Genomic DNA, 133465 nt, shown 5'->3' with positions numbered 1-133465 from the left:
ACCGTGGGGGATGATGGGAAAGAAGGCACAGAAAGAATTTTGACTTTATCCTATAGGGAAGAGCAGGATGGATGAAAAAAAAAGAAGGGGGAAAGGAGGCTGGGTAAGACTGAAGACCATCAATAGATGTGTCTTTGTAGAGTATAAACTTTTTGAGGGTAAGGGTGATTTCCTTGTTTGTATTAGTGTTCTCAGTACTTCATTTATGGGTGCTGTGGGGCTGCTTGATCAATAAATGATCAGTTAATTGAATTAACTTATTGTAATGGAAAAGTCTCTCCAGGAAGCCGACCGTATGAATTTGAGTAAGTGGGCAGAAGGAAAGAAAGAACCACCAAACAATTTGCTCACTGACCCCAGCTTTGGAAATGAAAACCTCAAGCAAAAACCAGCAACCACCGTTGGCACTACCTTTTCTGTTGTAAAAAGTAAATAAATCATCTAAGTGGAAAGTGACTGGGACATTACCAATCTCATATTTTTTGGCTTCGCTGTTAGGAGGGAATTATAGCCTTCCTAGGTGGTGAGTTGGCGTGATTAGGTGCTGGGTCAGGACGGAATTTATCAGTTACAAAGCGAATAGGGGAGGGAGGGGACCAGCTTTACTCCTTGGACCACTTCATTTTATGTTGCTAGGAAAGTCCCCTGAAGGTAGAATTTTGACTTTTTCAGTTTCATCCTTTTAAAGAGAACTCAAGGATTTGTCTATTTAAGTGAGTCAGTCTATGAAAGTCTCTTGTTATGGGAATAAGGAGATCTCTGTTTCTAACCTCTTGTAAATCCTAGTCCTTGGGGATCTAGGGAGGAACCTTCAAAGAGAAGCAGCTTTATTACTTCAAAGAATGCTCTCTAACTCAGCCTAATCATTCACAGATGTTTCCAGAAGAGGCACATCTATAATTAGCGTCCATTTGCAAAGAAATAGTTACCTAAGGGGGTCTAGTTCTTCAAAGCAGCTGGTTCTCCTTGGTACCGCCTCCCAACACACTTGTGCACTTACTCGAATCCCTGTAGCCTTGCTCATTAAATTAATTTGATTCACAACCAATCAATAAGCATTTATCGAGGGCTTGATCTATGCTAAACCCTGTGCCAGCAGATAGACAAAAAATGAGACCAGGCCTGCCTTCAAGGAGTTTACATTTGACTAGGAAACCTATAAACCTTTTCTTCACAGACCTGAGACAAGGTAGTATCACTGAAGGCCCGCTGAAAAGGACCCCAGGAGCTCGGGCCCAGCTAGGACAAAATCTGGATGAGTCCAGTTTGTCTTTTTTTTGGCGGGGTGGGATTTGTTCGGTGGTTTTCCAACTCTTCATGACCCCATTTGGGGTTTTCTTCACAGAGACACTGGAATGGTTTGCCATTTCCTTCTCCACTCATTTTACATATGAAGAAACTAAGGCAAGCAGCGTTAAGTGACTTCCCCAGGGTCACAGCTAATAAGAGGGCTTTTACTGACTCACACGGACATGGCTGAATTCATCTGAGTTTTATCAGCTCATGACTATATGAAAGGCCACACCTGGGACTTTTCTCAGGGCCAGGGTCACCTCAGACACAGCCCAGTAACCAGAAAGGGTTACTGCCCAAAGGGTGGACTGGTTCGAGGTGAGGAGTCACACTGGGGGATGATGGGAAGGAAGGCACAGAAAGAAAGGCAAGATTTGAACTCAGGTCTTCCTGACTCCAGACCCAGCAATCTATAGGTTATGGTGCCGCCTAGCTGCCCTAATGAGGTTTTATTCATACTAATAAAGCAAATGATATTATTAATGAAATGAGATATTATTTGTAAAGTACATTTAGAAACCTTAAAGTAGTATATCATTTATGCTTGTGTATACATGTGTATACATATATATATATATATATATATGTGGCATATAACTTATATATATATAGCTATTATTAAAGCCTATTCCCACCACATTTCTGCTTAGTACACAGAGTGAGACCCAGACCCAGGAGCAGTGTGGGTTCTTGTCCTGGGTCCGGCACTAGCTGGCTAGCTGAAGCAGGACAGGTCATTTAAGCTCTCTAGGGTTCCTTATCTATAAGATGGAGGACAACCAGTCTAGTATAGTGTCAATAGCTTTGGAGTCAAAGGATCTGGGTTCAAATCCTGCTTCTGATGAGCACTACCAGAATGACCTGGGCAAGTTAACTAACCTTCTCTTGGTCTCAGTTTCTCCACCTATAAAATGAGAGGGTTGGACTAGAAGGCCCCAATTTTCATCTCACTCGTGCTTGCGCTCGCGTTCTCTCTTCCCCTCCCTCTCTCCCTCTCTCCCCCTCCCTCTCTCCCTTCCTCCCTCTCTCTCTCTCCCCCTCCCTCTCTTCTTCCCTCCCTTCTCTCCCTTCCCCCCCTTTCTCCCCCTCCCTCTCTCTCTCTTTCTACTTTGCTAACTGGTACAACTCAGGGACAACTGGCACTCTGGGACTCAGTCCCCCCATCTGTAAAATGTAGGAGGGAGGAACTATGTGACCTATAAGGTCCTTTCAGTTCTGAATCCTCTGAGCTCCTTTCTGACTCCTGTGTAAGTCTCCCTACAACAACACTGTGGACAAGTGATCATCCAGCCTTGCTTAGAAAGTGCCAGTGAGGGGTAACCCACCATCTCCCTCGCAGGCCTCCCTGCTTTGGGGGAACTCTCATTTCCAATTGTTGGGAGTTTTCCCCTACATGCCCATGCTCAGCTCATCTAAGGGGGCCAACCACAATAGTCTAATCCCTCCAGTGATCCCTTCAGACACTTGAAGATAGCAGTCTCCTCCCCCACCTTTGATCCCTTTCTTTTATCCCCAAATGAAGTCCACAGCTTTTCACAGAGGAGGAAGTGAGATGCTGGTGACAATTATAATTATTGTGTATAAAGCCCTGGATGAGGCTTTTCAGAAATTATTATTCTCTCTAAGGAATTTGGGGCATCTACACCTTTGTGGGATGCAGCGTCTTACCAAATCTACTAGTTCCTTCGATGGCAGGTTAATATCCAAGAAGACCTTGATGGTATCTTGAGAGGCAGTGTGGTACAGTGGTTAGATAGCTGGCCTTGGAGCCAGAAAGCCCTGGGGTCAAGTCCTGCCTCAGCCATATACTGGCTTTAATGTCTTAATGCTCTTCCCCAACTCCCTAGGATTATAAATTGCAAAGAAGGTGTTGATTTTCATTGGTAGTGGAAAATCCTCATCTGGGAGTTCCCTATATCAATTAAATTATAGGTTCAACCCTATTTCTGTCCCTAAATGCTGTCTTCTATTTGGGCACACCCCCCAAAAAAAAATCCTTCATGAGTACAAGACTGGGAAGGCAGGGTTAGACAGCAGTTCTGAAAAAAATATCTAGAGGTCTTAGTGGACCACAAGTTCAATATAAGTAAAGAGGGTGGCATAGCAGACAAAAAAAACTAATGTGATCTTGGACTTCATTAAGAGAACAGGAATAAGAAAGTGATAACACTTCTGTCCTCTGCACTGGTCAGACTTCATTGGGAGTGTTGTGTCCTGTTCCAGGATGCAAAAGGAAAGAGAGACATTGATGAGCTGGAGAGAGTCCAGAAGAGCTTTGAGTTCATGCCTCTGAAGATTGGTTAAAGGAAATGGGGAGGCTCAGCCCAGAGACAATAATAATAGCGAGCATTTGGTACCTACTATGTGCCACATAACCAGCTGCCCAAAAAGAAAGATAAATAAATGTGTATGCATGCTACCTGTTTAAGGTTCATCTACATTATTAGCATTTTCTCCATCACTTTCTCAAGTCTAGACAATCAACAGAACCATTAATCCAAGCCCCAGTCTGTAGTGGTTTGCCGATTTTTTCTTTTTTTTTTTTTTAGGCAATTGGGGTTAAGTGACTTGCCCAAGGTCACACAGCTAGTAAGTATCAAGTATCTGAGATCAGATTTGAATTCAGATCCTCCTGAATCCAGGGCCAGTGCTCTATTCACTGCGCCACCTAGCTGCCCCTGGTTTGCCAATTTTTGAGGTATAGTCAGCCTCCCTAAGTCAGTTCAAGATGGCGCCACACACCACTGCCAATGTCTCTTCCTGAAATCTGTTTCTCCCCAACCCCCACCCATGGCTTCCGGTTCTGCCCCAGTGAGGCCAAATAGAGTCAGTCCAATTTCTCTTCCGGATGAAGACCCTTCAGATAGTTGCAGCCGCCATACTTCCCTATCCTGGTCTCCCCCTCACTGGGTTCAACAGTCCCTGTTCCTCCTTGTAAGGTTCTTTCCATGTGTGTCATAGGAGCCTGAAGCTGGAAGGGGCCCAAGAGCCATCTCATCAAACCCCTTCATTTACAGATGGGGAAACTGAGGCCCAGGAAGATTAGATTTCTTGCCCAATGGGGAATAACTTCATAAATTATGGTATATTAATGTAATGGAAAATTAGAGTAATTTCATTTTTTCCTGACATGTCTGATTGCTTACATATTCCCCTCAATTCCTAATTTTGAAAGAAAAGGAGAGGAAGAAAGAGGGGAATAAAGAAGAGGAGGATAAAGTGAAAGAAGATATAACTCAAAGGAATGCCTCTAGATAATGCACCGAGCCTGAAGGTAAGATCTACGTTCAAATCTAGCCTAGGTTTATAACCCTGAGCAAGTCACTTAACCATGCTTGCCTCAGTTTCCTCATCTGTAAAATGAGCTGGAGAAGGAAACGGCAAACCACTCCAGTGCCTCTGCCAAGAATAGGGTCATGAAGAGTTGGATACAACTGAAATGGCTAAACAACCACCACCACAGCAGTGCCTCTCTGATAATGGCATGTCAGACCAGAAGGAAGACATATGAGAGTCAGGGTGGGAGGGGGATGGATGGGGTCTTCTTGGGTCCCCTCAGATCACATCATGTGGGTGACCACTTCTCCCCCTATGCATCTTCATACTGCTGCTCTTGGGCAGAGCAGAGAGAGCATGGGTCTCAGCATCAGAACACCTGGCTCCACTTGTGACTCTTACCCTGACTGGCTATTTGACTGTGGTCAAGTCATTCTACTTTGATGAGCCTCAGTTCCCTCTTGTGTAGAGATAATAACATTTACAAGAGTGCAGATTTTGAGCTGGAAAGTACCTTGGTTACCCTGCCCCACCCTTTTTTCTCTCTATTAATTAGGGGAGGAAGAAGATGGGGGCTACATGGGTAGAGGAGTAGGGGAAATAGGGGGATTGGGGGAGAGGAAAAGTAACAGGATCTCAATAACATTTTTGAAATGCACAGAAAATAAGCCCCCCACCCTCCTCAAACAAACAAAAATATCAAAATGTAAGTTCCTGGAGGGCAATTTCATTCTTGTCTTGAATATCTAAATAATTTACTAAATAACATTTCAGAATGGTATTCTCTAAGGGTTATGCACATACGCGTCCTTAGCCACATATGTCCCTAACCTGGGACATATGCACTCATCCTTTGTGTTTATTTGTATAAAAATTTTTGTACTTGGAGGACTGTATGTCTAGGGAGCAGTTCTATTGCGAATTTTCTTATGCTAGTTCATTAAATGTCTTTGGATACAGTAAGAAATAAAGAGAGTGAGAGAGAGAGAGAGGAAGGAAGGAAGGAAGGAAGGAAGGAAGGAAGGAAGGAAGGAAGGAAGGAAGGAAGGAAGGAAGGAAGGAAGGAAGGAAGGAAGGAAGGAAGGAAGGAAGGAAGGAAGGAAGGAAGGAAGAAAGGAAGAAAGGAAGAAAGGAAGGAAGGAAGAAAGGAAGGAAGGAAGGAAGGAAGAAAGGAAGAAAGGAAGAAAGGAAGAAAGGAAGAAAGAAAGAAAGAAAGAAAGAAAGAAAGAAAGAAAGAAAGAAAGAAAGAAAGAAAGAAAGAAAGAAAGAAAGAAAGAAAGAAAGAAAGAAAGAAAGAAAGAAAGAAAGAAAGAAAGAAAGAAAGAAAGAACCTTAGGGATCATCTGAATCATCTGGTCCAAATCCTTCATTTCACAGGTGAGGAACCACAGATGAGGCCTAAACTTGTGAAGATCATGGGGGGAGTCATTGGTGGAGCTGGGATCTAAACCCAGGTCTTCTGTCTCCGGGCTTACCACTCCATCTCTATGCCTTTCATTGATACCATCACCCTTTGTTGTTCCCATAGACAGCTGTTTACAAAAGTTGGAGGCTTTTTTTTTTTTTTTTTAGTGAGGCAATTGGGGTTAAGTGACTTGCCCAGGGTCACACAGCTAGTAAGTGTTAAGTGTCTGAGGCTGGATTTGAACTCAGGTACTCCTGAATCCAGGGCCAGTGCTCTATCCACTGCGCCATCTAGCTGCCCCTGGAGGCTTTTTTTGATTGAAGGCGAAAAAAAAAATGCCCTGTTGAATTCTGTAGGAAAGGGAGTGGGTTCTCATTTCCTCCTCTGGCCTCCACCCTTGGAATGTAGGTATGGTTCAGCTAGTCTTCTTCCACCAGACCTTATTCTCTAGTCATCTCCCTTACTTCCATCGATACAGAGATTTCTCAGCACTTGTATAAAGCAGAGAACCAGCCCCTCACCAGAGAGCAAAATGACAATCGGCTCACTTTTTACTTAAGGGGGAGAAAACATGGATGCAGCTTTTGCCCTGCTTTGGGACATTCATACAAAATATTTTTCAAATCAATATCAATTAGATTCTCTCTCATGTAGCTCAGTAGCCCCCTGCCCGGGACAGAATACTGGCATTTTGGACTGAAGATTCGAGCCTTTCCCTCAATCTCCAAAGACTTTGCTAATCTTTGTGCTTTCCCCTTTTTACAGCTCCCTGTTCACCAATAATGAAGCACTCAAACCAGAGCAGTTAGAATTGATCAAATCTTTATCTAAATCATTAGAGCATAATATAGAAACAAATTTTAAGAACATGAAAACTTTGGAGGAAATGTCCATTCACTTGGGTGGGGATAAGGGAGGAGGAAGGAGAGAGAGAGTTTGGGTCACTAACCTTTATCAAATCTTCCAGAAAGAAAAGTTTCACCGGCATTATTAGCACACTTTAGCCACACCCCTCCTGAGGTTGGGGACAAGTGGAGGTAATCATGCCAGCTAGCTTCCTCTACCCTATTTCCTGTTTCTGTTCTCTCCTCTTTCTCTCTAACCTCATAGACTCTTTTTGTTTTTTTAATTTGCGGGGCAATGGGGGTTAAGTGACTTGCCCAGGGTCACACAGCTGGTAAGTGTCAAGTGTCTGAGGCTGGATTTGAACTCAGGTCCTCCTGAATCCAGGGCAGGTGCTTTATCCACTTCGCCACCTAGCTGCCCCCAACCTCATAGACTCTTGATTCTCATCCCCCAACCCAAAGCAAAACTAAAAATGAAACTACCTGCACTACCCTACTGGTGCTTAATCTTGAAATGCCCAGTACAGAGGGAGATTTGCCTAATCCCTACAGGCCTGCATTACCTCTCTCTCACTCCTCAGAGCCTGGCAAGCCAGAACCTGGGTTCCCTTCGAGCCCACAGAATTTCATTTCCCAACATGCAGTTTCTCCATGTTGAAAGGATGGCAAGATTTACACCAGGAAAGTGTCTTGTGAAGTTGGAGGTGGTAGAGACCTGTGAGATGGTTTTTGTTTCTCACATCGTCACCGTCGTAGTTGTCATCATCACCAGCATTTATTTGACACTTTAGTGTTTGCAAAGTACATTGCTAGTCTTCTCACAGCTGAACCTCACAAAAAGCCTATGAGATAGGTGCTGTTATTATCACAGATGAGGAAACTGAGGCTGACCAAGGTTAAGTGACTTGCTCAGCATCACACAGCTAGTAAGTGTCTCAGGGAAGATGTGAATTCGGGTCGTGCCAACTTTAAGCGTATCACTATTCACACCTGGGGAAGATTCTGAGCAGAGGGAAGCCAGCCGCGAACCCAGAAAGTCTGCCTACGGTCTTTTTTTTTTTTTGCGGGGCAATGGGGGTTAAGTGACTTGCCCAGGGTCACACATCTAGTAAGTGTTAAGTGTCTGAGGCTAGATTTGAACTCAGGTCTTCCTGACTCCAGGGCCAGCTCTAGCCACTGCAGTGCCCCCTAGCTGCCCCCTTGTCTATGGCCTTTTGAGAGAGATGACCTGGGCACACAACATTCCCACAGTGGACACCTTAGCTCTCAGTCTTTAGACCTCTTCAATTATTAGTGCCTAGAGTAAAACAGGTGTGGAAGAACGATTCAGGGGTGTTGCTGACACTCAGAGAAACAAAGGTAGGGCTTAGCTTACTCTTTACTTGTCTTTTTAAAAGGTCCTGTTCCAAGATTGAAGGGCTTGCCTTTCCCAGGGCCTCTGTGTCCTCAGGAAATGTACCAAGAACCTGGAATTGGAATCTTTTTTCCTCCTTTGTTCTCCCTGGATGATATTATGGAGTCAACTCCCTTCTTATCTGACCTAGTCCTCATGAAATCCAAGGTAGGGATTGTCCCAGAGGGCAGGTGTCCTGGCCTTTCCTTGATGTATCTTCTTGATTATGCTGGACTGAACCAAATGGGAGACAATCTGGGGCCGATCAACTGCCACTTTCTCCAGGAAGCCTGTCCTGATAACCCCAAACTAGTAATGTTGAGGTTATATAAAGAGCCCTGAACTTAGAATCCAAAGAACTAGGTTCAAATCCTAGCTTTGTTTTTTGGGGGCTTTTTTGTTTGTTTGTTTTTGCGGGGCAATGGGGGTTAAGTGACTTGCCTAGGGTCACACAGCTAGTAAGTGTCAAGTGTCTGAGGCCGGATTTGAACTCAGGTCCTCCTGAATCCAGGGCCAGTGCTTTATCCACTGTGCCACCTAGCCACCCCCTAGCTTTGTTTTTTACTAGCTGTGTGACTTTGGGCAAGTTATACTCCCTTTCTAGGCTTCAGTCTCCTTATCTGTGTAAACAAGCTTTTTTTTTTTTTGGCGGGGCAATGGGGGTTAAGTAACTTGCCCAGGGTCACACAGCTAGTAATTGTCAAGTGTCTGAGGCCGGGTTTGAACTCAGGTACTCCTGAATCCAGGGCCGGTGCTTATCCACTGTGCCACCTAGCTGCCCCCAAATGAGTAAACAAGCTTTTTTTTTTTTTCCTTATCTGTGAAATGAAGAGATCAAAGATACAAAAAGCAGAAAGAAACAGTGGGTGTTTAGTCATTTCTGGGTGGTCGAATAAAAAGTCCTGGGTCTTAGTGCTGGCTCTGACTCTTACTAACCATGTATGTGATTTGGGGCAAGTGGCGTCTTCTCTGGGCCTCAGTTTCCCCATCTGTAAAATTAATGGGTTTGGGGGCAGCTAGGTGGCACAGTGGATAGAGCACCGGCCCTGGATTCAGGACGACCTGAGTTCAAATCCAGCCTCAGACACTTAAAAATACTTACTAGCTGTGTGACCCTGGGCAAGTCACTTAACCCCAACTGCCTCACCCCCCAAAAAATAAATAAATAATGGGTTTGACTCTGAATCTTGTGACCTAGTAGGGAAAAAAAGTTGTATTTTTGCTTCCTGCTTGAAGGGCCTGAGGAAAAGGAGAGCTGAGGGTTTTGAGAGAGATAGGGGCATTTGGGGAGGGGTTTGGGGCAGAGGAAAAGGGGTGCTGGAATATGTGTCCAAAAATTGCCTCCGGGTCCATGACTTTTGTAATTGACTACTGGCAACCTCCGGTATCCCAGGAAGATATTGACGAGGTTTCCCCCTAGTGTCCCCTTCTGCACATAGCACTCCCGGAAAGGCTCCCAGACTTTTATCAACCTAGGCATCTAACAGTTAATGAAGGCAAAGCCACTCTGGGCCACTAAGGAAGAAATAAAGAAAAAATGAAGCCCAGTCCCTGCTCTCAATCATTAAATCACGGTGTTGGAGTTGTTTGTCCTATGACTCCAATGTCTTCGTTTGACAGATGAGGAAAGGAGATCACACAGAAACAGGATATGAACCCAAGTCCTGAGACTCCAAACCAGTGCTTTTCTACCATGTCAGGTTCGAGGAGGGGAGAACCCACAATGGAGAAATCACAGGCCCTTGAAGAAGGTATTATCACTATTTTGCAAATGAGGAAACTGAAGCAGACAGAGATTAAGTGACTTTTCCAGGTTCATGTATCTAGTGAGGCTACGAAGCCAGATTTGAACTCAGGTCTTCCTGACTCCAGGTCCAGCACTTTCATTATACCTATTTGCCTCCATAAACATCTCAGGTATTGGGGGAATGATTTATTTTCAAGTTCAATTCCTTTCATGGTCTCTCTCTCTCTCTCTCTCTCTCTCTCTGTTTTGGTGAGGCAATTGGGGTTAAGTGACTTGCCCAGGGTCACACAGCTAGTAGGTGTCAAGTGTCTGAGGTCAAATTTGAACTCAGGTCTTCCTGACTCCAGGGCCAGTGCTTTATCCACTGCAACACCCAGCTGCCCCCGTGGTCACTATCTCTTCAAGCAGAAAGGCTAATTCCAAGCTTGCACCTTCAGACTTAATTCCTTCCCACCAAATGCTAGTTGCACAAAAGACCATCACAAATAGCAAAGAGTGAGTAATCCCACTTATCCAAAAGAGAAGACTTAACCAAGGAAGATGCCCTGATTTCACCCAAGGAGAAATTTCCCCAAGTTTATAAGGAGGCAAATTGGAAAGCAAGGACATTTGGAGGTGCCAGCTTCTCCACATGTCTCTCTCTTCCCAAAGTCTTCTTTCTCTCTCTCCTTCTATCTCTGCCCCTCTTTTCCTTCTGTCTCTCCTCTCTCTGTCTTTCCTCTGTCTCCTCTCTCCTCTTACTCTTCTCCGTCTCTCTCTGTCTCTCTCCCTTCCAGTAGGTCTCTCTCTAAAAAAATCATGGAACCACCTGTATTTCAAAGGAGGGATGAATCCATTGTTGGTGGAGTTGTGAAGGAATCCAACCATTCTGGAGAGCAATTTGGAACTATGCCCAAAGGGCTAGAGAACTGTGCATACCCTTTGATCCAGCAATACCACTGCTAGATTTATATCCCAAAGACATCCCCCAAAAGAGAAAGACCTATTTGTACAAAAATATTTATAGCAGCTCTTTTTGTGGTGGCTAGGAATTGGAAATCAAAGGAATGTCCATCCATTGGGGAATGGCTAAACAAGCTGTGGTATATGATGGTGATGGAATATTTTTGTGCTATAAGAAATGACAAGCAGGATGACTTCAGAAAGGCCTGGAAAGACTCACATGAACTGATGTATAGTGAAGTGAGCAGAGCCAGGAGAACATTGTGCACAGAGACAGCAATACCGTTTGATGAAGAACTGTGAATGACTTAATTATTCTCAGCAATACAATGATCAAAGACAGTCCCAAAGGACTAATGATGAATCATGCTATCCAGTTCCAAAGAAAGAACTGATATTGATTGAACACAGACTGAAGCATGCCATTTTTCACTCTTTTGTTTGTTTCTTTTATTTGTTTTCTTGTACAAAATGACTGATATGGTAATGTTTTACATCACTGCACATGTATAATCCATATTTGATTGCTTACCATCTCAGGGAGGGGGGAGGGAAGGAAGGATAGAATTTGGAACTCAAAATTTTAAGTAAAAAAATTTATTATCAAAAAAAGCAAAACAAGGGGGCAGCTAGGTGGTGCAGTGGATAAAGCACTGGCCCTGGATTCAGGAGGACCTGAGTTCAAATCTGGTCTCAGACACTTGACACTTACTAGCTGTGTGACCCTGGGCAAGTCACTGTCTCCACTGCAAAGCTCTGCACCAAGTCCACTCCCCAAATAGACATTCTCTCCACCAAAGAGAAGAGTGTCATGGAAACCGTTTTATACTTAAATGCCATGTTACATCTCATCCTTCCTTCTGCATCTCTTGATGTCTGTCTCTTCCTTCAAGGCCCAAGTCACATGTCACCTCTTCTGTGAAGCCTCCCCTGAGCGCTCCTCACTGAAATGGGAACTCCTCAAGCATTTCCCAGTTCTTTGCCTGGCTCTCTCCTTTGCCCATTTCACAATCATCTTCTCCTTATCACCTGCCTTTCCCCTATCAGACTATAAATTCTTTGAGATATAAGTTTTATGTCTGGTTACCTTCTGTGTCCCAAACCTCAAGAGAAGGTCTTGTACATAGTAGGTACTTAAGAGAAATATGTTAAATTGAATTACGAATAGTAATATCTCAAGTAATACTTTCAAAACCTGTGAAATGGGCATATTAGGAGTGAGGACATACCCAGGTATTGAACCAAGTCATTGACATTAAAAGGGTTCTCATTGGCAGCTTGTTTTCCTTCAGCAAGTAAAAAAAACCCCAAAACCAAAAAAAACTGAGCTTAGCACCTAGGGAGCCAAAATAGTTTGTTAAAACAAGAAGCTACGAGATGGTAATGACACTTTCTGAGACCTTTCCCCCCATTACTAGATGAGACAGGAAAGCGCTTTTCGAACGATGTTATAAGTATGCATTGGGGCATGGGATGGGGGAACACAATCCTCTTTCTGGCCCAGAGACATTGAGCCGCGTTCCCTCCCCTCAGATTGTACGAGATCTGTATACTCAGAAAATAAACAGAATTTGCCTGGAGAGACTACCCAGGGGGCTGTGAGTCTGCCAGTTTGGAGGCTGGTTTATACAACTTCTGGGTCTCTCCTCCAACTTCATAAATCTTGCACCCTCACCCAAGACATTGCCACCAACACACTAAGGGTGTTTAGACAAAGTGGCAGCAGCTCAGTGTTTATTTGGTACAAGGGGTGGTAGTGGGAGTTAAGGAGAAGGCTGTGTGCCTTCCTGAGCCAAATACTGAAAGACCCAACCATTGGTGCTCAGTGGAGAAAGGCTACTTTGCTACTTGCCACAGGTGAGACCTTTGCCAAGTCAATTTACCACTCTGCCCTCAATTTCTTCATCTGTAAAATTGGAGAGAGTACTCTAGATGAGCTCTCTACTGTTATGGTTAGATCTAGGGTTTAACAGAAAGAAGGTATCCCCCCCAAAAATGCACCCCTCCTCCAAAGGCCATGGCAGCCCCAAATTCCACTGTACTTTCAAGATCAGGCTTTGTTGTAGAATGTGGAGCCCATTCAACCTGTTGCCAGCCCTTGTTGTTCTTCCACTACACTTGTTTTGGTCAGGGCACCCCAAACCTCTCCAGGCCTCAGTTTTAACAGCAGAGCATACTTTCCCACAAATACCCCCCCCATCAGTTGGCAGAATAGACTTGTGTAGGAGTCATGTGACAAAGGAGCATACAAGGAGGGGTACACACATCAAGAACACATGAACAGGGCACACACATGGAGGGACAGCTCACACTTCCAGTGATGTAGGGCTGCTAATGTCTTCTGGTTATAATGATGTTGATAATGCTAGTGAGCGTTTATATTGCAGTTTTAAGTTTTGCAAAGCACTGTACACGTATCATTGCATTTGATCCTCACAACAACTCTGTAAGGTAGGTGCTATTATCATGTCCATTTTAGAGGTGGGAGAATAAGCAGTCGGAATTTGCCCAGGGCCATCTCGTTTTGGGGCATCTGAGGTCGGAACTCATGTCGTCATCATCATCATCATCATCATCATCATCATCATCATCATCTTCTTCTTCTTCTTTTTTTAGTGAGGCAATTGGGGTCAAGTGACTTGCCTAGGGTCACACAGCCAGTAAGTGCCAAGTGTCTGAGGCCGGATTTGAACCCAGGCACTCCTGACTCCAGGTCCGGTGCTCTACCCACTGTGCCATGTAGCTGCCCCGGAACTCATGTCTTCTTGACTCCAAGTCTAGCCCTCTATCCTCTAGGCTATGCTGGGCCTGCTGCTCTCTGTCTCTGTCACTCTCTGGAGCTCCTCTGCTTTCTGACCCACTGTTAATATCATGGTTGTTCCCCTGTGTTGCTCCTTACCACCACCAGCTTTATCTCTTCAGGGCCACCTGCTGACAATGTCAGCTTCAGTTTCCTTGGGTATTGAACTAGAAAGTACATCTCTGTTTAGAGCAGGCTGACAGCTGTTTAGTCATATTATGAGTCATACTATCCAGCTGACAAAAGCCAGGCACAGCGCCCCCAAGCTAAGATCGGGTCTTTTCTTTTTAACACCTGTGCTGGAATTTGACATCAAAGTCCCTTCTCCCAGACAACTCTCTGATTTAGGATTAGAAATTGTCAAGATTCTCTCTGGAAATATACACGTCTCGACATTGATCAAAGTTCTAATATCTTTCAGTATTAGTCAGGATCCTCTTCCTGAGGTACTAGCAGTCCCAGTTAGGCCAGAAGAGAGAGAAAGTGACCTGTAACCTTGAGTATATCCCTTCCCATTTCTGGTCTTCAGTTTCTTCCTCTTTAAAATGAGGAGTCTAGAATAGATAACAAGATTTAATGCTTGAAAGACCCTGAGAGGCCATCTAATCCAACCCTCATTTTACAGATGATTTACAGATGATTACAAGTGATTTACTCGCCCAAGGTCACACAGCTAATTAGTATCAGGATTCCTATTCCTGCTACCATTTAATTCCCAGGTGGCAACTTCCCCAACCCCTTTCTGAACAGAGAATGAGAATAAAGAAGCCCTGCCTAAGATAATGTTCCTCTCCCATTCTTCTTCAAAAGGTCCTTATTTCTCCTTGTGACTACTGTTGCTCTGAATTAGTTTGTTTTCCTATGCTGAACCATGTTAGCTTCAAGGTTGCCCACAGTGGCAAAAGCAGGTGAGCAATCCCAGCAGGGGAAATAAGGGAACTGGAGTCCGACTTGGGAGAAAACCCACCCCCTCCTTCCTTCAAAGGCACTTATTCTGAAGGAATGTTGAGCCGCTCAGCAGTGGGCTGAGCCCCAGCAGTTTAAAAGGAAGCAGAGAGAGCTGATGTTGCTACCCCTACCCACACATGAGGGGAAGAGCCAGCTGGCCCTTCAAGCCGACCTGGAGATCAGAGAGGGATTCACTTCAGGCTTCCAGCCGATAACTTCTGGCAAAGTTCCCAGCCCGAGCAGAGGAAAATCTTCCCCCGTTGGCCTTAAACAGCCACTGTCAGGAGTGGAAGGAACGAGCAAGAATCAAAGAAAGAATTCCTTGGTAAGTCCCTTACCTTCTATGGGCCTCAGTTTCTTCATCTGTAAAATAAGAGGAGTGGTCCAGCCGGCCTATGAGGCCCCTCTAGCTCTAGCTTTAGGGCCCTATAATGTGGGTTCAGTCCTGATTGTGGTAATTACTATCTGAGTGACCTTGGATAAGTCAGTCTCTGGGTTTTCTCTGGAAAAATAAGGGTTTTCATTCTATAGCAAATCCATCAAACAGACTCTGGGGGAAACCAAGAAATTCCAAATCCTTTCATCTTTCAGCCCCATCCCCTGGGAAGTCATGGTCGAATGCATCCTCTCCAGTGATGAGAACACTTCCTCTGCCTCTGAGAGCAACACCACCGGCACCACCGCATTTTCCCTGCCCGGCTGGCAGCTAGCACTCTGGGCCATGGCTTACCTCTTCCTGATACTGGTGGCCGTCACAGGCAATATCACTGTCATCTGGATAATCCTGGGGCACAAGAGGATGCGGACGGTGACCAACTATTTCATCGTTAACCTGGCACTGGCTGACACCTGCATGGCCACCTTCAACGTCGCCTTCAACTTTGTCTACGCCAGTCACAATGTCTGGTACTTTGGCCAAGCCTTCTGCCACTCCCAGAATTTCTTCCCCATCATGGCGATGTTCGTGAGCATTTACTCCATGATGGCTATTGCTGTGGACAGGCAAGTGATGGGGAAATGATGTTGGGGGCAGATAAAGCATATGAGGGACGAGACACCCCCATCAGTGGATTGCATCAACCCAGCATAATGACTAATAGAGCCATAACTAGGGCCAGGTGAGAGGGGCTTTGTCCCAGGGTGAGAAATTTAGAAGGTGCTTCTTCCTCTGCCCATCTTGCCCCCCAGGCAATAACCTCGTCGTATGGAGACTATCTCTCCCTTCAGCAACATAAGAATTTCATAATTTCCTAGGTTGTTCTTCTACCTCCCCCCGTTCTCCATCAGTGGACTCATCCTAGGGGAATATTCTCCTTCTTCTACCCCTCTACTGCTGCCACTAGTTAAGGTTCTGATAACAAGTAGACAATTAAGTGGTACAGTGGATAGAGTGCTTGAGGGGCATGTAATCTAATGGGGGAGACAACAAACAGCTATATACAAATGGGATCTATGCTCTCTATAAGTTGTTGTTGTTGTTTGTCCTTCATTCTAGTAGAGGTCCATGACATCAGGGAGATGTCATGACTTGCAGTGAATTGGATATAGGTGAGGGAGGGCTGTGCAAGGTCACCAATCTCACACTCTCCTCCAGAGCCATCTGGGTCCAGTGGCAAGATATACATCAGGATAACTGGAGATGGCCCTGTGTTTGAGGCAGTTGGGGTTAAGTGACTTGCCTAGGGTCACACTGCTGGTAAGTGTCTGAGGTCACATTTGAACTCAGGTCCTCCCAACTTCAGAGCCAGTGCTCTATCCACTGTGCCACCTAGCTGCCCCAACTCTATACAAGTAAATTAGAGAGAATCTCAGAGGGAAAGAAGGAAGATTTGGGAGAACCAGGAAAGGCTTCTTGTAGAAGGTGAGACTTAGTGGAGACCTGAAGAAAGTCAAGGAAGCTAGAAAGGGATAAGGAGGGAGGGAGCCAAGGAAGCCTTCCTTCCCTCCGTCCTTTCCTCCTTTCCTTCCTTCCCTCCCTCCTCCCCTCCCTCCTCCCCTCCCTCCTCCCCTCCCTCCTTCCCTCTTTCTTTCCCTCTTTCCTTCCCTCCTTCCTTTCCTCCTTCCTTCCTCTCTCCCTCTCCTCCTCCTTCTTCCCTCCCTTCCTTCCTTCCTTCCACACACAGCAGGGATCAGAAGAACCAGACCTGAGAAAGATTGATAAGGAGTGGTAAGATCCGAAGGGGTGAGCAAAGGACTTGGAGTCAGGAAACCTGGGTTCAAATCCATGTAAGCCCCTACTATGTGCCAGGCACTTTACAAATTTTATCTCATTTGAAGCTCACCACAGCCCTAGTGCATTCAATATTCTCATTTTACAGTTGAGGACACAGACGTTAAGTGCTTTCCTGTGGGTCACACAGAGAATAAATTTGAACTCAGATCTTCCTATCTCTAAGCCTGGGGTTCTAGCCACTGACTACATGAAAAGCCAGAAAGAGACCTTAGAGGCTCCCTTACTTTATAGATGAGAACACTGTGATGAGATTAAGTGACTTGCCCAGGGTCACACAACTACTAAGTGTCTAAGGCTTCATTTGAACTCGGGTCTTCCTGACTCCAGGTCCAGTACTCTGCCCACTGCGTCACCTGTCTGGGTCACCTCCCACTGGGTTAGTAGACAGCTAACTGAGACCAAGGGTCCATTTGGCATGGGACATAGGAAATAGCCTGGAGAAGACCCAAGATCGGGAAAGGGGTGTACACCTCTCTTTATCAGATGAACCAGGTGACCTCTAAGCTCCCATCCCAGCTCCTTAAGTCTGTCCTCCGGCAGGCAGGGCTCTGTGGAGGGGGATGTTGTGGTCAAAGGTGGTGGTGGGGGGAAGTTCTCATAAAAACCGGGGCTATAAGGCAAACGCTCGCAGCTCACCAGAGGTTTTCCACGGTACCGTCTCCTCCTTCCATAGGTACATGGCCATCATCCACCCCTTCCAAGCCCGGATGTCAACTCTCAGCACCAAGGTCATCATCGGGGCCATCTGGTTGGTGGCCTCCGGACTGGCCTTCCCTCAGTTTTTCTACTCCACAGTCACCGAGGACGAGGGGGCCACCAAGTGCATTGTGGACTGGCCCAAGGACAGCAAGATCAAGCTCCTTGTGTAAGGATGGGGGGGGGGGGAGAACCTGAAGACTTGGCTCGAGAAGTCCCATCCCAGCACGGAGCCCCCCCCCCCCCCCCCCCCCCCCCCGCCCTCTGGTTCCAGCTTACCTTTCCATCCTCATCCATCACTCCCGGCACACACCTAAAGAGAACCAAATGGGCCCTCCTGGCGCTCAGCTTACGGGCCACCTTCTTTACGAAGCCTGTCTGAGTCCCCCCAACAGCCAGGCCCTCTATCACCCCCCCCCATTATAACATATAAATACCTTGTGTTTATTTTGCATATGTAGTAACTAATAGAAAGTAGGCTCCCTGAGGCAGACTTGTTCATGTTCTCTGTCCCAGGTACCAACTAATTCATTAATCAATCGATGGACTTTTTGATTGTGTGACCTGCAGTCCGTAACCCCTCCTGGCTCACCAGCGTGCCTGGCCCTGGACAATCAGTTTATCCAAGGCACGCACCCATTTGTCCAAATAGTGCCCACTGTGAGCCAGGACCTGTGTTAGGCCCTAAGGAGTATGGTTGCAGGGCAGCCGGAGTCTTTGCCCTCACACGGCTTATAATCAAATAGGGAAGAGAACACGAAGAAGAATTTTAAATGCAGTTAGAGGGGATGGGGGCTGCTCGATACAGGCTGGGAGTTGCCCATCTCAGGGAAGTGTGAGGTGGACGGTGGGTGTCCATGGGGGAATTTTTGCCTCTAAGAAGGACTGGGAATATTTGCCCCAGGGAACAGAGGATTTGGGAGTGGAGGGGAGGACATGAGAGCTGCCTTCAGGTATCTGAAGGACCGTCATGGGGAACAGGGGTTAGGGCTAGGCAGGACAGAACCAAGAGCAATGATGGACGTCACAGAGGAGAAGGGTCAGGCTTCCTGCAAAGAATTTGCTAAAAATGAGGGCTGAGAAAAAAGTCAGACAGGCAACTTCAAGAGGCAGCACGTTCCCCTTCCCGTGAGCATTCAGGAGGAGAATGTGCAGTTATTTAGGATCCTAGACCTAGGGCTGGGGGGAGGTCGCAGGCCATCTCGTCCAACTGCCTCATTTTACAGATGGGGAAACTGAGGCGTGGGTGGTGATGACTTGCCCGAGGTCACACAAGTAGTAAGCATGGGAGGGGGGATTGGCACCAGATCCTCTGCCCTTTCCCCTTTTCCACATTACCTTCCTCCTGTTTCTGCTCGGGTCTGAGCGGGATTGTGAAGTCCATTCATGTGCCCCTCAAGTCTCACTTAGCAACCTCTGGCCACTAGGGGGCAGACTTTCTTTACTGACTGGCTGCCTCCCCTCCCCAGCCATTCCACCATCACCCAGCAGAGCTGGAAGAGACGGGGATGCAGGGGCAGGTCACACCTCTCCGGGGACAATGAGGAGCCCCACCATGGCTTAGAGGCGACCTCATGTTACAAAAAGGGTGCTTTCCCCCCAGCATCTATGTAACAAGAGGGACTCCTGCTCTAGGCGCGAGTTTGGCAAGACCTTGTCCTGTCCCCCATATCTGGGGGCACAAGGTCTGGGTTTGAATCTTGCCTCTATGATCCTAAGCCTGACTCGGCTACTCACTGTGTGACCGTGAGCCAAGTCCCTTGCCCTCTCTGGGCCCTCAGCTCCCTCTTATGTAATAGGATGGAGTGGTTAAGGAGGATGATGTATAAATCCCTTCAAGCTTGACAAACTGCAAGGTCTCTGTCTCTTTCTGAGCCTCAGTTTCCCGCTTTGTAAAATGGGGTGGGGGTGGAGCAGATGGCCTCTAGAGCCAGGTCCCTTTTCTGGCAGCCTAGTAGTAACCCCAGGAAGGCTAAAGCCAGGTAAGCCCCACAGGTAGCCATTACAGGTGTGGTACCGTAAGTGAAAACAGCAAAGACAAATCTGCCTCTTGTTGCATTTCCCAAGTTCTTGGTAACAGTGTTCTCAGAAGCAGCCCCTTAGAGTGAGGCTGGGGGGCCTGGCCGTGCTCCCCACCAGGTCAGCCCCACAAGCCCCAGGAGCAGAGGCCTTCATCTTTCTGGGGCAAGTCAAGTTAACAAGCATTTATTCAGCTTGGGGTGTTAAGCAGTGGGGATGCAAAGAAAGAGAAAAGCAGTTCCAGGAATCTAAGCCAGACCTGAAGAAAGCCAGGGAAGCCGGGAAGGGAGGTGAAAACATGCATTCCAGGCCCAGGGGACTCAGCTGGTGCAAAGGCACAGAGGCTGGAAATGAGAGTAAGGCTGGATCATTGTAAGAAGCCTGGAAAGGGCAGATGAGTGGGAGGGGAGGTCGCAGGTAGGGGGATTCTCAGTGAGCGCCAGGCCCCCCCCCCCCCCAGCTCACTCTCCTGTTTCTTCCCCAGGTACCATCTCACCGTGATTGTCCTGACTTATTTCTTGCCACTGGTGGTGATGTTTGTTACCTACAGTATCATTGGCGTCACCCTTTGGAGACAGGTCGTCCCTGGAAAGCAGCTGCTCAGGGTCCAGCAGGGGCCGAGACACATTGCAGCGAAAAAGAGGGTGAGGCCAGGCTTCATGCAGGGCTGAGAGCCCTGGGCCGAGCACAGGCCATTCCGAGCCGGCCCTGGCCGGCCAGCATCTATAGGCCAGGCAGCGGCGATACAGACCCCCTTCCATGCACGCACTCTCTATGGTTGACCCTCCTCTGAGGTCAGAGGAGTGTAGATAGGACAGATGGGACTTCAGAGTCTGACCCCCTCGCTGTACAAAGGAGGAAACTGAGGCCCGGTGATGTTAAACACTTTGCCCAAAAGCAGTTTGGGGAACTCCAGAGCTGGGGCTTTCCCCACCTGACACAAATGTCTTCTCAGTGGCCTCGAGGTCACCCTGGGTTCTCACGGCTAGGCCAGCAGAATACAAACCCTCCTTAGCTCTCAGGCCAAGCTGGAATATCTGTAACAGCTTGTGTGCCTCCTCTGGGGACCAGCTGGACGAGTTCTGAGAGGCCCGTCACCAGCTTGGCTGCAAGGAGATATATTTCCTGACACGGCAACTCTTTAACCAACCAAACAGCATTTATGAAGCACCTACTGTGTACTGGTCAGGCAGCTAGGTGACTCAGTCGATGGAGCATATGGCCCGGAGTCAGGAAGTCCAGAGTTCAACTCCAACCTCAGACACTCACCAGCTGTGTGGCCCTGGGCATGTCACTTAACCCTGTTTGCCTCAGTTTCCTCATCTGTAAAATGAGCTGGAGAAGGAAATGGCAAACCACTCCAGTATCTTTGTCAAGAAAACCCCAATTGGTCTCACAAAGAGTCAGACATGACTGAACAGCAACAAATGTACCAGGCACTACACTAGCTTTGGAGAAATAAAGGGAAGGGTAGGGTAAGGCAGGGAAGGAGGAAGGAAGGAAGGAAGGAAAGAAGCACGGGAAAGGGAGGGAAAGAGGGAGGGTCCTTGTCTGCAAAAAGAGTGTACACTCTGTCAGGGGAGACACCATTTATATATATGAGGGGAACAAGCATTTATTAAATGCCTACTATGTACCAAGCACTTTGGAAATATTACCTCATTTTATCCTCTCAACAATCCTAGGAGACAGGTGCTATTATTATCCCATTTTAGTGTTTAGGAAACTGAGGCAGTCAGACTTTAAGTGACTTGCCCAGGGCCTCACAGATATGAAGTCTCCCTGACACCAGGTCAGGTGCTCTCTCTAGGGAGGGTGGGCATCAGTGATTGGGGGGATCAGGAAAGGCTGCACATAGAAGACAGAGCTTGAGCATCTCCAGCCTGGGGAGGTGCCGTGGAGGGTGCTGGCTGCAGTGCAGTGGATCCAGGGCTGGGCTTCAAGTCAGACAGACCTGGGTTTGGATGCCCCTCTTCTGACACATACTAGCCGGGTGAGCAGAAGTATATCACTCAATATCCCTCAACTCCAATTTCCTCACCTATAAAATGGGGAGAATCAAGCCAGGAATACCCCCCTCACTTGAATGAGCTCATATTTGGAAAACACTTGGCAAACCCGATATAAATGCCATCTATTATCATAACTCTCCTCTTTCTCTCTCTCTCTTTTTTGGGGGGGTGGGGCAATGAGGGTTAAGTGACTTGCCCAGGGTCACACAGCTAGTATGTGTCAAGTGTCTGAGGCCAGATTTGAACTCAGGTCCTCCTGAATCCAGGGCCAGTGTTTTATCTACTGTGCCACCTAGCTGTCCCTATAATCATCATTCTTAAGGTTTGGGCCAAGGAAAGGGAGGGAAGAAGCATGTGCAGGTGAGAGAGGACTGGACATAATGTGCTTAAGTACTAGGCAGCTATAGCTGGCCTGGCACAGGGGGGTGAGCAGGGGGCATGCCCATCACCACCCACCGTGTGAAAGGTGCTGAAACAGACTGAAGACACCAAGATGGGCAGAGGCTCAGGGCAAGGGGAGGGAGGAATGAATCCCTATCCCTAGTCTCTAGAACTGGAAGGCCCTTGGAATTCTCCTTTAGGTAGAATCGCCTGCAATTAGAATGTGAGTTCTTTGAGGGCAGGAACTTGCTTGCTTATATTTTTACCCTCAGCACTTAGCCTGACACATAGTCAGCACTTAATAATTGCTTTATTTTTCTATTAGAAACCCTAGGAGGTAGCTAGAGCAAATATTATTAACCCCATTTTATGGATGAGAAAACTGAGTCTCAGAGCAGGTAACTGACTTGCCTGAAGGCGCAGAGTCTCTTGATTCTGTGTCTAGGTGTCTAGGCCATCTCAGGGCCTCTAATGGCTTCTTCTCACCCTGGGCAGCCCCACTCTCAACCCCTGCCTCCCTGACTTAGTTCAGTGTAGACAATCCATACTGCACCATTCCACAAATGTTTGCTGAACACCTACCTATTGTATGCAGAACAGCCACAAATGCACCACGTGCTTGACACAAAATCTCAGGGTCTGGGGAGGTGGAAGGGGTCTCAGTGGCCACAGTCCATGCCATACATGAAAGGATGCCCCACTAGACACACCTTATGAGGGGTCCTCAGCCTCTGCAGAAAGACCTTCCACAGCATCCAGAGGCTGCCTGCGGCCCTTTGGCATAGCTCGGGGGCTAAGGAAGTTACAGCCTCTGGTGCCTCCTTTCACCCACCACCCCCCTTTGCCCCTGTCCTCTGGGGCCCAAAAGAACCAACCTAATCCTTGAAGACAGCCACTGTGTGCCATTGGGTGCTACGGCTCTAGTCTTCTCCAGGACATACTTGCTTCAAACGTGTCTTGGAATTGGTCTGTGGTTCTCTGTGGGTGGATACGGTGCCCTGTCCCTCCAAATAGACCAGAAGCTTTCTGAGGGCCAAGGCTCAGCCCTTTGTATTCTCCAGAATACTGAAGCAGCTCCAAATGTGGTGGCTGTACCATGACCCCAGGGTCTTCCTCTCTCCTCCCGCAGTTTGTGAAGACCATGGTGGTGGTGGTGGTGACCTTTGCCATCTGCTGGCTGCCCTATCACCTCTACTTCATCCTGGGCACCTTCCGTCAGGACATCTATTGCCACAAGTTTATCCAGCAAGTCTATCTGGCCCTCTTCTGGCTCGCCATGAGCTCCACCATGTACAACCCCATCATCTACTGCTGCCTCAACCAAAGGTGAGTGTCCCACAGGCCCGAGCCCAGGCTCTTCAGCTCAGTGTTTGACTAATGACTGACAGTTCGGCAGTGCTGTGCATCCACTAGTTCATTTCACCCTCACAACCACCCTGGGAGGGAATTACTACAGGGGCTACCAGCATCACTCATTTTACAGATGAAGGAAACTGAGGCAGAGGCAAAGTGACCCGACCATGGTCACACAGTAAGTACTGTATCTCTGACTCACTTCCTGAAGACAGAATTCGGGGCCTTTGGGTACCCGGCGCCCTTCTAATTGGGCTCTCCCAGGGGAACCTGGCAGTCATCTCTCAATCCATCAGCAGCTTCTTCTTGTCTTTCCAGGCTTCATTTATAGCATGAGTGTCAATATCCAGTTCCCATAGTAACCTTCGTTTGACAAAGATCTCCCATTTAGAGCACCAATGACAATATTTATCGATAATCTAACACTGCATGTCCCTCAGTAGGCTCTGCACACTTTCCTCCATCGAGGCACCATAACTACAAAAGCAGAAGGGGGCGCTACAGGGAAATGGGGCCATTGTGGATTTGTAGGTTTCATAGTCTCTGATGCCAAGGGGTTCATCCCCTGGTGCCTGAGATGTTGGAGTTGAGCCTCTCTAAGTTAAGCCAGTGAACAAGCATTTATTAAGTTCCTACTGAGAGCCAGGCACTATGCTAAGCTAGGTGGGCTATGAGACAGCAGGTAGAGTCTGTCACCTAGACAATACCTGAAGCCCAAGTTTGGCTCAGCTGGCCAAGCCTTCCCAAGCCCAGAGTCATCTTTGGGCACTGATGAAGCATTGATGGGAGTGGATGGCTTTGCGTTCCCACTGCTCTTCTCCGTCAGTCTCCATTAACCCGAATTCTGGATTCATTAGAACGTTCCACTCCCTAGGTTTCGCTCTGGCTTCCGACTTGCCTTTCGCTGCTGCCCCTGGGTGACCCCGACTGATGAAGACAAGCTAAAACTCTTCCAGAACCAGTCGATATTAATGACCAGCCACAAGAACCACACCAAAATGTCACTTTCTGTCAGAAAAGCATCTTTGCCAGAGACCCCCAACAATCAGGAGGGGGACCTTGGGTACCAGCTTCCTAGCAAATTCTAGTCACCAAGACCAGGCCAGAGAATATCAACTGATATTAATAGATCACTTTCATTTGGGGGGGGGCGGGGCAATAAGGGTTAAGTGATTTACCCAAGGTCACACAGCTAGTAAGGGTCAAGTGTCTGAGGCTGGATTTGAACTCAGGTCCTCCTGAATCCAGGGCGGGTGACCTAGCTGCCAGGATCACTTTCCTTTTTAACCAAGTGCTCTCCTAACATCATACACAGTAACAGCTGTGAATGACTCACCTATTCTCAGCAATACAATGATCCAAGAAAACTCTGAAGGACTTAAGATGAAAAAAGATCTCTGTCCCCAGAGAGAGAACTGATGGATTCTGAAGGCAGATCAAGTGTACTTTTTTTACTTTCTTTTTTCTTGGGTTTTTTTGGTCTGTATTTTCTTTTTTTTTTTTCTTTTCTGTAAGGCAATTGGGGTTAAGTGATTTGACCAGGGTCACACAGCTAGTAAGTGTTAAGTGTCTGAGGCCGGATTTGAACTCAGGTACTCCTGACTCCAGGGCCGGTGCTCTATCCACTGCGCCACCTAGCTGCCCCTGTGTTTTCTTTTACAACATGACTAAATGGAAATATGTTTTGCCTGACTACACATGTATAACCTGTAAAGAGGAGGGTGGGGAGGGAGGGAGAAAATCTAGAACTCAAGAATTTAAAAACAAATGCTGAAAATTGTTTTTTTTTTTCATGTAATTGGAGGAAAAGGAAATACTAAATAAATATTTTTTTAAATTAAAAATAAAAGTGTTCTCCTTACTAACACCTTGAAGGTGGGTAAGATATGTATAAAGGAGGGTCCATGAGTGAGCCGTCAGCTCGTTCAAGCTCGGAGAACAGCTTCATATCCTTCCCAGGGGTGGTTGTAGATTTGCCTTGTCCAGATCTATATCTTGCCACTGGACCCACATGGCAATGATCATGACATCTCTTCCCAATGTCACGGTCCTCTTCAAGAATGAAGGACAAATGACAATAACAAGATGGCGGCCTTGTAGCAACTTACCCTGTTAAGAGGGCCCTGAGCCACACAGGTCTCCATGTCTATGAGGCTCCAACCACTTCTGGTTAGAATACGCAAAGAGGGAGGGGCAGCTAGGTGGCACAGTGGATAAAGCACTGGCCCTGGATTCAGGAGACCCTGAGTTCAAATCTGGCCTCAGGCACTTGACATTTACTAGCTGTGTGACCCTGGGCAACTCACGTAACCCTCATTGCCCCCCTCCAAAAAAAAGAATACACAAAGAGGGGTATAATGGGGAAAAATGTGCTCATCAGAATATTTGGGTTGACAGCCCACTCTCAGTGTGACCCGGGGCAAGTTGCTTCACTTGTCTGGGACTCAGTCTTGTCCTCTCTAAAATGAAAGGGGTAGACTAGACGAGCGGTGAGGTCTTTGGCAGCTCTATCAGGGAAGCTGCACTTTTAGAACAAGGAAGGACTTGGCACCCGGCATCTCCCTCCCTCCTCCTCTCTCCCCAACTCACAGAGGAGGCCTAGAGAGGGAAGCAGCCTCATGCCTGAATCCGGGTCTTCTGGCTCTTTCCACTATGAAATGCTGGCTGGAGAAAATAAGCAAAAAAAGGAAAAACACATACACCATGAAACTGGAATCAGAGAACACAGTGTGAGCCTCATAGGTTTTTGGAGAATCAAGAACTAGCAGCCTGCTTCTCCTGTTCCGACGCCTCAGGATTCACCCACCAAAGCTAACTAAAGGAAAAACCTTTTCAACCAATATTCCCAGCTCTACATAAACCCCCTAGAGGCTGAGGCTGGTACTGGACTTGAGAAAGCCCTGGGTTCTAATCCTACCTACTTCTGACCCATTCTAGTTGTGTGTCCCCATGGGCATGTGGTCATGTAACCTCTAGAGCCTCGGTTTCCTTACCTGTAAAATGGGACAATTAATATTTGTATTATTTACCTCAGCAGGTTGTTGTGAGGCTGAAAAAAGATACACTTTGCAGACTTAAGAGCATAATACTATTCCTATCAATTGTCATTATCCCTCCTAAACCACGAAGTCAGTGATGGCTTCTCCCCTGGAAATAATAGATGACTTCCACCTCTCTAAAAGTATTTGTTACAATGGGGCAGCGAGGTGGCACAGTGGATAGAGCACTGACCCTGCAGTCAGGAAGACCAGAGTTTAAATCTCACTTAAGAGAAAATAATGGGGTTTTGGGACTCCCAGAGGCCCCTGCTCAAGGGCCTAACCCAGAGAGCCTTGCCTGACCTTTCTTAAGGCCAGCCCAGTCAGGAGAATTCCAAAGGAAACATAGTTGGACCTTGAATTGTGAGCAGAGACAATTAGAGATGAAAACCACACCTACCTGAAAGCCTTCCCCTCAGAGGACCTGCCCTCTGTACTCTGACATCAGCATGTACTGCTCCAGACCACCCTCAAGTCCAGTAAACCAATGGATTTGAAGGATGCTAGCCAATTAGTTTTGAGCAACATGAAAGGGATCACAGCCAGCACGTATCAGAGGCAGGGCTTGAACCCAGGGCTCCTTGTCTCTGAAGCCAGTTTTCTATTCACTGGGCCGTGCTCTGCTCCTTCCCATTCCTGGGATGTGGAAAAGACAATGGTGGGAGCAAACGTACTATTTCAGGAACATTTGACAAACCTGCTCCTGCTTATACTCAAGTGGATTTTTTTAAAGGACCTAAGTGAATTCTCACATGCTATTAGTCATGGGAGGTAGGAGATCGCTTAGCTCAGTGACAAGCACATAGTAGGTGCTATATACGGTAAATGCTTATCTCCTTCCCCTTCTTTTCAGGCCCTGGCTATAGATATTTGCTGGCAAGGCCCATGGCATTCTGCTTACTACCCATGTCACCTTGGCACAGTCCCTTAATCTCTGAGAGCCTCAGTTCTCTCATCTGTAAAATGGGAGGTGTGTGGCCTGGATCAGGGCTTCTTTTTTTTTTTTAGTGAAGCAATTGGGGTTACGTGACTTGCCCAGGGTCACACAGCTAGTAAGTGTTAAGTGTCTGAGGCCGGATTTGAAGTCAGGTACTCCTGACTCCAGGGCTGGTGCTCTATCTACTGCACCACCTAGCTGTCCCCCTAGATCAGGGCTTCTTAAACTTTTTCCACTTGTGATCCCTTTTTGCCTGAGAAATTTTTCCATGACCCTGGGTATATAGGTAGATAAAATAGGTATACAAAGCAATCATTTATTGCTAAATTTTCCCAACCTCCACATTCAGTTACTGTGCAGTCACAACCCACAGTTTAAGCAGCTTTGGCCTAGACTGCCCCTAAGGTTCACCTCCTGTCTCCAGACCCCAGGTTCTATCTGCAGAGAAGTCAATTCTGGATGGATTTAGAGAAAAATTAGTAAGCCATCAGGGCTGTTCACAAGTAGAACGTTTGCTCTCTAGAAGTAGAGTGCAGGCTGGATTGAGGCCACTGGTGGGGGGCTGGCTGGAGGGGACTTCCTGACTAGGCAGGGGTGGGACAGGATGGCTTCTGAGGTCCCTGACAGCTCCGAGAGTCTGGAAATGCAAGAGCTCTGGATGCAGCAGGCAGGACGCTGCAGCACGGTCCCCAGGGTACCCGGAAATGTGACACTCGCTCCCCTCCCCCCTACTGCAAAGAAGCAGTTATCTGCATCAAGTTGTCTGGTGAACTTGCAGGGGACAACCAGAATCTGGTGTTTTGGAGGGCTCAGGCTGGTCCATGAGAGGAAGCTTATGGCATGGTGAATGGAGGGCTGTTCTGAGGCAGGAAGACTTGAGTTCAAATCGAGTCTCAGATACTTCCTAATTGTGTGACCCTGGGCAAGTCATATAACTTCTCCCAGTCTCAGTTTCTTTATCTGTAAAATGGGAATAATAGGACCTACCTCCCAGGGTTATGAATGAAGCCATAGAGTAAGTAGGACTTCCTTTCCAGAAATACTGGTAGACCACTGACTGGATTGGAGGTGAAAAGGAGGGAAGCAAGAGAAGGTATGTGTGTGGTGTCAAGAGACCTGGGCAGTTAGATGGGATGTGACAGATAGTCTGCTAGGGCACTGGCTGAGTATCATTAACCACACTTAAGTTTGCCCTCACAGTCTCCAATCAAGTGACTCATGTGATAAGGGCCAAGATCCGAATTCAAATTCTGCCCTTACCGTACTTCCTATGTGACCCTCGGCAAATCACTTAACGTGAGCCTTAGTTTCCTCTCTTGTAAGATGAAGGAATCAGATCTGTAAGGTCCCTTCCAACTCTAAATCCGTACATACCTCGGGGAAGGCAGCCTGGGCAGATAAGCTGCTCAAACCACAGTTACTTCCCAAAGACATCAACGATGTCCTGCATTGACTCTGGAGACAACTGAACATCAGTTGTATTTACCCAGGAGCCTGCCCACCCATTGTACGCAGGTGAGGGCTGACTTGTGGGCTCCAGGACCTTAATCCCACACCAGTGAGACTGTAACAGCCACCCCCAGTTTCCAGGTAACACTGGGTCTTGATCAGTTCAATACAAAAACAAAAAAACTTAAACAAAAATCTACTTCTTGCAACATAGTGCCTTCATTCCCAAGATTCTCCAGAAAGAATGATTCCACACCATTGAGCCGACATCAAAAAACTTTAATGATGTTTGTCTGTTTTCTCCACAAATCTCACTGTGCCGCGGGCACGGACACTGTGACAAATGGAAGGACTTCCTCCCCTCCTAACCAAGTGGGCATGCAGTCCCCAAAGGTAGACACACCGAAAGCTGCACTAACAGCAAAGCAGACAAATGGGGCACCTCACAACATTCAGTCAATCACAGTGCATCGGGACACAGATGGACACGGGATTCATGAAGGAGGAGGGGAATGAATTCAAGATGGGGGCTAGGGACAAGGAAGCCATAGGTTGAGACTCTCTTGGGGGCAGAAAGGGGGGTTGGGGCCAGGTGAATTCCTCCCATAGGAGGGAGTAATTCATGGACAGGAAGAGCCTGCCAACTTCACCTGGCCCTGGCAGGGTGCACGCCGGGTTCAAAGGATCCTAAGTCTCTGGATGGGAACAACTGGGCAGGAGAGAATCTACTTAGCTTCATGTCTCCAGGTTGGGCCAAAGAGGAACAGAAGAGCCTTGGTTTGGACGTGGCAGGTAGAAGAGCAGGTATCCCTGTCTCCTCAGGAAATTCAAACCAGGCCCTCCCATCTCTGATTCTATATGGTCCAGTGTAAAGAATACCGGCTCTGGTGTCGTAGGATCTGGGTTCAAATCTTGCCTCTAACTCTGAGCAAGTCACTTTCACTTCCTAGGTCTCTTCTAGCCTCACATCTATCATCCTAGGATTTTAAGTGGCTTCCCCTGGGCCCCAGCTAGGGGAGGTAAGGATGGCTCTCCATCTCGACCCCTAGCAGATGGTCACCCCATATCAGGGATTGAGGGGGACACTCTGGCTGGAGACTACAGACAGAGCGAGGGGAGTTGGCAGGACGAGGGCTGAGATACAGTATAACACAGAGAGGGAGGGGCCCTCATGACGCACGACACAGAAGATCAGACAACATACAGTCACACCCAGGCAAGCCTTTCTGCGTGGGCTTAGGGACATGGCAATATATATATCTCCAGAAAACAACCAGAACCCCCAAAAGGCCACAGGAATCCACAGGGCATTTTGGTTGGGGCATACTTTGAGAAGTAGGCCCCCTCCCACACCCATGATCAGCCCCCGACTATTGGAATGGTAAAGAGTTTTATAGAGACACATGAGACACGGCCCATGAAAACAATGAGGCGGTCCAAGGATGATAGACGGGAGGTGAGAGAGATCCTTGGGGGGTGGGGGAGAAGAGCTGGGGTGAGGCCCCTATTGGGCCCTCCCCCAGACACACACACACACACACACACACACACGGGGCTAGACCATCACATGCAGCAGGTAATCACCGGACCCTCACAGCCCAGCCCAGCACAACCCTTTCCCCACAGGGACCTTCGGAAGCAAGACAGCTGGCTTTCACTACCAGGACGGAAGGAGCCCTGAGGTTTCTGGGTAACTCCGGGGCATCAGCGGGTGTCCAGACACAATCTGCCGTGATAATACATTTCGCAGAGAGGGCAGCGGAGGAGTAGAGTCTATTGGGCGGCTGGAACTTTTCATGTCAAATCAATAAATAACTTAGATGACTAGATAAATCAGGAGCTGACTTCGCTAACTCACGTGTGGAAACCGGACAACCCAATGGAAATGAAAACATGCACAACAGTGACGGGGGTGAGGGAGAAGGGGGCAGGGTGGGAAGGATGGGGCTCCCGGGGGGTAGTATCAACAGCACACACTCAATTTTGTACCCAAGTCCTTTATGCCTTGAGGTGTACAGGACTCCACACATCGGTAGGGTCTGGTGTGCATTCAGTTCAGGCAACCCAAGGAAGGAAGATGGAGGAGTGCACAGAGAGAGAGAGAGAGAGTGAGAGAGACTGAAGGGGGGAGGGTCTCCTTCAAGGGCGCAGCGGGAGCTGAGGGCGGGGCTCTTAGCTGGCCTTGGCCTTGGCATCCCGGAGCTTCACCCCCACGGCCGAGATGAGTGCCGCTCCCTTCCCACTGCCATCTTCTGAGAGGAGGAATTTCACGTTACAGTTGGGGGCCAGCTCGCTCACTGTCTGATGCATGATCCTGGAGAAGCTACGAGACAGGAAGAGAGTGGGGAAGGCTTAGAGGAATCAGCAAGGGAGGGATCTCTCCCAGCAGGCCTGCACATCTGCAGGAATCCAAGCCATGGCTAAGACTTACTGAGGATGAAGCTTGTAGAGGGTCCCGTCAACTCCCACGGTCACGTTCAGGGTCTTTAGGCCCCGGTTCTCCTTGATCTTTTCCACCACAGCCGCCATCCCGGCCCCGCAGAGCTGGGCAGCCCTCTTGGACACGATCCCACAGACCATCTTGACGAGGATGCTGTCATCGCAGGTGCTGTTCAAGCCCAGCTCCTGCAGAATTGTTCGGACCTGGAGCAGGGCCAACCTATCGCTGCAGGAAGGGAAGGGAAGGGAAGGTGGTCAGTGGTCACCCTGTGGCACTCGACCAAAGCTCCTAGTGAGAATCGCAGAGATAGCTGGGTGCAAAGAGCCCCACACTCCAACCGGGAGAGACCTGGGTTTGAAGTTAGCCTCTGTGTAATGATAAGTCTTTGCTCTATTGATCACAGACTTTGAAAAAGCTGGTCCAATGCCCTCATTTTATAGTTAAGGAAACTGAGGCCCAGGGAAGTTCTTCCATGATGGAGCTAGAGCCAGAAGGAACCTCAGAGACCACCTACTCCAATCCCCTTTTTTTTGGTTGTTTTTTGAGGTTTTTTTGCAGGCAATGGGGGTTAAGTGACTTGCCCAGGGTCACACAGCTAGTAAGTGTCAAGTGTCTGAGGCCAGATTTGAATTCAGGTCCTCCTGAATTCAGGGCCGGTGCTTTAACCACTGCACCATCTAGCTGCCCCTAATCCCCTTCTTTTTACAGAAAAAAGAAACTGAAGCCCAGGGAAGCAAAGTGACTTGATTAACATCACAAAGGCATGATTTGAACCCAGGGCCTCTGATTCCAGGACCAGAGTTCTTGATACTATTAATACTACACTGATTTCTATTTTCATGTTTTCAAAGTACTCGTACATATCTTATACCCTTGTAAAGTTGGGGATTCGATTCAATAAAATTAGCTACCATGTGTTAGGCTACAGAATTAAACTGGAATTTCCCCTTCCTCAAGGACATGCAGTTTTCATTCAAATGAGAAAAATGATAAGCATAAAGATACAAGAAAAGAGTCGGGGCAAAGCCCAAATAACTCCCTCCTTTACAGATTGGGGTATTGAGGCACGGCAGTGACTTTCCTGTGATTTAATGTGGTCCCTAAGGGACATGGGTAAGAGCCCAGACTCCCCCTCATATTCACTTACCTTTCAATCTGTGATAGGAACTTGGTCTTAAAGATTCCCCGGGTTTTCAAGGTCTCAGAGATCTGACCTCGGAACAGGAAACCCTTTCGAGTGAAATCGATTAAAAGGTTGCGGACGATTTCTCCCAGGTACATGCCACTAATCATCTTCTCAAACCTGAAACAGGGAGGGAGGAAGCGTCACATTGAGAAGAAGAAATGTGGGCAGCTAGGTGGCGCAGTGGATAAGGTACGGGCCCTGGATTCAGGCAGACCTGAGTTCAAATTCAGCCTCAGACACTTGACACTTACTAGCTGTGTGACCCTGGGCAAGTCACTTAACCCTCATTGTCTTGGAGAGAGAGAGAGAGAGAGAGAGAGAGAGAGAGAAAGAGAGAGAGAGAGAGAGAGAGAGAGAAGAAACAAAGGTCTCACAGCCTCTGTGGGATTCTGCACGGCAGGCTTCCCTGTAGCATCTCCATTGATCCTCCTCCCTGACTAAGAGGCACAGGAGAATTCCCAGAAAAGCCAGGGCTCTCTCCTACAAGCCTGACCACTGTCAGAGGAGGAAAGGAGATCAGAGAAGACTTCAGAAGTCACTGAGTCTTGTTTTACAGATGAGTTAACAGAGGCAAATAAGGGAAGTGACATGCACAGGGTCACCCAGCTGGTCATTGTCTGAGGTAGGATTTAACCCTGCACCTTTCAGTTTCAAGTCTAAGCCCTGTGCACTCGCCCATGTTTGCAGGGTTTTCATGATGGCTGAGGGTAAGGATGAGTAATTCCAGGCAATGCTCCCACTTAGCTAGATGGGGAGCATATAATAGTAGCATCCCTCCCCTGTGGCTCAGGACATAGCCTGTCGCTTGATCAGCTGCCCAGGCCATACCCTTGTGCATTAGATCAAGTATGACAGACTGACAGACAGGTACAGGACTCATCAACTATCAGAGCTGGAAGGAATCTCAAAGACTGGACAAACCTCTGCATTTTACAGGAAGCTAAGGACCACGGGGAGGGAGTGACCAACCCCCAGCTAGTAAATGACAAAGCCAACAGAGTATTGGCTGTTAGCCCTTGCTATCACCTCCAATTCAATGGATGGGTTCAGGCTGGATTTGAATTTGGAGGCACTGAGTCCCTAGCTCTGACATCTCCGACCTTGGGTGACTCACTTTTCTGGGCCTCAGTTTCCTCATCTGTAAAAATGAGGGAGGTTGGGGCAGCTAGGTGGCGCAGTGGATAGAGCACCAGCTCTGGAGTCAGGAGGACCTGAGTTCAAATCCAGCCTCAGACACTTAACGCTTACTAGCTGTGTGACCCTGGGCAAGTCACTTAACCCCAATTGCCTCACTAAAAAAATTAATTAATTAATTAATTAAAAATGAGGGAAGTTCACTGGACAACCCACTAAAGTCTGTTCTCGAGCTAGAATCTTATGATAGATGACTTGTAAGGTTCCTTCTGTCTCTGAGTGCATGGTCCATGATCGTCTCTCCCCTTCTCAATGTCTGGAGGTCGCCCTACATCATTATGGAAGAGTTTCCGAGTAGGATCATTCCCTGGTGCAGACCTGAAGAAGATGCCTTGCTAGCCAATGACACCACACAACAAACAGCCTTGACCATCACGGTCCCAGGACCAGGTCCCTTTATAGCTGTCTAACACCACTAGGTGGCGCCAAATACCTCCAACATGGTTCCACAAGCATCTGGTTGCTTGGACACCACCAGTCAAGGGAAGGGCAATGATGTCAGGAAGGAAGCTCCTCCTACTCCAGGAGCGTTATAAAAGACCTGGTTACTGTTCTGGCAGGGTGATGTGGGGGGTAGCCAGGAGACTTGTGAGGGATTTTGTAGAGGGGATTCTCATTCTGCTTGGGTCCCTCCTCCACAGCTCAAAGGCACCTCAGGGGAAACTGAGGCCCAGAGAAAGGAAAGGATTTGCACGGGGTCACACAGCTACTAAGTGACAGAGCTGGGATCTGACGCCAGGATCCCTCTGTAGCTCCAAATGCAGTCATTTTTTCCCCCAACCACACCCAACTCCCTTCAAACCCATTCTTAGATCTTTTCATGTTTCCTGCTAAACTTTCTTGCCTTTCCAGTAAAAATAAGGAACTTAAAACTCATCCGAGATACATCCTCTAGCATCTGTGCTTTCACTTCAATGGCAGTGGGTGGGGAATTTGAGCCCTGAGTTAGTTAAAATGTCTTTTCCAACACCAATTAGCCATGTGTCCTTGGTTAAGTCATTTTTGAGCATCCATTGCTTCATCTGTAAAATGCTCACATATCTTAGATGAGATGGGAGTCACCAACTCTATTCCTTCCACCAGTAGGGCAGAGGACCACCAGGCCTTCCATCTGCCTTTCCAAGGGCCTCCTCCAGCCCCCTAGGCTTTCTCTGAAGACCACCCACACAGTCACACACACTCCACCGATGTCACAACCCCAGAACCCTCGGACTTTGCCACCTTCCCTAGGGCTGAACCCTTATGAACTTTCTGATGTGCTGTTTCCTCCCTCCTTTCTTTCTTCTTTCCTCCCTTCCCTCTTCCTTTCCTTCCTCCCTCCCTTTATCCACTTCTCTCAATCCACCCCATTCTGCATCTCCCTGAACCCCAGGCACGTGATACCTTTGTTTGTTTGCATTGAGAGAATAATCGTCCACAATTCTGTCATACTCCGTCCTAATGTCTTCTAGGCATCCGTTGTCCCCAAAAGCACCCCACTCCATGTTGATGCACATGCGTCCCTCATCCCCCTCCACCATCTCAATATTCTTCATCTCTTCCATGTAGCAGGCATTGCTCCCGGTCCCTGAATTGGACAAAGAAACGGAACGAATGGTCAGAACTGATGGTCTCAGATGAGACTGGACGTGCCTTTCTAAAATATCTAGTTCACCCCATCCCCATTTTACAGAAGAGAAAAAGTGATTTGCCCAAGGTCACACAGGGAGTAAGGAGAAAAATCAGGATTTGAACCCAGGTTCTCTGATACCAAATCTAACCATCTTTCCATTCTAGTTTCTCTGTGCTAAGGATTCTTTGGATACTTGGTTTCTATGGTGCTCATGGTTTTGTGACTTTACAGCCTGGTATCACAGAAAGAATAGAGTTTGAAGTCAAAGGACTTGGGTTCAAATCCAGCCCATGCCACTTATCTGTGTGACCCTGGGCATGACTTTCCTCAGCTCCCCTCATGCTAAAACTCTCTTCCTCACTGTCACCATAAAATTTTTTATCCCCTCAGGAAGAGGATCTTAAGGAACTATCAGGAGGACAGAACTTGATGCAACTAATTCATACTAAGATGGCAATGACTGATGGTTTTGTGGGAGAACCTTGGGAAAACTTTTATACTTCAAAGGCCACAAAATGTTAAAAAGCCTAGAAGGGGGCCTGGGGCCATTTGGGGCTGGATCTTATACCCAAGACTCAGGGGAAGAAGAGGATGAGAACAGCATGAAATGAGAAGGATCAGATGGGTGTGGTCTGCATGGATGGAGGGAGCAGCCTTGTTACTGTAAGTCCTCTGAGAACAAATGCTGGAACCTCAGCCTGATGGCCCCCAGAGTACCAAGTGCAAGGCCTCGCACACAGGATACCCAAAGAACAGGCACTTGGAATGAATGTTTGCAGAAATAGCACACATATCACATTGTAAATGGAAGAATAACAAAACAGGGAGCTCAACAAGCATTATCAAGCACCTACTTCGTGCCAGGGATACAAAGACAGGCAAAAACTGTCAAGTCCCTGTTCTGCTCGGGGGAGGGAGGGAGGGAGGGAAGGGTGACTCAGGGTTTTTGGAGTCAGCTCCTGACTCACTCCCAGGGCAGCCTCTGGACCAGCTGCCCTCCCCACAGCCGGATGTATTCTTTCAGGCAGGAAGGCAAACCACACAGGCCCCAACTCTGCCTCGTCACCAGACCTCAGCGCTTTTAGACCCCGCCCCAGACAAAGGGCCCCAAAGGAAGGTTGTTTCTATGGAGGCTCGTCAGCTTTTTCTACAGGAATTGAAAAAAATAATCCTAGCAACGGCTCTTCCATATGGTGGATGAGCAGTGGGCCAGCCCCTGAAACTGTCCTGCTGAGGCCCGGACGATGGGGGCCTCCTCCAGGACCTGGGGAGGCCACACCGGCAGCACAGACGTCCCACGAGCTGTGGAGAGGGGCATGGGACCCCGACCTTCCACCTGGAGAGGAGGGCTGGTAACACACCAAGCACTTTAGAACCATGGGAAAAAAAAGTTGGTCTAACCCCCTTCCTCTCCTCTGTCCAGGGAAAAAAGCCACAAGCAGTGTGGTCTGAGGACCCCCCACACCAGGGCACGATCTTGGTCAACTGGCTCCTGAAATCTCTGCTGTGCAGGTGAAAGGGACCGAAGAGGCCAAGCAGGGTGACTGGCATCTAACAGATGAGCAAACTGAGGCCCGGAGAGGATGCGTGTTAGGGCAATCTTGCTGCCTAGCCATGGTATGTGTTATCTTCATGGGCATCTGTCTTTCTAACATGTACTCAATTCTACCCACATAGTAGCTAGCATCATCTGTACCTTCCCCCAGTATCACCGCAGTCTCCCCCAAGCTTTTACCCAGGAGGCACTTTACAAATATTCAACTATCTTCAATTAGCATTTATTAAACACTTAAATGCAAGGTCCTGTATCCATATTCCCAGCACTTGGCAAAGGACCTTGTACACAGGAGGAATTTAATACATGTTTAATTATCTTCAATAAGCATTTATTAAACACCTATTATATGCAAGGCCCAATGTCCATACTTTCAACACCAGGCAAAGAGCCCCATCCCAGAAGGCATTATTATGGACAAGGCTGTATGCTAGGTGACAGATTTACAAAGATAAAACAAAAATAGGCTGTGAGCTCAAGAAGGTTACATGCTGCTCTTCTTTAAGAAGGCTACTTAGTTAACGGTGAACTGAACTGAACTATGGTCCTCCATTCAACATCCATCCCTTCAGAGGCACCAGGCATCACAGGACACTAGAGGACACAGGTTCTAATCCTGCCTCTTGATCTTTACTGCTTGGTGTCGCCCTGGGCAGATAGCACATCCTCTCTCTGGGCCTCACTTTCCTCATCTGTCAAACAAGGGTGTTTCGCTCTGTGATGAAATAATGGGATTTAGCAGATACTCAAAGACCCACCTGGAGATTAATCTAGACTGATTGAATCAAGTGAGAGTGATTGACTGCTGATTAAGCCTATTGCAAGTTAACTGGATTGTAATCACACCTGGCTAGCCCTTAAGAAGGTATTGTTCTCAGAAGCTAGACTGTGAACTCAACTTGAGAACACCTTCAAAAATCAATGGATTTGGATGACACCAACCAATCAGCTTGAAGCAGTGTGTAAGGACCGCCTCTGTTCCAGATCTATAAAAAGCTTCCACAATCAGCTTGCTGGAGAGTTCCTGATTAAAGCAGGCTCATGGAGAAGGACTTGAGGAAGAACTCAACCAGGCTGGAACTCTAGGCTAGGTAGGACTTTTTTTTTTCCTGAACTCCTTGTGAATATCTGTATGCTTTAATAAATGTTTAATGACCAAAGATTGGTGCTGAATCTTCTAATTTAAGGCAATCACACAATATAGATTTTAAACATCACAACTGGATGACTTTTGGGGTCCCCCCAGGCTCAAGATCAGTGACCCCAATATAGATGTTCTCCAATGCACCCATGATCTTCCTGATGGGGGGATTCCCTGCAAATCACAACCCCTCCCTGCCTCCTCATCCCATCTGTGCATTCCCACACCACACTGTCCAAGGGGCCGGAGGTCTTCCTTGCATTCTCCTAGCTAACCAAGGAACAACTAACCAGTAAACATCAATAAATATCTAATAAACTTTTCATTTGAATCCAGTGCAAATACCCAAGTACACATGGCAATGGTGGCTCTAGAATTTATACCTTTAGAAAAAGTCCTCATAAAATCACCCGGAACAGAGAGGCCATTATAACAAAAGACCGGGAGGGAGGAGCAGCGTCCTCTGGCCAAAGGCCGAGTCTCCCAGCTTCCCATAATTCCCCAGGGCTGATCCCCAGGAGGTGCTGGGCACCTGGCCACTGGGAAGCCACAGCTCAGCGGAGACTCACCTACAATGAGGCCAATTTCGCAAGTTGGTTCTTCATAGGCACAGGTCATCATGGTGCCCACCGTGTCATTGACCAAAGCCACAACATCCAGGTCAAATTCCTTTGGAGAGAGCGGGATGCAGGATGAGATTAGTTCGTGGACAGACCTCAAGGGGTTTGAGATTTGTGGTTCGACAGGAACCTGTGATATGTTCATTGGCCTTTCGGTTCTACTCCATGTGGAGTTCAAAACAGGCAGCTGAAAGGCAGCATGGGCCGTGAATCCAAGGCACTGGAGGTCCTGAGTGTGAATCCTGGCTGTACACTGACCCTTGGTGCAACCTTCTCTGAGCTAAACATCCCACTCTCTTCACTGACCTCATGTGACGTGTGAGGCCAGCCCCCTAACCACACCGGTCCTTTGGACATGACCCCTGTGTACACTGTGCAGGAAAGAGCACCAACTGAAGGTCCAGAGGACATGTCTCTGATGCCTGCTACCTGTGTGAGCTTGGGCAGGTCCCCTGGGCCTCAGTTTCCTTTCCTATAAAATGATGTGTGCTCCAGCAGGAGTGTGTGGCACGGTCCCCTTGGGCAGACCATGAAGCCCACAGACCTCTTCTCAGAAATAGTGTTCTTTCAATGCTAACGTGGCCAATATGGAAATGGGCTTTGTATGACTTCACATATATAATCGGATATATGGCTAAATTTATAATTGAAATTATATTGCTTGCCTTCTCAATGGGGGAAAGGAATTTGGAAATAAACATTTTAAAAAATAAATGTTAAAAATAATTTTTAAAAAATGCTATGCCCTTACCCTTTGACCCAGCAATACCACTTTTGGGTCTTTTTCCCAAAGAAATCATGGAAGGGGGAAAGGGACCCACATGTACAAAAATATTTATAGCTGCTCTTTACGTGGTGGCAAGGAATTGGAAGTTGAGGGGGTGCCCATCAATTGGGGAATGGCTGGACAAGTTGTGGTACATGAATACAATGGAATACTATTGTGCTGTAAGAAACGATGAGCAGGAGGAGTTCAGAGAAACCTGAAGGGTCTTGCCTGGGCTGATGATGAGTGAGATGAGCAGAACCAGAAGAACATTGTACACAGTATCATCAACATTGAGTGTTGATCTACTGTGATGGACTATATTCTTCTCACCATTGCAAGGGTACAGAAGAGTTCCAGGGAACTCATGATGGAAGAGGATCTCCAAATCCAAGAAAGAAAAAAAAAAGAACTGCGGAGTATAGATGCTGAATGAACTATAGTATTTCTTTTGTTTTTGGTGCTGTTGTTTTTTTCTATTTTGAGGTTTTTCATGAGTGCTCTGATTTTTTCTCTTATAATGCAGAAATAGGATTAATGTTATTATGTGTATGTACATATATATATATATATATATATATATATATATATATAAAACCTATATCAGATTACCTGCTGTCTAGGGGAGGGGGAAGGGAGGGGAGGGAGGGAGAAAAATCTGAAATTGTAAAGCTTGTATAAACAAAAGATGAGAACTATCTTTACATGTAACAGAAAAAAAATAAAATACTTTTATTAATTAAAAAAATGCTATGCCTTTTCAATTTGGGCAGGGAGGGAATCTGAAATTCCACATTTAAAAATATAATTGTTAAAAATAAAATTTTATAAAAAGAAATATTGGGGACAGCTAGGTGGCAGAGTGGATAAAGCACTGGTCCTGGATTCAGGAGGACCTGAGTTAAAATCCAGCCTCAGACACTTGACACATACTAGCTGTGAGACCCTGGGCAAGTCACTTAACCCCCATTGCCCCGCAAAAAAACAAAAAACAAAAACAAAAATGAATGTTAAGTTTAGAGATGAGTGAAAATAAAGGGGTCATTTTTCCCCCATCCAGGTTCATGGACCCCCTAAAATAGGTCCAAGGACTCCTTTGAGAACTCTAACATTCAAAGGTTTAAGGTTCCTCCAGCTCTAGGTTCTAATTATTGGAATCTAATAATATTCTAGGTTCTCAGTTGTATTCTCAATATTTAACATTCTAAGGCTCTTGCCAGCACCAATACCCTTGGTTCCAAGGTCCTGCCCATCCCTGTTATTTTATGATTCTATGTATTTCACTACTGAAAGCCTGGTAAACAGAGAGGCTGAATGTTTGAGTGGCTTAGCCAAAAGCCAGGGCAGGCAGTGTGGCCAAGTGGTTAGAGCTAGGCTCAGCGGCAGGAGGCCATGTTTACCATATCCTGCTTGTGGGAACCTGGTCAAAATTGCTTAGTGTCTCTGGGCCCTGGAGGGGAGAGGAGGTGAATAATCATTTATTTAGTGCTAGGGTGCAGAGGAGGTACCCGTCTCTGAAAGGCCCCACAGCTCTGGTCAAGGCCGTGGAGACCCATGAGCACCCAGGCAGGCAGCGGAGAAGTAGCCAGGTGGGGTGGGGTGAAGCCCAAGGCAATGTTCTTACCTCTCTCCTTTTAATGGCTTCTCGCAACAAGGTGGGCACGTCCTGTCCTTCACAGTTGGAGGCATTAAATCCCTTCGTCCACGTGAGCAAGATGCCCTAAGGAAAGAAAAGGTTTGTGATTTTTTTTTTTAAATCTATGAGCCTCCCCAGGCCACTCACAGAAAACGCGACTGATGAAATGGACAAGGATCTTTTAAAAACCACCACCAATGATTCAAATATTTAAAAATCCCTCGGCTTCCAGGCATTTCCCCAGTCATGCTCATCAAAGACCAGCGAGGGAGATAGAGGTGTTCACGCATGACCAATGGGGCGTGGTGCTGGCCTGCCCAATGGGCCTCCAACAGAGCATCCGTGGATGGGAACCAGTCAGGCATCCCTTAAAAGGGAGGAGCCAGATTTCTATCCTTCCCTAGTTGGAAGTTAAAGCACAGACCAAAGACACAACACAACTCACCCCATCCAAACTCGTCTGTCTGCAAGGAAAGGAGAAGGTGAATCCAAGGGGCAGCCGGGCCCCCTTGATCCCCATGTAATCCAGGAAGTCAGAGATACAGGAGACGATGTGGTCAAAGAGCTGAAGGAGAAGAGAAGGAGAAAACGTGATTCTTCCAGTGGGAGCTTGCGCAGACCAACCCAGGCTACCGAGCCCAAGACCAGGAAGTCAGGAAGACCCAGATTCAAATCCTGCCTCATGCCACTTCTGAGTCTCCATCTCCTCTTCTATAAAATGAGGCGCCTGCATTCATGACCTTACGATCTTCCTCTAGGATATGGTTCTCTTGGAGTCAGGAAGACTTAGGTTCAAATCCAGCCTCAGACACTTACTAGCTGTGTGACCCTGGGCAAGTCCCTTATAATCTCTGTCTGCCTCAACTTCCTCATTTAATAGAAGAATAATAGCACCTCCTTCTCAGGATTATTGTGAGGATCAGATGAAATAGCATGTGTAAGGAGCTTTGCAAATCTTAAAGCACTATTTCAGTTCTAGTTATTATTTTATTATTATTACTATGATGGGAAAATACTCTTAAGACACTATGTAAATGCTAGCTATTGTTCTATTATTGTTGTTATTGTTATAGCAAAACATGAATACTTGGGGCAGCTAGGTGGTGCCGTGGATAAAGCACCAGCCCTGGATTTAGGAGGACCTGAGTTCAAATCCAGCCTCAGTCACTTGACACTAGCTGTGTGACCCTGGGCAAGTCACTTAACCCTCACTGCCTCATAAAAAAACCCAAAACAAAACAAACAAACAAAAAAACATGAACACCTTTGGTCCTCTAGGGTGCTAGTTAGTTTTCCAAAGAAATACATTTAATAGAATTAATAGAATACAAAGAGATTTAAGAATTGTTAAATACATTTAAATAGATATGAATTTAAGTGAAATATTAACAGATTAAAATATTGTTACTAGTTGTGTGGGTAGGTAACAACCCCCACCTGGAAGGAGGCAGCTGATGCCCCTTTGGAATAAACATTGCAGCCCGGGTAATGTGTGTGGTTTTACTACACCATCTCCCTCTCTCACCTCCTCCCCGGTGCCCTGCATCACTTCCTCCGGGATCGCGTAGATCTTGTTGTGCATTTCAACGCTCCTCTTTTTCCCACTGCGGATCTTCACCAGCAGGACCCGGAAGTTCGTGCCACCAAGGTCCAGAGCCAAGAAGTCACCGTTCTCTGTCAGGGAGTAGGAAGAGCAAGCACATCAGAAAAGAGGGATGCTACATCCCAGCAGCCAGGCTGCCACCAGCCTCAGAAACATTTCCAGGTTTCAACAAGAAAGCTCAGGATAGAGAAACGAGTGCTCCAAGGACATGGAGTGATTGTTCCTGTGCACATGTTATGCTCACACATACACACACACACACATGTGCATGCATGGACTGAGCACTCTCAGCTGTGGTCTCGACCTGTTTCAGGCAGCGACCTGAAGGAAGGAAGGGCCCAGGGACCATCCAACTGCCCTCTCTAAAGAGAACTGGGGGGGGGGGGTAGCTAGGTGGTGCAGTGGATAAAGCACCGGCCCTGGATTCAGAAGGACCTGAATTCAAATCTGGCCTCAGACACTTGACACGTACTAGCTGTGTGACCCTGGGCAAGTCACTTAACCCTCATTGCCCCACCAAAAGAAAAAAAAAAGGGAACTCCCAGGCTGAATGGAGAAGCTGCTGCTTCTAGGGGAATGCGGAAGGCTCGCTCCGGGTTCCCCAGGCAGGCAGTACTGGGGGCAGGCAGAATGGCAGCCCAGACCCGACCCGGGGAGCTCACCCGTCCCGTCGGGGGTGCCGCAGACGAAAGACGGCAGCATTTTCACTTTGGCCGACTCGTTGGTCTTCTTCTGTAACCCGAGATCCATCTCTACTCGCATCCTATTCTTCACCTGCGTGAGCTGCTCGGTGCTGAGCTTGAAGGGCGCCAACATCTCTTCAATCTGCTTGTGCTGCTCTGCCAGCCGATAGGCCACTGCAGTCACCATGGCTGCCCCCTTCCCGCTCCCGCTCTCGGAGAGGATGAAGCGCACGTCGCAGTCGGGGACCAAGCGCCGCAAGGTCTTGTGGAATCGCCGGGAATACCTAATTGTGCATGGAGGGTCAGGGGGATGGTGAAGTTGCCAGATTTTTGGAACCAGTTCTACACACTTCTATCTACCCCACCGCCACCCCACCACATGCCCCAGGAGGCAAAGAGAAACAGCAGCTATCTCAGGGATTGCGTCTTATAGATTCTGCTGCATGTCCCGAAGAAACATTCAGACCCTACTCAGGAAGAGGTGGGAAAATGTGGACGGGAAAATTTTTTTTCAAATTTGAGTTCTCTGCATTTGATGTTTATACAGGGTATCCCCAAAGTGGTTTTTTAAGTTTCAAGAAGCTTCCATGGTAGTAACGATAAAACCACACGAAGACTTTGGGGACACTCTACCATATTTATGTTCGACCTAGAAAAACTTGGAGGTGGGGCGGGGGAGAGAAGGGGACAGTACACAAAATGTTGAATCTGGAGTTGGGAGGACCCGAATCCATCTCCTGCCTCAGTGATTTAGTAACAGTGTGATTCTGAGTTGTCACTGAATTTATTACAATTTCATCTGCAAAGTGGAGAAAATTACAGTACTTACTTAGCTCACAGGGTTGTTATAGGATGACACACATCAAGTGTTTCACAAGCCTGAAGCATCCTATGCTAGTTAGTATTCTTATCACTTTTATTATTACTGCTTATTGCCTATTATTATTATTACTTATCATTCTTATTATTACTGCTGCCATAGCACTTTCCACAGACATCCTGCTTCTGCCTGTACTCAGAGCTCATCAGTCCTCTCTGGAGGTGGAGAGCATTTGTCATCATGGGGCCTTGAGGACTGTCTTGGGTCACTGTCTTGATCAAAGCAGCCAAGTATTCCACAGCTGATCACTGTACAATATTGCCGCTACTGCGTATAATGATCGTAGGAAATGATTTCTAACCCATTCTTACGTGAGGCTTCTCTTTATAGCCAATGCCAGAGTAAAAGAGATGGTCACAAAAGATGTAATGTAACAGGCTGACTGGGTGGCTGACCTTATCATGTTTTGGGGATCACCAGGATAAAAACAGCAGTTACTTAACTCAGCCTAAATGCCAGGGGTGAGCCACTTAACTCTGAAACTTCAATTTCCTTTCAATTATAAAATGAGTAAACTAAGACCTATAATAAGTGTCTGCTTCACATGGTTGTTCTGAAGATTAAATGAGATGGTGTATGGTGGCATAATGAGATGCCCAGAGTTTAAATCCAGCCTCAGATACTTAACTAGCTGTGCGACCTTGTGCAAGTCACTTAACCCAGACTACCTCCACAAAAGAGAGTTGGGTGGGTCTAGAGCTTTTCTAGTTCCTTCTAGCTCCAACAATCCCATCATCTGTGTTCTGTAATTCCAAAGCCTAATCACCACTCAATAGGATAATTCTAATCTTTTCATCAGCTTCAATATACCCAATTCTTTCAACCAATGATCAAATGGTGAAAGCTCTCTGTGAGTTAGTTTTCTAACCTGAGTCCATTCGGCTATCTCATATCTGTTGGGGCTGGTGCTGACGAAGATCTCTCTCTGCCTCCCCAATCAATCAGTCAGTCAACACTTAGTCTACAAGCAATGCTTGGTTTATCAGGCATTAGTTACAGAGATGGAAGACTCACTGCGGGTGAAACTTGTAAAGCGTCCCATCAACACCAACGGTGGTCCGTAGCCGAGTCACCCCCTTGTTTTCTTTCAGGCGGTGCAAGATGCCGGCCAACATTGCAGCCACTAGGTTGGCCGATCGATGTGAGACAATGGCACACACATGCTGGACAGAGATGCAGTCTTCGGGGGACGGCTCCAAGCCAAGGTTGGTCAGGATTTCTTGGGCTCTTTGGAGGCCTTCTTTAGTTCTATAAGGCCAGAGAGACACATTAGGGTCCATAAAGGGCAGGATCACATGAGAGATCACAAGTTACCCAGAGCAGACCCAAGTGAGTGACCACGGAATTGGGGAATTGGGTGGATAGAGTAGATAGAGCACTGGGTTTGGAATCAGGGAGACTCATCTTCCTAAGTTCAAATTCAGCCTCAGACACTAGTTGTGTGACCCTTGGCAAGTCATTTAACTCTGCTTCAATTTTTTACCTTTAAAATGGGCTGGAGGAAGAAATTACAAACCACTCTAGTATCTTTGCCAAGAAAACCCTAAATGAGATCGTGAAGAGTCAACAACAAAATCAAGAGCCTGTTAGAGACATGAGGAAGACCCACCATGTTGGATGGTAGAAAGCACTATGTTAATTGGGTCATATTATTGGAGCAAAAAGCATCATCACCAGCTAGGAGTAATGACTAAAAGATAAGGGCTTCTCCTGGGGTGCAAGGACCCCAGAGGGTTCTGTGGATAGACTTCAAAAGGTCCATGAACTTGGCGGAACAGAATTACAACTTCATTTCAGTATGATTGGTTTCCTTTGTAATCCTATATATTTTATCTTGGCATTTAAACATGTTATTTATTCTGAGAAGGTTTGTAGGCTTCAGTAGACTCCCAAAAGAATACAAAATACAAAAAAAGTGAAAATTTTTGAATTTTTAGGATTACAGATTTAGAGCAAGAAGGGACATTAGAGATCACGTCATCTAATCCCCTTCCTCCACAGAAAAGGAAACTCAAGACATGAAGAGGGACCAAGATGGATAAATGTCGATGATTTTCTTTTTTTTGGTGAAGCAATTGGGGTTAAGTGACTTGCCTAGGGTCACACACCTAGTAAGTGTTAAGTGTCTGAGGCTGGATTTGAATTCAGGTCCTCCTGACTCCAGGGCCAGTGCTCTATTATCCAAAGTGACAGTTTCACCCACCCCCAAACTCTGGTGATGTTCCAATGTCCACTTGGCATCCCCTGTACTGACAGCAGCAATGCTCGAGTTCACAGAATTCAGTTGGAATGAAGGCTGAGGCCATTGGGTCCAACCTCCGCCCTCCCTGACAAGTGGTTCTCCAGCCTCTGCTTGAAGGCCACTGATGAAGAGCTGCCCATTCCACTCTGGGAGGGCCCTCATCATTAGCAACTTGTTCCCGATGTCAACCCCAAACTTACATCTTCCCTCCCTTGTTCTAGTGCTGACCACCCTCTCTGCTGACCACCTTTCAAAGACTTGACTGACTCTGGTATGGTGGGACTCAAGGCCCCTTGCCACCCTTGGTGCTGTCCTACAGAATCAGGGGCTCTTAACTTTTGGGGGGTGTTATAGACCCCCTTTTGGGGGCAGTCTGGTGAAGCCTATGGAACCCTGCTTAGAATGTTTTTAAATGCAGTCAATAAAATACACAGGATCAGAAAGGAAACCAACTATCCTGAAACAGTTATCGACATGTTAAAAAACAACTACATCCATGCACCACTCCCCCACCCCGTGCAACCCAAATCTATCTACAAAGCCCTTGGGAGGGAGTGTGGTTAAACCCCTCAGCTCCAGCTGCCTTCTGGTTCATCAGCACCCAATTTCCAAGGCTATACGACTCTTGAATCGTTCACTTGGTTTTGCCCCCAAAGGGAGGGACACTTGGCTAACAAACACAGGGCACAAGAAGAGAGAGCTCCTGGCTTTCTTATTTAATACCCAGAAGCAGCTGTTGGAATGCCAGGCAAAATGAAGAAAGCTAGAATTATAGTCCCCTCTGTGCTGGGCTCTGAACAAGGTACTTAGGGAAATTCTGGAAGCAAATCCTCAAGAATCTAAGTCGTGGAGATTTTTAATCCTTGCTCCAAAACCCAAACCATCTGCTTTCTGGCACATCATCTGCTTGTCCGCCCATCCCTGCCCAACCCATCCTTTCAGGGGTTGGTAAAGGGAGGCTTTGTAGCTAACTGAGGTATCCCAGTGGCACTGTGATTTGGATGCGGTATCCCATCCAAGGTGCCTTCTGCGTGAACCAATGGAGAGCAGGCTAGCTAGGGAGAGGACCCATCTGCTCTATGCTGCAGAGAACTTTGACCCTCCCTTTCCCAAGGCTCACAGACTGGCCAGAGACAAGAACTGTCTCTTGGAGAAAATGTTAAAAGGCCAGGAAGCAAGAGGTAGTTACTAGGAGAAGCCTCCGGTTACTCCCACCCTCCTGTTCTCCAGCACAGTGCTGGAATGCTCGGGGACAGTAGAGTCAGATACGGAAGGAAGGAGCCACCTACTTCTCAATGGCTGACACATTCTTGGTTTCAAATTTCCCTTTGGTGAGCAGCTCGGGCGTGATCCGCCCTTCAAACAGGAGGCCCCCCTTGGCCATCTTCACGATAATCAGTCTGACGAGCTCCCCCATGTACATGCCGCTGACCATCTTCTCAAACCTGTGAGAAGGAAAACACAACACGCTCAGAGACCCCATACTAAAAAAAAAAAAAAAAAAAAGATGGTGCCAGGGAACCACATGGAGCCTACTGGACCAATATTTGCTGGGACAGCCCCTCTGCCACAGTCATGACATATAAAATGGTGGTAGTAATCTCATTTTCTAGACCTTAGGACAATAGAATTTTAGAGAAAAATTTAGAATTTTATAAGGAGGCATGGGACAGTAATAAGAGCATTGGACTTAAGACAGTTAGGTGGCTTAAAGGTTAGAGAGATGGGTTTGGAATCAGGAAGATCTGAGTTTTAATTCTATTGCAGATACTAGCTGTGTGACCCTGGACAAGTCACTTAACCTCTCTGTGCCTATTTCCTCATCTATAAAATGGAAATCATAAGAGTACCTAACTTACAAATATGCATAGTCAAGCAAAACAAATCCTCACACTGGCCAGACATAGATGTTTCATTTTATACCCACAGTCTGTCTCCTCTTGACATCAGGAGGTAGGTAGCATATTTTATCATGAGTCTCCTGGACTCATGGCTTGTCATTGGATAGATGGAAGTTCTGAAATCTTGCTAAAGGCTTAAAGTAGAAGGTGGCACTTGAGCAGAGTCTCCAAGGAAACTAGCTATTATAAGAGCCAGAGATTAAGGGTAGTGTTTCCAGTTCCAAGGCACAGGAGACGACAGAATGCTGTGTATAACGATCAATAAAGGACTGATTAACTAGTTCACAGAGTATGTGGAGGAGAATAATATATACCAAGGAAAGCCAGGGACAGGCTATGAAGGGCAGAAATGCCAAACAGGAGTTTCTATTTGCTGCTAGAGGTAACAGGGAGCCACTGGCATTTATAGAGTTAGGGAGTGATATGATCAGTCAGTCCACAAACATTTATTAAGCACCTTAATCTCTGGCTCTTGACTATGCATATTTGTCCCAAGGCTTTTTTGGCTTTTCTTTTTCCTTTTTTTTTTTCATTGTAGGGAGGAGGTAAGAAGAAAATGTTTGTTAAAAAAATAATAATTTTAAAATATAAAGAAAAAAATACATGAAGTCTTTATTCTACTCCCAGCTGCTTTCTCTCTTCCCAAAAAATTCCACTCGTATCTAATACATTTATATTTTATAGGGGGTGGCTAGGTGGCGCAGTGGATAAAGCACTGGCCCTGGATTCAGGAGTACCTGAGTTCAAATCTGGCCTCAGACACTTGACACTTACTAGCTGTGTGACCCTGGGCAAGTCACTTAACCCCCATTGCCCCGCAAAAACAAAACAAAACAAAACAAAACCACACACACACATTTATATTTTATAAATATGTTGTCACCCCAATGGAATGTAAGCTCCTTGCAGTCAGGGATTATTTTTTTTTTTAGTGAGGCAATTGGGGTTAAGTGACTTGCCCAGGGTCACACAGCTAGTACGTGTTAAGTGTCTGAGGCCAGATCTGAACTCAAGCACCTCTGACTCCAGGGCCAGTGTTCCATCCACTGCGCCACCTAGCTGCCCTAGGGGATTATTATAATATTTTTTTGTCTTTCTATCCCCAGTGCCTAGAACAGCGCCTGGCATAAAGTAGATGACTGATGATTGCTTATTGATTGACATTTCATCACTTGTCCTCTGGAACCAAGATTAGCCATTTTGAGGCAGAGATCTTGAAGCAGGGAATGAAGAGCAAACCTCAGAGGCTTTTCCAACTAGACAACTGTAGGCACCAGGCCAGTCTCTGTACTCCTCTGCATGGACATCTGAGGCTTTTTAAGTGGTATGTGGCTATACTGTTCAAGGAGGCCAATCCCCTTGGGAGCTTGAACAATGGGGGCAGCCGAGTCTCACCCTCATAGAGGATGCAGCACATGTATCTTATAGTTCTTGCTCCATAAAAATGGAACCAAAGATGGGTAAGTTTCCCAAGGTATCCCATTCCTCTTCTGGATAGTTCTAACGGTTAGGAAGTATTCCCTAATATCCAGCCTAAATCTGTTCCTCTGTAACTTCCTCCCATTGCTCCTGATTCTCCCCAGAGAGGTCAAGCAGAACAAAGTTAAACCCAAAGTGCTTTAGCAGGGATATATGTGCAGGAAAAGACAAGTAGAAGAATACATAGCTATATATCCAGACTACAATGTTTAGTTGCATGGCCACCTCACAGAGCCAGTCTGTCAGGACATCTATCTTGGACAAAAGCTCATTCGTGCAGTTCACAGGTCCAACATTGAACAGGAAGAGAAAAATGGACAAGACAATCTTTGAGAAAATGAGCGGGACTCGTAACAACCCCAAGCTCTTCCTTGAAACAAAGGCACCTTTTTTTTTTTAAACAGTATTCTTCCAAAAAACAAAACAAAACAGTATTCTTCTGGTGATGCTACATGAGTGCAGGTCATGGATCCCTTCAGTCTCCAAAGAATTCAAGGTGTGAGTCACCCAAAGAATATGGGTGTGAAGAGGCTAAACTTCATCATGGATGAAGAAATGCCCAGGAGACATGGAAAAGAAAAAAATGGGCCTGCCACAGGGCAAGAGTAAGGGGCAGTGGATGTTCCTCATAGGTATTCATCCATAAAATATCTTTTTGTTCTTTCTGCAGGGCAATGAGGGTTAAGTGACTTGCCCAGGGTCACACAGCTAGTAAGTGTCAAGTGTCTGAGGCTGGATTTGAACTCAGGTCCTCCTGACTCCAGGGCCAGTGCTTTATTCACTGCATCACCTAGCTGCCTCTCATCCATAGAATATCAACAGACATAGAGACAAGTAGACAGCACATTGGGTGCCCCACCCCACCCCACCATAAGTTTTTTTAAAAAACTACTTATTTTCATGGGCAGCTAGGTGGCGCAGTGGATAGAGCACCAGTCCTGGATTCAGGAGTACCTGAGTTCAAATCCGGCCTCGGACCCTTGACACTAGCTGTGTGACCCTGGGCAAGTCACTTAACCCCAATTGCCTCACCAAAAAAACCAAACAAACAAACACAAAAAACTACTTGTTTTCAATTAACAAAAATATTTTCTCTACCTCCCATCCACCCCTCCCCTACTAAAAAAAAAAATTAAGGAAAAAGGGGGAGAAAATCCTTGCAATAAATAAGCACAGTCAAGCAAAACAAGTTCCCATATTGGTCATGGCCAAGAACGTGTACCTCATTCTTCACTGTCAGGACATGGGAAGTCTGCTTTATCATCGATCCCATGGGTTAACTTAGGAGAGGTCATGGCCAGGCATTGTCATGCACGCTGCTCCAAGTATCAACACATCCTGGGCTGTCCGGGTCTCTGCCAACTACCCCATTAGAATCTGTGCTCACTGAGAGTAGGGATTATTTCATACTTTGTACTTGTCCCTGGCACCTAACACAGTGCCGGGTATACAGAAGATATTTAATAAATGCTTGTGGATTCATAGGGAAGTGAGAGTCCTGATGTCTTGTGACCTGGCCAGCCCACATCTAGAACATTGTGCTCTCTTCTGTGTAACTCATTTTACATCGAGAAGGACAATGAGAATGGAGAGAACATGGGGGCGGGGGGAGATCAGGATGCTAAAGCCCTCAGGTTTCTGTCATAGAAGGCTCAGTTAAAAGAAATGGGGACGGGGGCAGCTAGGTGGCGCAGTGGATAGAGCACTGGCCCTGGATTCAGGAGTACCTGAGTTCAAATCCGGCCTCAGACACTTAACACTTACTAGCTGTGTTGACCCTAGGCAAGTCACTTAACCCCAATTGCCTCACTAAAAAAAAAAAAAAAAAAGAAATGGGGGCGTTCAACTTTGAACTGACAAATTGGAGGGAGGACACATCTTCAGGCCCAGGGTCACACAGCCAAGGATGTTTCAGAGGCAGGATATGAATCCGGGTCTTCCTGACCGAGGCCAGCTCTCTATCCACACTGCCTCTCATATTACCTAGTGCTTTTAAAGCACATGCATAACAAGCATGTCTTCATTAAGGCCTTACCGTGGGATCCCCATCCAATCCCACTGGACAAGATGGGAAAACAGAGAAAAAACAACAGGTCATCAAGGTCACCCAGTGGTAGAGGGAGGATTATAACCCAGGTCCTAACTTTCTTCAATAGGCAAAGGGCAGTAAGAAGACTGGAGTGAATAGAGAAGAGGGGCCACACATCTGGGAGCAGGGAGAGAGAAGAGGCTGAAGAGGCAGAATAAGGCTCATCGAGAAAGAGCCTTGAATGTCAAAGCAGAGCTCAGACCCCCATCTAGCAGTGAGTAGGGACCAGCCCTGATTTCTGAAGAGGGGGAGTGCCAGGCAAATGAATAGTTTGGTCCAAAACGCCTGTGGGGTGCTGTGACAGATCCCAGGCACTCAGAGCATTGGGGTAGCTGCATCGTCAGGGCTGGTACCCAGTAGGAGCGGCTCAGACTGGCTTGTCAACACCTGGGGCTTCAGGAACAGGCTCTCATTGTTTCCTCCTTCCACAGGAATGGGCTTGCCTGACTGAGCCCTGCGGGTGCAGTCAGTTCTGGCCGGGACTTTGTTTCTCATGGAAATAATCACCCAAGCCAACCTGGGTGTGTCTCTGTCCTGCCCCACCCCCATCCCTACCAAGGCCCAGACTTGGCACGTTAACCTTGGACCCAGAGCCAGGAAGATCTGGGTGGACATCCCACCTCTGACACTCAGTGACTGGGTGACCACGGGTCTCTAACCTCAGTTTAATCATCTGAAAAATGGGGAGAATCATACCTACAGTACCTAGCTCACGAGATTCTTTAGTCCGGAGGGACCACCCATGAAACATTAAAAGCCCTGCAAACGAGAGGAGTTAGACTAAATGACTTCTTCTAGCTCTGGATCTAAAATGTCTTATAAACTCTAAAGCGTGAGAGAAATGTTAGTAAAATTTAAAGAATTAAAATAGGCAGGATCTTCCCTCAGCTCCCAAGGCGTGCCAACCCAAAGACTTATGTCTCCCTCTGCCTGGCAGAAGGTGCCCTGGTGAAACTGGGCACAGTCCCACCTGCCAATGGGCATGTGCAGCCATGTTCTAGAGAACTGACGGCGCCCAGCATTGAGAAGCATTAGAATCAGCACTCATGGGAGACCCCCACCCATCCACCCCCTTATTGGAGATGGAAAGGAGGCAAGTGCTTCTGCATTCTCCAGGCCCTGTTCTGTGGGGGCCTGCCTGGATGACAAAGTGGTGGGGATCCTGCTAATCAGTCTAATAATATTAGAAATATTGTGGCAATCCCCTGTTGGCAGAGGGAGCTTCATACACCAATGACAGGTCCAGTCCCTATCCCTGTTAGAAACATTTCAAATAGCTATTACTGAAATGCAATTTAACTATTACATTTTTACTTTATATAAATAGTTAATAAATGTTTACCAGGAAAGGGTGGCCGGCATTTCTTAAGACTTGCAAAGCTGTTTATGTATGCTGCCTTCTCTGGGTATCAGAACAACTGTGACCTGAGTGCTATGATTATCCCCCGCTTTTCTGAGGGGCTGCCTGAGGATGAGAGAGGTTCAGAGACTTCCCCGAGGTCACACAGCAGTCCCCAGGGAAAGAAAGGAGAGCAAAGGAAAACCCCATTCTAGCTGCTGAGGGACTGTGGAACTAGCCAAGGAGAGCAGAGCAGGAGCAGAGGGTTCATTGTGGAAGGATGGATGATAATATGGAGACCCCAAGAAGGGCTGACACTGTGCAGGACAGGAAGGAGGTGAGAAGAAATCTCACCTCTGAACATAGACTACTTGGGTTGTCTGGGGCCTCGACTTCCTCATCTGTAAAACAGGGCAAGGGAAATGTCAGTTAGGACTCTAGCACCTTGAAGTTTTACTATGCACCAGGCACTGTACTGAGCTAACACTGGAGATACAAAGGCAAGAACACGGTCCCTGCTCTCAGGGAGCTGGGAATGACAGATGAGGATTGCTTAAAGGCATTGGGCATGTTCAGCCTGAAGAAGAAAAGACTCAGGGAGGACGGAACAGTTGTCTATCTTCAAGTATCTGCAGGACACTTGCACCATGTGGAAGAGTGGGATTAGGTTTATCCCACCCGGCCCCCAAGGGCAGAGTTCTGGCCTGGAAGTTATCCAGGGAAAGATTTCAGTTCATAATAAGAATTACAGCTACCCCAAGGAAGGATGGGCAGTCTGGAAAGGTAGTGAGTTCCCCATTACTGGAGGCGTTCAAGGGGAGGCCAGATGACCAACTCTGCTATCCAGACTGGGACTGCTGAGCCGATGGCATGACCCACCTCCCGTCAGCTCTCGGCCACCAGCAGCCCATGAAGCAGGATGAGTCCAGGGCCTGCACCACTGTGCAAACAGGGAGATGTGAGTTCATCCATCAGCCGTCCTCCGATACAAGCCCCACTGTGAGGAGCTGGCGCAGACGATGAGTCATCACACACAGAGAGGTCCCAGAAGCCACCTCAAGTCACTGGGACATTTGAAGGTAAACAGAGACAGTGAATCCAAGTCTCCTGCTCCTTCCTTCTGCCCCCAGGCACTCACAAACCCCAAAACATCTTTGCTAGCAAGACATGAAAAGCGGCCTGGACTGGATCCAGAGTGTCCTCAGAGTCAGAAAGAAGGGGGTTCCAGGCCCCCCCGACACATGCCGGCTGCGTGACCTTGGGCCGGTCACTTACCAGACTCTAGGCTTTGGGTCCAGATGTGTTGCTGATGTGAGTAGAGGGAGTTTCCTCGACCAAAGAAATCACAGATCCAGATCCCAAAAGAAGCCATCGGGATTCGTCCCATTTCCCTGTTCACCCCCAAATTCTGCCAGAACAGGCAGCCATCGGGATGGTGCTCAGCAGAGACTGCTTTATCTTTGCATTCTGTGTCCACCCTGACTAGACAGCAAGCGTGGAGAAGAGGGGCAGCAGGACCCTCACTCGGTGTCCCCCACAGCCCTGGGTGCATGAACGGCTCTCCCACACCCACTATCTCTACAGATGCCCCATCGATTTAGACCCTTCCCACACCTGGACAAGTTTCATGCCAACGCAAACATGAAAGGTGGCATGATGGATAGATCGCTGAACCCAGAGAGAGCAAACCCACGGTTAAAATCCTGCCTGACACTGATTTGCTACAGGACCCACTTACTACTCTGTGTGACCCTGGGCGGGTCCCCTTCTCTCCTTCATGGGCCTCAGTTCTCTCATCTGTAAAATGAAGGGGTTGGACTAAACAACCTCTGGGGTCCTTTCCAAGTCAGATGTCTAAGCCTGATCCTGGGCTCAGGTGGTCCGTGAGCCTCAGTCTCTTCTTCATCTGTCCAATGGGGCTGCTGGGAGGGTCAGATGAGGTGATATAGACCTCAGCGCCCTACGGGACAGATCAGTTATCAGACAACACGTCTGCCCCACACAGAAAGGCAGCAGAGAACGGGCATGTTGGAAACACCACCGGCCTCAAGTCGGAGGGATCCGGATCTCGCCTCTCATACTTATCTCCCCTGTGCGTCCCCAGGCTAGTCACAGGTTCACAGACACACACAGATTTAGTGCTCAGTGAGCGACCATCTTACACATAGGGAAACTGAGGCCCGGAGATGGGATCAGCTGCTGCATGACCCACAGCCAATAAACGCCAGAAGCACCTGGCTGCCCCCAGGTCTTCCTGACGCTGCCACCGCCTGCTTTGTTTTTCTCCTCTTCCAGACCCCTGACATCTCCATGGGTAGGCACCTTAAAGCAGATGTCCTGGGGGCAGCTAGGTGGCTCAGTGGATAAAACACAGGCCCTGGATTCAGGAGGCCCTGAGTTCAAATCTGGCCTCAGACACTTGACACTTACTAGCTGTGTGACCCTGGGCAAGTCACTTAACCCTCATTGCCCCACCCCACCCCCCAAAAAGAAAAAAACAAGCAGACGTCCTGGAATGGAAAGGAGGGGGACTCACAGCTGCTTCCCAGGGTTGAGGGATCCCCGGTCAATCTCCTTGTCAAACTCTGTGCGAATCTCCTGGATGCAGCCATCGTCTCCGAAGGCCCCCCACTCAGTGTTGATGCACATACGCCCTTCGTCCCCTTCCACCATGTCGATGTGCCGCATTTCTTCCATGTAGCAGGCATTGGTGCCGGTACCTCGAAGAGACAACAGCAGACGGTTAGACCCAAGGACGACAGACAGAGGCCGGCAACCTCCCCCCAAACAGTCCAGGCGGCGAGCTTACCAATAATGAGGCCCACTTCGCACTCTTGGTCGTCGAAGCCACAGGTCATCATTGTCCCCACGGTGTCATTCACAACAGCCACTATGTTGGCGTCATAGTCCTGGGGACAGAAAACAAAGGGTCACCTTCAGGCATTGCCATGGGACAGGCCCAGCAGAGAAGCCTGGCTATCACACAGATGAAGAGAGAGAACAGAGAGAAGTCATGGGAAGACCGGCACCCAGGGGAAGAATCTGTCCCTTCTCTACCTCCATCGCTGGTTTTGTCATCTTGGTCATCTAGGCCTAGACTTAATCTGGGTGAGTCCTGCCACACACCATACCCCAAAAACTTGGGTTCCTTGGGACCTGAGAGAAGCCAGATGCTCGGTATCCAAGCGGCAGACTCACTGGCATTTGTTTGACCTGACTTTCTGGACCCTGGGCCCTGGTTTCCAAAGACCACCTGTGCCCCCCAAACTTGCCCCAGTGCCCTGAGTGGTCTCTGATTGTCTTAGAAATCCCTCCAAAGGTGGGGACTCATCTTCCGGTGCCCAAACATCAAAGGGAAATTACCCCTCGCTTCTTGATTGCCTTTTTGAGCAACTGGACCACATCAGATCCCTCCACGCCACTGGCTTTAAAGCGCTTGGTCCAGGTGATCAACACAGCCTGTGAAGGACAACGGACAGTTATATGAGGGGTTGGACACGTTTCAAAAGCTCCAAGGTTCAAGTACCACTGACAGAAGTCTCATGTCTGAGACAAATAAGGAATTCAATTAATCCACGAGGACTTACAGGGTCCGGTACTATGCTAGACACATTCTAATAAAAGACACAATAAGTATAAATGTGAAAACAATTTTGATGAAAACACAAAAAACTAAAAAGGATTTCTCAATGGTCAAAGAAGAAATGCAAACCATTGATAACCCCCAAAATCATTCCAAATCATCAATAAATTGACATGCAAATGAAAACAACTGAACATTCATTCACACCACATACGTCAAATTGGCAGAGACGATTAAGGATAGAAACAGTCAGTGTTGGAGGGGCTGTGGGAAGACGGGCACAGTTACAAAAAATGCTGACCATGCTGGAAAACAATTTTTAATTATTCCAGAATGTCACCCCTTTTCACCAAGTGATCCTACTACTAAGGATATATTAGCCCAAGGAGGTCAAAGCCAGAGAGAAATGTCATGCATGCATACAGTGATATTTGTGTATGAAATATCTACTTTCCCTGGCAGCAAAATTCTGGAAACCAAGTGGGTGCTTATCAATTAGAGAGTGGATAATCCAATTATGGGATAGACTGCTGTGCCAAAAGGAATATGAGGAACTCATAGGGAGATGCAAAGGCAAGAGAACAGGACGAAAAGTACACACACAATGTATGTACCATACACAGCATATGCCATATGTGTACCATATATTCAACATACACAATGTGTGTACAATATGCACAGTATATACAACATACGTATAATATACACAGATAATAAAACACATTTCCCTCCTCTCTGTAAGGAGGTGAGGGCCTACCAGGACATAATGCTGCATGCCCTATCAGACATGTGTGATGTCAATTATGTCTATTTCTTTAACTGTTTTTCTCTGCAATGAGCAAGGATGTTCTCTGTGTGGGGGCTGTGGGATATTTACATGGGGAAATGATTGTGGTGTAAGAAATATGAGGCATCAATAAAACTGGACCCTAAAGATCCTGTGCAAGGGCCAAAGAGAAACTTGTCCCAGAGAAGACAGGTGACTTGCCCAGGGTCACCCAGCAGATCAGCAGGTGCTACAGATGTCAGAAGCTTTTGTTCTCAGCATTGACTCATTACCAACGTGTGGCTTCCTTACATGTATAAGGATGTGAAAAGGCTGATCTCTAATGCATGGGCGCTTACCCTGAAAGGGGGCTGTCGATTAGGCATCCGCCCCAGCCTTTACTCCTCAAGGGCTTCTGCTCTCCTGACTCAGTTTATGGACCAAGATACTCCTTTCAGACCATCCCCCACCACTCCCGACTCTGGCTTCCACCTTTCGTACAAGTCTTAGTAAAGTCTAGGATGGAGCTTTGAGGTCTATCATCTATCCAGACTCAAATAAAAACAGGCCTTCAAATGGACTTTCAAAACCACAAGCTAACATTATCTATTTTCTATTGGGCAGCTCGGTGGCTCAGTGGATAGAGTGCCCGGGCTTGGAGTCAGGAAGACCCAAATTCAAAGCTGGCCTCAGACACTTATACTTACTGTGTGACCCTCGGCAAGTCACTTCACCCTATTTGCCTCAGTTTCCTCATCTGTAAAATGAGCCGGAGAAGAAAATGGCAAACCCCTCCAGTATCTTTTGCCAAGGAAATCCCAAATGGGGTCATGGAGAGTCAGATCCAACTGAACACAACAATTTTCTATTACATTATTTATTTTGTGAAATATTTCCCAGTTATGTTTTCACTCATCTAAACACAACACCCCCCTTTTCCTCTCGCTCTCATCACTGGGATCTGTTTCTGAGGGTGGTACCAGCCCCCCTGTGCAGATCCCTGCCCTTCCACATCCTACAGAATCTTGGGCCAGACAACGCTGTTTCTCTGGACTCTCTGAAATCCATTCTCCCCAAATCTAGGGTGTCAATTATCAACAAGCGATGAGTATATAAGAAATATCAGGCCCTGAAGTGAGTGCTTGGGGTGCCAATGAAACATTATTCCCACACTCTGGGGACTGTCTCCCATTAATGGCTAGGCTTCTCTCTGGCTAATATCCAGGGGGCATCTGGCTTAGCAGATGCACGTGGGCAGTTTTCTTCCATCCCCTCCAATTTCAGGGTAGAATCCTCTTAATCAAATGTGCAAATCCTTGTGCTTTCCAGCCCCCATTAGTGGGTAAGATAAAATTCTATATCCAGCTGAGTGTGTATATTATTCCCTCTTTGAGCCAAATCAGATGAGAGTAAGGTTTAAACAATGCCGGCCCCTCCCTTCCTCCCCTCTATTGTAATTGTGCCCCTTCATGTCATGTAATTTACCCCATTCTGCCTTCCTTTCCTCTTCTCCCAGTAAAATCCTTTTAGTCACATCTTGAGTTTTTTTTTTAATATCATCACATCAAAATCAACTTATACCCACACCCTCTGTCTAGGTGTACTCCTCCTATCTGCCTTAATGGAGATACAGTTCTCAGGAGTTACAAGGATCTTCACGTAGGGTCAGTGCATTAACTGCCTGGGTACATCTCAGCAGAGGGTCTCCAATCACCAGAATTTGTCTTCTCCTCCTATGATTCAGAGAGCTTCTCAGTGCTTTAACTCAGGGCCTAACATTAGTTTTATCCTCCACCCTCCCACTCTCCAAAATGACCTCAACTCTAGGGAAGTGACAGCCTGTCTACCCTCTATGAGCAGTCCTGTAATGGGAGAGGCAAGTGTGTATAGGTGGAGACAATTATAATAACTGAGAATTTTATGGCGCTTTTAAGTGAGGGAGCTAGTCTCCATCATCCCCACTCTGTGGAGGAGCAAAGTGAGTTTCAAGGAAGTGAAATGAATTGTCCAGGACCACACAGTTAAAATACTTGAAGCCAGGCTCCATCCTACTGCCTCTACATAACCTCGTCTGCCTTGTAAGCACCCGGACAAATAAAGGTTAGGCTTAAAACAAGAGCCTGGAAGATGTAGTGCCAAGCGACTTGAAGAGACTTTAAAATCATATCCAACTGTGAGCTTTACTCCCACCATAACGACAACAAAAAATGATATAATTTTTCTTGTTGAAGAGTATGTTAACACATTCTTAACTACTTTGGTCTGGTCATGAAATATCCCAGTGTGGAAACCCCTTTCATTGGCACAGATCAGCAACTCAACGATAACTTATAAGGAAATGTCCCTAGGACTGATGGACACATTAAGTGACCTGTCTGGGGTCATCCAACTAGTTATGTCAGAGGCAGGACCTGGAACAGAGGTCGTCTTGTCTATTAGGCAGGCCTTCTGTCCACCACAGTGTGCTATTTCTCTATTATTAATTATTATAATAATTAATATCAATCATAACATTAATATCAATAACATCAGATACAAGACAAATGCAAAGACTGGAGGATATTAATTGAATGTATACTTATAAATTTGTATCTGTACACACACACACACACACACACACACACACATATATACTCATATGTTGTGTACTTTTGCAAATTTATGCAGGGCAGTTGTGTTCATGGGTGCTTTAGAAATGGGGGGGCATTTAACTCAATTCAATGCATTTAACCAAAGTCTTATTACCTCCAACCTATCGCCTCCCAAAGCCAGGCTGGCCACCCAAAAATGGCTCAGGAAGAAAAGGCCCATGTGATCCAATAAGACCTGGATCTTCTTTTACCCTGGTGAATTTATCTCCAGCCCAGCTACATTTTCCTTTATTCAGAGGAATTTTGTCAATGTCCCCCTCCACCACAAGGATGCTAATAATTGAAATCATTTTTTAGGGGGCGGGGAGCAAATCAGAACGGCCAAAGTTCACTCACACATTCATTTTTTTTTTTTTTTGGCGGGGAAATGGGGGTTAAGTGACCTGCCCAGGGTCACACAGCTAGTAAATGTCAAGTGTCTGAGGCCAGATTTGAACCCAGGTACTCCTGAATCCAAGGCCAGTGCTTTATCCACTGCACCACCTAGCTGCCCCCCACACATTCATTTTTGCAGATGATTTTCTCAAGTAAATATCACGTACACTTTCCTTAATTGATCCTCTCCTATGGATCATGGCTTATCAACCACAGAACGTGTATCAGGGACTCTCCGTTATGGATTCCATCATTGGAATCTCCATCCTGGACCCTCCATCGTGGACGCAATGAGGAAAAATGAACCAGGAAGTTTCTCTTGGGTGGTCTTTTAGGCCCAGAGGTGCAGAGAGCACCAGGCAGCCACAGAGCTCTGGGCCATTCTTACCTCATCGATTTTCGTTTGTCGGCAGGGGAAGGAAAAGGTAAATCCAACAGGTAAATTCTTGTCTTTGATATTCTTTTTCTCCATGAAGTCACCCAGGCATTCAGCAACATGATCAAAAAGCTAGAAGGAACAGAAGGGAGAAGATGAGCAGGAGTTCAAAGTGAGAAAGGTGTTGACAGGGGGAGAACGTGGCACTCTCCAAACAGGAAAAACGCCCGCTCTCCAGAGATGTTCCACTTTCCAAAGGCTGTTACAGGCAAGGCAAAGAGCTGCAGAGGAAAAAGCTTCTTACTAGGAGGGCTGTCCAAAAGGGGAATGAATGGACTGCCTGGGGAGGCAGTAGGAACCCTCTCATGATGTCAGATGAGCACTTGTTGGGGAGGTTATTATAGTGGGTTGGTGGGGATTCCTTTCGGGTTTGGGTTGGACTAGATAGACCCCTCTCTCCACTTCCAACTTTGAAATTCTGAGGTGTAGGGGGCAGCTAGGTAGCGCAGTGGATAAAGCACCGGCTTTAACTTCAGGAGGATCTGAGTTCAAATTCGGCCTCAGACATTTGACACTTACTAGCTGTGTTACTCTGGGCAAGTCACTTAAACCTCAATGCCCCACAAAAAAAAGAAAAGAAAAGAAAAATTCTGAGGTGCTATGACTTTCTGCTCCTTCTACATCTGAACAGTTCTCATGTTTAGGAAGCTTCCCTTGACATCGACTCAGTTGTTCCTGGTTCTGCGCTTAGAGTTCAGGTAAAACCCTCCTCTGTGTGCCCACCCTTCAGATACTCCGAAGCCACTATCACAGGTCCTTCAGTCCTTTCTTCTTCAGGCTAAACGTCCGTCTTCTTCATCTGATCTTCCTTGGTCATGGACCTAAGGCTCTGCCCGGGCTGTTTCTCCCCCATGAATATGTGGCAGTTGTTTGACAAGTCAGGACCCACGCACATCGTGAATAGACACTTAAAGAGAAGCCAATTTCAGAGCTCCGCCAATCACTTCACTTTTCAGCAGAACATCCACCAGCCTGGGATTGCTACTTGATGAAAACCCACCGGCTCATGAAGGCTGACAGGACAGCAGCAGGGCCACTTAAAGCTGCCCCTGGAGAGGTGAGAGAAGGAGCAGGGACAATACACTCACACATCTGACCTGGCAGTTGCCGCCCCCAGCCTGGATGCGGGGCTCTTAGCTGAGCAGCATCTCCCAGCGAAGGGCATTCTCCAATATCCTCTCCTCTATCACCAGCCTAAGGTCCCGGAAAGCAGGCTCTGTGTCATTTCCCTGACATCAGACCTGGCCGTCAAGACAACAGAAAAGCTGCTTCATTATAATTTATGACAAATGGCCTCTTCCTCGGCTCTTGCTGTACCTATGGGGGCTAAACCAAGTGCAGCGGCTGGAAGGGATACATGTGACTCATCATCCCCTTGGCAAGCCTGGAAAAGCTTCCCTTGACCTACATTTCAGACTGATCTAAAACCTATTAGGAAATCCATTCCAGGACAGTGCGGGGGGGGGGGGGGGGGGGGGGGGGGGGCCCGGGCTGGCATGTCATGCAAACTACATATGGGAAAGCTTGGGTGTGAAACGCATTCATCTGGTCCACTGAAGAATAAGAACTGTGCATTCTGCACACATTGTGTCCCATCCTTCTTACAGCCATCCCATGAGGAACCAACTATTTATTACTATTCCCATTTCACAGAAGAAGGAGCTGAAACCCAGTGAAGTTAACAGAGGCAGTGGGCATCAGAGAAATGGGTTCCAATCATGGCTACTTGTGTGAGCCTGGTCGAGTTGCTCAGCCTCCCTACACCTCAGTTTCTTTATCTGTAAAATGAAAGGAATGGACTAAACCAGAGGTTCTTTTTGTTTTGTTTTGGTTTTTTGTGAGGCAATTGGGGTTAAGTGACTTGCCCAGGGTCACACAGCTAATAAGTGTTAAGTGTCTGAGGCCGGATTTGAACTCAGGTCCTCCTGAATCCAGGGCCAGTGCTCTCTCCACTGTGCCACCTAGCTGCCCTAAAACCAGAGGTTCTTAACCCTTTTTTTTCTATCACGGACCCCTTAGGAAGTCTGATGAGACCTCCAGACCTCTCCCTCTGAATAATCTTTTCCTTCATATTTCAAGGAAATGCTCAATTTCAATTAGAGGTTAGTGAAAATGAAGATGGATTTTACTTTCCCATCCAAGTTCATAGCTATTTTCTCTTACATATACACAGACCCCGGTTAAGAACCCTTGGACTTAGATGACCTCTGAGGTCCCCTCCAGATCTCCAGGCCCCACAGCAAATAAATGTCTGTCTTTATTATTCTAGGTCAAATGCTCTCTCTGTTGGGCAACAATGCCTCTTAACTGCAAAATGTCAGCCTATAGGAGGGAGATCCACAAAGGCTCACACAGGAAGTGCCCAGCCGCCACCCTCTTCCCTGTGGATGGATGGAAAGCTCTCAAAAGCAGGAAGTCAACAGCTGGAAAGACACTTGAAAAATAGCTAAGTCATGCACAGCTAATCCTCATACAATGTTGCTGTTACTATGTACAATGCTCTCCTGGTTCTGCTCACTTCACTTCACATCCGTTTGTGTTGTCTTTTCAGGTTCTTCTGAAATCTGCCTGCTCATCATTTCTTTAGAGCACATAAGTATTTCATCACAATCCTATACCACAACTTGTTGGGCCCTTCCCCAGTTGATGGGTGTCTCTTTGATTTCCAATTATTTGCCACTACAAAGAGCTGCTATAAATATTTGTGTACAAGTAGGCCCGCCCCCCCTGGCTTTTTTCATCTCTTTGGGATACAGACCTAGTAGTGGTATTGCTGGGTCAAAGGGTATACACAATTTTATAGCCTTCTGGGCATAGTTACAACAAATTGCTTTCTAGAATGGTTGGATCAGTTCATAACTCCACCAACAGAACATTAGGGTCCCTATTTTCCCACATCTCCAACATTTGTCATTTTCCTTTTCCATCATATTAGCCAATCTGATTGGTGTGAGGTAGTACTTCAGTTGTTTTAATTTGCATTTCTCTAATCAACAGTGATTTTTTTCATATGACTAAAGAAAGCTTTGATTTCTTCATCTGAAAACTACCTGTTCATATCCTTTGACCACTTATCAATTGGGGAATGACTTGCATTCTTATAAATTTGACTCAATTCCCAATACATTTGAGAGGTGAGGCTTTGCAGTATGGAAAAAAAAAAACACTTGAGAAGGAGAGTATGGGATCCAGGTTCCTAAACTCAGACAAAGAATGGTCCCCAAACTGGTATAGTCTCAGGAAGGCCCTTCAGGTCTAATAGAAGGCAAGCTAGTCCAGAGTGACTCATAGCAGCTCTACCCTGGGAGTCTCCTGATTCTCTCCCTGTCTCTGTCTCTCCCTTTCCTCTCTCTCTGTCTTTATCTCTGTCTCTCTCCTCCCCCCACATTAACTTACCACTCCAGACCTTTCTAATGTGCTTGGACCAAAGTCTAATTTATATAGACTTTGTTTCTAACATGGTTTGCCCCACCCGTGCCCCCTACCCCTGGCTGCAAACATCCATAATTCCTTTTTCCTGGGGGCCACTCCACTCTCTCTATTTTATCTCCCTACTGGAATGTAAGGGACTGTCATGTTCATATCTGTATCCCAGTGCCCAGTGCAGAGCCTGGCACATAAGAGACACTAAATAAAAGCAAAGCCTGCCCTGACTTGGGAGGCAGCTGGTGAGTAGCTCAGTAGATAGAGCACTGACCTTAAAGTCAGGAAGACCTGAGTTCAAATCTAGCCTCAGATACTTACTGTCTGCCTCAGTTTCCTCAACTGTACAAGGGGGATCATCATCGCACCTATCTCACAGAGCGGCTGTGAGGATCAAAGGAGATATTGACAAAGTGCATTTAGTCAATGCTTGTTTCCTTCCTTTCTAAGCACCTCAAATATAGGGACTGTCTTATTTCCCTCTCATCCAGCACAGGGGGTGGACACTCAATAAATGGATAATGAAGGGAGTCAGGTCGCTCTGGAGCTAACCTTGTCTTTGCCACTTACTGTGTGACCCTAGGGAAGTTAACTAACCTCTCTGAAACTGTGATATACATGGTGCTGTGAACCACCCCCTCACCAGTGCAGGTCAGCACCTTCCCAAAAGCTTGAGTCTCATGGGGCACTGCGTGAAGCGATTTGCACAGGGTCACTCAGCCAGGAGATGTCAGAGGTCTGACCTGAACGCAGATCTTTCTGGGTCTGGGGTCAGCTCTCCACCCACTATGCTGTGCTGAAATTTAATAACAATGAACATCAAGCCCCACACTGTGATTCAGAAATGACCTTCATGAGCACAGGTGGAGTGAGAGGCCCCTTTCACACAGTTAAACAGCGGGGATAGAGAAAACAGGCCAGGTGGGTATGTGATGAGTGAGGGATATTTGTCTCTGGATAACTTGTTATGTAAAAGTGCTGGCAAACCTAGAGACATTTATTAACAGCAAAAGGCAAAACGAACAGGGAAACCAGTGTTTGAACCAGATGTCGAATCGTGTTCTTAGGAAAATAAACAGCAAGATAACCTGAGGCTGCCTTCACTAACACTTGGCACAGTCCAGTTTCAACAGGCCAGGACAGGACTCTAAGCAAGAATTCCGTGCCCTGGGCAAATTCATTGGCCCGGGCAAGCTAGGGTGCAAGGGGGCGCTAAGGAATAAGGCGGCCTGGAGCTGAAAGAGGGGAAGGGAACAGGAGAGGCCAGGAGACTGAATGGTGCAGGGATTGGCACAGAGACTGAATGCCAGATACAGGCTTTATCCAGGAGAGGAAGCCCTGGAGGGTCCAAGGTGATAGCGGCCCCCATCAGGACAGGATGGAGTGAACGTGAAAGGAGAAGAGGTAGTTACTGAGTGACAGTGGCAGACAGAGGGGGCAGGGGAGCAGAGCATGCCAACCTCCCTGCCCGGCCTTCTGTGTCAGGGGTGTAAGGTTTGGGCTGCCAAGCTGAAGAGGGTACCAAGGGGTGTGGCACCTTCAGGAGCAGGCCAGGATTCACTGAGCACCTGGAGATGGGAGGAACAAGGGAGGATCACAGGACGGGGGAAGGGAACGAGCATTTATTAAATATCTTCTCTGTGCATTGAGCTTGACGAACTTTGTCTCATTTGACAAGAGGTTTAGCGATGGAAGATCACCAGATCCAACCTTCTCACTTTACAGATGGGGGAGCCAAAGCCTACAGAGGTGAAGGGACTTTGCCGGGAAAGACGCACCCAGAGAGCGGCCAAGCCAGGACTCGATAAACAACTCTAAATCCCATGATCTTTCTCCTTAATCATGAAAAGGTTCTCTAAGGGTACACAGCAAAGTGATTGGGGAACGGGGAGGGAAGAGCTGACTGTGCACAAGAAGAGGTGCTGATCTCAAGCATTCTGTCCCACCTTGGCACTTACCCTACCCAGGCCAAGAGGCTTAGTTGAGCCCCTGAGAATAGGGGTGTGATGGCCACAAGACCCTGAGATGGAGGGGTGCTGGGAGGGGCCAAGAGAAAAAAATGCATGTTCTCTGCGAGCGGGGGAGAAAAACCATGCCCCAAGCTGCCTCGCGATAGCTCTGTGTGGGGGTCAGAACCTAAGGGATCAATTAGGCAGAGGAGCCAATGAGAGATGCTTTCCTCCCAGTGGCTGTTTCCCTGCCTTATTTATGGCTGGGATAATAATGTTACCTTTCATTTGGACCCTGGGGCTCTCTGAGGAGTCCCACCCTCATCCCCCCTGCCCGCAGCAGAATCACAGGAACCTAGATTTGGAGGACCGCAGGAGATCAGCTTTCACACGGGACCCCTCCTCTCAGCTCACACAGTCACCAACCCGGTGTAGACTCTCACACCTGCCTGCACTACCACAATCGCTTCCTAACCGGGTCCCCTGTTTCCAGCATCTCCCCACTCCAAGCCACCCTTCACACAGCTGCCTGACTTCCTAAGTCTCTCCGCGTCACCCAATAAACTCCAGGATCAAATTAGAAAGATCCTCTAGATTTGGCATTGAAAGCTACCCGGCTTCCTTCAAGACTCAGCTCCAATCCCACCTCCTGCGGGAGGCCATGCCGATCCCCAGCTGCTGGTTGGTGCCTTCCTCTCTCAGGTTACTGTATCTAAGAACCTGATTATTTACCTGTCGTCTCTCCCACTAGAATGTAAGCTCTTGGAGGGTGGGGACTGTTTTTGGTACTTAGCACAGCATCTGACAAACAGTAGGCACTTAATGTCTGCTGACTGACTTGAGTTGCAAAATGGGCCCTGCAGACAGGAAGTGAGTTTCCCAAAGTCACAGGGGTGGTACAGGAAGCAGTAAAACCAAAATCAGAACCCAGGTCTTCTGGCTCCCAAGCTAGCCCCCTTTTTCTACTCTACCACACTATGAGAATAAAGCCTCAAACGATCAGGCTGCTTATTTTCATCCTCATAGCCGCATCTGAAATGAGTCAGGAGCGAACAGTAGTATTTATTTTGCTAACCAAGAATCAAGGCTCAAAGGCCAAATTACAGGCCCCTTCGGTGGGCCTCAGTTTCCCCGTCCTGTACAATGAGGGGACTAGCCTCACGATCTCTGAGGTCCCTTTCAGCTCTGAGTCTGCCCCAAGACCCATCAGGGTGGAGGACAGCCCCAAGGTCAGGCCTAGATCACGGCCTTCCAGCCCTGTCTGGAGGTCCACTCGAGGGACGGTTTCTTTGGAGAGTGCAGACGTGGTCCTCACTGCTCTCCCTGCCTCTCTCCCAAGCAAGTGCCTGGCAGGGGGGTCTGATAATGCATGGTGGACAGAGCCTGTGAGTCATCAGAACAGCTCTGAACCAGAGGAGCCAGGATGTCTCGTCTGTGGAGGAAGCAGCCCAGCCAAGGTCAGAGGTCACGCAACGAGCCTGAAGGCTCTTCAGAATGGTAACTGGATACCTTCATGGATAGGAAGTGTTGGAAACAGATTGACTGGAAGGCTGATTAAATCTGGATCGAGCTTGACCAGAAAAATAAGCCGGAGATAGTGTGCCCAGGCCTGCCTGACTGGGAGAAGAGAGATGTGGGTTCACACTTTCCGCCTCCTTCCATGGGGAGCTGAGGATGTCTTGCCTACCTGTCCCAGCCCCAGTGATCCTTCTGATTGATGGAAGACCATCCCACCTCAGAACGAGCACGGAAGACACATGGCTCAAGGGGGCCGGTGCAGGCTTCCCAAGGCATGGGCGCGGCCTGATTTCCACTGACAGGAGGCTAGGAGGTGACTGGGCTCTGCAGCAGGACTGCCTAGGTTCAAATCCTACTCCAGATGCTAATTTCCTGTGTGACCCCCGTTGGGCAAGCCACAAACCTCCCTTCTCATCTGTAAAGTGTGTGTGTGAGGGGGAAATCAAACACGGTGGCCTCTGAGGCCCCTCCCTCCCTTCTAGATCTGTGGTCCTCTAGCTTTCAGGGAGCCACCCTTAGGAGGCTGCTATCTGTGCCAGGGCCCTGCTCCCGCCCTTTCCCCATCAACTGTTTGTAGAGTGCCAAGGGGCTGATAAGACCTGGAGATATGGAACCTTAATAACCCTTGGCAGTCAGGAGAGGTGACAGCCAAGGTAGCTACTGAGTCATCTACGAGATCACCCACAGTAACCCCTCCTCCCTTTTATAACATCCTGGGCAGCTTACAATCTCCTGCTTAAGTTACAGACCTCGAGCCACGAGAAACTCACTCCTTGTCCACCGGTACTCCATCCATTTTTCAGAGAGTTCTAATTGTGAGCAAGCACCTCGCTCCCTGAGCCTCTACTGAGCTGGAGTGAGGGGGAAGGGCAGTGTGTATGAGGGGCAGGGACACGGATGGCAGAGAACAGACCATTCTGTGGAAGTGGGGCCACCAAGATGTGGGTGGCTCCTACCTTGTGCCCACCTGATCACAAAGGCCCCTATATAATGAAGGGAACCAATGCCTCTCCGTACAAGGTACACATTATTTCCTTAACACGCCCATGCCTAACGCAAAGGGCTGAGCTTTCACTTGCTTACACAGAGGGTGGCTTCTCCCCTGGCTATCATCTAGGCAACCCTGTAATTCCTACCCAGACTCCAAGTGGGATGAGAACAAGTTTCACCACAAGATTCTCTCTAGAATCCCTAGTTTTCCTCAAAGCTCAGCTCAACCGCTACTTCCCACAGGTAGCCTTTCCTGATTTCCTCCCGTTTCTAGAGCCTCCCCTCCCCCCCTCTCTGCTTCCCCCTAAAAACTACTGAATGTTTATTTTGTACATTTTTTGTGTGCAAATATCTTCCTTCCCTCCCCCAGAGAACATAAGCCCTTGAGGGCATAAACTATTTATTTTGTCTCAATACCCCCATCCCCTAGCACACTGCTGGGTACACAGTAGGTCTTTAATAATGAATCAAATACTTATTAAGCCCCTTCATAAATATTTGATCCACTACTTAGTTGTGTGTTTCTGGAGACGCATCACAGGGATCTCTGCTAATCTGACCCACGCAGATGAAATATGGGGTTATTGGGGTTTTGTTTGTTTGGGGGGTATCGGATCTGAACCCCCAAGAATGGACTTTGTCACAGTAACCTTGGGCCCAGGGATAGAGAGCTGGTCATCAATAATTAAAGGGTAGGGGCAGCTATGTCTCGCAGTGGATAGAGCACGGGCCCTGGAGTCAGGAGTACCTGAGTTCAAATACAGCCTCAGACACTTGACATTTACTAGCTGTGTGACCCTGGGCAAGTCACTTAACCAATTGCCTCACTTGAAAAAAAAAAAGTTAAAGGGTGGATACCGGTCAACATGGTGGCAGCGGCAGAGGAAGCACAGCCAAGCTCATCCCTACAGTTACTCTACGAAGACCGGGAAAACACATCAGCCCAAGTCTCGATCAGGAAATCCAGGAAAACAAATCACAGAGAGTCGTTTCTCCAGCCCAGGTGTACCCTAAGACACAGACAGAGAGGCCGGGCACCATGGACACTGGGGATGGAGTCTGGCCAGGAATGTCTGAGATAGCATTCCAGTGCAGGGATTGATGAAAGAGAACTGTGCTCCAAGACAAGAGGAAGGCCTGGAGCCGGCACAGACAGGCCTGCACGGGGAGTAAGACAAGCACCAAAGGGCAGCCCCGTCACTCACTTGTGCTAGGTCATAGATATAGTGGAGGAGGGGACCCGTGTTTGGGGATGGGAGCCCAGGGCAAGGGGTGATGGGCTCAGGGAGACCTATGTATGCGTGTGATGTATAATATATATTACACATTGTATATTATTATATCATAACATTATACATTATAGATTACACACAGAGAGAGACAGATGGAGGGAGGACATGGTCAATGTGGAAATTTGCTTAACTATGCATATTTATTGAGAGGCTTTTGTCTTCTTTTTCAGTGGGTAGGAGAAGAAAATAAATGCTTGTTAAATGAAAAAAAACTTTTAAGGGTTAAGGGGCATGTGGGGAGAGGAGAGAACCACCTACCATGCTTCCACTGCCGTTCATTATCCCCTCGGGTGTTTCATAAACCTCTGACTCCATCTGAACAGTCTGATTTTTCTCATGAGACACTTGGACTCGTAGAATTCGAAAGGAAGAGCCACCAAGATCCAGAGCAATGAAATCTCCTTTTTCTGATCAAGGAAACAAAAGAGAAACGTCAGATGCCGGCCCTGAGAAAAGTCATCCTGTGCATCACATCACAACAGCCTCTTCTGGGCTCTTGCAACATCCTGCCTAGGGAGAGGAGCTGAAGAGTTTTTGTTCTGCTTTCTCCCTCTTCTGCCCATCCTATGTTCTAAGCCAGTCGGGTCTGAACACACTCTCTGTCTAGACCTGTGCAAGCAGTGAGGCACCAAGAAACAGTGTACTGAATGGGGCATCAAGAAGACCAGGGTTAAAGGTTAAGCATTTTACAAGCTTTAACTGTAACTGAGATGTCAGTTATTGTTAAGCCCTTTGCTTGACAGACTCATAGTCAAGGGTTCCATCTTGGGAGGAGCTGTCCAAGGTGGTTCTCCACTACAAGCAGAGCCTCTGAGAACCCAGGGTGAGTCAGCATTTATCTACTTTGCTTTGAAAAGTCCTTTCCTGGGGGCAGCTAGGTGGTGCAGTGGACAAGCACCATCCCTGGATTCAGGAGCACCTGAGTTCAAATTTGACCTCAGACACTTGACACCTACTAGCTGTGTGACCCTGGGCAAGTCACCTAACCCTCATTGCCCCTCAAAAAAAAAAAAAACAAACAAAAAATAATTAACAGTAGAAAATCCAGAAAATTCCCCTAAGTTATAGGCCCCCTGGAGAAACTTTCTTTTCTTCAAGGGAGGCTCTCAGCTCAGGCCAAGGAGTAATCAGTGGTGCCTCTTTAGAGAAGTCCCAGGCCACTGACTGCCATTGGCAGGATGGGGGGAGTTAAGTCACGGGCCTCTCAATATAATAGGCAAATAGAAAGAGTGATAATTCTCATTCAAAGGGGATCAAAGAAACACCTTGTCACAAGGAACCATTATCTACAAGTAATTAAAAATCCATATTTGATTAAAATGAAATTTTGTCCTGAAACTAAATAGGATAATCATGTTAAATCAGATCCTAATTCAAATGACATTTACTATTGGCATTAAGACGATCATAATTTCTACAAGTTACCTTTTTCTGTCGACCTCAGTTGCCTACTATATAAAGGAGCTAAATCATACCAACCACCTCCTGGGGTTGTTATAAGGATCAAAATGACATATTCACAAAATGATTGTGAAATATTTAATCCAATACTGATGTAGCTATATCTCCAGATTGAAAACAGCATCTTAAACTTCTCTGGATCCCCCCAAAATCCTAAGGATGGTGCACTGCACACAGTAGATGCACAATGTTTGTTGATGGACTGGCTTGGTAAGGGCCACTATCTTGGTCAACCATCTAAGTGCCATAAAATCGGGTTCCAGTCTACCATGTCCGGGCTATTCCATATTACACTCCCTCCCATGCGCACCATTCCCAGCCCAAAGGGCTCACTGACTATTCTCTGAACTCCCTCTTTGGCCTCCCTACCTTTAAACAGGATGGTCTCTACACTTAGAATGAACTCCCACCTCCCCTTAGTATCCCAAGCTTCATTGAAAATCAGCATACATGCTAGAGATAGTAACAGGGCCCACAGTCCTGTCAATTAGCATTTATTAAGTGCCTACTATGTGCTAGGCGTTGTATTAAGTGCCGGTGATACAAGGGAAGGTCTACACACACACACACACACACACACACACACACACACGAGTTTTACAGTTGAACATGGAGAGCCTTTAAGCACCCACCCCCCCACCCCCGCCCCGTTATTAGGATTCTCTCTTCTCAAATAACAACATATCCCCACAGTAGTATGGAAACTTCTCAAGGGTAGGGGTTTTTTTTGGGTGGTGGTTGTTTTTTTTAACTATCCCCAATGCTTACCACATAGTAATCCTTGTTGGACTGGATTAAATGCTTTACGGGAGGCCATGGGTGTTTTTGCCTCTCTTTGTATCCCTAGCACTTAGCAGAACGCCTGAAATAGAATAAGCTCATCCTGACTTCAAAATACTAGGGAAAGTATTTCCCATTTGAAAAAAAAACTGTGTATTTTATGGGGTTGTGAAAATAGCACTCTTTGCATCTTTTATTTATTTACTTATTTTGGTCCAGACCTGTGATTACACCAGTGTGGGGAATCAATGCCTGGTGTGAAAACTCCTTCTGTGAATACAGACAGGCGACTCTTCTTACAGCCCCCAACTCCAAGAATGCTACCTTGTATATGGTAGATGTTTTAATTTTTAAAAATTGGACTGAATAAAATAAAAAGGATTAGATGCAGCTTTTGAATCTTCCCATGTTCTTTAACACAACTATCATATCGGAATCTACCTAAGATTTCTACCTCAGAGCATTCTGACTACCAGGAATCCCTGGCACGGGCAGCTGGGGGTATTGGGCTTGGAGTTATAAAGACCCGAGTTCAAATCCACTTCTGGTACTTACTGGCTGTGTGACCCTCTGCAGGTCACTTAACCTTTCTGTGCCTCTGCTCCCTCATTTGCAAGATGACAGGTTGGACTCAATAACTTCAAAGGTCTCCCTCAGCCCTAAAGGCAGTTTCACCCCTACAGACGTTTTCTTTTGTTTTTTTATAGTATTTCGTTTTATGGTTTGTTTTATTGTATTTTATTTTTTTCCAATTACACGTAAAGTTAAGTTTTAACATTCGTTTTTTTAAAATTTTGATCCCCCAATTTTCTCCCTCCTGGTCCTGGAAGGCAGAGGTCATCAGGGTTGGGATATTCCTTCCCAGCGGACTCTTTAGTCCAATCCCTTCTTTGGACATTCCTGCGCTGTGGGTGACATTTCCAGCACTTTCATTAGCAGAGAGGCCAGAGTGGCCCCCACCAGGAGCGCTTCTTAAACAAACCCTCTGAAGGGCCCCTAGCCACTCTCCGCTTTTTAATGACTGCTGCTGCAGCCCGTGCATAATAGAAAACAAACACTGGGGCAGATGTCTTTTTCAAGTGGGAGTTGGCCCTGGAATACAGCACAAACAGATGCCACCTTTCTGAAATGCCTACCTTCATGAGCTCTGATCAGAAGCCCAAAGGCTCACTACTGCCTACCTCCTCATTAGTTCTTTTGGGGGTTTTTTTGTTTGTTTTTTTTTTGGCAGGGCAATGGGGGTTAAGTGACTTGCCCAGGGTCACACATTTATCCATGGTACCACCTAGCTGCCCCCTCATTAGCTCTCTAAAGAAAGGGACGCGCAGTCCATCCAAAAGGCGGCCCTGTCTTCTGCAAAGGAACCATCACTGGACAAACTGCTCCTCAGGCGTCAGGACCCTATAGGAGCACTTTGGCTGGATACCTCCAAAGAGGAGTAGCTTTACTTCAATGAGGCAGCACTCCCTTCACTGGTACTGATTGCTACCCCTTCTCTTGTTAGTGTTTTCCAATGAATTCTTTTATATCTCTACCTCCCAGTCTTTTCCCTAAAAGGTCCCACTTTGGGAGACTGCATGCTCCCGTGGCTAGAGTTCTAGATTTCAGGTCAGTATGACTGAGTTGGGATTCCACTTCTGACCTCTGACTATGCAAGGGATTGAACCTCCAGTTCAATCGTTCTTTGTCTCTAAGATGGGGATGAAGGCCTGTAGCATGCACCTTCCAAGGCTGTGGCAGTGCTCAAATGAGATGGTTAAAGTGCTTTGCAAACCTTAAAGTGCTCTATAAATATGTTGGTTATTAGTATTTCCACTTGCCCCCTGAACATCTCTTGACAACGCCTCAAACCCCCAGAATTTCTGAGTTGGAAGGGACTTTTTGCACATCAACCAGCCCAAGTCCCCCTCTCCCCAACAATATCTCTAATGAATGACCAGTTGGTCTCTACTACAAGACTTCCGGTGGGGGCAGTTAGGTGGCACAGTGGATAAAGCACCGGCCCTCGAGTCAGGAGTACCTGAGTTCAAATCCAGATTCAGACACTTAACACTTACTAGCTGGGCAAGTCACTTAACCCTCATTGTCCCACAAAAAAAAAAAAATAGAAGAAAAAGAAAAAAAAAGACTTCCAGTGGCAGGGGAAAGGGACAGGTACAGGAAAATTGGCATTTACTCCATCAGTGCAGATGGGCACCTTTCCTGGTACTAAGTCTTCGAGAATTGCCTCGGGCGCTGTTCCCTGGACAGATCAGATCAGTTGGAGTTGGTTGAGTAGGGGAGTCACATGGGCAGATCCAAACTTAATAAACATCACTTAATGAACGTATGTACGACAGATTGAGATGGGGAAAAGTTAAGGCAGAGTGACTCATTTAATTAGGAGACCATTGCAATAATCTAACAAAATATACATGGACCTGAAAAAGCTTTCTGCACGGACATTAAATCCTATGAGAACGTAGAGAAGGAAAATTCTTACAGCATCTAGTACAGTGTCCAGCTCGTGGTAGGTACTGAACAAAGGAGTCACTCAGAGTCTGCAGAGACCTTTCGACAAGTTGTGTGACCCTGGGCAAGTCACCTTATCTCCGAGCCTCAGTTTCCACATCTGTGAAGTGGGGATAGTAACACCAGCAGTATACAGTTGTTATGAGACTCAAATGAGGTAATATATGTCAACAGCACTGTAAACCTTAAATAAACATCAGCTATTATTAGGACTGCTTTTGTCATTCAAAAGCCTGAGCAGATACCTCCCTAGCCCTGGACCTGAGAAGGGAATTTCTTCACATTTAGTTTCTATTGTTACTTGGGTGCTTCGGGATTAACAGCAATTCTGTTGGTGACTAATTACTCTATTTGAAGCTGTGATTAATATTTTAGAAGTAGAACAGGACCATCTGACTTACTGTTCTGGGGCCCCATCCTGGAGGCTGAGAATACACATGCACACACACACACATACACAAACACAGACACACAAACTGACCCTCTCTGTCTCTGTATCTCTGTGTGTGTCTGTCTCTGTCTGTCTCTGTCTCTGTCTGTCTCTCTCATCTAAGGGGCTAGGAAATCTTCAGTCAATGTGGGATGGGGGGGGGGGGGGCTCACTGAAATCTGACCAGTTCCACTCCAGGATACAGCCAAGGCAAGAAGAGGAATACAGATCAAACAATCCAGGTGACCTCTTATAAAAGATGCTTCAGGGAGATGAGATGACGCAGCGAACCCCCCCTTGGAGGGAGGGAAGGGGGAGGCCCACAGGTGGTCAGTCACACTTTATCAATCAGTTGTGGTGACTTTTTTTTCCTCTCTTAAAAATGCTATTTATCATATTAGATGATTCTCTGGGAAGGGAGGGATAGACTCAGATGTGGCGTGAGAAATGAAAAATGCCAATAAAAACTTATTTTTAAAAACCAGTACTTTCTACCACTACCCTCTCCCTCTCCCTCTCCCACTCCCCCTTCCTCTCCCTCCCCCAGCTGCTGCCACCTGGAGTCTTGGAGCAGCCTGAATGACTGTTTCCAAAGCAGGACAAAGACCCCACCCTCCCGGCCTCTGAGCTCCAGGGCGCTTGCCTCCCGGGACCTTGTGCTTAGGAAGAGAGCGCCCTGATCTCTGTGGGAGGAGAGGAGGCAGGGGAAGGGGAGCAGCTGAATCCAGACGGGAAAGGCAGGTGCTCCTCAGCTGGGACAAAGCCCCGCCCAGGCTGCACCTGCTGGGGTCACAGCAGAGAAGGCTCTGATATCCTGAATGGGGGGGCGGGGAGCAGGTGACCTTGGGGAGGTATCATCTTTCCTCCTCTGCTCTCTGTAAGTGGGGATCAGGTGACTTTTGTTAGGGCTGACCACACCCACTTCGGCTCCCTCTCTGTCCTCTGTGGCTGTTGTGTTTTGTCCTTGGGTCTGGAAGAGGGTGGTGACATCCAGGTGATAAATCCAATGCAGTGCAAGTCATGACATCTGTGCAAAGTCACCAACCTCACTCTCTCCTCCAGAGCCATCCCGGGTCCAGAGGCGAGATATACATCAGCATGACTGGAGATGGCCCCGAATGTTTGAGGCAGAGTTAACTGACTTGCCCAGGGGTAACAGCTAGTAAGTGTCTGAGGTGAGATTTGAACTCAGGTCCTCCCAACTCAGGCCACCACCAAGCTGCCCCTAACCTCCTACAGAAAGGAGCTTGTCCTGGGGGGATGAGAGTTCTGGGATCCTTCAAATAAAATGCTTTTTCACAAAAGGGCTCTTGTCCTATCCTGGCTCTCTGGGACTTTCTCTACCGAGTCTCTCAGCATCCCTAGCTTTCATCAAGGCTTCATTCATGTGTCATCCCCTACAGGAATCCACTCCCGACTCCCCCTCCCCCAAGTTCTTCCTAATTATCAAACACAGAGAGTCATCTGTTGGCCCATTGAGCCCAGCGCAAGGACTTCCTAGGATCACCCGTCCTGCAGGGGACCACCCAAGCGCCCAAGTGAGGCCAGGGCAGAGCAGGGCTTTGACTCCCAACAAAGCTCCTTTTCCACTGTACCCAGACGCCTCCACTGTAATAACTGGTTGTCGGACTGAGCTGACATGGAAGCTACCACAGTCATGCCAGGGATGAAAATGCCAATGTGTGCCCTTGGCACAAACACTGCCTGGACAGGCGGAGGAGTAAACAGGAAGGCTGCAACCCCCTCATCCAGCTCTGATGGGCAGACCCACAGCACTCAGGGTGAAAGCAGGCTCTGGGCAAAAGAAGGGACGTGCAACAGCCTCCGGCTCTGACCCGTCAGGTACCCTGGGCACCGAGGCCCTGGGGGTGGCAGCAGCAACTGCAGCCCCGCTCCTCCTGATGTCCATGTCCTGAGCATCTTTTTTTTTTTTTTTTGGTGGAGCAATGGGGGTTAAGTGACTTGCCCAGAGTCACACAGCTGGTAAGTGTCCAGTCTCTGAGGCCGTATTTGAACTCAGGTCCTCCTGAATCCAGGGCCAGTGCTTTATCCACTGTGCCACCTAGCCGCCCCCTCATGTCCTGAGCATCTTACCCCTACTGGGGCAGGGGAAAATGGGCATGACCACACAGAGAACACCCACCCAGATTCCTGACTTCAGGAAATCTTGCTTCCACATCCTGAGCAGATCCAGTGGAGGCCTGAGGTCCCCACCCACCCACCCTGGGAAGATCCATATGAGCTGACGCAGGGGGAAGCGAGCAGAGCCAGAAGAGTCACATCTGCATTATTCTACAATACCACAGAAGAAAACGCAAAGGACCACCTCCGATCAATACAGTGACTCCAGAAGGCTATTCTGGCATCCCTGCTGCCTCTGGGGAGACTAACCTTTTCAAACACAGCCCATGCCTGGGGTGGAGGGTTCATGGTTGGGGAAAGGGAACGGAGCGGGTAGTGACAGAGAAGCCAAAAAGGAACAATCAATAAAACATCTTAAGAACACACCGATGCAAATGCAAGGAGCCCAGAAGGGCATGCAAACAGGGAGGGCAAGCTTGTTACTACCTTGTGAAATTGTTCAACAGGCACTTGAAAAACCAAAGAGAAACAAATGATTTTATACACAATGTATTCTTTTTCCCTTCTCTTTATCTTGAAATGTTTGTGTTTTTGGATTCAGTGGATGGGGAAAAATAATCTTAAAGCCCCTACACCTGTGAAAAGGAAAAGCAGATGCCTCAAGAGAGGCAGGACTTCTTCAGGCTGAGGAAGACCCTGATTATACTAAAAAGGAGCAAGGGAGTAGGAAAATCCTGAGATTAAAAGTCAGAAGATCCAGGCTCAAGCCCCACATCTGACACTTACTAGATGTATGACCCTGCACAAGTCACCTTAAGTCTCCATGTCTCAGTTTCCCCCTTGGTCAAATGGCAATTTTGGGGAGCAGACCAGGCAGCCTTGACGGGGCATTAAGAGGCCTGCCTTGGAGTAGAAGTCATTCTCCCTCTCTAAACCTGTCTTCTCACCTAGAAAATGGGAATAATGCTTACACTCGCTCCCTCAGGACTGCTTGGAGAAAAGTGCTTTTGTTAAAACCTTGAAGCACTGAGTCAATGTGAAGAATTTTTCCCTCAGGTTTTCTTGAAGGAAAGTACTTTTTATAATTTAGTACACTGGAAGGAGATCCTAGAAGGCTGAAAGAATTAATCTCCAAAGAGCTCCTGAGTGAACTTTCAGACTGAGGAAATCCACAATTGTGACTCAAAACCATAACTAAGGCAGGGCAATCAGAGCTTTGCTCCAGGACATCAATATCTGGTGGGACATACTTTCTTCCTGCCAGCAGAGACCACCATCCCTGGATTGTGTAACTCTAGAGCACATAGTATCAGAGCCATAACTTAGGAATTCTAGGCCTCTCTCTGCCCCAATAAGATCACACCTAGAGTCCTGTCTTCCAATCTGGGTGCCACATCTTAGGACCTCCTACTTCTCTCCTGCCTTTCACCAAGATCCAGTTCTCTTCCCTGACTTTGGGCCATCATCTCCAGGGTCTGTGACCATTGGCATTCCTCTCCTAAGGACTGCCCTCCCCCTTAGGCACAAGTGTCTGTGAAATGAGGCTGTATATTGCTGCAACCATCACCAATCCCCACCTTGCTCAACTGGTTTTTGCCCCAGGTCTACCCAGAAATCCAGATGTGATCTGACTGGGACAGAGGCCAAGAATTCCTAGTAATAGTTCCAACACTGTGCCCTTGAGCTCCCCTATAAAAGTGCCTCTTTAGTAGAGGCCATGTGCTGGATGACTTGGGTTTGAATCCTGCCTTGACCCCTCCCTAGGGTAATCTCTCAGGGCCTTAGTTTCCCCATTTGTAAAATGAGAATAGTAGTAATAAATAGCAGCTACCTCCCAGGACTTTTTTTTTTTTTTAAGTGAGGCAGTTGGGGTTAAGTGACTTGCCCAGGGTCACACAGCTAGTAAGTGTTAACTGTCTGAGGCCGGATTTGAACTCAGGTCCTCCTGAATCCAGGGCCGGTGTTCTATCCACTGCGCCACCTAGCTGCCCCTCCCAGGATGTTTTTGAAGATCAGACATGATGTGATGTGTAAACCTCAAAGCACTATGTATTCGCTACTTCCTCTTCCATACCACGTCCACCATCTTACCTGAGCCATCAGGAATGGATCTCACGAAAGTCGGCAACATCTTCACGGAAGCAGTTACATGATAATTTCTGGAGAGGCCATTTTGCATAGCTTTCTTAAATCGATTTGTGACCTCATTAAGCATTTCATCTGAGAGCCGCATGGAATAAAGGTACTTGTCGATCTGGAGGGAGAGAAAAGAAAGGCGTAAATGGAGAGGGCAGCATGTGGAGGAGAGCCAGTCCTGCTTCTGTGGGGCTCTGGATTAAACCCTGCTAAAATCTGCTGGGCCCTCATGACTGGTCATTCAGTCCTCGGCTTCCCACTCGAAGATGCTCAATACCTGAAAGGATCATCAGGCTGTGGATCATGGTGGCCTCCCACCCAACCCAGACTTCCCTGAACCTATTTCCAGAGGGATTTTCCTTCTAGAACGTTCTCTCCAAAATGACTGTTATGTGGCTGGTGGCCAGACAGAGATCTCAGGAGAAAGGGCCCCTGGGTTGTGTGTGTTCTTCAGAGTCACCCAGACAGAAGCATTCTTCGCCCGGACGGCCCCTAAACCAGTAGGAAAGGGAGTCACGGTGAGACTCTCACAGCACAGGGGCTACCAGGGGACTAGGCAGCAGAGATCCAAGACTCGACCATGATTATAAGGCCATTGGAATGGACCTGTGTGAGGAGGCTTCCCGTGGCATGGGTGAAGGAGAGTATGAGAGATTCCACAGGGAATCCAGAACCTGACTTCTGAGGGGCCGTTCTCCCCTTCTCCCCATCCCTCGTGGCAGAAATGTGCCAGTTCTAGGACCAGCAACCCAATCTGAGGCTCCACTTTGTATTCCAGCCCCTTCCTCCCTGGTCAATGCCTTAGCAATTGCTGGCCAATCTCACCAGCTTCCACCCTCTCCTTATCTCTAGCCAGCAGGGCACTTCGCTGAGCACAGTCTGGGATCTACGGCGGTTCACCCTCAGGAATCTTACCGTCTAGAAGAGGGGATGAGACCCATGCACAAACAAGCATGATAAAGGAGGAATGGGAGCAGTGCTCACAAGTGGCACATAAGAGAAAGACATCTTGCTTAGAGGCTTCACGGAGGAGGTGATTTTTGAGCCAGGAGAACAGAAGTCCCTTTTCATCTTGTCTTTGTATCCCAGTGCACACAGTAGGTGTTTCATATAAGCTTAGTGGACTGGACCATCCCAGGCACCCATAAAGGATTCTGTAGGATTCCATCCGCTCATGGGATCATAGTACTGTGGGACTCGGGGCTCAAAAGGGACCTCAGAGACCATCCCGTTCGACCCACCCCCTCATTTTACAGAAAAGGAAACTGAGGCCTGGAGAGATTAAGAAACTAAATCTCAGGTTTGGCGTTGAAAGGGACCTTGGAGGTATCCAGACCAACAACCGCCTGACTTTACAGAGAAGGAAATGGAGGCACAAAGAGGCCAAGTAATTCACAGAATTGTAGTTTTAGACCTCAGAGGTCATGTCGTCCAAACAACACCCTCCCCTCATTTTACCAAGCAGGAAACTGAATTACAGAGAGGTTCAGTAACTCCCCCTGGATCACCATCATGATGGGTTAACTGGCATCACCACATCTCATTGATCTAGGGGGTGGAGATAGAAGAGCGGGTTCAAGGAAGGGAAGGTTGGCCTGGTCATGTGCTGTGGGGAGATTGAGGAGAAGGGGGAAGGGGAGGAGAAGCCAGATCTCACAGCGCAGGCCTGGGTCACTGCACTGACAATGACAGGCAGATGGAGGAGAAGAGGCCAGGAGCAGGAGATAAGAGAGTAGTGCAGACTTTCCTAGAAATTTGGTAGGAAAAGCAGCGAGGGGGTGGGGAAACTCCCAGGGGGCCTGGGAGGTCAGAAAAGGCTTTCCTTTGTTTCTTTTTCTACAAGAGAGCTGATCGTGAAGGGAAGGATCCAGGGTAGAGAGAAAGAGAAAACGAAAGAGAGGGATATGAGCAAATACAGAGCAAAGAGATGGGAGGAGAGGGGCTCCAGAGCCCAGGGGAGAGGTAGAGCCTTGGAAACGAAATGCAAAGAGGGGAGGGGGGAAGGATGAGTAAATGGAGGGAAATCACAAAGGAAAGAGGGAAGGAAGTGGAAAGATGGTTGGTCTTTTCCTCCAACTCCTGAATTTTACAGAAGAAACTGAGAAACCACAGAGAGGGGGTCACTGTGGGCCAAAGTCAGAACAAAGGTTGTTCCCTCTGTGTCCCGAGGTCGACTTGTAAGCTCCTGGACCATGCATTGATCATAAACTGCCCTTTGTTTGTATCCCTCAGAGTGTCTAATGTGGCAGAGGGTATACCAGAGTATCATAATAAATGCTCACTGACTGACTTTCTTCTGTGTGGGGATGGTGAAGATCGAAGGGACCTCTGCAGACAACTAAGTCCAACCCCTTTGTTTTTGTAACATGGAAACTGGGGCCTAGAGATAGAAGGTGACTCGTCCAAGGTCACACAGGCAGGAAGTGGCAGAGAGAGGATGTGAACCCAAGCCTGGCACATAGTAAGTGCTTAATAAATGTTTATTGACTGACTCAGAGAGCTGGAAGGAATCTCTGAGGCTATCTCAATCAATCAACCAATCAACATGTGTTCATCTAATCCAACCCCTTTCACATTCCAGGTAAAGATAAGCACAAAACTGCACAGATAACCAATCTCTGACTCCAAACCAGGGCCCTTTCCACTGGACTGCCCTGGACCCTCTACAAAATGAGGGGTTGTGCTCTGAGGTCTATTGAGACCTATAAGCCTATAACCCAGCTCTGCTTCTAAGGAAGAAAGGAGGCGGCAAGCCCGCTGATTTGGGAACCCGGACAGGGCTTTCCCTCCTTGCATCTCTTCTACAGGCACACAGTAGGTACCCCATGAGGAAGGGCCAGCTGGAACAGAAGGTAAACTGAGTGACCGTGGCTCATTCCTTTCCCTCATAGCTTGATCCCCACTTCAGTCTCATCTTCTGTGGGGGATAGATACCCGGCTTCCAAAGCAGCCTGGGTAGGCTAGGAGCCCAGCCTGGGCGAGTGAGAAGAGAAAGAAAGGATGAAGCATTTGGCACACACCAGAGAAGGAATCCCCCAACCTAACCCCTCCCCCCCTCCCCCCCCCCCCGTCCCCAGTGGATGGTCCAAGCAGTTACCACCCCTTCTCTGCACGTCCTCTTCCTTCCAGCACTCAGACCCTTGTTCTTCCTCCTCATCTCAGAGTGACTTCCCAGCCCCCATCTCTAAGCCCCCTCTCTAAGGGGATGCTCTGCTCACATTCCGGCTTCCTTCTATCTTCTTCAGCGGCTTCAGTCCCAGATTCTGGTCTTCAGAATCCCCTCAGGACTCGCAGAGAACGCCTCTCGCTTTCTGATTCCCCAAACTTCACTCTGCGCTATCTTTCTCGGGATGGTTTTGGAAAACTAAATAGCTTCTCAGTTTTGATGAATCCCTGCCTTGAAACAGGGTGATTCGAAGATGAATGTGATAACCTTTTCCAGCCCCTTCCAGCCCTGGGAACTGAGAGTATAGAAGTGGGGTGAAGACCTCAAGAGCCAGAAGGATCTCTCCGCCCCCCCCCCACCTCCATCAGTCCTGGCTTCCCTTCTCTCCCTTCAATCTCAATCCCACAGCTTATTATTGCAACAAGGCACTCAGCCCCAACCCGCGTGCTCTTACCCCCTTGCCCTTCAGCTGCCCCTCTCTGCTCCCAAGCAGAGCAAATGATGCTGAAGTGCACGGGTTCACTACCAATTTATGCCTTCTGACCTCACCAATGTTACCTGACTTTGGTCACATTCTCCAAAGAACCTGTTCCAAACCTTCTCTCCTCAGGTTCACCTCAAGATGACCTTGCCTCCCACTTTACTGAAGTATCAGAGGTCCTCAAGCTTGTAGGTGCCTTCATCTCCCCCCGTTTCTGCAACCCCCCGCAGCCTAAAACCGGGTGGTTCTTCGACACAGACAAGTCCCCCACCTTGTTTTCCTCTGCCATTTTGTTTAGAGCCCTTGTTCTACACGATCTTCTCTCCCTCAGTTCTGGGAAGGCAAGAGACCTTCTTGTGTTTTATAATCATTATGACCTCATCAACCCGGTGACCTCATTGGTTCATATGGATTTAATTTTTATCTTTGTGCTTATATCTCCAACCCTAGGCTCTTTTCTGAGCTCCAATTCCATGCCACCAAATGCCTATTGGACATTTCAAAATGGGTGACCCAGAGGCATCTCAAAATTCAATACGGCCAAAATAGCCCTCAGCACCTTTGCCTTCCCAATCCTCCCCCCTCTTCCCAACTTCCTTTCCACTGCAGGGTCCACCGGCATCCTTTTATTATGCCAGGTTCACAACCTTGGTGCCGTCCTCAACCCCTTGCTCTCCCTCAGCTCATTAATAATAGGAGGAAGAAGAGGAGTAATAGTAGCTAGTGTGTATTTAGCAATGGCTGGCAAAGCACTTTTCAAATATATATATACATATATACACACACATATATATGCATGTATATAATGTGTGTATGTATATATGTGTGTATATACACACATATGTATGTATATACATGTATATATTCTCTTTTTTAAGCAAAAAAGGAGTTTCTTTTTTGAGAAAGAGTGCACACTCACATATAATAAGCATGCGCACACAAGTTCAGAAACAAGTATTATATATGTTCCTAACAATACCCCCCTTCCCACCCCCCTGTCTGACTCCCACTGGCTGGTTGTCAAGACGCACGCTATACATGACATCTAACCCAATGAGAAAACAGCATGAATACATATATTATCTCATTTGATCCTTCTAACAACCCATGAGGTAGGTGCTATTATTATCCTAATCTTACAGATGAGGAAATTGAGGCTGAAAAGAAAGTGACTTCCCCAGGATCACATAGATACTAAGCATCTAAGGCAGGATCTGAACTCAGGTCATTTTCCTGATTCTAAGACCAAATGTCAAATCTTGACATTTCTACCTGCAAAAAATCTCTGGCATCTACCCCCTTCTCTCGGCTCACACCTGGAGTATTATTGCAATAGCCTTCTCACTGCCTCAAGTCTCCCTCTACTTCAATCTGTCCTCCACATAGGAGGTCAAAGTGATCTTCCTAATAAAGCACGCCCCTCGATAAATCCCAGGAGCTCCCTCTGCCCTCTAGCATCAAACATAAAGTATTCTGTTGGGTTTTTAAAGCGATTCCTTACCTGGCTATTCCTACTTTTCCATTCTTTCTCTGCCTCCCCACTCCGTATACCCTACGATCCATGAACAAAGACCTACGTACTGTTCCTCACACATAATACTCCTCTCCCACCTCGGTTTTTGCCTTGGCTGTTCCTCATACCTGGAATGCCGTCCCTTCTCTCCCCTCCTCTTTGTATCCCTGACTCAGGATAAGTGTTGCCTTCAACACAGAACCTTACCTGATCACATCCCTTCCTCCTGCCTCCACTCCCCCAAATTACCTTGTATCAGCTTTATATATGCCTACACATGTGCATGTTGTCTTAGACTATGAGTTCCTTGTGGGCAAGGATTGTTTTGCTTTTTTTTTTTTTTTAATTTTCTATCCCTAGTACCTAGTATTGGCAAACAGCAGGAGCTTAACAAATGTTTGCTGACTGATTGGATTTCCCTCAGCAACTATAACAGAAATGGAACAAAGGGCCACCTTTTTAACAACTACACCCTTCAACTGATGCTGCCCAGCTTCCAGTCATGGGACAGGAAAGCCTCTGAAGAATTCAAGTTGAATTCATTCCCAGGATGGAGAGATGAATGGTGGGCTTGAGTAGGCTGCCACTCATTTTGTTGTTCCTTTGTTTCAGTCGCGTCCAACTTTTCGTAGTAACCCCATTTGGGATTTTCTTGGCAAAGATACTGGACTGGTTTGCCATTTCTTCTCCAGTGGATTAGTTTTGTCAGGCAATCAGATGTTAAGTGACTTTCCCAGGGTCACACATCTAGGAAGTGTCTGAGGCTGGATTTGAACTCAGGTCTTCCTGACCCCAGGCCCAGTGTTCCATAATGCCTCTCATTATTACCAAGCAAAAACCAAGCAACAGAAGTGACAGAGGTAAAGAACCTACTCAGAAAGGCTGTGCGACTCAGGAAAGACGGCTGGGTGGTTGTGGAAGAATGAGCACTAACCACTGGCTAGCCCTTAAACTCCACTAGCATCCATGCCAAGTCAAGAACCTAGAGCAAGGCCCCCATTGGCAAGGAAAATACGGCAGGTCATGCACAAGAGCCCCTGAACAAGAGGGCACGGATGAGCTGCAATCTGGACCCCTGGAAGAAGGGACTCCATTAATGAGAGGATAGAACCATCAAAGCGCCAAAGTCCCTAGTGGGGCACAGCTCTGCACACAAGAGGGATAAATAAATGTCCACTTCATTGGTCAGTCCCCTTTTCTACTGGCTCCTTCCCCATCTACCTGCTAAAATGGTCATGTTTCCCCTTCCCTTGTTGACTACCCAGTGCTTAGCACCGTCCTGGGTACATAGTCCATGCTGAATAAATAAAGCCTTATTGACTGACTACCCTCTTTCTCCTTCCCTTCACCGCCAAACTAAAAAAAGGAGTCCAGACTTTCTGCCTCCATTTCCTCATTCCTCTGCAATTTGGCCATCATCCTTAATCAGGATTGATCACTGACTTAAAGCTAGAAAAGACCTTAGGGGTCACTGAATCAGTCAAACATTTATTAAGCACCTAGGGCAGCTGGTGGTCCAGTGGATAGAGAACCGAGCCTGAAGTTAGGAAGGTCTGAGTTCAAATCTGGCCTCAGACACTTGCTAGCTGTGTGACCCTAGGCAAGTCTTTGATGTTCAGTCATTTTTCAGTGGTGGCTGACTCTTTGTAATCCCATTTGGGATTTTCTTGGCAAAGATACCCGAGTGGTTTGCCATTTTTTTCTCTCCAGCTCATTTTATAGATGAGGAAACTGAGGCAAATAGGGTTAAGTGACTTGCCCAACATCACACCGCTAGTGAGTGTCTGAGGCCAGATTTGAACTTAGGAAGATGAGTCCTCCTGATTCCAAGCCCAGCATTCTATCCACTGTGCCACCCAGCCCTTCAGGTCACGGGCAAGTCATTTAACCCCCATTTGCCTCAATTCCTCATCTGTAAAAAGGGGACACCACCAGAGAGGGAAATGGCCAAGAAAACCCCAAATGGGGTCACAAAGGGTCAGACGTGACTGAGATGGCTCAACAACAAAAGAACAGTAGGCAGTCTGCTGGGTTTGGCCTCCTTCGAGCAGAGCCTGGATGATCACTTGTAGAAATGTCCATGATGGCCAAGGTGGCTGCCCAGGACCCTCCCACTTTCTAATTCTGAGCTTCAGGGGAATCTCTTGTTGAATTAAGGCCCGCCCCCCTGCAAACTTCATTCATGTCTCCACTTCCATGCTGATGACTCCCTGACCTACTTCTCCAGCTCTCTCCTCTTCCCTGAATGCTTTGTCCCACATTTCCACCTGAACTGTGTCCCACTGACCAATAAAACTCAACATCAGGATGACCTTGGACAGACCACTTAGCCTTTCTTTGGTCTCTTCCTGTGTGCGATGAGAGTTGGACTAGGTCCCCCCCCCAGGGGCCTCCCAGCTCCAAATCTGATCTCACATCCAGACAGAGTCTATCATCTTCTCCCTACACCCACCCCCTCCCTAATGTCTCTATTTCTGTTTCTCACCTGACTGCACTTCTCTGGGACTTCTGATAAATTTCTCCACCATGCCCCAGGAAGCTCATTACTGGGGTGAAGTCCTCATCCAGTATGATCAGCCTTGGTAATAGTCTACCACACCTCCCATCCCCCTTTCAGCTTCCTTTTGTTCCTCTTTCCCCATTAGATTGTAAGCCCAAGGGGCAGCTAGGTGGCGCAGTGGATAGAGCACCGGCCCTGGAATCAGGAGGACCTGAGTTCAAATCTGTCCTCAGACACTTAACACTTACTAGCTGTGTGACCCTGGGCAAGTTACTTAACCCCAATTGCCTCACCAAAAAAACAAACAAACAAACAAACAAACAAAAAAGATAGTAAGCCCGGCAGAGCTGAGTGCAAATCCCAACACTTATTAGCTACTCACCAGCCTGAGCCTCAGATTCCATACTTGCAAAATGGGGGCAAGAATTCTTCCCACCACCTGACTCACACTGTTGTTGCAAGGAAAGCATTTGGCAATCCATGGAGTGCCACAGATTTCTGTGGGCTGCTACTGTAGTGTATCTACAAGCATTTATTAGACACTTACTGCTATCAGGCACTGCGCTAGGTGCCAAGAAGACAGAAGTGACCCAGTCTCTGTCTTCAAGGAACTCACATTGAGAGGGGCATAGAATATACACGGGATTGACTGGAGGCCAGGGAGGGAGGTTTTTGCTCGAGGCACTCACAGGGATGGTCAATTATCCTGCTCTTTCCAGCAGTAATGGGAATATTGATTTGATTATTCTGTCTAAAGCAAGAGCCAGAGATAATAGAAAAGGAGGGCTGGAAGAATGAGCATGAGACAAGCAGGGCTGACACCAAGATGGCCTCTCTGGGGAGGTCCTGGAGTTGCTTGATCTAAGGCCAGCTAGATAAAGCAGGTTAGGTGAGTTCTCATTCACTTGTTTCCCAATCAGGACAGATTAGCCCCAAAGCAGAGGTCCAGAGTTAAATGGAGTAACTCCCTCATGGAGAGGGAACTCGATACCTAGAGGTCCCCCATCGGAGGGGTTCTCCTCCTGGTGGGGCAGCAGCAAGACAGACAGAAGAATACCAGAGTTAAATGGATTAACTTCCTTCTGGTGAGGGAACTTGGTACCTAAAGGTTCCCATGTGAGGGTTCCTTTTCTAGGTGGGGAGGATGCAGCAAGGCAGATGGCAAGATGAGTAAACCCTGTTGTGTCCTGGTAGAAGCCTGGATGGGAATGCAGACCCCATGAACTTTGTCATTTTGGATTTTCAGTCCCCAGCCCTGGGCACACTGCCTGACACAAAGTACGCGATGAATATTTCTTGAATTGACACTGTCCCACAGGACTCCTCTGTTGATCAAATCAGATAAAGGATGTAAACAAATCTGGAAAAGCTGAAAGTTCTGTGCACATAGCAGTTACTGGTGGTCACAATACGGATGGCAGTCATAGTAGTTGTGACTGGCATCAGGAATGAGCTTGTGGGTGGCCTTTAGCCACCCATGAAATGAGAAGCGTCCCAAGATCCCACTTCCTGGGCTGGAGATAAGTAAACACCCTCTTAGTCTTGGCCAAGCTTTGGGAAACAGTTCACCCCCCCACGCCAGATGAAAAACTAAACTGAGTAAAAAGAAATACTCTTCCTCCCAGCTCCCCAGTGGATACAGAATTTCCCTGGAGATAAACCTTCTGTCCAGAGAAAAGGGCCAATCAGACAATCAGCAAAAAGATTATTAAGCAACCTAGCAAGAAGCTTACATTCCACAAGACAACAGGGATGTACCTGGTCTATTCAATATGTGCAAAACAAATGAGGTCATTATAATAACGGCCTACATTATAAAAAAGCACCCTCCAAAGCACTCTGCATACCACACAACCACCCCGGAAGGCAGGTGCTGTGATTATCCCCATTTCATGGAGGAGGAAACTGAGGCTGGCTTGCCCACCTTGTGGAATGGGAGGGCACTGGCCCTCCTAGTCTTCCTGGAGGCAGCAGGGTGTCAGCCCCCCCCCCCCACCAGTGTCACCCTTCCTAGTACCACCAATAACTGATGTAGACAGAGTGCTTGCTTTCTGTCCATTTGCTAGGGGAGGTTGGAAGGGTTTGGACAAGCCATTTCTCTCTAGGCCTCAGTTTCCTCCTCTGTAAAATGTGGGGATTGGGCACATTGATCTCTTAAGGTATTCAGCCTGAAAACTCTGTGAGGCTTGAACTGAAAGCAAAGCCAGCCTAGCAGCCCCAGCCACAGCAGTGTGTCAAGCTGCCCGGCCCGGGGCCTCCCAGCTAATAACCCAAACCGGATTGGCTCCACGCGCAGGAACACACTCAGCTTAAAGCTCTCCGGGGCCGGCCCACCTCCTGCCTCCCATTTTCCAGGCCAGAGCCATAGCAAAGGGCAGGCGGCCTGACCGGGAACAAGGGAGGGGGGATGACGGGAGAAAACCACGCTTCAGCCCGCCCCAAAGTGGCCCGAGTGTCTAGAGACAGGGCCCAGCCTCCTGAAGTGACTACAGTAATGCCAGGTCATCCGGGCACTTTTCTTCCTGTGGGAGGTGGGAGGAGGAAAGACCATGGAAAATCCCCATCTTGGCCACCCCCACCCTGGGCTCGTGGCCATCGGCCTTGGTGCTTGTGATCCCTGGGTCCCTTCTAACCAAGCCAACCTTGTTGCTGAGGGGGTTTAATGTGGACAGAAATTCACGAGCCATCCACCCCTCCTCCAAAGATCCCAAGGATCCAGAGCTCTTTTGGGGGGCCAGGTTCAGAAAAGCCCCCTTGCTTCAGGGGAGGGAAGGAGCCCAGAGGATGCCTGGTCAGTCCATCCTGGCTGAGAATCTCTACCCCCAGGTAGGCCACAATCTAACAGCAGCCTGCTTTACTAGGGATCTTTAAAAAAAATACTCAGGAAAATGAGCAAACACGACAGTCCCATTTTGCAGGAAGGTAAGCCAAGGCCCGGAGGAAATCTGAAAAGGCGTTTTAAAAAACCACATTGAGTGGACCTCCTGTGGAGGATGTATGGAAGAAAAGACAGAGGGGGGAGCATTCTCAGCAAGGAGTTCCTACATCCTTCTGAGTATTAAACAACCCTTGAAAGGTGAACCACAAACTCCTTCCTTCTCCTGTTAGTAATAGTTTCACAGGGATTCCAAAGCACCACACCAATCCTATCTCCACCAATTCCTGCAGGCAGCATGATTCCCATTTTATAGAGGAGAGTCGCCGAGGCTGGTAGAGCAGGTAGGTGTTTTTTACCAGAATTTGTATAAACCCAGGTCTGACTCAGGGTTAGAGGACACGCAGGTCACTGCATGAATCCAACATATCGTCGTTTTACAGATGAGGAGGAAACTGAGGCACGATGGGATGACTTCACACACACACACACACACACATTCTCCACCAGGATATTAGAAGAATGACTCAGCCCTGCCCCCAGCTCTGAGCTAGTTGGAGAGAGATGGCCTGGGGACACAGCCTCCATCCTTATTACAAGAGCAGAGGGATATGGAGGGAGGGAGAGTGAGGGGAGAGGGAGAGAGAGAGAGGGAGGGGGGAAAGGGGGGAGGGGGGGAAAGAGAGAGAGAGAGGGCAGGAGCAAGCACTCTAGCTAGCCTCCTGCTCCTCTTGCCCACAGCATCCTGAGACACTTCCCCCTCTGGCGAGGTCCAGGCCAGTCACAAGCTGTCTGCTGCGCTCATTCCCCTCCTTCATGTCTTCCGGGGGAGCAAGGGCCAGCCAGATTCATTTTTTAAAAGGCACTGGCCCCAACTAGAACCTCTGCTGTGGGCGGTCTCCAACTGGCCCGGCTCCCTTCTCCCTAACCGAGGGCCTGACCCGATTTCCTGCTTAAAACAAGCTCCTTCCTCTCCCTGCCCCTATCTCTGCTCAGAATAGCAGAAGGGGTCTTTGCCAGGGGAGGGGAGGCCCTTCTGGTGTGTGGCGTCAGTCACTCAGTTTTGTTAAACTATTTATTACGAGGGATAGCGTGACAGATGGGGGAGGAGAGGGGCACGTTTAGAAACAAAGGTGGTTTTCAAAACAAAAGCAGGGGGGACTCTGACTTGAGGCTGCAATTCTGAGTAGGACGGGCAGGAAACAACAACAACAAAAAGACAGAACCCCCTAAAACCAAATACTCCGACTGCATTCACATCAGCCCTGGCACAGAAGGGAGGGGTTCACAGCAGTGGAAATCAGGGACCTTAGTGATCACCTGCTCTCACCCATTCATTATAAAGATGAAGAAATGGAGGCCCAGAGAAGGTGGAATGATTTACCCACGCAGCAGAGCCAGGATTCACACTCAGGTCTTCAGACTACACACTTGGGACCATGGCCTCATCTGTGGTTCAAGCTTCTCTTCTCCAAAAGCCACAGGACCTGCTCATTCCCACACATCCAGCCCGGGCTACCTGGGACTCACCTTCCCCAGGCCATCATCTTCCATGGTTGGCCCCACCTGACTCGGCTCACTCCTCCTCGCCTCGGCATCCCCCCTGCATTAGATTCTCCCGTTAGGCTAAATTACTCTGTCCTCACAGACACCAGCTGGATAACGGCGTCTCCTGGCAGGGCCCCCAGCTCAGGCCCCCGCTCCTTTTGTCCATCCAGCATGGGGCCCTGCGTGCAGGAGGGGTGCTTGCTAGAAATGCCTCTGACTGTGAGCAAAAAACAATTGCTAACCACTCTGATGACTTCTTCCCACTGGGCGGGCTCCATCAGAAGGCCTTGTTCCTTGAGATAAGACCCAAAAGCCTCCTTTACTCAGTCCAGGACCAACGAAAGGAACTGCCTTCTTCACTGCAGCCCACATTTTCTCGAATTGGAGAACCGGAGCTGGGAGCAACCTTAGAAACCATCAAATCCAAACCTGGAGTCCCCCATTTTACCGAAAGTGGGCGAGGGGATTCCAGACCCACCCTGGCTTTCTTGACAACAGGATCTCAGCTGAGCCTCAGAGGGTTCAAATCCCAACTCTGCCGCTTACTTACAACAGCGTGATCTTGGGCCAATCCCGATGCCTCTTCCTCATTTGCAGAGTCACGAGGTTGGATTAAAGGACCTCTGAAGTCTCTTCCAGCTCCCAGCCCTAGGAGGGTGAGGTGCCCTCGGGCAGACATTGGCAGGCGCTGTCAGAAAACCCAGAAAATCCTCCAGCACCAAGCAACCGACATTTATTAGGCATGGACTTAGTCACAGCCACTATGGGAATATGAAGACCAAAGTGAACAAGTCCTGCCCTCAGAGAGCTTAAATTCTATCCAGGCAGATGACGTGTATATGCAACAAAGAATTTCAGTATCACCCTCTACTAATGCTCTCTGAATTTCAGTCTCTTCCTCTGTAAAATGAAAATAAAAATACCCAGAGTACTTATCTCACAAAGTTTGAGGGAGGTTCAAGGGAGATAATGGAAGTAAAGTGCTTTGCTAACTTGAAAGTACTTGGGGGTTGGGAGAAAGGGGAATCTGGACAAAATGGGGCCCAGGAACTTCAGAACAGGACCTCTGTGGTCTCTTTCTAAATATCGCTGGGGTTTCTCCCTTCGTTACAGTGAATAACAGTGGGAGAAGTCTCCAAGAGAAAACTTTAGGCCCGATATCAGGAAAAACTTGCTGACAATTTGAGCAGTGCCAAAGTGGAGTGAATGGGCTGACTCGAGGTGGAGGCTTCGAGCAGAGGCTGGAAGACCGGCTGTGGGGGAGCCATGGCGGGGATTCCTTTTGTGTATGGCTTGGACTGATCGGCCAGGGAGGTCCCTTCCATCCAGTTCTCAGACTCTTTGGCCTTCCCCCATGCTTCTCAGGCCCTTCCACAAAGCCCAGGCTCGGGGCTGGGAAACCCTTTGGGTTAATTCAGGTTTTAAGTCCAACCTTGCAGCCGAGGTTAGCCTGACCTCTCGGCGGCCTTGACCCCAGGTGGCAGCAGCCTCCCACCGTTGGGGCCCTTGCCCAGGGCCCAGGACAAAGCTGTCACATTGAGCCGGCTAAAAATACAGGCGGCTACTGATCGCTGGAGTGAATAGCAATGGAATGTGGTATGGCAGGAAGAACAGGAGGCCTGGGATGGACGGCACCCAGGGTGCCATGGGAGCAACTCGCAGGCCTACTCAGGCTCAATGAGGGAAAGCCGGGGTTGGGGTGGGGGGACCATGCAGAAGGACTGGTGTGTGCAGTGTGACCTTGGACAGGTCACATCAAGCTCTCGGTGTTTTTCCATTGGGAAAAACAAGGATAACAGATACTCTGCCTGGTCTGAGCTCTTCGATAGATCGATGAGGTACAGTGGAAAGACAAATGGATTCAGCGACAGAGAATGCAGGTTCTAGCCCCACCCCCCAGCCATTTACTCTGTGACCCTTTGATCTCTCACTTAGAGAGAACTGCATCCTCAGTTGTAAAATAAGGAGGGGGTCGGATTGGAGGGTCTCTCAGGCCCCCTGCAGGGCTAAATCTATGATCCTGTAAGCCTACTGTGTGCAGAGGCCCTCAAAGAGCATGCCTTCTTTTAGAAGAGGCAAGGAAACAATGTAGATAGACGTCTGTGGTGTGTCATTCTACATGCCTTCCTTCTGAAGGAAGGCGTCCCAGAAATCTGTTCAGGAAAAGGACCCACGACCTTTGTCACAGCCCAGATGGAAGGGACCATAGCGACCATCCAGTCTAACCCCCACCCCTCCCATTTTACAGATGAGGAAACTGACTCGGTGAAGGCAAGTGACTTGCCCAAGATGATAATGATGACAATGCTTGTTTATCTTACAAAGTAGTGGAAGGAGGGAAGAACAAGTATTTATTAAATGCCTACTGTGTGCCGGGCACTGGACTGAGCACTTCACAAATATTATGCCATTTAATCTTCAGGACAACAGAGAACAACTGAATTTGGAGTCAGAGACCCTCAGTTCACACCCCAGCTCTGCTGTCTTGATCCCTGGGTGACCTTGGTCTTTTCATCTCTCTGGGTCTCAGTCTGAGGCCCCTTCCAGCCCTGAAGATCTATGAACCCATAACAAGTGGGTGAGGCAATGTCCTGGCATGGGGTAGGGAGCACTGGATTTCAGGTCAGAAGACCTGCCTCTCCATATGGTTCTGACACGGATTGCTTCATACTGCCTTGGGCAACCCACTTCCTCCTCTTAGCTGGAGTTTCTTTTATGCCGGGTTATTGTTGGTTTTTTTCTAAACAACCACTTTATGGCTGTTTAAAAACATAACTATCACTTCCCTTGCTCCTTCCCTCCTCGACAATACAAGCTTCTCTTACAATAAGTTACAGTTTGGCAAAATAAACCATCACATCTGAGCCTTGGTTTTCTCATCTGTAAAATGGGAGGGTTGGACGAGATGATATCCAAGGTCTCTTCTGGATCATCCTAAGTATTACTGTGCCCATTTCACAGATGAGGAAACTTAGGTGTAAAAGAGACTTAGGGAGAGGCTCAAAGCCACAGAGTTTGGATTCAAGCCTCCCAAGGTCAATGATCAAGGTCACCTTCAGCTCTAAATATGTAATCTACACTATTCCATGCCAATCACTGAGGGTTTCCTATGCATACTCTCCATCTTCATGGTGTCTCATTGGGGAAGCCTTACTTCCCAATCCCTGCACTCTTCCCTCTTTCCTCATTGCCTCTCCCAATGGGCACCCATGAATCCAACATCTCTTCAGGCAAGGACACAACCAGTCTGATCTGTAGCCACCCAAAAGGTCATCAGCAAATGACCTACCTACAGTTCTCTCTTCACTGGCAAAGCAGTCAAGTGACTTCCTTTTTTGTTTGCTTTAGATTAAGTATTTTTAAGCACCTACTATGTGCCAGACTCTGTGCTAAGCACTTTAACAAGTCTCTCATTCGATCCTCACAATGACCCTGGGAGGGAGGTAGATAGTCTTATTATCCTCAGTTTATAGATGAGGAAACAGGCAAAAAGCAGCTAAATATCCTGCCCAGGGTCACACAGCTAGATCTGAACTCAGGCCATCCAGACTCTTGCCACTGGGCGGTCTAGCTGCCTGCATGCAGGTTTAGCTCCCACACCAATCGTTCATTTTCTCCACAGGGTAATATTCCTCAGTGGACATGCTCACTCTTTACCCCAGGACTTCCCACAAAAGGACACAATGAATGGCAAGTATGGAAAAATGGCCAAGAGTTGAGTACCACTGCTAGCGAGGACCTCACAGAGAGGACGCCCCAGGAATCCATGCTTGGCCTGAGATGGTGTGGCACAGCAGGAAAGGGAACCTGGAGTCAGGGTGACTCTTAACACTTGCCAGCCTCGTGACCCTGGAAACCTCACCTTCTCTCTCTGAGCCTCAGTTTCCTCATCTGTCAAGTGGGGATAACAACACTAGTCATACCTATCTATCTATAGAGGCAGCTCGGTATAGTGGGGAAAGCACTGCTCTAGAGTCAGAGCTTGAGTTCAAAACTAGCCTCTGTCTCTTCTTACTCCCTAATGTGACCTTGAGAATAATTTTGATGTCCCTGGGCTTGCTTCCTCAACTATAACAAACATAACAATGAGGCTTAATAGCCTCCGAGGTCCCCTCCAGTTCTGATGCAATGATCTGGTCCCTCCTTGATTTTAGCCCCTTCCTTCTGCATGCGTGGATACACAGACACATATGTATATGCATGTGTATGTTTGGACATACACAGTTGTTTATATGTTGTCTTCCCCCATTAGGATGTGAGCTCCTTGAAGTTGGAGATCCATGCGCAATGCTTAGCTCACAGTAGGTACTATGTATAAACAGTCAGGTGACTTAACCTCTCAGAGCCCCAAGCAACTCTATAAGGAGTTGCTAATATAAATCCCTCAAGTTCCCAAACAGATAAAATGACCCGTCTGAACCCAAAACGTAATTTTTTTTTTGGTGAGGCAATTGGGGTTAAGTGACTTGCCCAAGGTCACACAGCTAGTAAGTGTTAAGTGTCTGAGGCCGGATTTGAAGTCAAGTACTCCTGAATCCAGGGCCGGTGCTTTATCCACTGCGCCACCTAGCTGCCCTCAAAACATAATTTTTTAAAGATACGCCTGGCAACCCTTAAAATGCTACATAAATGACATTCATGATTGCCCCATACTCCTCGCTCGTTTTATCAGTGATTTGGATAAAAAGGCAGAGATGGCAAGTTTATCCAAGCTGCAGATGCCACAGAATGGGGCAAGAGTGCTAACCCAATAGAGTCAAGACACAAAAAGCTCTAGGAGGGCTGGAACACTGGGCCAAACTGAGTCAGAAAAAGCCTCCAAGGGAGAAACAGAAAGTCTTACACTTGAGCTAAAAAAAAAACCATCAGCTTCACAAGTACAAGAGGGGGAAGCATGGCTAGCCAACAGCTCAACATGAGTCAGTGATGAGGTGTGTACAAGAGGCACACACATTGTCTAGGACTGGAGCTAACGGTACCAATGATCTCTGCCCTGATCCTACTACACCTGAAGTACTAAAGGAGGTGGGGGGGCGCATTTTAGGGAAATTTGGGGTAAGTTAAGAGTATCCCAGAGAGGCCAACCATGAGGATGAAGGGCCCAAGTTCATGTCATCTGAGGATCAGCTGAAGAAGGCTATGTGTTTGGCCTGGAGAAGACTTTGGGTGGGGAGGAACAGACACCATATATGCCATAAAGCATTTTTAAAAATTTAATTTAAAAAAATTTTTTTGCAGGGCAATGAGGGTTAAGTGACTTGCCCAAGGTCACACAGCTAGTACATGTCAAGTGTCTGAGGCTGGATTTGAACCCAGGTCCTCCTGAATCCAGGGCCAGTGCTTTATCCACTGCACCACCTAGCTACCCCTGCGTGGTAAAGTATTTTGAGGAGGGTTTGTCTCCCCTGCTAGAAAGTGAGCTCCCTGAAGGCAGGAATAATGTCTTTGCCTCTTTTTGTATCCCCAGCACAACTCATGGTATCCTAGGGCCTAGCACATGATAAGAGCTTGATAAATGCACATTTTTCTAAGTTCATCGAGCTCATCCTTTCTTTCTTTCTTTTTTTAGGCAGGGCAATGAGGGTTAAGTGACTTGCCCAGGGTCACATAGCTAGTAAGTGTCAAGTGTCTGGGGCCGTATTTGAACTCAGGTCCTCCTGAATCCAGAGCTGGTGCTTTATCCATTGCATCACCTAGTTGCCCTGAGCTCATCCTTTCTTATAGGACAGCAGTATTGCATCACAATCAAATACCATGACTTGTTCAGCCATTCCCCGATTGACAGGCATCCCTGTGATTCCCAGTTCTTTGCCACCACAAAGAGAGCTGCTATAAATATTTTAGAACATATATTGAAAAGCAATAGCAAGTTGTACATAATAGATTTGCAGCTTCATGTGCAATCATCTTTTTAAAAAACTATACTCTGTTATGGAAATGTTTGTTTTATTCCATAAATGAAAAATAAAATAATGTATTTTTTAAAAAGCAAAAAAAAATTTTTGCTTGATTGATTAATTTTATTGACTGGCATATGGTACCTGTAGCATCTACCTAACAAAGTTGTCAGGAGGATCAATTTGATAAATCTATAAAGCATTTTGCAAACCTTCAAGCACTATACTGGGTGTCCCAAAAGATTTAGTGCAGTTTGAAAACCATTAACGTTTAAAGCTATTTAAGCTTTAAAATTGCACTAAGATTTCTGGGATAGCTTGTATAAATGGCAGCAATCAATAAGTCTCAATAGCTGGCCTAGGAGACTGCCCTACTCCCCTAACCTATTTATAACATTATTTCTATGCAAAAAGGCATTCAGAACACTGAACACTGCATATACAAATGAACTTCTGGAAAACGATTCATTTTAATCTAATGTCCTGGTGACTAAGGAGTAAGGAATAAAATAACATTTTCCATGTTATTTTATTCATCTATAAAGGTGTCATTTTATTTTCCTAATTTTAAAAATTCCTCTGATGACACTATCCTAAGCCCACCCCTTTGAGCAAAAAAAAAAACCTATTACTTTTCCTTATTTTGTCAATGGGGCAATTTAGTTTGGGAGTGGTGGAATGTCTTACCTAAAATCAGTCAATAAACAGGGCTGTGGACCCTGTGAGAGTCCAAGGTGCTGGCCTGTCCAAACAAATCAGGAGCCAGGAAAAGAGGCCTGGCTTTTGCACGGCAATAACAATGTTTAAAATCAGACTCCCTGAGACCTTAGAGCAGGGAGTCTTAACCTTTGTGTTCTGGGCCCCTCTGGTAGTGAAGGGAAGCTGTGATGGGCCCCTTCTCAGAAGAATGTTATCAAATGCATAAAATAAATGACACAGTAGTACAAAAGGAAACCAATTCTAGTAAAATAATCATGAAAATATATATGAAAAAGGACCCCCCTTAAAGATGCCCCAGTCCAACGATTTCCCAAGAGCTACAGGCCTCATCAAGGTTAAATAGCTCCAATGTCACACTGATACTTAGTCCCCCTGGAATGCAGAACACTTTTTGCCCATTCAAGGGCAGAGGGAAATAACGATGTGGGTGTGTAAACTTCCTCCATGGGTAGGGAGACAGCTTCCATTTTCAAAGTGTTGTGCTGCACATGTCATGTTGTAGCTCTGCCTGCCTCCGGATTTAGTCATCCACTCATTACCCACAAGACACGACTAGAACCCACAGAATAAGGGGCCGGCTAGAGAAAGAAAGAGAGATGAGAGATGCGGATGTGTGACAGGAAAACAACAGGTCCTTGTCCTTGTTTTAATTCCCTAAAAACTTTCATGTACTTCTACCAAATAAAACTAAGGGGTTTTTTAAAAGACTTTTTTTTTTTTACCCATAAAGCTAGGATTATATAAATATTTCATTAGCAGCAGTCAATGGAGTTGGTGTTTCTCATCATAGGCCCTGTCAACTTAATGCAGTCATACTTTACAACAAGAGCTCTGCTTGATAAGGCGAATTAGGGCCTGGGCTAATTTTACACCAAGCTCATTGCTGAAACATGAATGAACACATGCAAGAAGGGAGTACAAAGGACTGGCTTGCAGTCACTTACAAGTTTAACCTCCTAGAGCTTCCATGATGGAAAATGACAAGGTTAGACCAGATGGCCATCGTGGCTAGGTCCCTGCCAACTCTAAATCATAGGACCCTAGAGTGGGGGAAGGGGAGTGGGGGTTACCAAACATAGGTTCTACTAGCAGCAGAAAATAAAATAATCAAAAGGCAGGGATATTGGGAAGCTACCAAATTTCTCTCCCATTTCAGAATATAATTTGAATAACCAAGTTACTACACTTTCAAGGTTCTCCAGTAAACTGCAAAAAAGGAAGGAAGGAAGGAAGGAAGGAGAGAGGAAGGAAGAGAGGAAGGAAGGAAGGAAGGAAGGAAGGAAGGAAGGAAGGAAGGAAGGAAGGGAGGAAGGAAGGAAGAGAGGAAGGAAGGAAGAGAGGAAGGAAGGAAGAGAGGAAGGAAAGAAAGAAAGAAAGAAAGAAAGAAAGAAAGAAAGAAAGAAAGAAAGAAAGAAAGAAAGAAAGAAAGAAAGAAAGAAAGAAAGAAAGAAAGAAAGAAAGAAAGAAAGAAAGAAAGAAAGAAAGAAAGAAAGAATCAACAGGTTCTGGGATTCAATTCAACCCACATTTCCTAAAATGCTTGCTATGAATTAGATACTATGTTAGGCAATGGGACTACAGGAAATTTTAGTCTTCTGCACAAACTAAATCAATGTAGCTGGAATAAGTAATTATGGAATGGGAAAAAAATTGCATCAAATATCTTCAATAAAAGTGATATCTGAGATATAAGAAACCCGACACAAGGGCCATTTCCCAACAAATAAGTGATCAAAGACAAAACAAAAAGCTCCCTGACTTTAAGAACTTAGATTCTACAAGAATGGAGGGTGGGGGAGGAATTCTGTCAAAAACAAGTATTCTCCAGGGGCAGCTAGGTGGCGCAGTGGATAGAGCACGGGCCCTGGAGTCAGGAGGACCTGAGTTCAAATCCGGCCTCAGACACTTAACACTTACTAGCTGTGTGACCCTGGGCAAGTCACTTAACCCCAATTTCCTCACTAAAAAAAAAAAGAAAAGAAAAAAAAAGAAATCACCCAGAAGAGATCTTAGACTGATTTCATCAGCATTCGTCCAATTCCTTTATGTGAAGCCCAGAGATGTAAAGCTATTTTTCTAGGGTCACCCTGAAATTGAGTGGTAGACTCAAAACTAATCCAGATTTTCTGACTCTGCATCCCAAAGTTATTTCCACACCCTCCAGCCTCCCTAAAATGTGGAACAGAATTAAGGACCAGGAAGGGGGGAGTAGGTATTAAAGTTCCACCCCCTCATTTTATGGATAATTTGAACAATCTAGTTCCCCCCCCCCCCCGCCCCTCGCCCCTTCGTATTATGATACTGAGATTAGGTAAAAGGAAAAAAAGATCCAGAGAAGGAATTTACCCAATGTCTTATAACTGGCTGGTGGTAAGGAACAGGATGAGAAGTCTCCTGACTCCCAATCCAGGGTCCTCTCTGAGACACTCTAAATGATGAGCAGGGGAAAGTGTCAGAAGACCTGGTTTCCAAACCCAACTGTCACTTAATTTAGTGAGCAAGATGCTTCACCTTCTGGGCCTGTTTCCTCATATGTAAAACGAGGGGTTGATTTTATAATAGCTAGCATTTATATAGCACTTTGTGGCTTCTCATTTGAACTTCATTTCATGTATGCCCTAGTCTCTCCAAAATAACAGAAACTTCCCAAGTGGCAGCTATATCTTCACCTTCTTTAGCATCTTCTGTTGACACCCAAAGAGGACCCTCAATGGAGAACAAATGACTCCTGTGTTATTCAAAAAAGTACCTGGAGAGAAGTATTCCTGAAATATTTAGCACTTGGGGCTGGTTTGACTCCCAAGGTCTGGCCAGTTCTCCCTAAGATGCCAGCCTTCCAGGCTCTTGGATAGAAATAAAACATTTCTCAAAACCTAAGTGCATTACTCTGAATTTGGGCCAGCTGTCTAATGGCTGGAGAGAGTTGAAACTGACATAGCTGGTAAAAAGTTGAAACTGTCTCCTGGCTAGAGCTGAAACTAACATTTGGGAGAGAGTTGAGGATGACATGGCTGTCTCATGAATGGAGAGAGTTGAAACTGACATATTGGGAGACAGCTGAAATTGACATAACTATCTCCCTAGAGAGTTGAAATTGACATTTCTCAGAGAGAAGTGAAGCTGACATAACTATTTCATGGTTGGAGAGTTGAAAGTGACATATCTAGGAGAGAGTTGAAACTGACACAGCAATCTCATGGTTGGATATAGTTGAAACACCACCCCACTTCCTGGACTTCTAGGGATTCACTATGTTTATTTTTCTGCAACTAATTCTCATACATGTTCTCCCAGGCTTCCCTCCCAGCCTTTCAAGGGGTCTGGACTCCAATGGCTAATTGGTATTTTATCAGATAAGGATTGCACAGAGTAGGCACCCACTAAGATACTATCAGAAATCTGTTTGCCTTTGTTTCTCTTGTTTGGGGAAGTGTACCCAGATTAGCACCAAGCTTCCAACACATCTCCAGCTTCCTACAGTCACATGGGAGGACCAGATGTCCAAACACTGTTTAGGTGTAAGTCTGACCACTGCTTCCCCTCCCCTACTTTCTGGCTCTGTATCTGGATTTTCTACTGGGACATTTTTCAATTTTCAAACAGAGTCACTTTAACCTCATTCAAACTCAGGTTTTGCATCTATAAAATGGAGATAAAACTATCTGCAGTATTTGCCTCCCAGGATTCTCGTGAAAATCAAATTATAGAAAATGTGTATAAATATCGATTGCTAACATTTACATAGCCCTTTAAGGTTTGCAAAGCACTTGATTAGTTATTTCATCTGATCCTCTCAATAACCCCAGGAAGGAGGTACCATAATCATACTCATGAGGCTGAGGAGTTAAGTGACTTGCCCAGGGTCACACAGCAAGTAGGTGTCAGAGGCTGAATTTAACCTCATGGCTTCCTGACTTCCAAGTCCAGCAAACCTTAAAGATCTATGCAAAGGACAGTTATTATAGAATATGCAAAGCAGGGTGATTCACAAAATATGCAAAGTACTTTGAAATATTGAAAGAGCTATATGAATGAGAGTTCATAGGATCAGAGCTGAAAAGGGAGGCAAGCACTGGGTCCAGAGAACCTGGGTTCAAATCCTGCCCCTGATATTTACCAGGCATGTACTTTACAAGAAGATAATAGATCTCATGCTGGGAGGGATCCATCCAATCCAACTCTTACATTTTACAGCTGAGGAAACTGAGGCTCAGAGATTACCCAAGGCTATACAAGTAGTAGTGGCAGAGGCAGGATTTCAACCAAGGTCCCCTGACTTAACTGTATCATACTGTGGTTTGGTGGATCAGAGAGAAAAAAATGGAATAAAGTAATGTGTAACTCTGGACTAGTATTCAGTTCTGGGAATTTTTTTTTAAGGAAGATAAATCCTTGAGTGAGGCCATCTCCTCCAGGATACTTGGGACCAACCACCACAGGGGTCAGCTGCAGCAGCCCGGGGCATGTCTCATTTTCTCCAGAGAACCCATTCACCTTGAAGCTGTGACCTTACATCTCTGAACAGAAATGCTCAGCCCACCCTCTGTACAAATATTCACAATCTCACCAAGCTTGTGAAGCAAAGGAGGAGGGCATTTATTATTTATATTTAGATCTGGGCGGCTCCGGTAACTGAAGCCCGGAATCAGCATGTCTTATCTTTGGGCTTTAGAGCTTCCAAGGTGTTTTCCTCACAACGTCAGGAGGGCGGTGTGCTTGGGTTTGGAGTCAGGAGGACCTGAGTGACCTTGGGTAAGTGACTCCAGCTCTCTCCAGGCCTAAGGAGGCTCGACTATAAAGCCAGGGAGTTGAACTCAGCGGGCCCTGAGGCTCCTTTCCAACTTTTGATAAAGTTAAGTAGGTTGAACATGATTATCCCCATTTTATAGAGAAAGAAACAGAGGTGGAGTGATTTGATCTCAGCTACACAAAGCTTTTTCCTCCCCTGGGAGGCAGATAGTGTAAACATTATCCCTGGGTTACAGAAGAGCAAACTCAACCTGGTCACAGAATAATCAGTATATTAGAGACAGCAGTTGCATCCAGGTCCCTGATCCCAGAAAGAGCTAATAAGAAGGTGACCAGTAATTGTTTTTGTTTTGTTTTTTTAATCCCAAATAGAAGCACTGTTTAAAAATATCCAGGGGGCAGCTAGGTGGCACAGTGGATAAAGCACTGGCCCTGGATTCAGAAGGACCCGAGTTCAAAGCCAGCCTCAGACACTTGACACTTACTAGCTGTGTGACCCTGGGCAAGTCACTTAACCCCCACTGCCTCACCAAAAAAATAAATAAATAAAATAAAAATAAAAATATCCAGAGCCTAGCAGCAAAAACAATTAGGAGGCATCCTGAGCCCCAGTGGCTATGAATTAACCTTTCCCTGGCCAACCTGGCTTCCCTTTATAGGATCATAGATTTAGGGCCTTAAAGGTCATTGAAATCAAACTTCTTTTATGGATGTGAAAAAAGGGACCTAGAAGAGGGAAGTAACTTGCTTAAGGTCAAACTGGTGACAGGGCTGAAATTTAGGGCTGGGTCCTTTGGACTTCAAATCTGTAACTTGTTCCACACAGGTTTAGGTGTGACCCTGGGGAAATCCCTTCACTCCTCTAAGTCCAAGCGATCAGCTCCAAGGGGCTATCGAAATGGGGCATCAGTGTGGTCACTCTACGATTACATACAACCCAACGCTGTATTAAGCGCCCTAGAAAAGTACAAATCAATGCCACCCAGTCTGCACAGAGGCACAGGCCTGGGACCAGATCTAGGACCAGGACCATCCCCCCACCTCAGCCCTTTTCTACTACAGCCAAGACCCACGGAAGGATGCCGGGCACTTTGACTCCATTTGGCCAACGGGAGAGAATGGGTTGATAACCTGCTGTTTCTCTGCCAGTTCTATCTTTCTGGGAGTATGTAAGCTCCTTGAGGGGAGGGACTGTTTCCATCTTTGTGCTTGTACCTTGCACATAGTAGGTGCTTATGTGAAGAGAAGCAATGTGAAAGGAATCCCCATATACTACCTTCTAATCAGGGAAACACTTAGGGTGAAAAGCCTCACACATACCCTGTGGGGGTATGTGCAGAGATACATCCGTACAAAGACAAATAACCACAAATAAATATGGGAAGCACCCACTTAAGTCAGATGGCAGCACGGAGTTAAGACTAGGCAACCAGAGGAAGCACTGTGGAGTAGGGTACCGACCCAGTTGGATGTGGGATCAGGAAAATCTGGGTTCAGATCCTATCTCAGAACTTATTATCCATGTGACCCTGGGCAAGGGGCTTAACCTCTGTCTCACTTTACTCATCTGCAAAATACCGATGATAATGATAATAGCTAGCATTTTTTAAGTTCTTACTGCATGCCAGGGACTGTGCTAAGGGTTTTACCATTAGGTCATTTGATCCTCATAACAACTCTAAGAGGTAAGCGCTATTAATATCCCCAATTACAGATGAGAAAATTGAGGTAAAGAGTGACTTGCCCAGGGTCACACAGCTATAGTGTCTGTAGAAAGATTTGAACTCAGGTCTTCCTAACTCCTTTGATAATTCCTTAAGCACTTATGAAAAATCAAATGAGCTAGGGCACTATAGCCAGTCATCATTAGTATTATCAGAGACCACCTCCATTTCCTTCAAAGGAGGTAAGTGCTAGCATCCTAGCCAAAGTGTGGGAGATTCCCATTCCCATTCCCCAGGCCAGCAGTGACCCCTCTTAATTTACCTGTAAAAATAGGGGGGGGGTGGTCTAAGCAGCTTCTAAAGTCCCAGGTCTGAGTTCGAGTGCCTGGCACATAGTAAGCACTTAATACAAGTTTATTGATTACGACTATGATTACAAGAATCCTCTGTAAGCCCCACCAGGGAACAACGAGGAGGTGACAGTGAGACTGGACTGTGCAGTGCTGGGAGCCCCTGGGAGGAAGATGTATTTACTAAATAATAATATTAGTTCACATGTACATAGCACTTTGAGGTTTGCAAAGCACTTTACAGATGTATTTTCTCACTTAGGACAAGTGACCAAGGTCATCAGGACAATAGAGAGCTATGAGGCCAGGCCTAGGTAGGAAGCTTACATTACAGTGTGGCGCTCACAGGCCTCAGAAGGCTTCTTCTTGGGCCACACCCAGTTTGAGCTTTTCAAAAGCATCTCTCTGTCTCTCTGTCTCTCTGTGTCTCTGTGTGTGTGTGTGTGTGTGTCTCTCTCTCCCTCAAAAGGAAGGTTTCACCTGTAGGAAGTGACTCACAGAATTCTCCAGCCTTAAAGAGGCCTGAAGAGGACCTGCTTCAGTGACAGGACCCCACCTAAAGCATCCCACAGAGATGAGGAGTCATCAGGCTTTTAAATGACCTCCCCCCACCCCCACCCCACCCCACCCAGTGTCACTCAGGCCCTGGTGACTGGACAGAAGCCTGGGACACAGGACTCCCACATGCCATATATGTGAGTATAAAGAATGACTCTAAGCCTAAGAGGGGAAGCCACCAGCCATCATTCCCTTCCTCCCCTTCACTGGAGGGATGAGGAAATGGGTCCAGAGAGGGGAAGTACCTCCCTCTAGGCCCCACTCTGGGAGGAGATGAGCCTTTGGCTCTGTATTGCTATCAGTCTCCTACTACCTATGCCACCCACAGGATCTGAGATACTATATATGGCCACTCCAGACTCTATAAGTGCACCATATAAGACTAGAATACTATCTTGGAGCTGAGGGACCTTCGTCCCCTTCCCTTGAGGATCAAGTCAAATTGAGATACCGCGTAAATGGTCTGCAAGCCTTTAGAAAGCCTGATATTGTGTCATGGGCCCATCTGGCAGTCTGGCAAGGCCTATGGGCCCTTTCTCAAAATAATCTTTTTAATTAACTTAAGGAAATGCTAAATGAAAAATCAAAATGGACTTTCCCCTCATCCAAGCTCTGAAATCTATCCACAGACCCAAGTGCTGTTAAAGTTAACATCCTGAGTCTCAGTTTCCCCACCTTTACAATGAAAGTTAGCCTAACTTTCTGAAGATGAGAAGCACAATACAGAACCAGATGCTCCCCACACATCGACCATGAATGACTTGGGGAGCTAGGACTTGGCTGCCCACAAGAGGTGCTCAGTGACTCTCAGGCTTCCTCATCTCTAAAGCAAGGCTACTGAAGAAGCGGTTCCCCCAAGCTTTCTCCACCACTAATCACTGGGCTTGGGACACCCCTGAGGATACACGAGGACCGCCTTCCTCAGGGCTGAATATCTCTGTGCAAGGAAAGAAGACTGAAATCTTCGCATTTCCAATGCTAAAAATTCCATCCAGGGCAAGCCTTCTTTTCACTCAGTATCTAAAGTACCCTTCGGAAGGCTGCTCTGGCCCTCGCTCCTCATTCCACAGGTTCCCAAAGCAGTCCAAATCCTGAGTCTGAGCATTCAGCCCTGGTGCTGCCATTCTCCAGCTGTGTGTGTGACCTTGGCCACGGGATGACCTCTTTCTGGGTGGGCTGGCTCCCATGACCTCTAAGTTTGGCTTTCCCCTTCTGCATCCATATCTACTCTTTTTCCCTGGATTCCCTAACCAGAGCCCCATGTGAGAAAGGGAATGGAGCAACACACAAGGACAATCGCCACCGAAAACACCAGACCATGAATCCTCAGAAGACCTGGGGCCCGTCCATCACAAGTGGACGCCCTGATGCTGAAGCCCACTCTGACCTGCGGAGTGCTCTCGGCACACGTTTTGTCTCAAAAAGACATTGCAAATGTGAGTCTGGTACCAGCAGATCATACTACCTGGGCGCTGGCAAGGGCCCCGCAGCATCACTACCCTGTAGGTTTGTGAGGGGGTCCATAAATACGGACGCAAATAGTCACAGCCGTACATATGGCAAGTCCCTAGCATCCAAAAGCAACACATATACACTGTATGCATATGTATGTCTATAGAGACACAGAAACACTGGGACATATTAGTCCCAAACACGCATGCCACGCACCCTCCCGGCGGAAGTGACCAAAGGGTCTTATTTTATTCCCATGATTTGGGGAAAATCACAAGTCCGTCTTTCTGGAGTTGGAAAATCCAGCCAGACCAGAAGCTTGGAAAGATGAAGCAAGTGAACCAATGGTGTTCTCCTCACCCTGCCCCCACCCCTAAATGACGGGATGCTGGGGAATGCCTGTAGCTGGCTCCCCGCTCCCGTCTTAATTAACAAGCTCTCCCAGCTAACAGCAGCTGGGGGGAAAAAATAGGGGAACGGGCCCCAGTTGCCCCAGCTAAGAAATTACGAGACTGGGTTTTCCTGTCTCCACCCTGGGCCTGGTGCTCCCTCACTCGCCCAAGGCTTTTTCCAAAGCCGTGCCTCCGCACATCCCCACCCCCCACCCTGGGTGCAAACCCAGTGGCCCAGAGGGGGCTATTTCCGAGGCCGGTAACAGAGGCCTTGGGGATGGGAAATCTTGCTTCTATAGTGCGAGGCTGTTCGGGGGTAAAGGGGACGTCTCCATCCCGTTTTCAAGGACACTGCAGTTATCCGCTGGGTCTCACAGGCTGTGGGGCCCATGTACAGCCCACCCCGTGCTGAGGCTAGACCCTGGGGGCGGGGGAGGGCTCCCTGGGAAAACGGGAGGAGGGGAGGGGGATCCGGGATTCCATGCGGCAGCAGCCGCTTTCCAAGCAAATGCGCGTAGCTCCAGCTGCGAACGCCGGCCTCCCGGGAGGATGGGGCCGGGAGGGAGAAGGAGAGAAGGGAGGCAGGACTGCGCACCCCCGGCCGGGCACTCACCTTCTTGATCCGGTCATCCTTTAATTCGGTAAAGTAATAAGCGAGCAGCTGCGCGGCGATCATGGTGCCGGCGAAGGCGAGCCCAGCCCGGGGGCTCCTGCGTTGCGATGCGATGCGATGCGCTCCGCTGAGACGCTGGAGCCAGTCCGGGGTCCTCCCTCCGCGCCGGTGCTAGGGCCGGGAACGCCGCTGCTTCCTCCTCCCTCGCAGCCGGAGAAGACGCGGACGCCTTTCCGCCCCCCCTCGCTTCTCCTTCTCCTCCTCCTCCTCCTCCAGGGGAGGGTGACAGCCCTAAGCCGGCCCACCTCCTGCTCTCCCATTGGCTGCCGGCGCCCGGCCCTGCAGCAGCGGGGTGGCCGGGCGGGGCCCACGGGCCAAGACTGGGGCGGCATCCCGGTCTGTGTGCGGGAAGGGCCGAGCGAGCCGGGGGACTCGGGGAGGGGCGGGGTGGAGCCGGGGAGGACGGACCACCCCCCTCCCCAAGTCAGGCATCCCGGCATGGGCACGTCGCCCACGTACAGCGAGGGAAGCCTGCGTGGGTGTGCTGGGGGGAGGGGGCAGGGGGGGAGCCCCGCCCGTCTTCCTTCCCCTAACCCAGGATGCTGTAGCCCTGAGTAAAAGCATGCTGGGGATGACGACCGGACAAAAGGGGGCCGAACAACTCCAAGCCTTCCTCCTCCCTCCTCTGGGGCTGCCCCCAGAGGTTCGGTCTCTGGGCAATCGCTGGGTTCCCTCTAGCCCTTGCGTTCCTTGTGCAGCGTTCTCGCGTTCTCTGCCCTGTACTGACATTCCATGATGCCCTGTTGCAACGTTCCTGCAAGAATATTCTGCGATGTCCTGTTGCAACGTCCTTTGCGCCGAGGTCCCTTCCTGCAAGAACATTCTAAGGCCTGTTGCAACGTTCTATGGCCTGAGGTCCCTTCCTGCACGAACATTCCACGTTCTAATACTAGCAGGCCCCTTTCCTGCATTCCCTTTCTCTGTTCCATCCCTCGTTCTGTGCACAACACTCAGAGGCCAGTTCTGGGTCTCTGGATCTCGGGCCTCGCTGCTGTCCTCTGTAAAGTGTTCTCCAGGGTCAGTCCCAGCAACCACCTCCACGTCCGTAGGATCGGGAGGAGGAGGGAGGGAGGGAGGACAGTTGGGGGTGGGGGGGGGGGTCACACAACCTCAGGGCATTCCACAGGCGAGCCCCAGACTTAAGGACCCTAGGTTGGGGCACCTGGATGCGGAGGGCGCGGGCTTGGGCTGCAAGCAAGCAGTCTCTCCATCTGAGATGGTAGCAATAACCCAGCCAAGCCTCAGCCGCGGCACCGCTTCCCTCTCGCGGCTGCAGGAAGGCGCCCGGCTGCCGAGGCTGTTGGGGTCGGGGGAGGGGTGGAGCAGGCGCCGCCCCAGTTCAAACTCGTCACGATCCTGGGCGGGGGAGCGGGTGGGAGATAGCTTGGCGAGCGCACCTCGAGATGTAGCTGATGTAGCCGCCCCGCCCCGTGCAGGCGGGCGGATTTGCATCACTAGGGCCAGACCAGGGACCGCCACCGCCCTGGGCCTGGCGTATGCTTTCACCTTCGCCTCATCCCAGTCTTTAAACCGGTTCCCTCCGACCTCAGAGGGCATTTGGTGTCTACTTCACTGTCTAGCCTTCATATTCGCTCTCAGAATATGGGAACTGCATAAACCCCCATCACCAACCGAGGGGCCTTTTACTGAGACCCAGAGAGGGGAAGACACTCACACTCTTTGGTGGTGAATTATTTAATCCTTTAAACCTTCTCACGGGTTAAGAATAAATCACCGACTTCCAAACTTCTATAGTTAAGCACTTTGCAAAGCCTAAAATCGCTCTCTAAAATGTAAGCTGCTTCTTCTACCCTCTTCCCACAAAATGTCAGCCCTGGGACTGCACTTTGGGATCATCTGGGTCTAGGTTACACATGAAGAACGGACTGAAAGATGGGAAAGGACTTGACCAAGGTCATCTAGGTAGTACTGGACAGGTCTTGAATTCTAACCCAGGTCCTAGGACTCAGAATGCAGTTCTCTTCCCCTTCGAGAAGTCAGAGGACCACCACAGAACCACAGAATTAGAGCTACAAGAGACCTCCAGTCAAATATCTCATTTTATAGAAGAGGAAACTAAGGCTCAGAGGTTAGGTCACACAGGTAGCAAGTGGAAGAGTTAGGATTTTAACCCGGATCTGTGGCCACCACCCATCACTCTTTTCAGGGCAGGACGCTGAGGGGCTTGTAATGTTCTCCTACAGATTACAGGCCGCACCAATATAACCTTGAGCTCAGAGGTTTAGGGACTGATTCTGGCTACCATTTAAGGAGGATGTTCAGCTCAGAATATATCATTTCTCGGCTGGCAGCACTTCCGTGGGACTTCTCCAACCTTCTCCAGATGCCTCTGCCCTGTTTTCAGCTTCCTTTGAAGTATGTTGTCTACCTTCTCCTGAAGATAGGGACTGTCTTTTTCTTATTTTTGTATTTCATATTTGTATCATAACAGTTACCATTAAGCCAGCAGGAAGGTCATCTTCAGTAAGGTTTGCAAAGTGTTTCACATAGGTTATCTCATCTGACCCTCACAACAATCCTGTGAAATAGTTGTTATTATTTATTATCCCTATTTTATAGATGAGGAAACTGAGGCTGTAGCTAATAAGTATCTGAAACAGAATTTGAACTCATGTCTTTCTCATGCCAAGTCCAGTCCTTTATCTGTTTTGATATCTGGGATTTGCTTGAGCAAGCCAATAATGGAAAAAGGAAAGGATTCATAATGAGAGAACCGTGTCATGAACAGAACAGTGGACTGGAGCTCAAGGGGCCCAGCCTCTAGTCCTACTTACCTTTGCCCTTTGCTGCTCTCAGAGGCATCAAAGGTAAATAATGCCGGAATTTTAACAGCTGAGTGGAAAATACTCAAACGCCAAGTCATAGGATTTGAGTTCAAATCCTAACTGTGTTACCTACTACCCTTTGGACCTCTTAACCTCAGTTTCCTCATCTGTAAAATGTGAAAATTGGTCTCCATGCCCTCTAAGCTCTGTCCCTGTTCTGGATCTATGAACTTGCTCTTTGACTTCCTAACACTGGGCAAGTGATGTCTCTCCTGGGCTTCAGTTTCCCCATTTATAAAAGTATGGGAATTGGACAAATGATCCCAAATTCTCCTCTGGCTCCAAAATGTCTGTAATCTGTGATCTCTAAGATAAGGACATTCCCAAGCAAACTCCTGATAACCAGGGTGACCAAGGTTGAAAATCGCCAATCACCCCAGCCTAAAAAAAAGAAAACAAAATCTAGCCACCATCACCTTCCAGAGCCCAAATACTATCAGAACTAATGGTTAAACAGAATCTACTGATGATTACACATTGATGGATCCACAGTCTCATTGGCCTAGAGGCACCTTGGGAGATCACAGCCCCCACCCCCACATTCTCCATCTTGAGCCTGCCATCTCCTATTTAATGACTACTAAAATCTGTGTCAGGGCAGTTAGGTGGATCAGCACATAGAGGGCTTGGCCTGGAGTCAGGAAGACCTGAATTCAAATCCAGCCTCAGACATTTACTACCTGGGTGACCCTGAACAAGTTACTTAACCTTGTTTGCCTCAGTTTCCCCATCTGTAAAAATGAGCTGAAGAAGGAAATGGCAAACCACTCCAGTATCTTTGCCAAGAAAACTCCAAATAGGGTAATGAAAATTAGGATACAACACACACACACATACAAGATCTATGTGATCTTTCTCCAGCTCTTTTAAGCCATAGGTTCTCAGAGAAATTTCACCAAGCTTACTAGAAGCCTTCGTGTCTCTCTCTTTTAGTATTTTGTAGACACAAGTAGAAGGCCTGGTATTCTCTCTATCACCTCTCACTCTTACCAGTTGTCTGAGATCTTTTCCCATCACACATGCCCTGGTAGGCATCTTTCGGGCCACTCCTCATGAGCAACTCATTGTTGACATATGATGTCCCCAATGACCCACCATGCCAACTTGTGGTTGCCTTTTAGGTCCCCTGCAGTTTTGATTTTTCTGTGCTGTCCCATAATACATTACCATCTCAGAAAGAATACTGGCATTAAGATGGGACTTGGCAAAAATCAGCTTGGGATGGCTAAAGGTATTAGGCGTTTTTCCAAAAGTAAATCCAACCCAGTCTCAGCCTCATGTTCAACTCTGGGCTCAGTTCATTGGCATCTGTAGCACTTGATAAACTAACTTGCTGGACTTCTGGCCCAATCTCATGTTATGATTAGTAACATGAGTGTGTTCTTTACACACTTTGTTTTTCCAGCATATATGAAAGTCGTGATAAATCACCTTTTCTATAAATGAGATCTTACTTATGAAGTGGTGGGCAGGAGGACCAGGAACAACCTCCTAGCCTAGGTCAACACCTTCAGTTAAATAGCCTATAAATATCACCCCCGTGCTAGCAATCTATTACTCAAGAAGACACCTTCCATTGGTAAGCAACAAGATTACATCTGTAGTGGGGGATTTGCTGGGAGATCAGGGAACAATCGCTGTCAGATATAAGTTTAAGAGAGGTTTTCTCAGACTATTGCTAATAGATTATTAGACCAAGCTCATGAGTCAAAGCCCTAATTCCAACTCTCTTTCATCCTCCAAGTCACTCTAGGACTCATCAATTTTTCCTACAAAATGCTTCTTATTTCTATCTCATGTCCATTCCCACTGTCTTTCCATATACTAGAATAAGCTCCCTCCCTCCTTATTTCTACCTCTTGCAATCCCTGGCATCCCTCAAGGCTCACCACATTAAAAAGAAGTCTTTTCTGATTCCTTCCCTCCCAAAGCTTTAGGGCTTCAATTGTTTTTCTTTCTTTCTTTTTGGTGAGGCAATTTGGGGTTAAGTGACTTGCCCAGGGTCACACAGCTAGTACGTGTTAAGTGTCTGAGGCCGGATTTGAACTCAGGGTCTCCTGACTTTAGGGCCAGTGCTCTATCCACTTCCACCTAGCTGCCCCTTCAATTGTTTTTCAAACGGTGTATAGGCCTATCAGTTTCCATATTGCATCACCACCCTCTCTCACTCAATAAAATGTAAACTCTTTGAAGGTAGGGGCTATTTCTCATCAATGTATATCCTCAGTACCTTGATTAGAATCTTGGGACTCCTAGCCCTTCTCTATCCCTATACTCTGTGGCTCTCTGTAGAACCTTCCCCCGTGCCCTATTCAGTGTAAAAGGAAATAAATGCTAGAATTTACCATGAATCTGTGCATAAGACACCAGGTAGATTAATTTCAATAGCATTACGTAGCTATTTATCAAGTATTCCCTGTATACCTTGACAAGCTTCTTGTACCCAGTGAAAGATGCATAACACAGTTTGGGAATTCTTGCAGTAGATTATAGATGTTTATTGGATTGGATTAAAAATCCCATTTCCCCACTCTGCCATCTTCTAATTCAAACCTCATCTCTCATCAAGTTATTTTGGCTGTTAGGACCACCTCCCCATCATGTCATGCTCATTCTGTTTTCTAATATTGACTAAATTTCTCCTCTCATCTGTGTCTGACATCTAACTATACTTTAAAGTCCATCTCCACGTAGGTACAACCTCCCTACCCTGGCTACTCCAGGCCATATTGATATTCTCAACTCCTAGAAGCTTTATATGTAAATTAGCAATTAATTATAATTATACTCTTCACAGTCATTGTGTTAGTCTTATCTCTTCAACTTGAAAGAAGCTCCTAAGTGCCTGAGATCATGTCTTATACATAGAAATAATAACTCCAATTTCTGTGTTGCTTTAAGGCTGACCCAACACCATTTTCTTCACTGGAAAGAAGGGAATACAAGTCTCATTCTCCCCCCGTTTTGCAGATGAGGAGATTGCTGCTTATAGTGTGACTTGCCCATTTAGTGGGCATCAGAACCAGAATTTGAATCCAGCCCTTTCTTGATTCCAAGTCCAATGCTCTTTCTGGTACTCTCTCTTCTGCACCCAATGTGCCTAGTACAATGCTACTTCAGCATTTGCTGATTATCAGCTCGTTCCTTCTCTAAGAATTTCAATTAAAACGGAAAATTCAATTCACAGAACTATTACTGGATCTCTTCATCCAGGATCAGCTTTCATCCAGTGTTTCACAAGCAGAAGTGGGAAAAATTGGTAACACTTTGAGAATGCAAGTACGGTTTCTAAGACCATGAAGTGTTCGTAGGCATGAAAGAAAAATGAAAAAAACAAAATCCTAACAGCCATTCTATCCTGTCTGACCACCACCTTCCCTGGGCAAGAGAAGAAGGCCATTTCTAAAGTAAGTTAACCCAGTGGTACTTTATCTTCCAGTATTGGGACATTACTGGAGGAACTCGGGAAGATCTTGGTCCCTTTGGTTGAATGTCTAGATCTGAAAGGGGCACATTAATTTAATTAATTAAAGGGGCACAGCAACGACCATTTTGCTTTCTATTTCTTATTAGTTTATCCTTTAGGCATATTAAATGCTGTTCATATATTTAGGTTCACTTTGTAGGGCAGAAGTGTGTTGGAATGAATGTAAATTCAGAGACTACTACCAGTTTTGTGAACAGCTGCACCAATCAGATATTGTAAGGAGAGATGCTGGCATCAGAGTTGGCAAAGAAAACCTGTAGATACCAGTACCTGGTAAGCCTAATGTGGCCAAACTTTGGCTTCTGTCCTGGATTTCTCCCCCTCCAGATCTCTTTAACATCCTACAAGCCCTTTGTAGTCTCTTCCACAGAAGGCATTAAATTTCTTTTTTTTTTTTCATGATCTCTCATTCAACACTGTCCTCTCCACCCACTAAATCCCAGATAATGGAAATTCTGGAGGAATTGTTCCTTATCTACAATTCAAAAGATTATGATTTCTAAGGGACTATTTTCAAGGACCATTAGGTAGAACAGTGATAAAGTGTCAGGCCTTGAGTCAAGAAGACTCATATTACTAAATACAAACTAGCCTCAGACACTTACTTGCTGTGTGACCCTGGGCAAGTCACTTAACCCTGTTTGCTTCAGTTTCTTCATCTATATAATGAGCTGGAGTAGGAAATGGCAAATCACTCCAGTATCTTTAAATGGGGTCATGAAGAGTCAGCCACAATTAAAACAACTCAACAATAATAACAACAACATGCCATTTTCAAGACAGAGGAAGGAATATCTGGCAAGCTAGGAAAGTAAGGGATGCCTAAAACTTACTTTACACCCTGTCTGCCTACATGTTCACTCTGTGTGATACCATGGTTCAGCCCTTCCCTAAGGGAAATCCAGTCTGAAAGGGATCGTATCCAGAAGGGACTTGGGTGCCTCCTTCAGCTATCTGTATCTAAATGTATGTCTTCTAATCCAAAGAAGGAAGCCTTCCCCAGTAAAATATTATTCTTAAGTCAAAGGTATAAGATCCTTCTTGAAACTCTTTTTCAAGAGTAACAACTATTGGGTGGAAGGAGGTTGGCCATGGCAACATTGTCAAGGAATGGTGGTACTGCCTGCTTGGTATACACAGCCAATTAGTTAGGTGGTCCATGGGCATGAACAATATTGGGAGAAATCTTGAATACTCATGACTCATTGCTGCCTACCCCACCAAAAGTCAATGCCTACCACCATCCCTACCTCCCAGGGATACATCCTTGTGTCACATGCTCAAAGGGCCCACCCTGGATTCATACTACTTAGAACTTTAAAGAACTCTAAGATTTTCTCCTTAGAAGCTAGGTAAAAAAATCAGTGGGCCAACGTAACGGGGAAATTGAGCAAAAGACAAAGTGTCAGAGTCAAGATAATGGAGTTCTGTGTCTACCACATTGAGTGGGGACCATATAGAGTGAGGTGATACAGGATGAGTCTAGAGGGAAGAGAGATAGTTGAAAAGCACACACATTCAATTCCCCATGGACAATGTTTCATGGTGTGTCTTTTATCCATAGACAGGAAGGAGAGAAAAATAATTTCTTCCATCCCCATTCATTCAAAAAATATTTATTAAATACCCACTATGTTTTATACATACATACAAATTCTATACCGGCATCAAACTTTCAACAGTTTGATTTTTCCTGTGGTTGGTGGTGTTGCTTCCCTGCTTTTTTTCTTTATAACTCTAAGAGAGTGATATACCAAGTTCTCAGAACTCTGATTCTTTAGGAACATATTTCAGCCTTTACCTTTTTTGTACTCCTCAAGATCCCCTTCAAATCCTGACCTTCTAATGGAGAAAAAGAGGCACCCCATTCCCTATCTCCTGTTACCCAATTTCTTATTCCCATCCCCATCCACCCTTTCCCCAAAATCCCAAACCAAACACCACCTACCTCTTCCACTGTGCTGTCTGGAATGCCTGCTCCATAGGCAACAAACTTGCTTTCACCTTAAAACTCTTCCTTACACACTCTTTCCATCCTCTAGCAGTCACAAAGACCTGGCTTCCTTCTTAGGATGCAGCCTTCCTGGCCGCCCTTTCCAACACTGGTTGCACTTTTACTTTCCCCCCTCAAATCATCGGTCAAGGTAGGGGAGTTAAAATGCTCTTTGTTCCCCATTGCTATGTCCAGGTTCTCCAGTCTTCACCATCATTAAGTAACCTTGCCTCCTTTGAGATTCATGTAGTCCACCTCTACCACCCAATCAAAATCCTGGTAGCTGTTGTCTATAAACTCCCAGGACCCTCCCCTTCCTTCCCCAACAAGTTCAGTAGCTGGTTCAAAATCTCTCTCTGCACTTCATACTAAAACTGCAATATACATCTTGATAGTCCCTCAAACACCCCAACCTCCCAATTCCTCAGCCTCTTCATTTCCCATGATTGAGTTCTCCATCCCACCTTGACCATCACAAAGATGGCTCCGGATCTTTCCATCACCCACAAATGCACCACTCCCACATTATAAAGCCTGACATTCCCTTATCTGATCACAATCTGGTTTTCCATCTCTCATAAGCTCTATTCTTCATCCATATTCTCCTTCATCATATTGCCCATTGTGCCTTGACAAGCTGGGATCACTCCCACCACCTGCTCCCTTCTCTTGGACATATGTGCTGCTAAATCATGGTGGAGAAAGTCAAGCAAACATTCTGAATGTGTCCACTACAAATTTATATTACATAACCTCAACTAGGCACTCACTGCTGCTAGGCAATCAATCCTTCTACACCTCCCTAATTAACTCATCACAGCTGATTTATCACACCTCTGATTGATCTACACCTAAACCACTCAACACAGCTGATTGATCTCTATGTGCACTTCCCAGCAGGAACCTATCCCTTTGAAGTAGGTGGAGAAAGGTGTTTCCCCTCATCTCTTGTGTCAACCAGTCTTATTTCATATCACTCCCCTTATTACACTCTCCATTCCAGTCAATCTAACCTGCTGACTATTTACCATACATAACATCCATTTCCTATCTCCGGGCCTTTGCAGAGATGATCCCCCCACACACACCCATAATTAGAATGTACTTTTACCTGGCCTCTGCCTCATAGAATTCCTAACTTTCTACAAACTCTACATGAAGCCTTTCCCCATCTCTTAGTTGGTACTTTGTATATATTTAGTATTTACTTCTCTGAGGATATAATGTAGCCCCTCAATAGGAAGTAAGCTCCTTGAGGGTAGAGAAGATGATTTTTTTTCCTTTTCTTTTTGCATCTTTAGCACTTAGCACACAGTCCTGATACTGGATGGATTGAATTCTTCCTCTGGAAGATTAATGCAGCTTGGACTTTATGAATGACTCCTGTTTATCAATCCAAAGTGAGGAACAGCAGAAGCAAAGAAAGGATACACTTGAACATCTTACCTTTTGATTGTAGGAGAAAGGATGAATTAATGACTCAGAAATCTTAAGCATGGAAGGAGAATGCAGAAAACCAAAATGAACTTGGCTAAGCAGAAGCAGCGGAGATACACTTGAACGTCTTACCTTTTCACTGCTCAAGGGAGGAGTAATTGGTGGCTCACAAGTCTTAAGCATTGAAGAAAAGACAAGACAGAAAGTGAAAAGAAACTTTGTTAAGCAGGTTTAGATAGGTGCATCTACAATTCAGTCACTACTTTATCTATCAAAATCTTTCTCAGAAAGTGAATGGGCATAGAAACAACATTGAAGGGTGGGGAAGGGCTTTGGTTTGCAGCTAAAGGCTCTGCATTTAATAAATATTAAGCAGGAAGGGTCAAAAACACCCCCTGCAAATAGCAGAGGTTTGACCATTGCTGAACAGACAGGCCTTCCATGTCCCTGTACTGACAGGGGGCATTTAGCTTACTGTTTCTTCATCTGGGGGCTTAAGGGACACAGGACACCTCTGAGGGAGCTATAGAGAAGTGGAAGCAAGAGCTCTCAGGGATGTCAGCTATTATCCCATCCAATCCACTCATTTTTTTTCAGAGAAGGAAACTGAGACTCTAAGGGGTTCAATGACTTGCCCAAGGTCATACAGGCAGGAGCTTTGATTTAGACCTGGAAAGCAATTTAAGAAATAATCTAGTTCAACTGCCTCCTTATATACCAGATGCACAGAGTCCACAACCCCAGTCAGTAAGGGTCAGAGTTCAACATCCAAGTGGACAAGATGATGGCTTCTTGGTGGGGATGGGCAAAAAGGAGGGGTGGAGTAAGGGACAATATCACAACATCTGGAGACTTGACCCTGTAGTAATTCAGATGTAATTGATGGGATTCTAGAGGTTACTGAGCCCCCACCCCCATCCCCTTGACATCAGAAATAGGGTGAATAAGTCAAAGAAAGCTGGTTTAGAAACCTGGCTTGGGGGAGGCTGGTAGAAAACAAAACCTCTGGGCGTGTTTGGGTCATTTCAGGGATGCTGGGGCATTTATGTCAAAAGCCAGGCTCCCACCGTCTCCAAAGGCATTGCCATAGAGCTCAAGCAGGAGGAAGGGATCTTAGAGGCCATCTAGTTCAACTGGTTCGTTTTACGCAAAAGGAAGCTGAAGCTCAGCCAGTAAAGAGACTGCCAGTGGTCTCACAGTCCCTAAGTGTGGGATCTGAACCGCCCTCGCTCCTACACACCAACCAGCAGGCCACACTGCTCCCTGATTGTTCACAGGATTAAAGAATGCAACCTCACTCATTTTAAAGAAGGCTCAAGGGGCAGCTAGGTGGCGCAGTGGATAAAGCACCGGCCCTGGATTTAGGAGGACCTGAGTTCAAATCCAACATCAGACACTTGACACTTACTAGCTGGTGACCCTGGGCAAGTCACTTAACCCTCATTGCCCTGAAAAAAAAAAAAAACCACCCAAAACACAAATGTTGAAAACTGTCCTTATATGTAACTGGAAAATAATAAAATACTTTAAAAAAGGGGAGGGGGGGACACTTAGGTACAGAGGCTAAATGAGCAGCCAGAGTTCTCGAAGGTAGTAAGTGGGAGCCTGGAATTTGAACTTCGGGTCCTGTGAGTCTCCAAGTTCAGATCGGATCTCTTTCCACAATATCCTATTGACAGTTTAAATCACTACTGGGCTCGTTTTCATTCAATCCTTTGTTTTCAAGTCAGTAATAAGCCCGAAGCAGTTCAGCCTTAGGTCATCAGAAAGCCAATTGCTCTAATTGGATCCCCCTCCTCAGTTCTAAAGGTTAAACTCATTCTTTGATGAGCCTGGAGGGTTTAGTAAAAGTGATGATGATTTAATGTGCTCCAGGGAAATTCTACAGTCTTTCTTACACCCTGGGGGTGTTCTGGGAGATCTCCAAACCAGATCAAACCTGACCCAAACTCAGACAGCAGTGGGATGATGGGGTTTTAAACTGGGAAGAACCTTAGGGATCATCTAGACCAACCCCTTCATTTTGCAGAAGAGGAAACTGAGGCACAGAGAAGAAAAGTGATTTGCCCTCAAGTAACATAGATCAGAACACAGATTTTGAGCTTCATAGATCAGAACACAGATTTTGAGCTTTTAAAGGGACATTAGTGATCTCATTCAGTCTCCTCAATTTTACACATGAAGCACCAAGGGTGTCCAAATTAGAATCTGAAATCCGATTTTCTGGCTCCAAATTCTGTGATCAGTGGACTTAGGAAGATGTAAGCCCACAGGGCTGGAAGGAACCTGAGAATACAGTGAAGTGTCCAAGATCACACAGGTAAGAAGAGGATTTGCTGTATTCAGCTTTCATCCATCGGAGGGATTTGATGGGTGAATGAAGAACCCAAATGAATGAATGAGTGAGTGAGTGAATGGAAAGCATTTATTAAGTGCTATGTGTGTAATACATTAAAATGGGAAACGGTACATCCTCCAGGTGTTCAAATCAGGGAAATCACACACATAGGGTACTGGTGGGTGGGAAGGGAGTTATCTGGGAAATTACCAAGATAGTGAATGGAATAGAATAGTCCATTTAGAAACCTTTCCCAAAGGCAATGTAGGGGCCTGATTTAATCAGTTTTCTGAGGATGAGATGGAAGGAGGTGAGGAAGAAAATACATTCTCCTCTTTTGAAGGCTGCAGAGCCCCAAATAGCAAGGGTGAAAGATGGGGCTGCCTGGCCCCAGAGAAGATAGGGCCAAGGGACCTCACTGGGTCCCAAGCCTCTAGCAGCAGCAGCAGCAGGGGTGACAGGGAAGAAACTTGTCAGCTCAGATGACTGAATCCTCATAAAGTTCCCACCATGTGAACAGAAAAGTCATCATGTGCAGTTCATGGAAATGATGTATCTCTTGTTGTTTGTTTGGGTTGTTTGTTTGTTTGTTTGTTGGGTTTTGTTTTGTTTTGTTTTTGCAGGGCAATAAGGGTTAAGTGACTTGCCCAAGGTCACACAGCTAGTAATGTCAAGTGTCTGAGGTCAGATTTGAACTCAGGTCCTTCTGAATCCAGGACTGCTGCTTTATCCACTGCGCCACCTAGCTACCCCTGAAATGATGTATCTATCTCTAAGGCCCGTGCCAAACCCAAGGGCATAGGAGGGAGAAATGAGTGTTTAAATACCACAAACAATCTCTCTTTATAAGGAGAGAAATTAAGGCACAGATGGAGATCAGAGTAACCAATAGGCATGAAGCAAGACGGCGGCGTCAGAGCCAGGGAAGCAATCCACTCCAGAGGCCTTTGGGTAGACTCCCATTACATAATGGCAGCACTATCTCAGCATTTGTCCTAAGCTAGCTCGTGGTCTTAATTTTCTGTCCATAGAGAGGTGGCATGGCATGGCATGATATGGCATAGCAGACAGAATGCTAGCCTTGGATCCAGGAAGACTAAGGTTCAAATCCTGCCTCTGACACCTAATGGCTGTGTGACCCTGGGCAAGTTGCTTTAACCTCTCTGAGCTCTAGGCAACTTTCTTATAAGTTGCCGAGAAGAAGCTACACTGGGAAAAGGAGTTGTTTGTACCAACAAAATCGCAGATCTAGTCACCATCCCCTCTCTATTTCTCTAATTAGACTGTGAGCTCCTTGAGGGCAGGGATTCTAATAATATGAGCTCCCATTTATTTTTTTTTCAGACCTTAAAGGTTTGTAAAACACTTTCTGCCAAGTAGAAAGGGCAAGTATTATTGGCCCCATTTTACAGAGTAGGAAACTGAGATTCAAAAAAAGCTGTGACTTGCTCAGGGTAACAGAGCTTAAAAGTGGATTTACACATGAGTATCTTGGTTCCAAGTCCAGGACTTTTCCCAGGACACCTACCATCTCAAGCATCTCTTTATAGAAGAAGGAAATAACAAGCCACTCTAGTATCATTGCTAAGAAAACCCCAAAATGGGGTCAGGAAGAGTCAGGCACTAACTAATAAGCACAGTAGCTATCATACCTACCATTAGGGCTAGTGGCACCATAAATGCACAGAGCTCTGGTCCTGGGGTTGGGAAGACCTGAGTTCAAATTTGCCCTCAGGGCAGCTAGGTGGCACAGTGGATAAACCACTGGCCCTGGATTCAGGAGGACCTGAGTTCAAAGCCAGCCTCAGACACTTAACACTTACTAGCTGTGTGACCCTGGGCATTGCCCCATTGCCCCACCCCCCCAAAAAAAATTTGCCCTCAGTTACTTCCTAGCTGTGTGACTCTGGGCAAGTTACTTAGCTTCTGCTTACCTCAGTTTCCTCAACTATAAAATGGGGATAATGACAGCACCTACCTTGACACATAATAGGGGCTACATAAATGCTTATTCCCTCTCCTTCCTCTACCTCAGTGCCTTGCTTGTAGATCTGTTGCTCATTAAAAATCGGTTGATTAAATGAACTAAAACACCATTATCTCTTCTAATCTGGGGTTACACAATAGTCTTTGGAGAGCCTGGACCTGGAACCAGGGGAAGGGACTCATCTCTTGGTAAACCTGATCTAGTGATAACAGGAACCAAAACTCACATTTACATGGGGCTTTAAGGTTTTCAAAGTGTTTTCCTTATACTATAAGGAAACCCTAGGAGGTTGAGAGAGGAAGGGGCATCATCTCTCACAGATTGACTTCACCATGGTTTCCTAGGCATAGCAGCCAGGAAGCAAACACTGATATCCCGACTCACCGCATCTACTCGATGCCTAAAGTTGTTGTTTGTCCTTCTTTCTTTCTTTTTTTTTTTTTTTGTGAGGCAATTGGGGTTAAGTGACTTGCCCAGGGTCACACAGCTAGTAAGTGTTAAGTGTCTGAGGCCGGATTTGAACTCAGGTCCTCCTGACTCCAGGGCCAGTGCTCTATCCACTGCGCCACCTAGCTGCCCTGTCCTTCCTTCTTGAAGAGGACCATTACATTGGGGTGATGTCATGACTTGCAGGGAATTGGATTTAAGTGAGGGAGGGCTGTGCAAAGTCACCAGCCTCACACTCTCTCCTCCACAGTCATTTGGGTCCAGTGGCAAGATAAACACCATGACAACTGGAGATGGCCCTGGATGTTTAAGGCAGTTGGGGTTAAGTGACTTGCTCAGGGTCACACAGCTAGTAAGTGTCTGAGGTGAGATTTGAACTCAGATCCTCCCAACTTCAAGACCAGTGCTCCATCCTAGCTGCCCTAACAATGCCTATATAAGTGAAGAAAGTTATTCAGCATCCCTAATGAAGAATGGACAGAGGGATAGATATTAGAACAAATTCACCATTTCTTACAGAAATGTAACAGATAGATACAAAGTGGCTGTCAAAAGAGGCCAGAAATCTCCTCAGCCATCAAATACCTGATATCCTCCACAAGTGGAGAGACATGGCAACCATGGGCGATGTTGACTTAGCATATAAATTCACTCACAAAACATTCTAGGAGGTGGAAGAGGACTGTAGGTCTGGAATATATAATATTGGACATTTCAAAGTGGAACATTTATAATGTCAGACATAGGTGCAGCTAGGTGGCGCAGTGGATAAAGCACTGGCCTTGGATTCAGGAGGACCTGAGTTCAAATCCAGCCTCAGACACTTGATACTTAACTAACTGTGTGACCCTGGGCAAGTCACTTAACCCTCATTGCCCTGCAAAAACAACAACAACAAAAACAAATATAATGTCAGACATCTTCCACATGTTGGTTAGTTTTGCTGAACTGGTTTTTTTCCTCTTTTTCATTCCTTGTTATAAAATATTGATCTCTGGAGGGGTGAGGAAGGAGAGGTTCACTGGGAATGTAGATGGTGTAAAAACTAGAGATATCAATACAAATGTATTTTAAGAAACATCATGGAAGAAAATTATAAGAGATAACAGTGATAAGTAGTGGAAGGGAAACTGAGTCTGGCAAAAGTTTGGCGTGAGTCCCAATTAAACTAGATCATCTTCAGAGTGTTGAGAAATAAAATAAGAAGGAAGACGACAAAGGGATGAAAATGGAACAGATTATTAGCATTTCTATAACAAACTATTTTCATCATCATTGATGGAGAACCACCAATTTCAATGAAAATACCTCAGACCCTGACTAGTCTCATGAACAAATGGAAAGAGGGCTATGGAAGACAGGAAGAGTAGTTGGACTAAGCCAGAGAAGGAAATCTGTGCCAGAGGAATTCATTTTCAAGATCTTTGAAGGTAGGAAAGATACTGAATTATGGGGGATGGGGGAGGAATCAAAGACGTTATTACCAGGGAAAAAAGTGATTAGTAGCACATCAATCACTGCTGACCATGCACCTATTTTCTCATCGCCATCTTTCTTATCTTTATCACGATAGTCAATCAATAAGATTGATGTCTGCCACTATCATGAAGGATATCCCGCTTAGAATATAAGGATACCTTATAGAGGATGAGGTTTTCCGGATGCTTTTGTCTGTAGGTGACATTGTGCTGAGTGCATCAAACAGTGAAATAGAAGGGTCTTCTTCATGAGATCCACAGCCACTCAAAAGAGTTTGCCCTAACAGTCCACACAAGAAAAACCAAATGGATGAAGAATGCCTCTTGCCCAGCTTAGGGCTTGTAGTTGTATTGGTAGTCTATTGAGTTATTCCATCTGTACATATAGCTTGGAAAGATGCTGTGCATGGACGGTGAGCTGGACCCTGAATGGAATCAGATAAGAACAGGCTGGATTGGGGCAGCTAGGTGGCGCAGTGGATAGAATACCAGCCATGGAGTCAGGAGGACCTGAGTTCAAATTTGGCCTCAGACACTTAACACTTACTAGCTGTGTGACCCTGGGCAAGTCACTTAACCCCAATTGCCTCACTAAAAAAAAAAAAAAAGAACAGGCTGGATTGCTTGAGCAAATTGTGTAGCACTTTCAGTGATTCCCAAGATGTTCCAGACAAAACCCATATTTCTAACATTTATATTCTTTCCATGATGACCTACGTGGCTGTGAAATATGGAGGGAAGGAATAAATGAATGAAAGCACATGTATTAGGTATGATATGCCAGGCACTGTGCTAAGAATATAAATGTAAGCAAGCAAGATCATTCCTACCCTCAAAGAACTTACGTTCTAATAGGAGAAGATAACACATATGGATGAATGGTTGTCCAGGAAAGAGTAAGGGAAGTCAAAGGGAATTGTGATTACCATTGTCTTTCCTAGAAAAGTAGTGCTGATATGCTTAATGTTCCTTAAGGTTGATGTTGTGGTCTAGGAGGTCAGGGAGTGGAACGGAGAATTACAGACAGTTGATTGATAGACTTTTGTCCCAGCAGGATAAGGTGAATGCTCATCAATTACAGAGCCAGGCCTGGCAAGGACCTCTGGGGCACCTAATCCTATAACTAAAGATGCCCTGAGGTCCCTGCCGATGCAGAAAAGCTAAGTATGATGAGGAGATTACAGTCTAATTTACTTTTCTCTCTGGGACTCAGTTTCTTCATCTATAAAGTGAGGGGGTTGTACTAAATCAACCAATGGTACTAGGTCAATCAATCAGTTAATCATGTGTGTTTCTTAAGTGTTTACTTCTTAGACATTATGCTGGGGGAATAAAGATAACAAGACAGTCTCAGCCCTCATGGATGTCAACATTCAATCAGAGGAAACAAGATATTCACAAACAAGAATATCGAAAATAGAACAAAATCATTCCAAACGACACGTTTGGAGGGAGGCCATCTTAGCTGGGGAGAGCTGAAGCTGTGAGGAGGGAAGCTATTGTAGGCATGGGAGCCAGCCAGTGCAGTTCATGAAGAAGGAAGATGGCGGCCGTGTGTGAGAAAGCAGCCAGGCCAGTTGGGCTGGAGCATCTAGCGTAGGAAGGAGCATGGTGTAGAATTCAGATGGCAGGATAAATCAGAGTCAAGGGCTGTGAAGAAGGTTTCTGAGGGCTCTTCCGGCTCTAAATCTATCATCCTGTGCTTCTCCATATTCAGCTCATCAATCATTCATCAAGCAAGGGACTCACAACCTTCACTTAGCCCTGATGCCCTGGCAAAAGTGCTAACTTCTCCCTTAGAGGAAGCTACTCTAAAGAATAGATAGAAGGGTTTTTTGCTTTGGGTCGAGGATACTTGCAGAGCCCATTTCAGCATCTAGTAGAGGAAGGCAAATGGGGCAAATGATATTTCCCTTTTGACTTATCAATTGCCAAACAAAGCAAAGGAAGTCCACCCTAAAGAGGGTCAGAGGGAGCCACAGGGCCAACCTCCTCTGGGCCACTTAGCATCACTTTCTAATGAGCAGTTGGCTACAGCCCCCAGCCTCCTCAGAAGGGCTTGGTGAGGAGTCACAAGTACCCGAGGCTGGAATTCACTTTGCTGAAGAGGCCGGGCAGGGTTTCTAGGATCTGAAGCTGGGAGAGTTTTGGAGGATCATTCGCCAACTCTTGTCATTTCATAGGTGAGAAGGCATGGGAAATAATGTGGTAGATGTGATAAACAAAGGTGAGTGGAAATTAAAAGGTCACCTTCCCCCCCATTCAAGTACACAGACTCTCTGAAGTCTGTGTGTGGCCCTTGGCTTAAGAACCCTGGAAGAGGGGCAGCTAGGTGGCGCAGTGGATAGAGCGCCGGCCCTGGAGTCAGGAGGACCTGAGTTCAAATCCGAATTCAGACACTTAACACTTACTAGCTGTGTGACCCTGGGCAAGTCACTTAACCCCAATTGCCTCACTAAAAAAAAAAAAAAGAACCCTGGAAAAGCAGGAAAAACAATTTGTTAAAGTTTAAGTACTGAGGGTAGAGAGTGCTTTGCTTTTGTCTTGTGCTAACCCCGATGATGCCTGGTACATAGAGGCAGTTATCTCTGCTTGTGATTGATTGATTGACTGATTGATTTGCAGGCAAAGAGCTTGGGGGTCAAGGCCCACTTTTACTACTAACTGTGTGACCTCTGGCAAGCACATTTACCTCTGACCTCTGGAAAATGAAGGGTGGTGCAGTGGATAGAGCATAGGGCTGGGCAATCAGAAAGACCTGACTTTAGACACTCCCTCCCTGGCTGTGTGATTCTAGGCAAGTCACTGCATTTCTTTGAACCTCAGTTTCCTCATCTGTAAAATGGGTGCAAAAATACTGCTGAGCCACAGTGGAGTGCTTAACCCTTTTTTTATCACAGACCCCTTTGGCATTCAATCTATTTAAGCCTCTGGATGCCTTCTCAGAACAATCATTTAAATGCATAAAAAATACAAAGGGCTGGGGGCAGCTAGGTGGCACAGTGGATAAAGCACCAGCTCTGGATTCAGGAGGACCTGAGTTTAAATCTGGCCTCAGGCACTTGACACTTACTAGCTGTATGACCTAGGGCAAGTCACTTAACCCTCATTGCCCGCCCCCCCCCCAAAAAAAAGTCTAAAACTAAAAAAAAACAAAAAAAACAGGGCTACAAATGAAAGCAAAGGTTAGTGGACATAATGACACATTTTTTCCCATTCAGGTTCAAAGGCTCCCTTAAGTCTGTTCATGGACTCCAAGTTAAGAACCCCTGGTCTGGAGGTTAACAAGAATGCCAAAGGGCAACTTACACATCCCATATGCTGGCAGTTCTGTCCCATTGTAGCTAATGGGATGGCTGGTGATGTGGGCCTTCTGCTCCTCAGTCAGCCAACTGGTGATGGTCAGACTGAGGAGGAAAGAAGACAAGATAGAGAGACAGACTCAGATTCTCGCCTGTTTCCCAGCTGCCTGCCTCAGTCTGTCCGAACCTCACCCCACCTTGGCAAGTCACTTAACCCTCATTGCCCAGCAAAACCCAACAATAACAAAAAAAACCAACCAAACAAAAAAATGGGGCAGCTAGGTGTCACAGTGGATAAAGCACCGGCCCTGGATTCAGGAGGACCTGAGTTCAAATATGGTCTCAGACACTTGACACTTACTAGCTGTGTGACCTTGGGCAAGTCACTTAACCCTCATTGCCCAGCAAAAACCAACAATAACAAAAAACAAAAACAAACCTCAGCCCCTGTGCCTTCCTGCTCCAAGATACTAAACACCAGTTGAAGTCAAGAGCCTGACCAGCTCTGCCAATGTCCTACCACCCTCCTCCTATGGGAGTTTCAATCTCTAGCCCATGGCCAGAAGCTGCTGCCATAGCCTATTGGGCATCGATGCCTTCTTCACCAACTAAAGTCTTCACAGGGTCTTACGAGATAGAGCTAGAAGGGACACCAGAGGATATCTAGTCCAACCCTTTCATTTTTACAGATGGGGAAACTGATGCCCAAGCAGTTAAGTGACTTGCCCAAGGTCTTCCTGACTCTGAGTTCAATGCCCTATCTACTACACCATCTTATTCTTGGCATAGTCTAGTGGGAAAAGCACTGGATCTCTAATCTAATAATCAAGGTTAAAACTCTTGTCTCTATTCCTTACCAGCCACGTGACCCCATGGTTAAGTCAGTAGAACTCCCCAGGTCTCAGTTTCCTCATCTGTAAAATGAGAGGGCTGGACTAGATGTCCTCTGGGGTCCCTCCCACTCTTGAACCTATGAACCCATTCTTCCTCAGAGAAAGAATAATTTCATGGCAAGTATAAGTGTGTGGGGGGTAACTATTCTTCCTATTCTGATTTGGCATATATTCGCTGATTTGGTCTAGAAGTTACATTTGACTTCTATTAATAACAAGAATTAGTTGCATTGGCAGCTAGGTGGCGCAGTGGATAGAGCACCGGCCCTGGAGTCAGGAGTACCTGAGTTCAAATCCGGCCTCAGACACTTAACACTTAACTAGCTGTGTGACCCTGGGCAAGTCACTTAACCCCAATTGCCTCACTAAGGGAAAAAAAAAAAAAGAATTAGTTGCATTGCCTGAAAATTTGCCAACCCATAGAAAAGAGGAGAGAGTGTAAGAGAAGGGCAGAAGCATCTCACCTATTGGAGGAATGATTGTGGATTTTGACACTGGACACAGAAAATCCACATATGGGAAGATCAAGAATGGTCACATACAGCAATGAAACGGGAAGAAAGATTCCTCAGGATGCCCAATCCCAGAGCAGGGATGCTCACTGGGAGAACAAGGGCTCCACACCTGTGTGCACCGTGATTTGGTCAGCAGAAGATGGTGGAGGAATGGAGGGGGATTTTTTTGAGCAGTTTGTGACCACGCCATTTGGTGTACTTCATGACATTTACATAGCACTCGAAAGTTCAAAGGGCTTTCAACCTATTTTAACACGGGTCCTCATAACAACCTCGAGGTGGAAACTAGCATTCCCATTTCACAAACGAGGAAACAAGCTGAGAGGGGGTCAGTGACTGAAGTGAATGATAAATAGGGGGAAACACGCATATTCATTGCAACAGGGCTGACCTCAGTGGCTCCTTTTCTAGAATGAATGGGCTGACATGTTATTCCTTTAGCACTTATTGATGACCTACTGTGTGTAGAGTACTGTCCTCGATCATATTTGGATTAGATACTCGCACTGCAGCCAGAAGTTTACAGGCTAGTAAGCTCACTCCTGCCCCCACAATTGTTGCCCTGGCCCATGAATCTCCCCCTAGTCACTGCCTCAGCCTTGGAGCAGGACCTTATCACCTCGTGCCTTGGTCACTGAGATAGCGGCTGGTGGGTCTGCCTGCCACAGATCTCCCCTCCCTCCAGTCCCACCCCCAAAGTCATTTTTCTAAAGCTGAGGTCTGATTGCATTGACCCGTACTTAATTAAACTCCTGTGGCTCCCTATCACCTCAAGGATCAAATCCAAAATACCCTGTTTGGTATTTAAGGTCCTTCCTACCCTGGCCCCTCCTCCTCTCCAGTCTTCTTATACCTCACACCCTGACATGTCCACTTCGATCCAGTGACACTAACCTCCTGGCTCTTCCAACTCTCGGCTCTGGGCATTCTCCCTGACCAACCATCCCCCGTGCCTGGAACGCTCTCCCACTTTACCTATTGACTTCCCTGTCTTCCTTTAAGTCCCAACTAAAATCTCACATCCTACAGGAAGCCTTCTTCATCACCTCTATATTCCTGTGCCTTCCCCCTCAGTTATTTCTTATTTATCCCACATAGAGCTTGTCTGTATGTATTCGTATGTTGTCTCCCCGTTAGATTGCGGTCTCCTTGAGGGCAGGGACCATCTTTTGCCTCTTTTTGTATCCTTAGCAGAGTAAGTGCCTGATGACCAAACCCCAGTGATTTTCAGCTGGAGGGTACTAGCAGCCGGGGGTTTGGGAAAAGCTTCATGCTGAGGGTGGCCCTTGAGCTGAGTCTCGAAGGAAAGAAGAGATTCTAAGAAGCAGAAGTGAAAAGAGAAGGTCTTCCAGGCAGGGATCACAGCCAAGGCAAAGATAGGGAGAGAGCAGATGGGAGTCTCATCTGTGAAGAACAGAGAGATCAGTTTGCAGAAAGGAAAGTAATGCATAATGAGGTTGAAAAGGCTTCATGGGATTGGGATGTACAGGGTTTTGAAAGCCAGAGGTGGTGATATTTTAGCCTGATGGGAATAGGGAGCTGACGTTCAAAGTCCTAGTCATGGTCTACTCTTGTGTTCCCCAAAACATGTCACGCTCCCCTAAACACAACAGCCCTTCCGGTCTTCAACTGTGGCTAACACACGCCCTCCCGAGTCTTCTCTTCTGCAGAGAAACATTCACAGTCCCTTAGCCTGATCCACATGACAATTAACTCAAGCACCCGCATCATCTTCCTTGCCCTCCTCTAGACACTCCCTAGATGATCAATGTCTTTCTCAAACTGTGTTGCCCAAGGCTGAACACAACTCTGAGTGGTGCTTAAAGAGGACAGAGGGCAGCTAGGTAGTGTTGGCCTTGGATTCAGGAGGACCTGAGTTCAAATCCAGCCTCAGACACGTGGCACTTAACTAGCTGTGTGACCCTGGGCAAGTCACTTAACCCTCATTGCCCTGCAAAAAAAAAAAAAAAAAGAGGGCAGAACACAGTGGGACTATCACCTCCTTATCTCTAGAAGTTCTCCCCTCTTAGTGTAGCCCAGGCTTCTTCTAGCTTGGTTGCTACTTCACACTGCTTGTGGTCCACTAAAACCCCCAGATCTTTTTCAGAACATCTGCTGTCTAACCATGCCTCCCCCATCTTGAACTTATGAAGTTGATTTTTTTAGACCCAAGTACAAGATTCTCCACTGATCCCTACTACATTCCATCTTATTCGGGGTCAGCCAGTTCCAGCCTGTTAAGATGCTTCTGGATCCACGCATGCACAGAAACAGAGAATGTCTGAGTTAGAAGACATCTCAGGGTCCGACTAATCCACCCTGTACCTGATCAAGTACCCCGCCACACACACACGTATACACACACACACACACACACACACACACACACACACACACACAGTCCCTAACAGAATGCCATCCCCAGAATGTGCATCCTTTGCCTGAAGACTTCCAATGGCGGACAACCTATTCTCTCTTGAGACACCTACATCTGTTTAGCACCAATTACTAGGAAGTTTTTTCCTTAAATTAAGATAAACCATCCTCTCTACAAAGTTGTGCTATAGCTCCTTAGGCCCATCCTCCAGGGCCAAGCAGAAGGGTCTAACCCTTTTCTACAGGAGTATCATGCTCCATCTTCATCCCAACTCCTCTTTTTTCTAGACTAAACACCTCTAAGGGATCCTGCAATCAACAAACATTTATTAAGCACCTACTATGTGTCAGGCATTAGGCTGGGCTCATGTGGCAAAATCTCTAGGCCCTTCACCATCCAGGGTGCCACTTTCTACCAGGCAGTACTCAGTGTGGAATGCCCAAGAGTCAGTGCCTAGTCTGGGAAGCACCCCACCCCCCAACCCCCACCTTGGATGTCAGTCCCCTGGACAAAGCCCTGATTGTACTAGCCCAGTTAAGACTCTGGGAATCACCCCCTACTTTATAGAAGAAACTGTGACCTGCCAAGCAGAGAAGTATCAATAACAAATAGGGGGTAGGACTGTAATCTAAAGGGGTCCAGCTTCTTTGCAGATTCCCCCTTGCCTTTCACATACCCGTTTCCGGTTGCCTTGTGTTATAAGCTGCTTGTTTGGGTTTTCATTTTTCCACAAGGACAGCACATGCTCTCTCCCACAATCCCATCAAGGTTTCTTGGCAGGAAGCAGGAACCCTGGGTAGATTTGCCCCTCTCCTCGTCCGTCTGCTGCCACAAAGCTCCAGGCAAGAGTTCTTCAGTTGGTTGGTGGGTGCTCTGATAACAGAAGGACAAAGATGTGTTTGTCAAAGAAGCAAGGCTCTCAGAAGGTGCCTGGAGTGGCGTGGCTTAAAAAAAAAAAAAAAAGGATCTGGCTGTAGGCAGTGTTATAGTAGACTAGATGTAAAGTCATGGGACCTGCTATGTGACCTTAGGGAAGTCATTTCCATTCTCTGGGCCTCCTCTTCCTTCTGTGTAAAATGATGGGCAGAGCTTTAGGAATTTTTGTGCCTATGACAAGCAGAGTCGTGGGGAGTACAGCATCTCAGGAATTTTGGTGCCCTGAGACTGGGCCCCAATTGCCCTGCCTTAGCTATAGCGCCAATGAAGGTAGGACTAGATCAGCAGGTGTCAATGGGTCAACTTCAGAGGGTCTCTGAAGGATGATGGGGAAAAAAAATCTATATATCTATTTTTCACTCACCTTAAACTTCCTTTAATTATTTTAAAATAGTACTCTGAGAAGAGGTGCACAGGCTTTACCAAACTGCCAAAGGGGGCCTGTGGAATTTTAACAATTCAAAACCCCTGCCCTAGAGCACCTCTGGGGTTCTCTATAGCTCTAAATTTGCAGGAAGGAGCAATTTCTCATTTGATCCTCACACCAGGGTAGGCGGGGATTCATGGAATCATAAAGGCCAGGACTTTTTCAGAGCTGGTGGAGTTTTTAGAAATACTTTCATAGGGACCTCCACGGGGCACTGCAGTGGATAAAGCACCAGCCCTGGATTCAGAAGGACCGGAGTTCAAATCCGGCCTCAGACACTTGACACTTACTAGCTGTGTGACCCTGGGCAAGTCACTTAACCCCAATTGCCTCACCAACAAAACAAAACAAAACAAAACTTTTGTAAACCCACTGGGGAGAGGGAGGAAGGTGATTCAATGTTGTTTTGTTCAGTCGTTTTTCTGACTCTGTGTGACTCCATTTGGGGTTTTCTTGGCAAAGATACTGACATGGTTTGCTATTTCCTTCTCCAGCTCATTTGACAAATGGGGAAACTGAGGCAAACAGGGATTAGGTGACTTGCCCAGGGTCACACAGCTAGTAAGTATCTGAGATTGGATTTGAACTCAGGAAGATGAGTCTTCCTGACTTTGGGCCTGGCGCTCTGTGTGCTATGGTACCCCCTAGCTGTCTAAATGATTCAAGGCAATGGTCAAAATGGACAAGATGGGGCCAACAGCTGGAAGGGACCCCAGAGATCATCCAGCTAAGTGGGTATAGTGGGGAAAGCACCGGAGCTATAGCACCAGGCTTTTAGCCAGGAAGACCTGAGTTCAAATGTGGCCTCAGATACTTCCTAGCCATGTGACTCTGGGCAAGTCACTTAACCTCAGTTTGCTTCAATTTCCTCCCCTGTAAAGCGGGGATAATGCCACTCACCTCCCACAGTTGCTGTAAACATCACAAGATATTAAGTGGGAGGGGAGG

At 47.0% G+C, this 133465-nt stretch overlaps 2 protein-coding genes across 2 annotated transcripts; one reads left to right on the top strand and one right to left on the bottom strand.

Annotated features, from left to right (window-relative positions):
• Window positions 1-15259: 15259 nt before the first annotated feature.
• Window positions 15260-24431, top strand: TACR2 (tachykinin receptor 2). The gene is made up of 5 exons (XM_043980265.1): window positions 15260-15651; window positions 17556-17747; window positions 20082-20241; window positions 23120-23316; window positions 24218-24431. The coding sequence occupies exons 1-5, from the start codon at window positions 15260-15262 to the stop codon at window positions 24429-24431; spliced, it is 1155 nt and encodes a 384-aa protein (XP_043836200.1).
• Window positions 24432-29033: 4602 nt separating this feature from the next.
• HK1 (hexokinase 1) lies at window positions 29034-108257 on the bottom strand. The gene is made up of 18 exons (XM_043983910.1): window positions 107995-108257; window positions 79472-79634; window positions 70375-70523; window positions 60897-61016; window positions 56497-56592; window positions 55943-56042; window positions 55670-55853; window positions 47615-47770; window positions 45098-45331; window positions 43183-43487; window positions 42443-42591; window positions 41363-41482; window positions 40906-41001; window positions 38465-38564; window positions 34971-35154; window positions 32355-32510; window positions 31199-31432; window positions 29034-31090 (listed from the first exon to the last, which is right to left on the bottom strand). The coding sequence occupies exons 1-18, from the start codon at window positions 108055-108057 to the stop codon at window positions 30940-30942; spliced, it is 2760 nt and encodes a 919-aa protein (XP_043839845.1). The 5' UTR covers window positions 108058-108257; the 3' UTR covers window positions 29034-30939.
• Between the last annotated feature and the right edge of the window lie 25208 nt (window positions 108258-133465).

This window comes from Dromiciops gliroides, chromosome 2, assembly GCF_019393635.1.
Source record: "Dromiciops gliroides isolate mDroGli1 chromosome 2, mDroGli1.pri, whole genome shotgun sequence".
Taxonomy (NCBI): domain Eukaryota; kingdom Metazoa; phylum Chordata; class Mammalia; order Microbiotheria; family Microbiotheriidae; genus Dromiciops; species Dromiciops gliroides.
The sequence above is the reverse complement of the archived record's forward strand: the minus strand, read 5'-3'. Positions and strand labels throughout refer to the sequence as shown.

Excerpts from the sequence above, each read along its gene's own strand:
- TACR2 (XM_043980265.1), top strand. The coding sequence starts at position 15,260 with ATGGTCGAATGCATCCTCTCCAGTGATGAGAACACTTCCTCTGCCTCT. Across the intron at positions 20,242-23,119 it reads ACATTGCAGCGAAAAAGAGG|TTTGTGAAGACCATGGTGGT; the intron begins GTGAGGCCAGGC and ends CTCCTCCCGCAG. Across the intron at positions 23,317-24,217 it reads TACTGCTGCCTCAACCAAAG|GTTTCGCTCTGGCTTCCGAC; the intron begins GTGAGTGTCCCA and ends TCCACTCCCTAG.
- HK1 (XM_043983910.1), bottom strand. The coding sequence starts at position 108,057 with ATGATCGCCGCGCAGCTGCTCGCTTATTACTTTACCGAATTAAAGGAT. Across the intron at positions 79,635-107,994 it reads AGGATGACCGGATCAAGAAG|ATCGACAAGTACCTTTATTC; the intron begins GTGAGTGCCCGG and ends CTCTCCCTCCAG. Across the intron at positions 43,488-45,097 it reads CTTTACAAGTTTCACCCGCA|GTATTCCCGGCGATTCCACA; the intron begins GTGAGTCTTCCA and ends ATGCACAATTAG.